Raw genomic sequence first — 112,087 nt, 5'->3', positions numbered from 1 at the left:
CAAAATCTGATTTACGGGATATAATCTATAACTTTGGAAATTTTCATTCAAATTCATTCAGTCAATTTGGAATAAAAACTAAAATCACCCTTTAAAAAAGTTAATCTTGCTACTTTTAGAAATACAAAAAATTGCCAGGACCTACAAATGTTTGCAATTTCTAAAAACAATTTTTTTTATTGTATAATAAATAATTCAGTATTTGAATCAATTTTTATTAAATTTGACTCATTGATCATAGCCCGGACTAACAATAGGAAATCGTAGAATCTTTTAACACAAATTCAGACACAAAAGCTAGTAGAAGCTAGTTGGAAAATTTATTATTATTTCTAGTCTTTAGTTTATCGTACATTTGTCTTTCTCATTAAAGAAACATTAGTTTCGTTTCCGTTAGAAAACAAAGGAGATAGATTCAAGGATAAATATTCCATTATGCATTATATAGCTTCACTTCAATGCATTTTTAAAAACTTTTCACGGTCGTTTTTATTACGAACTTCAGCTTTATTTAGATACGTTTCTTCGACTATTTAAAAGTAACTCTTGCTCTTGTATTTAAGCAGAAAGATTTTTCGGGATAGAATTATGTTCATTGCTGCTCCATTGCTTAGACCATGGTAAATTATTGCAAGGTTAAAGATGCATTCCTTACTACGTGCGACCATTCGAATGCCGCTTCATTCACAACCATTAATCTAGGCATTCCTGACCGCCGCTAACGAGTACCTGACCTTTTGAAGGACATTATCGTAGTTCTATACGTCATAAATAAAAAAATCTTGACTCATCCACCCCTATGCCCCCCTCAGTATTTGTAATATGGTCAGTTTGCGTGAGGGCACCATTAATTATGGCCCCGCCCCTAATAGATGGTTATCAGTTCAGTTTCGAATTAACGTCACTTACATTGTTTTGTAAATTGTTGTTTTGGTCATCGTTTATTTGAGGGTCAGCGTCTATTTCATGAGTTTCTTTTTCTTTTGAATTACAATTTGAGAAATCAAAATTTGAATTGACATTATTTTGTAATTGTTTGTTTGTCGTATGGTTAGTGGTCAACCTGGTGTCAAAGCTGTTCAAGCCGCCCGAGAGGCCTTTGACGTGGCTTAACGACTGTTATCTTAGTAGACAACAACCGGGACCGACTTTTAACGTGCCCTCCGAAGCACGGAGACGCCCAGTTCAGATACCACTATGCGGTCACCCATCTATGGAATGACCGCGCCAATGGTTGCTTAACCCACAGATCGTTTACCGACCGGTGAGCGCAACTGGCTATGGGCGCCTCAAATGGTTTTTTGTAATAAAATACGGGATTTAACGTGAACATTTTACCTTAGAATGTTGTTTTGACGCAGGTTACACTGACAGTTTCAAGGTAAATTGCGTGTTAATTCCCGTATTTTATAGAAATTGCATCCCGAAAGGTTAAAGTTATTATAGGATTGGCAGTAAAGACAAAATATGACCCCATGTTTTCTTAAGGATCGAATAATTCGACACTAAGTAGTATGATAGCTGGATAGATTAGCCGTACTAAATAATGCTATGTCTTAAAGAAACCATATGTCTTCCCTCTTGCGCATCTCTGGAAGAAACACAAATATTGATCGGAATTTGCATGTTTTATATAAATTCGACCGTGAATACGATTTCGATGACAGTAGAAATTGAACACCGCATGAATATTTTTACAACTGCACTATAAAGTTTAACAGTAAAAATTTTACATTCTTCGACTATAAAATGAAAAATGACATCGTAAAATTTATATATATCCTGGATTTTTATTGTTTTTTCGGAAGCCGAATACTATACTAACACCAACTAGCACACTAGGTCTAACCCTTCGTGCATTTTGAGGAACTTTATAAGGGATATTCGATCAAATTTTGCGAATGTTTTATTTGACCTTGATTTCATTCGGACGTTTGCAAAATGTTTCATAAGCTTTTAATTTGTCTATATTTCTTAAGTACCAATTGCTTACAAGATATATTTTACCCGGATAAAATAATTGTTGGCAATTTAAGACGGCGAGACGTTGTCCCGTTAAATGTGCTTAATTATAACAAAGGTTATAGAAGGCGGTTCAATGCAAATAATCAAGCTAATTTGAAGTACAGGAGATCCAGAGATATACGGGAAAGCGTTGCTGATAGAAGATTTGAGGTAACTGATTACTATATTGTGTGTTGTGGTGAGGGCCTAAGTATGTTCCTTGTGGCATCCTTACTTTAGTTGGAAAGTAATAAGGATATGTTTGATTGATTGTTTTATTTTAATATATTTATTTATTTAGTAAGTAGTGAATTACAATAAACAGCTTGTCGTAGTTTATTCTGTTCATGGCAAAACGTTTATTACTGTGTTCAATGGATTTGAAAGGCTTACTAATGTCTTATTTTTGACCTAGTTGACAGAATTGCAAATAAGAGAGGAGAAGAATCGAGAGAACTTGGATCAATTGGAAGAGCAGTTAAGATGGCTGACGATTGACGCGGACGCAGTGCTTGGTGGTATCAGATCATGTTATTATTTATTTTATCAAAAAACATACATGATGTCACGCCAGTTGTACCCGAAGGTGGTGCAGACGTGTATGTAATACTCCCGAGTTTTGCCATTAACTCGTGGCTTAGTTAACAACAGCCGCGCGGGTCGATCTCTGAGGTTAAGCAACGCTTGTCGAGGTTGATCTGTTGATGGGTGGATGACCATCCTATACATATTGAGTTCGTTCGTGTTTCGGATGGCAAGTTAAATTGTCGGTCCCGGCTGTCATTTTCGAAGATCTTTGACAGTCGTTAAGTGCAGTCAGAAGCTTGAAAGTCTGACAAGTAGCCTTACCGAAGATTTCGTGTTATATCCCAGGTAACTGGGTTGTGGAGGTCAGATAGTCAGTCGCTCCATGTAAAAACACTGGTATTCAGTTGCATCCGGTGAGACTGGAAGCCGAATCCAACATAGCTTGGAAGAAAGGCTAAGCTGATATATTATTATATAGTCCCATGTAATAGGTAGCTAGCCTATGGCCATATATCGGGCACATTACTAATCTCCAGACTACTGTTAAAAACTGTAGTTTGTTGTCTGAGTTTGCTAGATGCGGAGGCCATTGCACATAAAATATAAATATAATAAAAATACTAGTTTATTGATGTTTTGTTAATAACACTCTTTAGAGAAAGTGTGTTCCACAGAAATCTTATATAAACTTTTCTCTTTGCAGATCAGCCGGCCCCTATGGCGTATTATGACCAAAACAACTAGTTACAAAAAAAAACAAAACCAGAGATTACCAATGCGCTACTTATTGCCTTACCCGGACATATGTAACGAAACTCCGGACTAGTCTAATATTTTTCTAATAAAAATGAGAGAAAACAATAACAGTTTATACAACACACCATTACTTGCAGACAAGCAGACCAAATTTGATAAATTAAAGTTGGTTTATCTAAAAGGGTATTTAAATAAGTTAAAGGAAAGAAAATCTGATTTGATGTCATTCAATCTGATTTGGGGTCATTCGTCTTGAGTCTGAGTTGAATGCGATTACCATACGATCCTTTTAACTGGTGAAAAGGGGACCTCTATTTTGGTTGTCGAGGTATATTTATAAGATTTGAAACTTATTTATAGTCCTACAACTTAGTAGAGAGCCTTGTATTCATGGTTTACGGCAGGTGACCCGTAGGTTTATGCAGCTGACAGTGTTTTATTTCATACAGTTTGTAAATATAAAGAATGGTTAATTATAATCTAGATGAATCGTGCGTGAAAAGGCTCCCTATTGTTGTCGGACTTTAAATAGGAATGAAATGGCGTTTGTTAGTCTCACCGAAAGTTGAGAACGGCTGAACCGATTTGGCTAATTTTTACTTGTCAAAGAAAGGTTTAAATGTAATATAACAATAGCCCAAAATCTCGCTATACCGATGTATAGCGTGATTTTGGGCTATTGTTATTACTTGAATTGAAAGGTCGATACCTTTACTGAGCTGGTTAATTGATGAAAGGTTTCATAGTCAAATAAAATATGTCAATAAATACATATTGTGAATAATACTCGACAATATGCCAAAATAATTTAAATATAACAAGTAACAAGCTATCATGTTGGTGTTACTCAGAACCCTTCATAAAAGTAAAAACATTATAATAAATAGTAGATATAAACGACGTGCATTCTACAAATTGTTGTTTAAACTATTACTAAACAAACAGCTCGTAAACACGCAATTATTTTGTGATAATTATCTATTGTTGTTAGTATTTTAACATACAAGTCAGGTATTAAATGTCCAAGTACAAGTCGGATTCACACACGAAAGGTCCCGTATTTATAAAAAATTGCAAATATTTATTTTGTTGCTGACTCTCTCGCTTTCTACTTTTTAATTTTCTTTTTAAAAAAGACAACTCCCGAACTAAGAATTGCTCTTGTGTCGCGGGGACTTTTACAAACATACAAACAACTCACACAGAGCACAATCAGACCCGAAAGAACTATTTGTGGAATTAAATTCCTTGTGGAGTTAGAACCCACGACCTCCCGACGCAATGGTAGTGGCGTGGCGACCACCTTAACCACTATGCCACGGAGATCGTCAAAACTACTATGTTATACCACGTAGTTTTGACGATGTAGTTTTAATCGTGTCTTGTCAAGCTATATATAGTCTTTCGAATTAGGTTTACTCGTATCTATAGATATAGAATTGTAGTTATGTAATAAATTAATATTATCTCTTCAGCAGTGTTTGCCATTCAACTTTCTCAACAACGTAGAGATAAAAATCAAACTGCATTTAATAATTCGAAGATAAAGTACTAAAATTAAAACTTGGCTTTTATAGGCAATCTCAAACTTGACGATTATAAAGTTGTGATGTTTCAAACTTTGCCTTTGTGCATTGTATTCTATGATAGACAAAAGAGAGGCCGGAAACGAGCCGTTTTAAATTTTGTGTTTAGATTTTTAAATTACTTTCTTTACTTTAAACGGGAAAGTTCTCATCCGCATAATAAGATTATTTATTAAACCGCAATGTTAAAAAATACACTAAGTATTAGAGACTGAAGATAAGAACTTTAGACTTTCGACTTATATAAGTAATACGGGAATTAACGTGAACACGAACAACGTTTCCGCGAAGGCTGTTACCATGGTCAGTGTAACCTGCGCCGAAATGTCAGGTATTGTAAGGTAAAAAGCGTGTTCGCGTTAATTGTCGTATTCTATATACTCATTAATAAATATAGCAGTTGCACGGCCTTGACTTTTTGAAGTTATGTGTGCATAAAAAGCTTTTTTGTCTTATTTTAACGGTAAAGGAAAATATCGTGATAAAACCTTACCGTAGCGTTCTTTACCTATAAAGAAAAGGTGATCTTATTTAAACAAAGTAAGGGTGTGTTTTAACTATCCTACTAATTAGAAGTGCAAAAGTTTGTAAGTATGAATGGATTTATGCATGTTTGTTAATCTTTACCGAAAAACGTACTGGACGCATTTTAATGAATTTTGGTACATTGATTGCTTATAACTTGGATTAACACATTGGATACTTTACACTCCGGGGAATCTCTTTAAGCGGACGAAATCGTGGGTAGAAGCTTTTTTTTATCTAGCCAGCCAGTTTCTGTGTCCCACTGGTGAGCAAAGGCTTCCCTAGACTTCCAGTCCCCTCGGTCATTTGCTGCTACCGGCCAATAAATGAAGAAGCTAGTTTTTAATAAAATTAACATTGTACCAATGTATTACATTGTTCAAATAACATTGGAAATCTTCCAAAGATACATAAAACTTCACACTTGAACGACTCAAACGCGTCTGATTGCTTTTTCCTTGAAACTCCCAAGTTATGGAATAAATTATGGCGGTTCACGAAACTCCCGTAACGAGAGGTAACTAATGGATTTGCATATATTATTTTAACGATATGAATGTAACTTTTAAACTTTTGCGTTGCCTGTGTATTACAATGTAAGCTGCGCTGATACGTCAAGCAATCAAAATTAAAATGCATGTTCGCAGTAAATATAGCATAATCTTATGAGGTTTTCTTTTCGACTGCCTCCGTGGCGCAGTGGTGGCAAAATTTTGAAGATAGTTGTTACTTTCTGAACGGTTTTCGGCGAACCGTTACAGTAATATTGCTTAGATATAAATATAATACTATCTTTTTTCAAAGATTTGCGAGCGAAACCTCACGGATGAGTAAGTATTACACAAGTTTTTAATTCAGTGCATATTAAAATGAACTTAGCGTTTATTTTCTTTTTGTTCTTGACAAAGCAAGGTTATTTTTGTTTTATCACAAAGTATTTAGGTCTAGGTCAGCGCTAAACAAGTTTTTGTAGTGATTTTATCTTTCTAGGGTTCCGATTTATAAGATGGAAATCTCAATCTTTTTGTTTTATCTTCAGTAAAAGTCCAAAGAAATAATTATAATTATTAACGCCTATCCACACCACACCTCATGCGATCACTAGGTCTACGGTTCGTTTTCCGGTTAGGGCAATGTGCTAATGAGTTAATCTCATATGAACCACAACATTCCTAATAGAAACAAATAGAAGCCCGGAATTTGTTGCGCAGACAATATATGACAATATATTTAATTTGTTTTACATGGGACTAATATGATATTTTGAAGAGCAAACAGTGTGACGCTATCTTCACATTCCTTTATTAATTAATTTTACGCAATTACGTCAAAACGACTGCACGGATTTTGGTAGATTTTTGCACAGACATTTTTTTTCACTCAGAAGAAGTCATGGGACGAACCAAGTAGATAAATAATCCATAGAAATGCTACGGAAACTAAATTATCTACTACGGGACCTTTCGTACAGAGCTTCTCTAGTTTTTGTTCTAATTAAAGTTTACAACTCCAGTTTATTTTAGTCGCGGCGACGCTTGAGTGTGCACTCTGTCTCTTAAACTTGACTTACATTTTACCTTTTTTACAGTACTTTATTCTGAGTTCACCTTTATTCGAATTTATGGTACTTAAGTACAGTTTCTTTTATTATAAAATGATTAGGATTAGGCAAGTTTGATACTATGGTGCATCAAGTTAGTAGGTGAAGATAAGTCGAATTAAGTACAGTTTCTTTTATTATAAAATGATTAGGATTAGGCAAGTTTGATATTATGGTGTGTCAAGTTAGTAGGTGAAGATAAGTAGAATTATTATCATACTATATTAATATTATGAATCAGAATCTGTTATGCATTTAGGGATAAAATATTAAAATATTTTGATTTAAAGCTGTTGGAATATTCTCAAACGTTGACTTGGTAACGTGCTCTATATGGTATAAGGTTTGCCCCTTTATGGGACAAAGTATGTGAACTGCAAAACGTAAGTGTATTGGATAGACATAACCAAACTAACGTAACCAACAAGTACGGTTAAAAACAAAGTTGTAAAAAAACATTTTAATTTTTCACCATTAACTCTATAGGACCTTTCCGTCGTAAAGTACGTTATATCCATTTTCATTTAGAGGTCGTATTCCTCACCATTTTAACTGGCAGCAACAAATAAAAGTAAGCATAACGGAATTAATTACGCCATAACAATAAATAAATTAGTGGAAGGAAGGACCGTTAAAATTTAAACAAGGCGAAGGCAATTTTAGTGGCCATTTTGATTAGCATGCTTAATGACTGGCGCGGCCCGCGAGGAGTTCGCGGAACTGTAGCTCGATTCTCTACCATCATCGACTACCGATAACCGGCTAGCTGTCGAAATAATTTGTATGAAAAATCTGATCAGCGCCTCTAGCGGACGTCGTAGAAATTATTTTTGCAGTTCATTTAAATGTTTGAAAGTAAAATTATAAAGCTATTTCAATTAATTATAATTATAACAGCATTGAATTATTAATTAACCGCGGTAACAATGTATAAAATGCCGTACCGTAAAATGACTGCCAAAATAGTTCCTACGACGCCCGTCTCTGCTACTATCGAATACCGACAACCGACCTTTCATCTAGAAATTTTGTGTGAAAATCTGATCAGCGCCTTTGATGGGCGCCGTAGGAAATATTTTGGCAGTACATTCTAAATGTCAAAATTTCGATAGCTAGCCGGTTGTCGGTAGTCGATAGTGATAGAGAATCGAGGTACAGATCAGCGCCTCTAGCGTAATTTACAGGAGCTATTTACGCTTATCAATAATACTGACTCTAGAAAATTGCGCTTCTGAATTCATATACCGTGAAGTACTAGTAAAACGTTTAAAGGCGCTGTCATCAACAAGAATAATTCCAATGCCCGAGGACATTCTCGCCTCGTATAGCGTTAAGATACAGTTACAGCGCTGACTGGAGACTAAAGCAACTGACGACGATATCACGTTAAGATTTCCTACTCACTTTTATACGAAACACTGTTCAACGCCTATAGCGGATTCTGCAAGCACTATTTTTTAAATGTCAAACGCTCGCTTCTCGATAGTATCGAGTTTAGAATATCGCGAGATTTCCAGCATTCCGTATTGTCGTATCGCTTTTGTATCGAGTATTTGATATTTAGATAGTAGATGATAGTAGTAAAAACTTACTTAATTAGTGGATCGAAATGGTCGAATTTCAGCCAGGGTTACAATATTTATAGAAATTATAAAAGGAAGCCAAAAGTTCCTCTTTCATTCTGAGAGAAGGCTGGTACCTGGCAAAACATTTATTTATATTTAGACTAGCTGACCCGCGCAGCTCCGCTCACGCTTTCTTGTTTTTATTTAATACCGCGCATTTTCATATTCATTCATCTTTTACACCTTCTCTGGACTTCCACAAATAATTCAAGACCAAAATTAGCCGAATCGGCCCACGTCCGGCCGTTCACGATTTTGAGACTAACGAACCACAATTCATTTTTATATACATATTTGAGATTACAGTGAGGTTTTTCCTGCAGTCTGCCTTAAACTTCAGTACAAAACCTATAACTTCAAAGTGTAAACATGAAGACAGGTTAGGAGAGAAGCGAAGAGGCCCTAAGGCAATGTAGTTAACCCCTAATTAACGTGGGTCATATAGAGAGCTATATCAGTATCCTATAACATACTTATTATGACCAATTTAGTGTTAAATTGCCTCTGTAATCTGAGCGGTCTATGCGGCTGCAACGAAGCCTCGAGTGAAATCTTGAGTGAAACCAAGTGCTTTTGGGTCTTTCCCATTTTCATTGGTACGTTTTTAATAGAAGATTTAGAGCCTCGTGTCTCGCAAGAAAGTTGCCTTCGGGTACATGGCACCAAGACTACGTAAGATGAAAATAACATTTCAGTACATTTATGCATTTCAGTTATATGTACTGAAATGCATAGATTATCTTTCAGGCTAATAGAGTAATGAATGATACCAAATTAGATTATAATAGTAAGACAAAATAAATGGATGTGATTTAGCTAGAGGAAACTTGTAAGGATCGCACCAAGTCGCGTAAACTGGTCTCTGCCTACCCCTAAAAAAATGCTTTCTGTTCAGTGGCTTGCTGCTATATTCGGACATACAAAATTAAACGGCGTGTAGTTATACATAACTCGTGTATTACATTGCTTTCAAACCTGTTTGAAAAGACGTAGCTATTTTCAGACTTCAGATTGAAAGCTATAAATAGACACCCTAAGATAGAAGCTGCCTAAAACTGGTGTAGGTTTCAAAAAGGCTTTGCAAAACGCTTACTAAACTGGCTACTTCTGTAGTCCGAGCAATGGTGTTGATGTATTACGATCAAACATGACATCTGTGACCAAAATTACTGTACAGGCAAAGTGTTATCCTACTTTAATTAAACGCGAAAGTTTGTAAGTATGAATAGATTTATGTACGTTTGTTACTCTTTCAAAAATTTTGGTATACTGATAGCTTATTACCTAGATTATAATAGAATACATATATTGAAACTTCCTGCATATAATTATATTAAACAAGATGGGTTCAATACCCTAAATACGTGATTTTTGAAAGGTTTTTTTCATAAAATTGCAGTCACTTATTTAGCAGCTAGCTTATCTACACTAAAATATAAACTATGTAACTGGTCCCCATTCAACAAGAATATAAAAAAAGTACCAAAAGAGAGACATTTTAGGAAAAGGTACCTTTTAGAAATACCTCTGCTTAAGCACACAAAACGTTCATTCATAAGAAAATTGAAAAAGTAAAATGATGACCAAAAATTCACATTTTCGCATAAGATTACCAGGGATGTGGAACGTAATTTAATATTTTTGAAGGAATCAATTTGGGTGGATCAAATTAGGTTTCCCTTAATAGAAATTTACTTTCGAACCATTTATTTCGAACGAAATCAGAGTTGTGTGAATCTTTTAAATGGGGTCAAGAGGGAACACACTGTGTGGAAAAATGCATGTTCTGCCAAATAAAAACCTATTCTGAGAACACAAACTAACGTTTCTTTAATACATATGCCATTATCGTTATGATAATTACGCAAGGAATCAATTTAATTACTACCTGTTTATACAAAACTGTTGCCATATTGGAAACAATGTTTAACGTATCCTGCGAAACTTAAAGAACATAAAGTCATTTGTATGTACATTTCAGTCCTGTGAATCGCCCCTAGCGTATTACACAATAACTATTTTTTCAAGTTGTTTTAAATGTCTATTCGATAGTACTGGGTGTAGGAAAGCGCGCAACAGTTTGCTAACCCTTTATACAATGCATTGTCAATATTGGAGTTTACTATCCGTTACAGTTTTTTTACGCAACACTGTCCCAACTGCAAACAAACTAGTGTGATTTCAACACTACAGTTTGACATTCTATCGTACCTATGTAAAAAAAGGCACCAACATTTTTGTATGAAGAAAAAATACAAATTCATATAATATTACCTTGCATTGATTTTTGAGGAATATTGTTGTGTGCCTTGCTTTGTTTAATCGGAACCTTAAAACTAATCAAGTGACAGAATATGATAAAAACAGTAAAGCTGCGCGTCCATTGTGTCGGAAACGAAGCGGATTACCGCATCTACTGGATCCGCGTTTCGGCAACACAGAAAAGACAAGAATACAGTGATACTGCAACTATCTACTACTGTCGACAACCAAGATCCGGCCAGCTATCGAAAAAAAATGTGTGACATTCGGTTTAGCGCCTCTAGTGAGCGTCGTAGAAACTAAATATTTCGACAGTACATGTTAAATTTCAAACTCTCGATACTCAATGGTTCCAATTGTAGAGAATCGCTATATATCACGGTCCGTACGCTCCGATTCTAAGGAAGTGGACGCCTAGCTTGATATGAATAAACCAATTCCTACGAACAGATTGTAGGAATCATAGTACCTAAATCGTATTTATAGTCTCTGCTTGACACGATGGAAACAACGTATGGTTGTTTATAGATAACTAATAAACACGGTCATCTGATTCCAAACTAAGTAGAGCTCGTACTATGGTAACCAGATAATTGATATGCATACATATAATATACTTCTAAAATACAAACCTATCTATTAGCCTTATATTAGATAAATTAACCACCAGGCTGAGAATAAATACTTGTGCTCATCACCCAAATATTAGGTCGGGGAAAAAGTCTTTTTGCATTAAACATAGTATGTATGAACTTGTAATAAAGTCTTTTCTCTTCACAAAAAAAGCTCAATATTTGGATACCTCACGAGCTCACTAAATGAAACCTAATGAACAATGTACTCATTTGTAATTCTTGGAGCCAAAGAATTTTTTTTTACAAGTTCATACATAGTATAATGCGAAAAGACTTTTTCCTCGACCTAATATTTGTCCCGGGTTGGATTCGTACCCACCGTAACCCACACGCGGTACCAAACATCTATATATCTTTAAAGTATACTTACACTTACTTGATAAAACGTTGGGTATTTTAAATAAAAAATCTATTGAGTTTTTTCCCCTCCATGTGGTTTTGTCCAGTGTTGTTGAAAGTACGGTCGTTGTCTCTCCCGGATGACCTTCTCGATTTATTTCTTCCCTCCTCAAATTTATAGCCACTGTCGAGACCCTTGTTTTGAAAACAAACCGTAAGGCCCAATAGCCCTTTATAACAGTTTATAAAACGATTGTTAAATTTATTAAGATTTTTGAAACTCAAACAAGGCTCAATGAACTGATGTTAATTGTTTTCGCAAGTTTTCGCAATGAATGATCGTTATTCTGGAAATTGTAAACCAATATTTTGTATAAAATGTTTCCTGTTAATTGAAAGTGTACGGTTAAATGGTTTTTGTTGTTACATTATTTTTACATTTTGTTAACTTGTCGGACAGTTTTTCTGTTTTTAATTTTTAATTTAAATTTACCTTTCCGCCTAACCCCTTTCCGTTTCGACAGGAGAATTTGCCCAGCAGTGGGTCAGTTAAAAAAATAAATCGATTGCTATATTTTCAGGCTAAGCGATTTTTATAAATGTACGTTGTGTATAATTTTATCAAAATCAATTCAGTAACTTTCGATTTAAAGAAATAAACATTCCTCAATCGACCTACTTTCTTGAATCAGCAACAATCATTAAACCCCACGTTCGAATATCTAACAAAAATATCAATCTAACAATTGCTTGTTTCAAGGAAATCTCGAAGCTTATCTCGAACGGCTTTTTCACTCAATTCAGTGTATCTTAAATCAAAGCAAGTGAAGGCGACTCGATGAAAGAAATGCACCAACTTGTTCAACTTTAAGTAAAGAAAGCTGAGAGCATACTCTTAGCTTTCTGTAATCAGTGTTCGAAATGGCTATTTGTTTCTACAATATTCTGTTTTATTAAGTTAAAGTTTTCGAGGTTATTGCATATTGTTATGAGCTGAATACATTTTTCCTTTCATGAAACTTTAATAAATTGAAAGGTACAGTTCCCCGACTAGAACAATGTTGTAAATGATTTGACGAAAATCTTAGCTAATTGGCCCGCAAGCCTCTGTTCGGATGCCTACCTTAATTCATTTATTTCAGCACATTACATTGCATACTTAAGGTGTAGGAAGATGTGAAATAAAACACACCCACCGACCGCTATCAACAATGTAAGTCTCATGCAATCTTCGTGCTTTTGACATAGCTAAACCACTGCTGTCTTAATTTCACAACTACTCGTACCTACATTTGACAAACTCTCCGAAGCCTATAGATATACCACTTGCGGTCACCCATCTAAAGACAGTCCGAGCTAAAGTTGCTTAACCTACTGATGTTTTACTTACCGGTGACCGCGACTACGAGCGCCTTATACGTTCAATTTGCATACGTGAGTAGTTCTCGAGGTACTTTCTGTCGCAGATCTCTTAAAGCGCAGGTCACACATTCACGTACACACACTATCTGTGCCTCGGAGCTCTGATAATCTCCCAATTCCATTCGCTAGTTCACCTCAAAGCTGCTCTTGCTTGGTTTCTTACACGATGTGGTTGTATGCGGATAGGGCAAGTAAAATATACGCTGATTGATATGGTATTCACCGTATTCATACTTGGACTGCGTACTTAGGTGAGTTTCACGGTTTATAAATAAGTGTGAGATATGCTAAATAATCGTCGTTTCTTCGTCTGTTATATTCCATCAATTTCTGTTTTGTAGTTTAGCCGTAGAAACGTATTTGTTAAGTTTTTAAGACTAAGTCAGTTTGAAAATTTATTGATAAGTTTCAGATAATTTATGCCGTCCCCGAATAATTATTTCGGGTCTGGGTGTACTTTGTGTCCGTTGTTTGCATGTCACTGCGACACAAGAGCAATTCTTAGTGCGGGAGTTGTCTTTAAAACAAAACAAACACCCCTCTGGTCACCAAAATTGGTTACTCGGCCGAGAACTTTTTATAGAAAAAACTAAATTATTTTAAGTTTTGACAATATTTATATCACATCCGTTTTTAGCGACTTACTGGCAGATCGGTACAGCTTTCCGTGAGTAAAACGAAGAGCGGTGATATTATTTTCTTCGGGAGCATGTCGGCAAGATTATACGTTGCATTTCACTGCAGCTACTAAAACATTAGGATGTTCTTTTATTTACGTAAAGCTTAAGATAAAATAATCAGTAAAACGTTATATTGTGACACATACCGTTGGACAACTCACACATGGTGATCTGATTCCAAACTAAGCAGAGTTTGTACTATGGTAAGATATCTGATAAACATAATATTATACTTCTAAAAACATACATAAATAGCTACATTAATAACCAGGCTCAAAACAGATACTCGTGCTCATCGCATAAATATTTGTCCTGGGTGGGATTCAAACCCGCCACACACGGCTCTACGGTTCTTGCGGCGAGATAACCACGTTAACCATTGCATAAGTATTTCACGTTAATAATATCAACTGCAAACAAAAACATAATGTCAGGACTGTAGCGTAGCATAAAAAGAGTGCCCACACACAATAAAAATAAGCAAAAAATAAAAAAAATACTCGTGTATACCTTTTCTTTGTCACAGTCATAATATTTTATTTTTCCGGCACAACTAATTGTATATTTTCTAAAGAACAAGTGGGCTCTTTGTTTCTTTGTATAGACTGAAGTATCCTTTCCCAGACAAAGTTTACAATACGCTGCGAGTGCACTAATTATGTCTCTAGAGTTTGTCTTGAACCCACTGTGTTTTAAAATAAGGAAAAAACCGAGCTTTTCAGATTTTTAACGAAGAATACTGTCTTATTTTACAAAGGTCTTATATACCAGTATAATGACAATGTGTAAGTATAGTCTAATTGTCTTACCCCTCATAGCAGGCAAGTGTCAAATGTTGATACCAATTGGCTACATTTGCGCAGTTAGTGACTGAAGTCTCCTCTTTGAATCCCGGGTTAGGCCAAATAGTTATTTTTAAGATTTTCTGTCCAGAAATTCTCAATCATTCATAAATAGAAGAGGTCGTAGACTTTTGGGCCAGTATAGCGTACAAAGCCCTCAGCTCTGCGCCCGATCTCTCGCTCTCGTGTCGGTTACTGTCCCATCTTACTACGAGATAAGTATAGTACTTTTAAACATTGTAGCCGATTATGGACTAGTCAGTCATCATTATTAATGAACATCGCTAAGTTTACCTCGATTGGTCAGATTTTTTTCTAACGTTCTTAAGGTGAAGCTTACCAGAATACCTATACTGTAGTTTATTCCCCTTTTTGGGATCACTTACAAATTCCTAGGACAGTCTTATAAACTAAGTCATAAAACTCATATTCGGGTCACGAGGATTCGTTACGGTATGGAGATCAAGGTGACCCAAAAACTTTGCTAATTACAATTTTAAAACAAAACGTCATAATCGTATTTTTTGCGAAGATATTAATGGGAGAGATAAAAGTTAGGGAATGTTTTATTTCAATACCTGTAGAAGTAATTTAAGAACTTAATAGAAAAAGAGACCTATTGATATTATAAAAGTGAAATTATGCCTGTCTGTAACGATTTTAAGGCTTTCAGGGCCAAGTAATCAATGTAACTATAACGTATACACTAAAATTTGACTTCATAGCTCGCCTATAATAAAAGTTGACTTTTATTTATTTATTTAGGGAAGTAAACGTGTTTATTTTTTGTAGGATTTGTCGCAGAAAAATAAGAATTGTGTTATTCTATTTCCACCAGAGTTAAATGTTTACACAAAATCATTTGTACGTTTTAAAAAACCAGACGTAGGTTCCTTTCCTAAAACACGAGGCACTACGTCGAAAAGTTAAAAATAAATGATATTTCACACTCCGTAAGCATTAAGTTATTACTTTAAAAGCCGCGATGGTTGAGTAAATGTAAATAATGTGATAGCAATTTGTGAAATGGGATTTTTTCTCAATATGGCGTCACCTCGAAAAATGTATTCCTGTTCAGTACTAGCTGATTCGTGTGACTCCGCCTGTTTGGCCTCCAATTTTAAGCATATTGTATTTATTAAATATTATCAATATTTCATTAAAAAGCAATTCAGCGGTTTAGCTATGAAAGTGTAACAGACTGACAGACAGACTTTCTGACTTCCCTATTACAGTAACAGTATAAAATACAGATTAATACATAAATAAATACAATAGGTATATCAAGTCCTTTGTACCTGAAGGTACATGTGTGAAATATACCTACGTTTCGCCCTTACTACGGATTATTCTATTTTGTAAACTTGCTTTTGGATAAAAATGGATTTAGTGAGTTATCCATTGGACTTGGCTAGTTTGGTTAGATTAGTTAGATCTGCGAATGTTAATTTCTTATAATTTTACGACGGTCATAAAAAAGGCAATAAGCGAAAAAATCCCTAATCCAGGTTTATCCAGGCGCGGTAAAGAAAAGCTCAAACATGCCCAAAAAGAGATTACATTACATTATTCACTTACATATCTAAAATACGTGACGAAAACGGATTTGTTTGAACAAGTACAGGCACGTCAGGTATAAAGGCTTTCTGAACATTTAAAAACATAATATTGCACAATGTCCTAAGTTAAAATAATCTGTAACATATTTTTCAAGAAGAACAATCGGTACTGGAACTCCGCTCCGTTGTTTTCACTTTCAATTCCGACTTAAAATTATTACAAAAAGTAGTTCCTCCGACGCCCGCTAGAGGCGCTGATCAGTTCTTCATAAAACATATTTTGTTGATAGTCGATAGTATGAAAGCACTGGTCTGTAGCGCGATTTTCTATGATTTTCTACTGTTATATCGATGTTCTATCGTCAGTTTAACATTTTATTTTAGTTTAAATAATAGTTTCTCCGGAATATGCTACGAGCGCTGCGCGCTTTCTTCATGTTAATCGATTGTATCGCGCCTTTTACTAACAATGTGTGGCTTACCTACGAATTATCTTTGCAGCTGTCAGTATTTGATAAAGTAGTTAATAAATAAATTGAAAGGCTATACGCGGATGGATAAATAATGATACATTTTCGGGCCTAAAGTGTGGTGTAGTAAAAAAAAAAATACTTTATAATATTTCCAAGTGCGTACGTACACTTAAATGTATGTTTTCAGCGTTTTTCAACAACTAAGGCTGTCTGCCCGCAATGGAATATTAATGTACAGCCTTAAATAACCGCGGTTGTTTGAAAAGGTAGCCGGTCAGTAGCTTTGGACCAACATTATATTTGTTTCGTTTTCATACTGTTTATGAGAGAAATAATTTTTATATTAATTAAATCTAATATAAAAATATAATAATAAGTATTGTTTGTGTATGTATAAAGAGTTATTGTATAATTACCACAGTCATAATGTAAAACAGACGTGATATTATGTATGTATGGATGGATGTTTGATCGTTTTTATGAAACTTAATTTAAACTATTTGAGTATTCTCACACCCCACACTCACACTCACACACATGCGCTCGCACACATGCGCTCGCACAAATATATGCATGCATGCACTTGAATCCCACATCCACAAAATTCTTTAATTCTGTAACATGATTCACGGTTTGAACCCTGTTGCCCAACATACAGGCTTAGCCTAGTTTGGGAATCAGTTGTATTGTCATATGTGAATTTAAATGGGAAATAAAGATATTATTATTCTCTATTATTCTCTCTTTAAAGGAATGGTTTTTTTTTTGGGTAGTATAAAATTCAAAGTTCATAAGAACAAAAACTGTTTTAAAAACAATTTTAATATAAAAAGTAGTATTTCTTCCTTTTATTCAGGTTAAGAAACTTGTGAACAATTTTAATATCATCGGGGTCTGTGGTTCCGTACAAAAGCAACAGTTGCCCACAAAGAACGCAATAATTCATGGCTTATCCTAACTTTGTTATCACAAATAAAATTAAACGTTCCGAGTAAAATCTTATTGTAAAGTTGTATAATAAATAATATATTTTTTCTTTTGGTACAAGGTTTTCAATTTCAAGGCCACCCAAAAGACATAAACTTAAAAATTGATTGCCCTCTAGCGGGTCCCGTCGTTACTATTTATGCAGTGCATGTTAAATGTCAGAATCTCGATACTCGATAGTACTGTCAGTATCGAATCGCGTGATATTCACAAAAGAAAAATAAACTTCTCAACTTAATTTTTCTGTGTGTGTATATTTTTTCCAAAATATAATCTTGTTCAGAGACCGTTATTTCTGTGGGTTGATCCTTTAATTATTTACCCTTTTTCCGTGCATGCTCAGATGTTATGAGGTCGTGAGTTCGGGACGTGACCCCAGTTCTAATTATGCATTTATAAATATTAATACAAGGCTTATTATTTGGCTAGATTATCTTTTAATTCTAGAACTTGTAGTAGCGTTTCGTTTAGTTGAGAATATAGCTACTTTTTTAACCGGACCCTCGACCTTAGATAAATTTAAGCAAATACTGTTTGCTGCAATTCATGAATCTTCTCCCTTAAAGAGAGAAAGCCAGCGTCTCAATTTCTCTCTCGCATACATTATTAAAACCTTTGCAGCAGTAAGACTGTACTTTATTTTAAAGCTTTACTTTATTGTAAAGCATTTGTACTAAAATCAAAGAATTAAAGACAATGAACAGGAAAAAATAAAGCAAGCAAACGGAAAACAGATGCAAAGTTGCTTCTCGTCACGGTACAGAATCACAATAATTACGCAATTAAAAGAAACGACTCAAGCCCCACGGAAAGGGTTCCAAAGAAATATAACCCAATTGTACTAATTCTTTATTATATCGTGTTCGTTGTTTTACGAAAAAATCTCGGTTTTATTTATTTATTTATGTGGGAAAACTAACAATTACACACTAATTATGAAACAGTAAAAGTCATGCAGATCACAGTACGTGTGATGATTTTTCGTCTTTATGTCTCTTCATAAGATAGGTAGAAAGTATTGATTTGTCTTCAAACATCTATCTGGATGAACCATATGAAGAACTGTAAAAAAATATATAAATTTTCTTTTAAAAATTTCGCTATTAATGACTACTGTGGTATACAAAAACAAACAGTAGCTCGATTTTCTACTACTATTGCCTACCGGCAACCGACCTGTCATTGAGAAATTTTGTATGAAAATCTGATCAGCGCCTCTGACGGGCGTCGTAGGAAATATTTTGGCAGTACATTCTAAACGTCAAAATTTCGATAGCTAGCCGGTTGTCGATAGTGATAGTGAATCGAGGTACAGTATGTTTTCTGTAGATGTCTACTAGTGTGCGGAAATTTGATAACCACTATGCAGTACATTGCTGCATTGACATAACATATAACAGACGTTCATTAAAGAAAAGAAACAATGTACAGAAAGAATAATGACTGTGGCTGTCAAACGGTTGTCAAGTGATATACATAATAAAGATTTTATTTCTTTATTTACAATAATTTGCAACTGACCTATTGTCTATCGAGAACCGAGTTGGTACCGATAGTTTTTGTTTGAAAATCTAATTAGCCCTCTTAGTGTGTTCCGTAGGAACTAATTTACTATGCCGATTTTAAACGTCAACACTTTGTTCGTATTGATCTGCATGGATAAGCAAATAATTCACACGAGTCTCAATGTCTGGTATAAATACAAACACACATACGTAAAATCACGCCTAACTGCCATAGGCGTAGGCAGAGACCAGGGAACGATATGTATAAACGTATGAAATCAAATAAACATTCAATGCTTCAATTCAAACCAAGAATGTGAGTGCTCTGCGTACATAGTTTGACTATAGTTCCCAATTAAATTCTTGTCCCAAACAGATTTCCCCTAATCAGAGATTAACTAAAAGAACCCTTTTCTGTTCCTGACGGTCCGTAGCAAATGTGATAAAGGATAAGTTTTTAGTGGTACTACTTAGAATTCTTTAAGGCCTCTCGTGCAATATTCGGACATGGCGGCCAGTTTTGAAACTGCTATGGTCCGACAACTTAGTAAAGAGTTTTGGCATTACGGACTATTATTGTTAATAATTCTGAGTCTCTCTTAAATTATTATCTTTATGTAACAGGCCAAAAATGGTAGCGCCGCGTGTGGCGGGTTCGAATACCACCCGGGGCAAATATTTGTGTGATGACCACGAGTATCTGTTCTGAGCCTGGTAGGTAATTTATCAAGTATGTATTTAGGAGTACATAAGTATGTTCATCAGTTATTTGGTTACCATAGTACTAGCTCTGCTTACTTTGGAATCAAATGACCGTGTGTGAGTTGTCCGCTAATATTTATTTATAGTAAGTAAATCTCTACACTAGTTCGAGAAGCACATACTATACTACCCACAAGTAGGTTACTATAGTACTGTCAGCTTTAGTTTACTCGACACATACAGGCTTTGTAAACAACAGCGAGTATGCACAGATACATACGATTGTTTCGAACACGTAGTTCGTAGTTCAGGCGAGACAAAACCTATTCAATAGCGCGATTCTCCATCGCTCTCGACTATCAACAACCGGCTAGCTATCGAGGAATTTTGTATGAAAATCTAGCGGGCGACATAGGAACTATTTTTTGAGGTGTATTTTAAATGGCTTATTCTCGAATCTCGATATAACTGGCCGTAAAGTCTTTTATTTCCACTTTATAGCTATTTACGTTTATCGAATGAAATTCAATAGATGTTCCCTAAAATCTGTAGTAAAGAGATTTTTGTTGCATCCATACTCCATAATGAGAAAGTCTGTCTCGCCATTGCGGGCCTGTTATTGCTGTCAGAACTTATTTTAAACTAGTGCTTGATATATGACCTGGGTTTTTAAACACACCACATGGCACGAGGACTTCCCTTTCTCCTGCGCTGAGCGGTCGAGCAAACTTGGGCTGCACTTAAGCATCACTGCGCTGTGTCCCATACATCATAGTGTATATAAATACGTTTAGACGACCTATGCAACCAGCGTCAGCGCTGGAAGAAGTAAACGCAACTACTCTCAAACGTGCAGCTGAAAAAAACTCAACCTGGTTATATATCAGCGGGCTAAACAGGCCCTGCCTAAAAGTAAAGATAAGCTCCGTCTAAAATTCAGTCGATTCAATAAGTCTGAGGCAATTTTCCAATATTTTTTCTCTTCACCTTCAAAGTGTTCTTAAAGTTTTGCTGACTTAAAGAGGCTTAGGTATTCGATTCACGAGAGTTTTTTAACACAATGAATTATTAAGTGGACGATGAGCTCTTTACAAGTTTGCGGGTAGATTAAGATAAACTAGCTTTTATGCTCTCTAAGGGTTGATCAGAGAATATTCTTTGTTATTTCATCTGCTTTAACTCCAATTAAGAGCAGATCAAAGTGCAACTACACTTGATATGAAAATCAAAAATCGTTGCGTGCAAAAGTTAATAAATATATAATAATAATAATTCACCCGTTACTGTTTCACGACCAATAAAGTAAGTTAACGCACAAAAAAAAGAAACAAAGAGTGAGTAAAGAACCCAAATCTGAATTTGAAGAATGCTTCTTGTTCGTCTGTCTGTCACCAAGCTGTACTGTGCTGTTTTCGGCAGTTCTTGATGATATACAAAGTTCTTAACGCCAACTTGGTGAGTATTAGAGATTTGTAGAAATTTGTGCCTTTTTTTTCGTCAGGGAATCCCTTTACCGGCCAGGCCCGCGCCGCGCTAGGACTGCGCAAACGGGGTATGTGGTCTGCCGTGGAGCCCACTAAAAATCTGACGGGTCTCGTCCCCCTGCATGCTACCTAAGAAATTTATACCTACCAGGTGAACAAGTACCGAGGGTTTTAGTCGATAAGAATCCGACATAACCGGACTCTCAACCCCAAGAGAGCCGGGTATGTTTTGAAAGATATCCCGTTAAAACACGTATTCAAATACTTACAAGAATTATCAATGCAGATTGCTTTCCTCGCATGGCACATGTTCATGAAGAACTGAAATCCTTTTTTGTACCTGCTGTGCATCATACACACTGGTCTGAAGTCGTTTATAGGCAGGTCATCACATACGTTATCGCAAGGTATGCTAGGTTGTACGCTTAGGAAGTGTATGAAGTTACCGGAACGAGGTTGTCTTGGTACTGATAGTGTAAGTGCTGGAAATGGAAGCGTACAAAGTGATCCTGGTCAATTTCGGCTACGGTGGCCAGTTTAATTGAAACCAGCCAATTGTGCAGGTTTTTTTTTATAGTGGCCAAGTGTGAGCGCAATACATAGGTACACTCTCTGTTTCTTTACTCTCATAGTCTGGTGGGACGGCAAAACCGACACGACCAGAGAGAGGTCAGGCGCAGGACCGACGGCTTTACGTGCTCTCCGAGGCACGGAGGTCTAAGACCTCAACTTCTTAGTTCCGGGCAATCTCTGAGAATTTTATAAACAGAAAATCTCAGAAAAGACTTTTTGGCCCGACCCAAGATTCGAAACCGGCATCTCTAGCACGGCAGTCGCAAAAACTACCGGCCGCGTCACAGAGGCAGTCAAATTAACTAATACCGTCTTATTGCCAGCAATTGACAGGGTATAAAGTGCGATAATAGAGATGAGCACCTAAATGCTAGTACTGCTTGGCAGTCGGTAAACGATTACAGGGTTAAGCAACCTTCGGCGCGGACATGCTATTGATCGGTGGTCTTTTAGTTGTATTTGAGCCGAACGTGTCCGCGCTTGGAAAGGCACGTAAAGGGCTCGGTTGTTGTTGAGTAAAATAACAATCTTTGACCCGATAAGACAATGCACGCATACATAAAAATCCGCCTTATTCCTATAGAGATGTGGAGAGACCAGAGGACGCCACCTCCTTTCAACTTTTGTATTATAAATAATTAAGAAATAAGATTTGAAATTCTCATAATATATTCATTCTCGAACTTTCTGCGAAACACGCCATGTTTATCTATGAGGAACAAATTTTAATATAAAATATAACTCACCAATAAATCCGAAAAATAAATAAAAACTAAAAATAACCATGACAAAGAATAAAACAAATTCAATTTAAAAACCAATTTCACTTTTATTACTTTTTTACAACAGTTCAAGCAAAAATATTCCATTCTTATTCATATTGCATTCTTAGATTTTGAAACCCATTATTTCTAATAGTAGACAAATATTATTAAGAAATTTAAACTTATCATGCACATTTTTTAGCAATTTTGAATTTATTGCAGTATCATGAACAAATAAAGAAATATCGATAAGTTAACTTAATAAAACAGCAATGTATTTGATTTGATGTATTGTGTTCGCTATACATTGAAGTAAAAGTGCTGTCACTAGCAATAGCGGCCAGTTTCATAGAAACCGGCCAACTCTGCGACCTGTTAAAAACTTAAAGTCGTTCTCAAGCACGGAGGTCTACGACCTCAACTTCCTAGCTCCCGGCAACTAACAGGGAATTCTTTAATTTTTTAATAGGAAATCTCAAGTCACAACTCTATGACCTATTGATATTTTCTCGGTATTCAAAAACGACTTCCTCTCCACAGTCCTGCTTGAGTACTATTACATACATAAATAAGTATAGAATTAATTGACTTTGTTATATTACTCGACCGCCCTCACAAACTAAACTAAAAAAACACTTTCTATGGATTATTTAACTCGTCGTTGTTGAACTGCAACAGTACGAGTTCGTACGTCACTATAGTGCCTGCCACCTGAAAATAAAATAAATGTAGATAAATAGATACAAATAAATATATGTAATTATTAATCGCTTCTTTTCCTGGTGGGGGCTATTACTTATCTCAGTTGACAACTATTTGAAAGCTATGCTGTACATTGTTTTTTCCCTTATGAGGATCCACATTGCTGCTTTCACGTAACGTGTTAATCACTAGATTCACACGTTACATCAAAGCAGCAATGTACTGAATAGTGACCATCAATTTGGCGTACACTAGTTATCAACTGAGATACGTGATAAACCCGCTGGGCTCTACGGGCTCCCCCGTGGGTAGATAAAGCGTATTTGCTGGCGACTTCGTTTGCGTAAACAAATTTCCTGTAAAGTGTCCCAGGTATAAGTATATTATATTACAAATTATATATATAAATAAATAAATTAATCCATGTTATAAACTATCTCTGGACCATATTTAAATCCTTCCAGTAGTTTTTCAGCGAAGGAAGAGAAGACATGACATATTATTATGTGTATGTATGTACAGACTTTCGCATTTGCAATATTAGTTAGATGTACCGAAACACCATCGCACTAATTACAGTCCAAAATATTTTCCCCTTCGTTAATTCTATAGATTTTTATGAACTTTTCTGTTGGCGCACATTTTAATAATTTTGAATTTCGTAAGCTTGGTTTGTTACCACTACCATCGCTCTACATCTATGAATGTGCTATGTTTGTACATAAAAATAAAGCATTGTTTAAAACCGCCTCTTCGGTTAATTCTAGGAATAGGAGATATCCAAATATGCTAATTTTAAATGAAATACCCAGATTAACAAAATATAATAAAAGTTGCATAGCCATGTCAGTAAAATTGTACAATAAATTACCTACTTGTTTAAAATCTTTAAATTCAATGGCATTTAAGAAAAAATTGTATAATTGGTTACTTAGCAACAACTTTTATGATGTTAAAAGTTTCCTAGAGTTTAAGACATCGAACTAAAATGTTAGTCTTTAAGTTTTTGCATGCCAATAATGGCAAAATGTGATTGTTCTTTAAGATAATTAACACCTGTATACCTGTATACCACCACATTTTTTGCAAATAAAATATATTATTATTATTATTATATTAATAAATTAAAAATACTTTTGCGTAATTATGGAGTTTCCACAGCCTATATTTAATGAAAAAGTAAGTTAGTTTTTCTCGAAATTTTTGAATAGAAATTATAAAAATGTAAAAACTAATTTAAAAATCTCTGGTTTTTTCAAGTCAAGTGTTTACGATGTTGAAATTAAACATTTTTGTCTCTGGTTACTTGTAAATATGTATTAAAGAAAGGCCATCATATTTATAACTCGGCCTTTCAAAATATAAAAAAAATTAAGCAAACCCGACAAGCAAAGCAAGTTGTAATTCTCCTTACTTATAAAAAGAAAAAGGCTTCTCATTTATTTGCATATAGTCCATTGAAATGTTACAATTTGAGGGCCGAATATTGCATTTCTTAGAGGACGCAATTTTATTTTTGGAACATGTAGGGGGGGTCAATAGAAGCTTAACTTGAAGTTTGTGGGGTCGCCACCCTTGTCCCCCGGCCGCCATCTTGGAAAAGGGGGTGGAAACACTTTTTTCGCTATATCTCGGAAACTATGCGTCTTACAATAAAACTGTAAAAGCATAATTTGTAGCAAATTATTTTGCCGACAAATATGTTAAACAACTTTTTGTCCTAAATTAACAATTAAAGAACTTATAAGCAAAATAGTGAATTTTTTTTACATAAATTTTCTTTCTGTATCCGGTCTATTTCGGAGCGCTGTGACTGAGTTTCTAATTAATGAAATTAAAAAAAATATAGGGCAAAATTTTCCTCTAAAAATACTCTACAAGATTGGTCTGAGTTATTTTTTTTTAATTTATTCATATCAGCTTAGCCTTTTTTCCAAACTATGTTGGAGTCGGCTTCTAGTCTCACCAGATGCAGCTGAATACCAGTGTTTTAGATGGACCGACTGCCTATTTGACCTCCACAACCCATTTACCTGGGATAGAAAACGATACCCCTCGTTAAGACTGGTTGTCAGACTTTCAAGCTTCTGAGTACTGTTAACGACTGTCAAATATCTTCGAAAATGACAGCCGGGACCCACAATTTAACGTGCCTTCCGAAACAGGGAGGAACTCGATATGTGTAAGATGGTCACCCATCCACAAAACAACCTCGGCAAGCGTGGCTTAACCTCAGAGATCCATCCGCGCGACTGTCGCTAAAAAAAGTTATAGAGCAATAAAGAAAATAATTATAAAAAAAATTGCACATTTTTGCTTCTAACTTCTTTAATTGTTAATTTAGGGCAAAAAGTTATTTAACATATTTGTAGGCAAAATAATTTGCTACAAATTATGCTTTCACAGTTTTATTGTAAGACGCATAGTTTCCGAGATATAGCGAAAAAAGTGTTTCCACCCCCTTTTCCAAGATGGCGGCCGGGGGACAAGGGTGGCGACCCCACAAACTTCAAGTTAAGCTTCTATTGACCCTCCCTACATGTTTCAAAAATAAAATTGCGTCCTCTAAGAAATGTAAATCTCATGTAACATTTCAATGGACTAATAACAAATTATACAAAAAGATTGTTGACATTTCAAATTAGAACGTTGTTTTGTTTCAGTTCATTCATTTCATTCGTTCATCTCTATTTGACAGTTTATTAAAAATGATGTTTATTACGATTTTGTTTTTAAATTTTTATTTATGATGGCGAATGACGTTTTATTTTTGTAAAAAAATAAATTTTCGTAGGCAATAATGGAAAATATTAATATTTTGATTCTATATTAGTCTTGTTACTGTAAAAAATGGATAGCTTTTCATAAATTGCACAAAAAATTTCAATAACTATCAGAACAAATTATGAAAATTGGTGAACGAAAAATTACTCTCGTTTACAAACACAATCGTGACGTACAACCAGATCAGAAACAACTATTTGCATACTTATATCTATACTATAACTATCCTACTAAAATTATAAATGCGAAAGTCTCAATCACGCCAAAAGTACTAAACAATTTTTAGTTTTATTTGATACACAGATATTTTATAACCTCAATAAACACATGGAACTTTTTACTCCTCCTTCTCCTTTGAACTTTTGACGCGAACGAAGTCGCCAGGGCACAAGTTAACCCCGGTTTCTGAGCACATTTAGCGGTAGTTTATCTATTCAATAGCGTTTTTTTATATGAGTTTAAACGCTATTGAATAGATAAACTACCGTAAAATGTGCCTCAGAAACGGTGGGTAACTTGTAACTTAACTTTAGTCACTCAAATGTAAATTGTAGTGTACTTACTGATAGCACTAGAGATCTCGTTATGTAAAAGAAGTCTAGCCCACTGAGAGCTATAACTCCCCCATGTACTTGATCTATGAAACGTTGAACCTGGCAAAGAAAGAAAACAGTCATAGCATTTTAATAATCAGATTTACGGCTACATCCGTGGCATATTCATTGTATATGGCACTGGTGCGCGGAAGACTCTGGCTGAAAAATGTCCAAATCTATGGTTCAATAAATGATCAGTGATAACTTGGTGCATGTAGCTTTTGATTTATAAGTAGTCTACGAAAAAATTATCAGCGCTTTTAACAATTTCAGTGGGGCAATTTTTACTACTAATGACTATTGACAACCGGCTATCTGTCAACAAATTTTGTATGAAAATCCGATCAGTGCTTTTAGTGGATTTATATTTAATTGAAATAAGTCAACTGTTCATAACCCATCGAAATGGATAAATCAACACGGCCTGTGAGAGATCAGGTAAGGTGCAGACAATTTTACATGCTCTGCAAGACAAATTTTGCGATATCAATTTCCTAGTTTCGGAAAATCACTAAGAATTTCTTAGCAGAAAAACTCTGTAATGATTTCGGCAAGACCCTGTGACGAACAATCCGCGCCATAAAGGCACTCAATAAGAATACGTACTAACCTCACAACAGTAGGCAGAGGAAGGAACCCTGTACAATGCTGTAGCTGGTACCAAAGAGGCCACGTTCACGCTTGCTGCTACCAGGGAGACAGTCAGGAAACGCACAAACAGGAACGTTAAAGAATACGCCAGGTATATAGGGTGTTCGTAGCCACGGAGAGGACTGCAATATAAAATATACTGGAATATTATATTAACAACCAAAATTTCCTTATATGTCTGTCTGTTTATTAGTGATAAGCTCAAAAAATACTAGTACTAAAAAGATTTCGATCAATGGACAAAAATATAAGTAATGGACGAGACATGTGGAAGAATTAAAGAAAAACTTTTCCCCACAAATGAGGACAGCAAATGTTTATAAAAAAACCTTATCCGTAATTATAATGAAATATGTATTTTTAACAGCAGATAGAATCCAAAAACGTTTCTAGTTTTTAGAATGTATATTATCGTAGTGCTAGAAATAAACGGTAGATACTCACCCGCTTGGAAAATGTGGACACTTTCCTGCAATATCTACTTGGTTTATACCATTACTGAAACAAAATAAATTATTAGTTTTAAGACTACTAAAATACAAATATTGATGTGCAACTGTTAAAACAGTCAAGTGAGACTCGTATGCACTGGGTCTACGTTAAGTTTGCTTTCCAAAACATTTTTTTTGTTTCGCGACAATCCACTTTATACACAGTCACCTCCAAAAGTTGTTTAACAACTTTAAACAACATCGTGAACAAAATTGTATTGAATTAGATAGAATCAAACCCTTTCTTCTGCCTATTCTTTAACGATTGTCGAAGTTCTTTGAAAATGATTACCGGGACCCACAATTTAACGTGCTTTCCGAGCTTTTCTCTTTCTTTCTCTTAACCGATCCGCGCGACTGTTCTTAGATATGCCTCGAGTTCACCTTTCGTAAGTAGACACTTACGCTAATATATTAAAAAGTTGCAAGCATATAAAGAACAGGTTGCTGGCGAAGGAGATCAATATCAGACCACTGAACACTTCGTCAAACAGTCTGACGAGACGAGTGGCTCGAGTGAAGTCCTCGCGGAGAGTGCACCATATTGATGGAGGAAGGTACGTCTGGAAAATAAAGATAAATTTGGCATTTTGAAAGTAGACTTAACGTAAGCCTACGAAATATTATCATGGCGTGTTCAGCTTATATGACATGTGTACTGCGAGCACACATCTGTACCTCGATTCTCTACCACTATCGACTACCGACAACCGGCTAGCTATCGACATTTGACATTTAGAATGTACTGCCAAAATGTTTCCTACGACACCCGTCAGAGGCGCTGATCAGATTTTCATACAAAATTTCTCGATGACAGTTCGGTTGTCGGTAGTCGATAGTAGTAGAGAATCGAGCTACTGGCTTACGTCTATAGAGTAGTTAAATGTTAACATTTTATATGAAAAACGTTTTTCCGAAATGCTCTCACGCTTTGTATTTTTTTTTCGTTAATAATGTTGAAATTGACTGCCTCTGTGACACGTCGTCAGTGTATGTAACTGCTGATTATGAAGTCAGAAGGTTGAATTTCCAGGTCGACAAAGTCATTAATATGGTCTTCTCTCTAATTTATACCAGGATACTTCTCAATTGTAGCCCGGAGTTTGGCAATGCACGTTATCAATAGGCTCGCCCCTTATTACATTGGACAAGCATTTTTAGTGGTAAAACGTGGATGTAAGTGTATTTTAAACTCCTCTGCTCAAGCCTTCACAACATTCTATACCTATATATATATATATATATATATCAGCTTAGCCTTTCTTCCAAACTATGTTGGAGTCGGCTTCCAGTCTCACCGGATGCAGCTGATTACCAGTGTTTTACATGAAGCGATTGCCTATCTGACCTCCACAGCCCAATGACCTGGGATCCCAACTAGCACACAAGCTGCTTATACAGTCGTTATACAGCCTGATAGTTGCATAAGAGTCGTTCAAATGCTGTACAATTCTCTATAGGTTGTATACTAGCTATTTAAAAAACCCTTTAACAGCTAGGCGGGACAGTAGCCGTTTAGTAGGAAACTAATGACTTATAGTGATATATGAGCATGTAATTGCATCGCTAGACAGCCTAGGGAAGTATAACTGAGTTAATGGAATCTTCTATAACACCGTTAACTGTATAAGGGGACTTTAGGAGATAAAGGAGTTTAAACGGAGTTATGCGTTGCGCTTATAGCGCTCAAGAGCGTAAATAAGCTTTTTGTAATGCCTTAGGTTCTATAACAGATTTTTTTAGGGCTAGTGTATTACTCATCTATAAAAGAGTTGCGTAGGTGTTTAATAGCGCCTTGAGCGTTATATCAGATATTTATATGGCTTCTGTACGGCAAATAGATGTATAAGGTATCATTCGAAACATTTTTACAGCCATGGGGATTACAGAATTATGTTAAGCACCTAAAGCGCTATAACCGAGTAATATACCTTTATACTAAAGCTTAAAATTATTATCATAATATATTTACATAGGTGCAGTGGTGGTTCAGTCTGTCAACTGTTTTAAATAAAATAAATAAAATAAATAAAATAAATAAAATAAATAAAATAAATAAAATAAATAAAATAAATAAAATAAATAAAATAAATAAAATAAATAAAATAAATAAAATAAATAAAATAAATAAAATAAATAAAATAAATAAAATAAATAAAATAAATAAAATAAATAAAATAAATAAAATAAATAAAATAAATAAAATAAATAAAATAAATAAAATAAATAAAATAAATAAAATAAATAAAATAAATAAAATAAATAAAATAAATAAAATAAATAAAATAAATAAAATAAATAAAATAAATAAAATAAATAAAATAAATAAAATAAATAAAATAAATAAAATAAATAAAATAAATAAAATAAATAAAATAAATAAAATAAATAAAATAAATAAAATAAATAAAATAAATAAAACAAATAAAATAAATAAAAAAAAAAAGATTTTCAAACTATTTTAATATTCAACGATTGACCCCTAAAAGTACGAGTAAAATGCTGGTGTGCGACCAAAACAGTTATATTGAAGCACTCCTATGCCACAACTGCAAAACCTTGAGGTCTACAACAGCAAACACTAGAGCCTTTGTACAGCTTAAGGCGCTAGAGCAGATGTAACCAACTCTGAGAGCTGCTTGATCGAGACGCCATTATAGAATTTGGTAAACATATTTTTTGAGGTTATTACGATCTTTTGAAGATCATATAAATCTATAGCCTGGTAACGTTAACATAATTAAAATCATTTTTTATTACCTATAACCCTAATTAAATTATCTGTAACCCTCAAAGTCTTATTTATGTTCAAAATACAATTTCCAAATCCACATATCTATATAATTTTTGCATTTAAAACTGAATATTTTGAGGGCGCATGAAAATATTGACGATAATATACATATATATTGACAGCAAACTGGAACTCGCACTTTCATATCACGTACACAAAGAAATAAAAGCGATAGACTACTTGTTATTTTAATAATCCAATCCGTAAAAATAAAATGTCTCCTCATTTGTCACTGATGATTCATTTTAAAAAAATATATTTAGTTTACACCATAATAAACCGACCATATTACTAATTTAGAGCGTTAGCATTTATAACCGTTACACAGTAGCGCTAAAATAAGGTAAAGGTGGTATAATCGCGCTGCAAGAGCTTTTTCGAACGCTCGTGGCGCTAACCACCTCTGTACAACAGCTGGTAAGCGCCACGAAGCTGCGAAAAAGCTCTTGTAGCGCGATTATACCACCTTCATCTTATTTTAGCGCTCCTGTATTACTACTATACTACGTACTATTATAATTACTATTTACGACCACTGTAGATCCAATGTCGAGCTATAAGCTGGACAGTATGGGCCTATTTGACGCTACAAGAGATCTGTAGCCGCTTATAGAACCACTATACTTCTTACTAAGGAGCCTAAGGCGTTATAAAAATCCTTTAACCGGCCATTGTGCAGCTTGTTATAGCGCTTGTGTGCTAGTTGGGATATAACAGGATACCCTTCGGTAAGACTGATTGTCAGACTTTCAAGCTACTGACTACTGTTAACGACTGTCAAAGATCTTCGACAATGACAGCCGGGACCAACAATTTAACGAGTCTTCCAAAACACGGATGAAATCGATATGTATAAGATGGTCACCCATCCACAGAACAACCTCGGCAAGCGTAGCTTAACCTCAGAGATCGATCCGCGCGGCTGTTTTTAACTAAGCCACGAACTTCTCAACATTCTATTCCTAACAGACATAAGTAACTAAACCTAATTATATCGTACCTTGTCTGCGGCCCAAAGTATCCTCTTGTTGACTTGATTCATAACTGAAGTTAGATACAAACTTGTACACACGATGAACATGTCAGAATAGTTCCAGTTCATAGTCGATATCAAGTTGATATACTGAAAACAATATTAGACTTTATCTATACTAATATTATAAAACTGAAGAGTTTGTTTGTTTGAACGCGTAAATCTCAGGAACTAATTGTCCGATTTGAAATATTATTCAGTGTTAGATAGTCCATTTATCGAGGAAGACTATAAGCTAAATATCATCACGCTACTACCAATAAGAGCAGAGTACCAATAAAAAAAAATATGATTTTTTTTTATTTGTAATATGTTTTTTTTATGAAAGTGGTCCTATTTTTAAGATATGTTTAAAGAATCGAAACATGGTATACATTCATGGTTTGGTTCGTGGTGCTTATAAAGTAACACTATTGAAGTTTTTTTTTGGTAAGAATTTTCTTTATGACTATAGGCTTGCTCTGCATTACATAGTTCTAACATCTTCCTAAAACGTGGGTGAATTTGTTTACGCCTTCGGGTACCATATGTGCTAAGTTAATAATATAAAACATACCTGCAGGAGTACTCCTATTGGCACGCTAAACGGAGCTCCCAGATCAAACAGCCAGGGGAATGTATGCTTTATCAGCTCCTCATAAGGATCATATTCGTAGGCAGTACAATCCAGTATTTGTGCTGTTTTAGATATAATAGAAAGAATGTGTTCCACTGAAATAAGCATCGGTTAGCTTACCAGATGGAATTATGTACATTTTTCCATCTACATTTGATGTCTTATAATCTATTGGATAGGTTGACTATAGCTATAGGGCGGTGGTGAATCCGGCAATAATATTTAAATTTAATTTGATATATATTTTTGGTATACTAAATTCTGAAGTTAGATCTTCAGAGACTCGCAGGTTGTCGGTCTTTAATAAAAACCATAAGAAACCGTAGCGCGATTCTCTACAGTCGGTGCCAACGAGTATCGAGAAAATGTAGTAAATAATTAGTTCCTAAAGCACTCACTTGGGGCGCTGATAGGGTTTCATTCGACATTTCGGGAAAGCTAGTTGGAATATAACCGCTATATTTTTGTCGACATTTTCCAACGAAAGCGTCGTGAGCACGTTCTGAATTGTCGAGTATAGCCGACCGTGGCGGTCAAATGTCTAATAACAATCAAAGGGTTAATAAAAACTGGTAAGTACTTACGCAAAGCAAAACAAAGGAACACGATACAGGGAAGACTGCCTTTCTTAATGATAGTCTTATCAACATATTCGTCCAAGTTACAATTGAATATCTCCTTAACAAATTCAGACCATTTCGTTGCAATCCAAAGGAATATTAGTGTGGTACACCAAGTTGTAAAGTAGAACGACACAAACGCTGTAAGGAAAAAAAGCCGTTTAGTTTGTTAAGAGCCTGATGTTAACGTTGCAGAAGCTGCCCGAAAAACGTTTGGAATGGTTTGACTGTTTTAAGTGTTGACTGATATCATGGTTAACAACAACCGGGATCGAATTTTAACTTGCTCACCGAAGCCTGGAGAAGGTCTGCTCTAATACCATTACGCGGCCACCCATCTACAGAATGCCCGCGCCTGGGTTACTTAAACCACTGATCGTTGAAAGACCAGTGAGCACAACTAGTTATTAGCTTCTTTAGTTCTGTTATCGCAATAAAATAGAGTTTACTTCAATTACTGTACATTCCTTTGGCCTCTACAGGCACCTACACAGGTGCCTTATCTTATTCCTTAATCGGTCCCGGTTGTGGTCATTTAAGTCAACAGTCGTCAAGCCATGTTAAATGCCTTCGGCGACTTAAAAATCTTTGATACTAGGTTGACAACTAAGCAATTAATGAAAAAATTTGCTCACCAAGCGATCCAATCGACACTGGTGTACTGAATAGTCTGTAGAAACACAAACTTACTACTAAAGTCTGTGCTATCAATAATAAGGTGGTATATAACACTCTCCAAGAGTATACCGTGAACCTGAAACAAAGATGATGCGACTTTAAGGGTGCCTTTCAACAAGAAATGTGCTATGCAGCTATGCTTTGAAACTATGTGACCGTTTCCGACAATTAGTCAGCAAGCTATGTAGTGATGCGAGAAACATGTGCTATGAAGATTCAGACTTATCTTATGTTATCGTATCTTAGAGGTGTGTCAGCTGATACTTCGACCATTATTGATCCTTTGTATCACTCCTTCCTTTGCTCTTTTAGATGTTAGGGGTGGAACAAAACTTATTTTGTTACTAAAGTCTTAAATTACTTTGTTACCAAAGTCTTAAAGGTTACCTTATTTTTGCGATATCTTTCTGCAGTAATCCCGAAGCAGGGTTCAATCCTATACACTGGCCGAAAACAAGCATCACTCTCATAGTCTTCTGGAACGATCTAAATTGAGTTCTCTCTCTGTTTTCATCATTCTTCTTATACCCATGTAATGCTCTGTCGTCATCTTTTTCATGTATTTTGTATTTCGATTCATCTATCACCCAACTTTTAAATTCTTGTTTTAACAATGAGCTGCAAAATTTGTTAACATACATACATAATAGCACGGCTTTTTTTCTTTCTTCGTTTTTCTTTTTTTTTGAAGATGTGTGTGTGAAATGCACCACGTTTCGCCACTAACAATGTTGGTTCCATGTAGTAGGGAACGAGCTTACTGCCATATACCGGACAAGTTACCAAACTCCGGGCCACTATTGAAAAAAATACTTGATTTCATTTTGTATTGGAATGCTATCGAAAGCATCATCTAGGCTTGGTCATGTATCCACTGTTTAGCAATAGGCTTCTTATCACATTGGACTAAATATAATTTGGCATTTGTTTTATTTATAACCTTTATCTTTTGTATACTCACTCAGGAACTTCGCTCCGCTCATTGAAATTAATGATTTCTAGTTCCTTTGATATTTCTGGAAATAAGTAATTTGAGAAATTATAGTAATAAAATGTTTTTCCACAAAGGAGTATAATTCTCCCTCCGCTTTTATACAACTAAATGTAATTTAGATTGATTCAATAAAATTTTAATTCAATAATATATGTTTTTTTTATAAATCTTTAATTATAGACAATCTAAAAGAAAAATTCGTAAAAAATACAAACGAAAACTGTACCTAGAGGTCTTTTGACAATTTCGTTTATTTCCATACTAGGTATTATTCCGGTTATCGAGAAATAGAGAAGTTAATTTTCAGTGACAAGACTTTATCATCATTACGCGAAAATTCATGTCAATCTGTCCGCCGGTTTTGAGGTGACGGGAAGACAAACAAACACACATTTATATATTTGTTCTTCAATAGTTTTTTTTTGTTGGTAAATGTATGTTCTTCGCCAGGGTACGATCTTTCACTCAGCCAAATTTAGTGCAAATCAGTTCTGCAATTTTGACGTAAACGAAAAATGAACAGGCACATTTATTTTTACATTTTAGTTTCAGTACGCTTAACAAAACATACTAGATGTCAGGAATAAAAACTATAATACACTGAATTAACGTCTTGTTTCATTATTCATGTATATCAAAATATTTGAATATTTTATGATGTGTACCTCAAATTGATTTGACAAGTTATTTACTTGACTTATTGACCTTGGGAACTGAAATTGTATGAGTTGATAGATGTGGACATACGTGTTTAATATATATGTTTTTTTAAATAATAATTTTGTCCTCTTTTATTCCAATTCTACTCAAGATATTGTTTCGTGTGATAGGCACAAGAAGGTGTCCATGTAGGTAGCAAAATATCTGAATGTCATTTGTTTCAATATCCTTTCAGTGGTTTTTTTGTGGAAATGTATAAAAAATGTATGTTTATAAGTTCAATTAAAGTTAGAGTATGTGAGGATGAGGCCGTCCTTATCCACTTTAATTGGTTTAGTAGGATAGTCATAAAATTTAGTTAAATTTATTGCTAAATGAGACGATGAATTTTCACGATTTTTCCTTAATACAAAATACCGAAATCAAAATTTAATTTTACGAAGAGACAGCCGGGGTCCAATATTTATTTTCAATTTTGAAGCAGACCCTTGAACAATATTTTCTTGCTCTACCCGTAGCTGTGTCAACTCAAATTTTATTTATCGTTTTAAATTTGACAGTAGCGCTCTACATTCGATACTGCCGAGTATCGAAAAACTTGTCATTCTAAATGTACTGCCAAAATAGTTCCTACGACGCCCGTTAGAGGCGCTGATCAGATTTTCATACAAAATTTCTCGATGACAAGCCGGTTGCTGGTAGGCGATAGTAGTAGAGAATCGAGCTACGGTTGACAAAAGAATCGAAAAACGAGCAATGGGTGACGTAATAATATTTAACGAACGACGAATGAATGCGTGTATTCAAATAGGATTATATCGATACAGGCGATTATCGATATTAATCGAGAACACGATTACCGGGAGTGTTCACACTCAATTCGATTTTGCTTTTAATTGTAGTTTGTTGTGTTTCGGGGTAGATGCAGTTATAAAAAAATATGTATATTTACATAATATGAGTAATGTTTGCACAAAACTGTAGTAATTGTATACAACATTCGTTTCTCTATTTTAGCTAAGTTATTTTTTATCGGTTTTTTAACTATATAGCGTGCATATAGTTAAAAAACCGATATAGAATCACTGTCAAAAAATACATCATAGGTTTTAAATTTTCGCGTTGTATGCAATGCTTGCATGTTTAGTGTATGTTAATATATTATTACTAGCTGACCCGGCAAACGTCGCTTTGCCATATAAATTAAAAAAAAAATAGTGTCACTTATAAGTTTGAAAAATTTCATGAGAATCGGTCAAGCCGTTTCGGAGGAGTACGGTAACGAAAACTGTGACGCGAGAATTTTAAATATTAAATGGAAATCATACTAAATATTAATTATATTAGTAATACAAACCAAGGATATTAAATACCAGACGTTCCAGCGCAGGTTACACTGGCCGTGGTTGGAGTTTACAGAAAAAAAAAATCTATGGCTTTAACATTAGGGTAAAGTAACAATTGGTCGACGGAATTTATTTTGTCGTAGTACAATATTCATTTTGTGGGTCGCGTTCACCCAATATCAAGTTTTTATTCGCTGAATAAGGTGGTTATTGGATGCCGGGAATAAGGCTCTTTTATCTGTATTTCACAGTTTTTTGTAGCGAAACAATACACTGTTTTTCTGTGTTATATTCATATTATTTCGTAACGTATTTATCAAAAAGCATCGTTATAAATGCAGCTATTTTTATTTTAAGATATGATTCATGTTTATTTTTAGTGAATTTCCATGGTTTTTCAAATGCTCAGTGTACAATTTAACAAGGTTTAAGCAAGGTAAAAATATTAGTTCGTTTTTTTATATAGAGGTAATTATAAGTGATTTGGCCTGACTTCGTCCGGGTATAGTACAATTTTATACCGTTAATTCCATGCCCGTGGGATTTTTGATCCCATCGATCCCATAAAAACCTTGTCCCGTTACTCAATTTAGTTTAGTTGCTCAAAAGTTATGCGCGTACATACATTTCGGTGATTCATTTTTATTTATATAGATTATCACGTCTGGTATACCTGAAAGTTAGAGAAACAAGTAACGCATCTACGCTTCGCACCATAACTATTGTAAAATATTTTACGGAATTATTTCAAAGTTCTTTACTATTTAAAGCCCGAGGGATATTGAGATATATTACCACACTCACCCGAAAGAGCGTCCCTTTAAAATGGACCTCCGAAATTATCCTAATTTCTAAGCAAAACAGATGGCATAGTTGCTTTACGGTGCCTTAAAGGTATTCGCACAGTGGAACTTTAACAAGTTGGAAATGATTTAATACAAGCTTCTGCCAGTGGCTTCGTCTTCATGAAACAATTCCCCGGGCTAAGAGATGTTGAACCAGGTTAAAGGCTACTCGAGTACAAAATTTCATCAAAATCCATTCAGTAGTTTTTCGCGTGTAAGATAACAAATATGTTTATTCTGACAAACTTTCCAATTTGCACCGACTTCAAAAATGAGGTGTGTACTATGTTCGAATGATTGTTTTTCTTAAGAACGTTTGTCGATTACTCCGTCATTTCTGGATGGATTTTCAAAATTCTTGTTTTACCTCCAAATTGTTTTCATACAAATTTCTATGCTATTGATCCTTAACTACGGAGATATGGAGAAAAATAGAGATTTTCTAGTGTATTTATCTGAAAAGATAAATTATATTTCTGGTACACGTTGTTCCCAACACAAACTAGAAGTGTCATTAAGTGAGTTGCGAATCCATGACGATATTTCAGCACTAAGGTATTTGCATAAACTGTGGCTTTTCATATTGAAATGTAAATGAACTCCGAACTTCGGAACATTGATGTCATCGACGGGCATATAAAATTGCCGTAGTTCTATACTAATATGAGAAATATGCCTATTCTAGTCTGTCTGTCTGTCTGCCACGTTTTTAATAATAAACCACTGATCTGATTTTATTACGGGCACCGGCCTATTGCCATTTATCAAGCACGTTAGCAAACTCCACTCTACTATTGCGAAATAATCTAATTTAAATTACAAAAAATAGTTTTTGTTTGACCCGGGAATCGAACCCGAGACCTCATGATCGGCAGTCGAATGCACTACTGACCGCGCCACATAAGCTATTTATTTCAAACATTTACTCTGAACAGGCATGTAAAGCCGCATGGGTTGATAGTACTAGTAATTTGTGGTAGAAATGCTTCGAAGACATTTGTCACATAATTTGTTATTTCAATAAAGAGAATAACATGTCTATATATCAATAGAAACCATTTACTCTACGCATAATTAATGGACGCTTAAATCAATGTAACTAAACATTATTATTATATCTACTCACTCATAGCCAGCAGCGTGATTCTCTTCCACCATCGGCTATCGTCAACCGGCTAGTTATCGAAAAATGTGATGAGCGCCTCTAGCGGACGCCGTAGGAATTAATTTTGCAGTACATTTTAAGTTAAACTTTGTTTATTATCTAACCATATAAAAGTCTGTTTTTAAGTTTTACTTTTTATAGTTGACTGCCTCCATGGCGCAGTGGTTTAGGTCACCACGCCGCTACCATTGCATCGGGTTCGATTCTCACACGGGACAGTTATATACGATCCACAAATATATTTATTTCGGGTCTGGTTTTACATTGTTTCCGTTGTTTGTATGTTTGTAAAAGTCCCCGCGACACAAGAGCAAATTTTAATTAGGGAGTTATCGTTAAAGTAAAACAATAAATCAATATAGTTTTCTTTCTACAGTTCTATTTCTAGATACATAAAAAGTAATGGCCCTTCTACTAGTGAAACCAAAAAAGGCAGCGGTTGATCGAAAATGCGGTTTTTTCGGTTTAGTGAAATGGACGATGTATTTAGGGAGATGTGTAGGCGTACTGCCTATCAGCGGCTTACGACATGAAACTAGTGAACTAACGAGGTATGTAAGTTTTAAATAATCTTTACTAAATAATCCTATTAATATTATAAATGCGACAGTTTGTATGTATGGATGTTTGTTACTCTTTCACGCAAATATTCCTGAATCGATTATGATGAAATTTGGTATGTAGGTATTTGAGGACCCAGAATAAAACATCGGCTACTTTTTGTCCCGGAGTTCCCGAGGGATCAGGATTTACACGCGAAGGGTTTCCACGCGGACGAATTCGCGGGCGGCGTCTAGTCTATACTAATCTATACTTCTATACTAATATTATAAAGCTGAAGAGTTTGTTTGTTTGTTTGATTGTTTGTTTGTTTGTTTGTTTGTTTGAACGCGCTAATCTCAGGAACTACTGGTCCGATTTGAAAAATTCTTTCAGTGTTAGATAGTCCATTTATCGAGGAAGGTTATAGGCTATATATTATCACGCTACTACCAATTTGAACAAAGTACCAGCGAAAAATGTTCCAAAAACGGGGAAAATTTTGACCCATTCTCTCTTATGTGACGCAAGCGAAGTTGCGCGGGTCAGCTAGTAATATATAAAGCCAAAGAGTTTGTTTGTTTGAACGCGCTAGTCTCAGGTTCTGCTGGTTCGAATTAAAAAAATCCTTTTGTGTTCAACAGTCAATTTATTGAAAAGGCTATAAAACATGACTCTATGACTGATAGGAGTGGAAAAGCACTTCAATAAGACGTCATTATACATTACTGATGATTTACTTTCGGTACAGTCGAACAAATGATGAAATCGATGTACAGCGTCCCATGTTTGCTTTCAGGAATTACGGCAAACATTAAAGCACTAAACGTATGTTATGCGTGTTAGTCATACTTTTGATTTTATTTTATACTAGCTTTTATCACCTGCATTTTCCCATGGGAATGCGTATTTTTCCGGGGTAAAAAGTAGCCTATGTCCTTTCTTGAGTATCAAAATATCCCCATACCAATTTTCATGCAGTAGGTTCAGTAGTTTAGACGTGATTGAGACAGAACAGAACAGACAGACAGACAGAGTTACTTTCGCATTTATAATATTAGTATAGAATTATGGATAGAGACTTTATAAAAATATTCGATAGAAAACCTTTATTTACAAAGGTTCAACGTACTTCGTAATAGTGAGGATGCAATGTACAGGAAGGCCTGAATGTTTCGCCGCCGGCGAGACCGGATACTCGTGAGAGCCGACCGTATTGCACGACCTTTTTTTTATTTAAGCTTCACTTTAATACAACCTTTAGTTATATTTTGTGAAATGTAGCGAGGTTTTTCACTATCGACTATCGAACGAATATATCGACATCCTACTGATATTATAAATGCGAAAGTTTGTGAGAATGTATGTATGTATAGATGTTCGTTACTCTTTCACGCAAATACTACTGAATCGATTACGATGAAATTTGGTATAGCGGAGTTCCCGAGGGTTCGAGATTTACAGGGTAAGGGTTTAAACGCGGACGAAGTCGCGGGCGGCCTCTAGTTTTGTATAAAACCTGATTAGCGCCCCTAGTAGGTGCCGTTGGAACGAATTTTTAAGTACGTTTCAAATGTCAAACTCTCGGTACTGGATAGTAATAACTGTAGAAAATTTTGCTTCTGAGCGAATAAGTTCAATTTACATATCATCATTTAATAATAATTTATTTAATCCACCATTGATTGAGGGACAGCACCTACTCCCAGTACTATTTTTCTCACTATTTATTTGCTTGTAATTCAGTTTTTAACCTATCCCTAACCTGTAAGTTGTATGATATATGTATAATAGCTGACCCGCGCCACACTTTCATCACATTCACTTGCGTCACATTAGAGAGAATGGGTAATTTTTCCCCGTTTTTGTAACATTTTTTACTGGTACTCTGCTCCTATTGTAGCGTGTTGTAGCGTGATGATATATAGCTTATAGCCTTCCTCGATAAATGGGCTATCTAACACTGAAAGAATTTTTCAAATCGGACCAGTAGTTCCTGAGATTAGCGCGTTCAAACAAACAAATACAAATTACAACAAAAACAATATTAGTATAGATTAGTATAGATAAGATACGGGAATTAACGCGAACACGCATTTTACCTTAAAACGCCTAACGTTTCGGCGCAGGTTGCACTCGCCGTGGTCTCAGGCTGACAGAGTCCGTATCCTATTAAATATTAAACATGCACGCGAGAGTTTAAAAGTCATGACTATGATATATGTATCTTTTATTTGCTTCCACTTCTGGTTTTATAACAGTTTATTTTATTATGATTTCAGGGGCACTTTGAAGTCATGGTACTCAATAATTTACATACCGTCGCTAATATTTCAATGTGTGATGCTGCATTTCGTCATCTATGACTTATATAAGTCGCGACACCACGTAGAAGCGATTACTAAGTTCGGTAAGTGTTTAAATCTGTACTAATATTATTAAGCTGAAGAGTTTGTTTGTTTGAACGCGCTCATCTCAGGAACTACTGGTCCGATTTGAAAAATTCTTTCGGTGTTAGATAGCCCATTTATTGAGGAAGGCTATAGGCTATATAAAATCACGCTACGGCCATAAGGAGCGTTTTAGCAACGAAAAATGTTACAAAACCGGGGAAAATTATGACCCATTCTCTCTTATGTGACGCAAGCGAAGTTGGGCGGGTCAGCTAGTAATATTATAAAGCTGAAGAGTTTGTTTGTTTGTTTGAACGCGCTCATCTCAAGAACTACTGCTCCGATTTGAAAAATTCTTTCAGTGTTAGATAGCCCATTTATCGAGGAAGGCTATTGGCAATATATCATCACGCTTCGACTAATAGGAGCGGATTAGCAACGAAAAATGTTACAAAACCGGGGAAAATTATGACCCATTCTCTCTTATGTAACGCAAGCGAAGTTGCGCGGGTCAGCTAGTCAGTTATAATATACTAATGACTTTTTCGGTTTGCCTATGAAATGATATATGCAGTACAAATCTTTGAATAAATATGTATAAATCGCTTATTTTGTTCGCGTGGTCTAATATGCAATTTTAGTACTTGAAAATATCATATCTCCGAAACGGTGAGTTTAGTTTTGATCCATAATAAAGTTTTAATATCAAGTAATCAACTTATGTGGTCTTGATTCGCCAGGCGTTTAAGGCTTTGTCAAAACGAACGCGTTTTTAGCATGCATCATAGAATAATAACGTCTGATTGTGCACGACAAAGCTTACGTTCGGTTTGAAAGTAACCTATGTTTTCGTACAACACAATTTGACACTGCGGCGGCGTGAGGATAACGCTTTAACGTGGTGTAAAAATGCCTTGATATTGGCAAAGTCTTAAACATAATCCTTACGATAACCCTATTACGAGGTTGAGCAATTAATAGCCCCTTAGATTCCTAAATTTAATACCGAAGCAATCAAAAACCAATTTTCACTGAGAAAATAATGTCTTAAATGTCGTTCTATAAACAACAAACGTTTCCAAGAATTTTCATTGCTATCAAATTAGCAAGGAAATAACACTGAATGAAATCTCTCGACTAATAAAATTGTAATTCTGCTGACACACAAAAATTTAACGGCGTTAAACAGAATTATGAAATGGGTTTTATAGCAGCTTTTATTCCAACCTATTTTAAGTTTCAGCACCGTTTTCTATTGCTTGATTCCACGGCGGACTGTTTAAGATGATAATAATATGCTTAACTTTATGAACCATATAATATAAATAAATATCATTGGACAACTCACACACGGTCATCTGATTTTGTCTTGTGAATTCATTTTTACAACAACGGGATATTTAACCTTTCATATCAAAATGATTATAAAAAAACGTGACATAATAATTCAATCTATTTTTAAAATAAATTAGCTATAGCAAACAGTCAACCGTCTACTGCATTAATCAGCGGTTGAAAATTGAAACTTTAAATTCTAAAGGTAGCTATTTATTGCCGGACGTTTCGACCGAGTTACACCGGTTGTGGTCACGGGCAGAATGATGTACTGAGCATCGCTTCCTTGTGATGTGAGTTTCGATGCTACTCTTACTTAGTTTTAAGTCAAGACCGCGGCCGGTGTAACACGTCCGAAACGTTGGATAATGAATAAGGGATCGTACCTTTACATTTACGGCGCATTTAGACTGTTGAGCAAATTCGTATTATGCTCAACTGTTTCTAAAAATCCCTGAAAAAATAGGGAAGCCCTTTGCCCAGCAGTGGGACAGTATAGGCTAACAAAAAAGGAGAAGAAAAGTCCCAAAAAATTAAATATTTATAGTCTTAAAAATTTTTACTCTCTCTCTCTCTCTCTTCCTGGCTATTTGTGCCATATGGTAGTGGGGTCAGCCTTCCTTACATTCTTCCTCCACTTCGCCCTATCCTTGACGTCGTCTTCCTCAACCTCACATGCCTTCATATCTCGCCGCAACACTTCTATCCACGTGGTCTTGGGTCTCCCTCTTGGTCTTTTTCCGGGGACGGACAGTTCCAGTACCCGGTTGCCAACGTATTCAGGTGGTCATTAACTTTAATTATTTTCAGCGGACCTTTTTATGAGTTTGACAGTTTATTTTGGAGTATTTCACTTGACACGTTTCTGTTTGAAATGGGATACGACGATCAACGAGATTGAGTCCATAGAACGGCTGCTACCGTCGACGATTGACCAGAAAATGGTGAAATACGTTAAATATCTTAGTTTACTGATATTGGCTTTGGGTGCGGGTAAGTAATTTAAATATAGACGATTACACTAGTCTACAAGGAAAAGTATCCGAAATAATTTAAACTAATTTCTGCTTCTCTGTCCATGCAAAATTCGGATTGATAACTAAAATTCATTTATTAGTTTGAGTTTTTACGATAATCGTATCTTTCTTAATGGAACTACCCACATTTAACTTCATAATGTTTTGACATTTACATAGTTAGTTTGTATCAAATATTCGAAATATTGTGATTTAGTGCTATTTTCTCTTAAATTAAGCGATATAGAAGTGATAAAAGTAAAAAGTATAATACTATTTTATAGCAAAATGTCTTGAAAATGTGTTAATAATCCCGGCAATTTTTGTTATATCTGCGGTGAGGTGATATTTAATAAACAAAGGTGTTGTATATCGCCTATAATAAAAAAAGCCTAATTTTACTAAACCACGTCGCAATTCCACTAATGAATAAAATAACGGTATAATTTCTGTTATTTTTTCAAAAAACTTAAAAAAAAATTTTTGAAGAAATGGAAACTAATTAAAAAAATATAATTGTAATTTCGTATGCAGTATGTCAACATAAATAAAAAAAGCTACTTACACTAGAAAATACTTTTACAAAATCAAAATTTGTATACTAGTGTTATAGAGTAATAAATAAGAAATCCTGACTATATCAATAGAGGAAGGCAGGTGTTTTTATAAAACTCTGACAATATAAGAACAACCTTGTTCTTATTTAACACCGAAAACCTATTTGTTTAACACCGAAAACCTCGCAAAACTTTTAGTACGTTTACTTATCATATTTTTTTTAGTATATTTTCATACATAAGTAAATAGTGCCGGCTTGAATGTTTATAACTCTACGCGTATCGCCAAGATTCGGTAAACTCCTGCGCCGGTGACGCGCGCGATTGGGGGTGCGTTAGGGCTAGTAGGGTGCTGAAAAATGAACTTAAAAAATATATGACCTTGCAACAAAAACTTGCAAAAAGATTTTACTTGTGATGACCTATTAAGTTATATCTAAAAGAGGAGCTCATGGCTTAGTTATCAATAGCCGCGCGGATCGATCTCTGAGGTTAAGCTACGTATGTCGAGGTTATTTTATGGATGGGTGACCATCTAATACAATGTGAGTTTCTCACTTAAATTTTGAGTGCCGGTTATCATTTTCGAAGGTCTTAGACGGTTGTTAACAGTATTCGGAAGCCTGTCAATCAGTCTGACCGAAGAATAACGTGTTATAACCCAAGTAATTGGCTTGTGGAGGTCCTATAGGCACTGACTCCATGTAAAATATAACTGGTATCCAGCTGCATCCGGTGCGACTGGAAGCCGACTCCAACCGTTAGAAGAAAGGCTAGGCTGATATATTAAGTTGTATCAAAACTTGTAGAGCAAAACTGGTTGTCTATGATATTAGCTGTCAAGTGCTGCAAAGTTTTTGGTGACTTAAATTTACCCCGTATTTTTTTTTTCAGTAGACCACTTTCTATTCCATTATTATTCTTGGAGCGTCATAAGAGTCTGTTATTTTCTTTACCCTCGCGTAATGGATTTAGACTTTTATCTCAATCTGAGATTCAACTGGATATTTAAATATGTTCCGTATAACAAATTCCTTGCTTATGTAATTGCTGTAAGTATAATCTATACTAATATTATAAAGCTGAAGAGTTTGTTTGTTTGTTTGAACGCGCAAATCTCAGGAACTACTGATCCGATTTGGAAAATTCTTTCAGTGTTAAATAGCCTATTTATTGAGGAAGGCTATAGGCTATATATCATCACGCTTCGACTAATAGGAGCGGAGTAGCAACGAGAAATGTTACAAAAACGGCGAAAATTATGACGCATTCTCTCTTATATGACGCAAGCGAAGTTGCGCGGGTCAGCTAGTAAATTATAAAGATATCTTTACTACGTAAAATAAAAAGATAGTAAGTAGAAAAGTAGTTTGTTGTTCCTTTATTTGAACGCACTGATCTCAGAAACAGCTCGTTTGTATAGAAAAAAATACTTTTGAGTGGTAAGTCCATTTATTAAAATAGACGATAATTAATAAAAACATCCAAACTGCCTTTGATCCCGCGTTCGTAAGTTATTTTCATTGTTTTGGTTAAACTATTGGATAGTGCGTTAAAATTTTTATCTAAATATTTTTCGAATGGTTACTATATTTTTTACAGTTTAATAAGATAAAATTGTTAATACTTTCACTTCGCATTTGATAAATGATTACACAATATTTTGTCTTTCAGATCATCAAAATACAAATTGAATTTCTGTGGAGCTTTGTGGATATTCTTATCATAATTATGTGTAAATATCTGATCAGTCACTTCAAATATTTCAATCAATTGGTAACGCAGAAACAAAATGATGTAAGTAAATTGATGTTATACAGGCGGTCGTTTGTAAAAATATCATCAGCCTTATACCCTGTACATGTTTTTGATAGAAATTCAATTTTTTTTCGAGGGCACACAGAGTCCTTAAACCGCTTTTGGCCAGCGAACGATTAGGGAAGAGACCCTTGCCCTGCAGTAGGAGCGAATAGGTTTAAAAAAACTAGAAAACACAGAGTATTTTGCCTGACCCGGGTATTGAACCTGCGGTGTACATATAGCAATCAGTCTTTTAAACTTCTGGCTGCTGGTAACGACTGTCAAAGATCTTTGGGAATGACACCCAGGACCCATAATTAAACGTGCATTAGGCAGTCTTTCCAAGCAGTAAGTTACACTAAGTGGTAGATTACAAAGGAAGAATTTTTACTGTATTTTTACGTGACCCAGTAACTTACAATGTATTTTATTGAGCGTTATTTGTAGTACTATCTGGGATATAAACTTGTTGTCTTATGAAAAGCTCAATTTTATGATTGTAATAAAACTGATCATATATTTTAAGGTTACAGTGTCAGTCGTATGCTGCGTTGATAGTAAATTGCTTAAGTATTTACAGAAAATATCTTTGTGCTTATAAGCATGTTGCTTTTTTCCTTTAAAAAGAAATTATTAACTGCTTTTGAGGTTCGGTCCGTATTGTATCCGACTGCCGATCATGAGATCTTGGGTTTCGATTCTCAAGTCGGGAATTCATCCATTTTCTAATTTGTATTAGAATGTTTATCAAAAGTAGCCCGCAGTTAAGTAACGTGCCCGGTAAATGGCAATAGGCTCGCTAACTACATGTGACTAACATCGTAAATAGCAGAATACGGGTGTATTTCAGAAACCTCTGACTAAAAATTTAAGGCGTAGTGTTATAAATAAAATAAATTAAATTCGAGTATAACACTCGTAATGTTATAAATAAAACAAATTATTTCAGATATTAACACAGCGCAGTCGGAGTTGGCGTACATTACAAGTACATTATACTAGAATATCCTGTCTGGTGAAGATAATTGATGACAGCATCAACCCACTAGTATTTCTATCTTTTCTGGCCAACCTCCTGTTTATATTCAAGCAAGTCTTTTTCATAACTAAGTAAGTAAAAAAAAAACTATTTATAAAACAGTTTCATGTGTAATGTTACGTAAGTATAATATTATTTTTAGAATACTTCAATAAGTGTAACTATGAAACGAAAATAATATAATAACACATGATATTTTATGGTATAACGAAAACTGTCTGAATTATTAGGTTTAAAAAATAGACTTGTAGTGATTTTCTTTGTAGTATTTAAAAAAAAAAATTCTGTACCCCAATATATGGGATTTTGTTGTCGAAGACTTCTGAAGCGATGACCGCGAGTCCAACGACGACGCGTGGGCAGACCTCAGACCTCCCCACAACATGGGCAGTGGACATCTTAATAGTCGTCGAAGTCCTTTAGACGAGGGCGGTCCAGAAACGAGCAATTTCGAATTTTACTGAGGAGACCTATGTCTAACAAATACTTTATTTTCTTGGTCTTTTGACTCTTGTGATGCTCATCAATATTTAATCTTAAAAAGCTGACGATTCACGCAGCAATGATCATGCCACTCGCTATAAGGCTGAGTGTTATAAAGTTGCGATCACTTTTACTACCAGTCTATAAAATATTGAGGCGAAGTAAATTATATTATCGTATGTGTGATCGACATGTATCAACGTATGCTGTTTTTTATTACAAATGGTATATGTTTCTTCATTGGTCCATGAATTTTATTTGAGGCATAAGCACGGTCGGACTATGTAAAATTATCAATGTCTTTTCTTTCCAGCAATCTAATGAAATCCAGTCCAGTATTGAACTATATCAAGTGTGTGAAAATAAATAGGTACGTAGAATTTAAAATATAATAAACATGTAAAATATAACAATCATTCAGCAATTCTTTCTTTTCAATTCATCACTTCGCTTAGAGTTACTTACGTCAAACCTCCTATCCGCCAATTTGTAAACGTGGAAAGATTACCGTAATGACTAGAAAACAGTGACAGAATAGATTAGGTTTTAATTTTACAATATTGGAAAACATAGTAACTGTGAAATATGCTGGAGAGGGTAATGAGGTTTTCGATAGTCAATAGATACCCATGGCAATCTCTGAGAAATTCTTGGAACAGATTTCTTTGATTCGACCCGGGATTCTTACCCGAGACCTCTGTAGCTCAATTCTCTATTACTCTCGACTAACGACAACCGACCTGTCATCGAGAAATTTTGGTATGAAAATCTGATCAGCGCCTCTGACGGGCGTCGTGGAAACGCTTTTGGCAGTAGATTCAAATGTCAAAATGGCGATAGCTAGCCGGTTGTCGGTAGTCGATAGTGGAAGAGAATCGAGGTACGACAATCGCATATACTACCGACTATAGAGGCCAGTCAACAATATGTAGTACTGTTGAGATAACGAAGGCCTCTCGTCCGCATACCACAAAAGTTTCACATCCAAGCTTCAAGTTTTCATTAATCAACTACTCGACAACTTTCAAGTGTTCATAGTTTAGAACATTGTAGCTTGGATCGCGAGGCATTTTAATTAAATTTATTTGTCGTTATCATAACTTTTAAACTTTCGCGTTAAATGCTTATTATATAATAGAATAGAATAGAGGAATTAATGCGATAGTATACAACGACTTTCGCCGAGTTGGTAAACAGATGAAATAATTTGACATTTAAAACATTTAGCAAAAATAGTTTTTACAGCGCCCACTAGAGACGCTGATTATATTTTCATACAAAATTTCTTGATAGTTAGCTCATTGAAAGTCGATAGTAGAGAATCGTGCTACTAGTGAACCGATTTAATGTTTATTATTTTATTTAAATAAATCTACATATTTCAGGTTTACGATAGAAACTATATCGTATCTATTAATTTCTTGTATCGTGACAACGATCAGAACAGTACTCATAGCGCATTTTGCTTCACAACTGCATGCAGTCAGCCGAGAGCCTTTGGAGGCTTTGCACACGTTCCCTTCTAAAGCGTTTGATGGTAGTGTAAGTAAAAGTGTTCTGAATATATATATTAGATATATATCTACGGGTATTAGTTTTGTCTATGTAAACTTTGAGGTATAGTGAGAGTTGTATGAAATACACCCACATTTCGCTATTAACAATATTAGCTCCAAGCTACTGTTGCGAAATATTCTAACATCTAATAAATTTGAAAAAAAAATCAATCGCGCGATCCGCGTATCGAACCCGAGACTTTATGATCTACTGTCAGATATGTTTCTAACCGCGCCAAAGAGTATGTTAATTTTTTGTTAATAACTCCTTTATATAATATATTATAATTAAACTGCACGTTTGGTGCAGCGGTTAACATGTACTAGTCTGGTCAACTCGCTGCTATAACCGTAGAGCCGCGTGTGATGGGTTCGAATCCCACCCGGGACAAATACTTGTGTCATGAGCATGAGGATATGTTCTGAGCCTGGTCGTTAATTAATTTATACAAGTATGTATTTGGAAGTATATAAGAATGTTCATCAGTTTTTTTGGTGACCAAAGTATAAGCTCTGCTTAGTTTGGAATCAGACGACCGTGGATGAGTTATCCAATTATATTTATTTATTTATATTTATGGCAAACTGTTTGTTCTTTCAGATGAAAAGAGTGATGTCTCAGGTGTATCATTCACGTATCTGCTTGACCGGCTACAGACTGTTTAGTATCACACGAGGCATGATACTGGCTGTAAGTTCATTCATTCCCGGCACATATAATATGTTTATGAAAAAAGATTGCTTATTTATATTTTACTCATGTGACTATCTATATATATATCGTATGGTTAGTGATCAACCTAGTGTCAAAGTTGTCCAAGCCGCCTGAAAGGCAAAGGCCTTTCAGGTTAAGCAATGTCAAAGGACATTGCTTAACGACTGTTATCTTAATTGACAACAACCGGGGCTGACTGTTTACGTGCCCTCCGAAGCACGGAGACGCTCAGTTTAAATACCGCTATGCGGACACCCATCTATAGAATGACCGCGCCTACGGCTGTTCATGTGACTGTCCGAGGGGAATCGTGTTCTGTCCCAGGTCCATGTTAAATGGTTCTGGTATTCAGTTGCATCCGAAGAGAGTGGAAGCCGTCTACATTATAGTTGTATCGAAGGCTAGGCTGTTTTTTATGACTATCCATCTGCTGGTAAGTGATCTGGGGGCACGGAAGTGCCCCCGCAAGTCGAGCAAAAAAAAAGCGGCACGGCCGTAACATCCTTTTCTCGAAGCAATTCGGGCTATTTTTGACACCCCTATAATTTCGTTGTGGATAAAACAAGAAGCCTGGATTTTCAGCAACTAATCAGTCATTGTATAAATACGGTATGTTTAAAATTTCAGTCAATTTGAACCAGTAGTTTAAGAATGACAACTTGTTAAAATTTTGAATTTTGTCACTCACTGATTCACTGATTCACTGACTCACTGACTCACCGATCATCAAAAGTCTAAGGTACTTCTAGCAGACTTAGAAGCTTAAAATTTAGAATACAAATAGGGTTTAGTGTCTTAATCATGGGAAAAATCCAATATTTTCTAATTTCGGTCCAGTTTTCTAAATACACCAACTGCAACAATAACTTTGTAATCCCATATAAATGTATAAGATTACAAGGTTACATTTGCAGTTAAAGAATTATTATTACTGTAGAAAATAAAATAAATAGGTGTAAATAGGTACATACTATATGAGGCATAACGGGAGGGGGTATAGGGTGGGTAAAGGTGTTTAGCCCATGAAACTGAACAACATTCCCATAGGAAAATATGTTGAATTATGAAAAAATATAACGTCTTTCCATACAAATTGGACTTATGTGCGCTCTACAAAAAGAAGTGAGATGCCATCAAAAACATTCTGTAAAAACCTCAAGTCTCGCCGTAAAAAGTTGTGAGATCTGTATAATACCAAGTCGATTAATCTATTTAGTCTCTACTTAAAGGACCTTCTGTCTTAAGTTATTACGTATGTTATTATCATGCCAATTTAAAAAAAATACCTTTAAAACAAATAGATCGACTTGGTCATCGCAAGAAAACACAAATTCGCCATTAACATTTCAGGAGCATTAACTTCTCGTCGTGCTGTCTAGTGTGATACATACTAATAATCAAATCATGCGATGGCCAGGTCGGTCTATTTGTTTTAGAGGTATTTTTTTTAAATTGGCAAGATAATAACATACGTAATAACTTAAGACAGAAGGTCCTTTAAGTAGAGACTAAATAGATTAATCGACTTGGTATTATACAGATCTCACAACTTTTTACGGCGAGACTTGAGGTTTTTACAGAATGTTTTTGATGGCATAATTATTTCTGTTACACATAACTACAAAAAGTTATTGGTGTGTTGCCTCGGGTTCGAACTTTCAACTATTAGCGTGTGAGTTGCAAGCTTAGGCCACTCGGCGATTACTGTTCTTTGTTTATAATAATAAAACATACTGTTATTAGTTTTTGCTATCTACTGATATGATCGTAGTTATCATCTTCTTTGAAGCCGCGTAAAATGTAAAATTGTGTTTTGGTTTTCAGATGGTGGCTACACTAGTTACTTACGAACTAGTATTATTTCAATTTTAGAGAAAAAGGAATTAAAAGCAAAATATCATTTCATTAGCCACAATACCCCGGAAAATCATCAATTTTGTATACATTGGGCGCATTTTTAAGGCTATCTCGAAAACTACTCGTCAAATCTGGATCAAATAGGACTTCATGGGAAACACCACTGACTGTACTATATTGTTTATAAAGATTGACCCACTCGTAAGACCTAAGTCGTGTTATTTAATGTTGGTATATAATATACATATATGGTACTATATAAACGTTTTGTAAATGTGTCTTAAAATTAAATTTATTTAAGAATGCGCTTTGTTAACTTACCAGCAATTATAACTAATTGTAATGTTTGTTTGTACAAATAAAAAAACAAGTAAAAATATGTTTTTGTTATCTTTCTCTCTTTCCCGTGAAAGGTGGAACCATTTTGGATATAATATGACAGGCTGATAATGTCTTCCTCGTAAGACCTGAGGGCCAACTAACTTTCGGCTTTAAGAAAATAAGGAACGTCTGGACTTAGCGGGTTTTTCGTCTAACATTATATTTATACTAATATTTATAATATAGGTACAGCTGAATAGTCTGTTTATTTCACCGCGTTAATTTAGGAACTGCTTGTTCGAATAGAAAATCTATTTTGTGTTGAATTTTATGGAGGAAAACTATAGGCAAGATAACATTACGCTATGACCAAAAGGAGAGTAGCAGCAATAAAAAAAACAGGCATACTCCATGCGGACGAAGATAAGTTCATTAGAAGTTTCCATGTCAGACATTATGTTATAGAAGTGGGTTTAGACACAATCAAAGATGAAATTAGACAATAAACACAATATTATGTTATTTATTCTCATGCTTACATTAAAAAATCAAAAATCAATTTACATATTATATAAAATTCTTCCGTAAGTAGCTGTACCAAAAAGGTCACCGTCAGCAATATACGTCTGTGCTTCAGTTGTATTTTAAATTCTGAATTTTAACAAGGCTTTTTACTGAGTTGTTAGACCATATCAGCACTTATTCCTTCAGTGGTAAAAACTTGTAATAAAAGTATTAAATTATAAGGCATCAATGGCCGCCTTTACGCTCTATAGTTCTTAGGAGCATGTAGGATTACGCACGGGAAAGCAGCGCGCTCTTCGCTCGCGATTTTCTTCGCGGGCTTGACAGATAAGCATGGCGCGCGCTCTTTCCTTTCTCCTACCACACCCTTTACACGCACGCTTTTTCACGTGCGATTGTTGTTTCAGGCGTGATAGAGAGTGTGTGTAAAGGCACCTAATGTGCGACTGACGTCGTGTTATCTTTAACTGGCGTCATAGTCTGCCCAGGAGTTGTGTTGAACTGCAGTAAAACTAACTCGTAAGTAATTATAGTTCCGATTACCTGAAATTTAAAATTATATATTAAAAGTGATATTTTATTATATCGTACGGTTAGCGGTTAGCGTTGGTCCAGCCACCCGAAAGGCGATAAATACGGTCACCCATCTATAGAATGAATAGAATGCTTAACCCTTTGATTGCTTACAGATTGAGTGAGTGAGAGCAACTGCCTATGAGCGTATCAAAACTAAACTAGTTGCAAACTACTTACTTGTAAAACCATGCTGCGTGTCACATAAAAGAACTTTCCACTTAGAGCAATTTTTGTACAATGAATCTGCAACTGGAATCGTTGTACCTAAAAAAATCATAAGATTAATTCAGAAGCACTTTGTCCACCCAGGAAACGAAACCGAGACCTCGTTATCAGCAAGACGAATGTGGCATAATTTTTACTTTTTAGTCCGACTAGATTGTGGAACAATATATAATAATATATTCCCTTATTGAGTGAGCACTGCTGGGTGAACTGCTAGGCAAAGACCTCCACCTTCCAAATACCTATTGAAAGGAAGATCCGACCAGTCCTTAAAAGTGTCCAAGTCATCCCGAAATCTTCGTTTGGGTCTCCTGTTTCTGCGGTGACCATCCGCTGACACCCACTTAGTAGATATATTTTATAAGTCTTACTAAAAGATTATGGAAAAATATTAAAGGCAATTTTTTGTTCGTAATAAAAAATTACAGCACTTTACCTGTGCCCACACCTACGGGCGTAAAAGGCTAGATTAATAAGTATGTATTAAATTTTTTAACCCATATTTTTTAAATACGTACATCTTGGTTATATTCTGAAGTAGGTACATCATACACCGCGATGATTGGCTCCTGGGCTGCCGCATGCACATTTGCAGCGTAGAGTGAAAGAGACAGAGCTCTTAGTACGAGGAAGAGAAAGGAATAGAGATAGTATAGCAGGTAGTATGGTGAGGATAAGACTCTGAAAAATAAAACATTAAAGTTTATTGTGTTAAAAACCATGGTTTTAACCATTTTCTAGTCTAGTATTGTATTGTATCGAAGTTTTTCGGTCACGTTTTAAGAAAATACATTTATGCCAATGAATTTTACGCTTAGTGTAATTCACGAAATTTTTTTAATGTCACTTGCTTTTTAGTCGGTATAGTCCGACAAGTTAATAGAGAGCCTCATTTGCAAGGTTCAGGGCAGGCGGAGGCTGACAATATTTAGAGTTTAGAACGTGAGTGAAACACAGCCTAATGCAGCTGACGTTGGCCTGTTTGATACAGCTACTTCACTTTGGAAATACAGAAAATTATTAACTAGAATCGAAAGAAATTGTGCATGATAAGGCTCTCTACTAAGTTGTCGGACTATAGTTGATAATACCGACTGTGGTTGTCCTTCTTATGTTTGTTTTGAAATATAAATAAAATCAAAATGATGAAAGAACGATACTCACTTGTTTGTATCAGAATCGCTGCAGTACTGAATAGTAGCATAGTTTCGGCTGAAACGAAATTAACAATACTTGAGAAAATGTGCTGAGTTATAGAGATAATAAGAAAAATAACAACAGAGCAACGTGTGTATAAGAATTACTCGTTTGTCGTTTTTTTAAAGTAAGTAAACATTAAATGAAGAAACCTGTACCTCGATTCTCTACCACTATCGACTACCGACAACCGGCTAGCTATCGACATTTTGACATTTAGAATGTACTGCCAAAATAGTTCCTACGACACCCGTCAGAGGCGCGGATCAGATTTTCATACAAAATTTCTCGATGACAGGTCGGTTGCCGGTAGTCGATAGTAATAGAGAATCGAGCTACTGGCATACTTGACAAGGCTTTGAACAGAAGTCACCAACTCAGTGACGTCATTAAGTAAGTGAGTTGGTTTAACACGTTAAATAAAATTATGAGCCAATAAAAATCTTTTAATACTGTTTAATTTAAAAAGCATGTTTCTATTAAGTAAATTCAGTTTTCTGCAATACTTAAAATAAACTGTAAAATTAGTAACTAGCTACCCGCTACAGTTGCTATATCAAATTTTCATACAAAATTTGTCGATAATCAATGGGTATAGGAAATTTCTCCCCAGTTGTTGCAAGTTGCGTTTAAAGCATAGAAATTGATATTTACTGTAAAGAATTAAACAATTGCTGGCAAATGTAGAAGAGATCCGTGAAAAACGACAAGAGAATGAAGGAACTCAGCTGTTTGTCGATTTCTTTCACTAATACTACTATCTTTGAGTAATGCTCTCGCAGTTGACCCCATGATACCGAGTTCTGAAAGGAAAACGGTTGATTTAAACACGCTGTTATTGTACCCCTGACTAATTACAATCGGCCGCCGTATATAGTTTCATTTTACCAAGCCAAATAAATTGTTAGATACAAGATAGGATACGGGAATTTACTAGTACACAAATTTCACCTTGGAATGATAGACGTTATGGCGCAGGTTACACTGGCCGTGGTCGTTGGCTGATTAATAAAATTATTAAGTAAGATGGTATTCCAACACAAAAAAGGAAATCAAATGCAAGATTTCTGCATTCGGTATTACTGACCAGCAGTAGGTACTATGCAGTACGTTGCAGCTTTGACATAACATACTTGCCATCGTTTCATAAAATTAAGTCATGTATAGAATAGTGGCTATTAACCGGTGGTCAACAGAGATAAAAAATAGCTCCTAAAAGGGTGTTTGAAATGAAATCATTTGAATCAAAACGGTTCTATGCTCCATCCAGCTGATTTGATTTATCTTGGCCTTGCTTTTGACGGTTTGTTCCAAACATTTGTAATGTTACATCCAGAAATCTACAGAAAAGATTCATATAAAAAACTAAACTTACATTGAATTTTTTGCAACTTATAACCTTGTTTAGACTATCGAAATGCGACGTTAGATATATACTGATACAAATCGTCAGGACATCAGTGAAACTCCATATAAACGTGGCTTGCGTTAAAAAAAACTGGAAAATAAAAGTTTTCATTAAATAAATATTATTCCAACTAATATTATAAATGCGATAGTTTATGAGAATGTACGGATGTTTGTTACTCTTTCACGCAAATACTAGAAAACTGATTACGATGAAATTTGGTATATAGGTAGCTGAACATCCAGAATAATACAAAGGCTTTTATCCCGGAGTTCCCAAGGGAGCAAAATTTACACGGAAGGGTTTCCACGCGAATGAAGTCGTAGGTGGCCTCCAGTAATTTATCATTTTTTTAACCTGTTACTGTACTACGGCTGAGCAAAGGTCTCCTCCCAAATGGAGGAAGGATTTGGTCTTGTGTACACCACGCTGGCTTAGTGCAGGTTGGGAACTTTGTATGACCTCAAAACTATGTTATCAATGTCGGTGTTTAGGTTTTCATAGTTTGCTTGACATTCAACCTGTAACATCGGTACTTTTTATTGATAAAAGGTTTTATATTTATGCTTCTTGTTCATGGGTTCGTTAATATTTAAGAGCATATTTCTGAAAAATAAGCTACGTAAGAGGTACTGAACATGATCAAAGACAAAGCAGGACACTAACTAGTATCCAAGCGCCTAATGCCCGGTTTCTGAGTACATTTTGCGGTAGTTCATTTATTCAATAGCGTTTAAACTCGTATAAAAAGCGCTATTGAAAAGATAAACTACCGCTAAATGTACTCAGAAACCGGGCATTAGTCGCTTGGATACTAGTTAGTGTCCTGCTTTGTCTTTGATCATGTTCAGTACCTGGGTTGTCCAAAACAGTGTGATTTTATGCGTGTATGTTTATTTACCTGAGTCACAGCGATGTTCAACGGACTATATGCTATGTATTTAGAAACGTAAGGCATTCTGTATGTAAAGAAATGCTCCATCACGTTACGAGTGATGGTTGACTCGTGGAGACATTGCATTACGAATCTTGCAGCAAAATTCGTACACATTATGTGCTCAACTGCGAAAAGAAAGTAAGTATTAGATCGTTCGTAAAAAAGGCTACGCAAATATCCAATGCTCAACGGTTTTAGTCTTTAAGCGATTATGGACATAAAAAGCCAATAGCGGGATGAAAATCGGCGACGCGAGTCTCGACTTGTATGGCGATAGCCGCTTGAAGACGATATTTGACTACTGGAGACTTGCATTGTTTTGTTGAGCTTATTTAATTATATTTTGCGACGGTGTGACCCGGTTTTCTCTATTTTAGAACAAATATCAGTTAGCTTTTATCAGGTAGAATTCTGACAGTTCAGTTTATACATATCGGATAGTTTACCCCGGATCAATTTTTAGTGGTGACCCATTGTTTGGATTCGGGAAAATGCGGTAGTCGCATTAACTACTAATTTTAACTTGACTATTAAATGACCATAACATTTACATAGTGAAACATGTCTAGATTTTCCTACACTTCTGCCTACATCTTCGTGAATAACAGGCGTGATAATATGTATGTGTGTTATATAAAAGTTGCTTACTTAGAGCCAATATCATAATAATGTAAGCAACAGCACTGGATTTCCAAACAGTGCGATTATCCAACTTTAATTTGGTCAGACTTTGCTCGGTTTCTTCAGCTTTCTTCATCAATGTGGGCCATTGTTTCGCAAGTCTTGCAAACAAGATTGCTGCTATGAGCGTCGTTACGTTAAATATTACGGAAGCTGAAACAATTAAACGATTGTTATACAACAAGAAGGCAAGATATCTAAATTTGAATGTTCATATTTATAGGATTGAAAAGAAAAGGGCTATGGAGTAGAGGCTGAAGGCTATAGTTGGCTATGATATATGGCTAGAGTTGGCTAGGAGGGAATCAAAGGAAACATGCAATAGCAATTAAAGTAAAAATAATATTATGGTATCAATTTTATATTCAACAGGACATTTTGAGGGAAAACTAGGACTGTCCCTATCGTACCGATCCTTGACTAGAAGAATTAAAACGGGACGAAAATATAAATTTTGAGTAATAGTAAATAAGGATATAAAGATTTATACTTACACACCGTTGGTAAAGTGACTTCACTATCAAAAAACCAAATTATGCTGAAGCAACACATTATCCCTTGCCCTAACAAGGTTGCAATAAAGAATATACTGTAAAAACACTTTACTTCAAACCTGAAAAAAATAATAAACATTTTTGCAGTTTATGTTCCGTAGCGCGATTCTTTACATTCGATACTATCATGTAGAGAGCATTTGACATGAAAATGTAATGCGAAAAATTTGTTACCATGGCGCCCGCTAGAGGCGCTTTAAAAAAAATGTATTTGATTGATAGCAAGTCAGTGGCGGAAGTCGATATTCCGGGCTACAAAGAATCACCATAAAGTGTCCAATCACCACTCTGTCCAATTGCAGATTGATAATTTTGCATAACTTTCAGAACTTTTTAAGGTAGGCAAGGTTGGGAACAAGTGATAATAATTATTTCCGATTCACTCATTTGTCAATTATACAAATTTTGATAATATGTCGATGTGTTTGTCTTTAGTTTAAACCCTCGACCAACTGTGTCAGCAACTGCTTAGACAACACATTTAACATTGCTTTCACTAAAGACACGATAAATAAATAATTACCTAGTTCCATCTGCATAGCGTTGGTCTAAACCTTGGACTGGAAAGTAGCCGGCCCATCGACACAGGCGCATCGCATGACGCAGACAAGCAAGAAGACCACACGGCTTCTTCTTCACCTTTATGTCATACACTTTCATCGTGTACCTGAGAACAAAAGCATTAATATTTTGACTGCCTCCGTGGCGCATTGGTTTAGGTCACCACGCCACAACCATTGCGCCGGGAGGTCGTGGGTTTCATTCCCACACGGGACAATTATTTGTGCGATCGGCAAATAATTGTTTCGGGTCTGGTTGTGCTTTATGTCCGTTGCTTGTATGTTTGTAAAAGTCCCCGCGACACAAGAGCAATTCTTAGTGCGGGAGTTGTCTTTTCTAGAACAGAACAGAACAGAAAAAAATAAACAAAGGTACCTGAGAACAAAGACATAAGTAAAGAGTTCAATTTCAAAAAAACTGTCGACAAATGGCTAGCAATCATAACAACACAGTCGTTAAGCCACGTTGAACAACTTTGACTCTAGGTTGACCACTAACCATACGATAAGAAGAAGATAACTCCAAACAAATAAATATCGTTACCTTAAAATTATCAACGCGTTTTAGACCCGTTTCGCAATTTAGAACAGACATTGGTTAGTGGCAGGGCTAAATCGAGTAAAACTGTGTACGGAGCGTTGTTAAAGAAAGCTTTTTTTCTCAAATAAGACCTATAGATTTATTGCAAATAGTTTTCATGTTATCTCCGCACCGGTAACTTTGTATCGCAAGTAGCGCCCTCTATCGGAGTTAAGTCTATGTGATTTGTAGCGGACGGTTGGGTCTGTCGATAAAAAATAACGTTTTAGTACACCCACCTGAGGGTATAGAAGATAATATACGCCATTTGACTTTGTATTTCAGTATTTGGAAAAAAGTTGCTGCGCGGAAGATGAACTGAGAACCTCCTCCTTTTTAGACGTCGGTTTAAAACAAGAGACATAAGAGACGAGTGTGGGTGACAGAACGGTGGGACGCCGAAATCAGAATCCAGAATATTGGTGACCCGTTCAGTGGCTGACCTGACGATGATCATGTCCGTGGTCATGTTTGGTACAACAATTTCATATCTATACTAATATTATAAAGCTGAAGAGTTTGTTTGTTTGATTGTTTGTTTGTTTGAACGCGCTAATCTCAGGAACTACTGGTCCGATTTGAAAATTTATTTCACTGTAAGATAGCCTATTTATCGAGGAAGGCTATAGGCTATATATCATCACGCTACGCAACATCTTTTACTGGTACTCTGCTCCTATTAGTAGGAGCAGAGTACCAGTAAAAAATGTTACAAAAACGGGGAAAATTTTAACCATTCTCTCTTATGTGACGCAAGCGAAGTTGCGCGGGTCAGCTAGTTGGAAATACACAGAATTGTGATTTTAAGAAGAATTTCTCTCTACAAAAAACCTACCATTCGGCTTGCCGGCGGACATGCTGTATCATCATCGCGTGTATCGTCCGTCTAACAATGTTTGATCTTAGCCGTCAAAAATTTCCAAAATAATTTTTATTTTAAAAGTCTTGATACTATTAGGCCGGGGAAAAAGTCTTTTCGCATTATAGTATTTATGAACTTGTAATAAAATCTCTTTGGCTTCAAGAATCACAAATGAGTACACGGTTCATTAGGTTTCTTTCAGTGAGCTCGCGAGGAACCCAAATATCGAGCTTTTTTGTGTAGAGAAAAGATTTTGATACAAGTTCATACATACTATAATGCGAAAATACTTTTTCCCCTACCTAATAATAACTGAATATGGCCGAACACAACAAAATAAGAGTTCATTCAAACGACATCTTTAATTCACAGGTGTTAGTCGATAAAGATAAAATATATATACGATGACTATATCACTAATTATATCGTGTAAGTTTTTATATTTAGACAAATTATTTTCCAGTAAAATAAACAAAGATATAAGATGGTACTTTATAAACAAATAACAAGATATAAAAATATACTTACGTAAATCTAACGTTTTCAAACATAACACTGTCTGTAAGTCTGAACTAAGGTTGTCACCACAAATAACTGCGTATATAGAACATTATTTATTCAGTACCTACGTCAAGAGGCCTAGAATCCGTTGTCATATGTCACTAAGTTGTTTTTATATGACATAAGGTTCAACGCAGACGTTAGTCATACTATTATAATAAATAAATATAGCCCATTACTCTCCTATTGCTGGGCAAGGGTCTCCTCTCGGAGTAAGGGAGGGGTTAGGCCACGCTGGTTAATGCGGGTTGAGAACCTAACATACCATCAAAAACTGTTCTAAAGAGCGCTTAACAAGTTTGCATAACGATATTTTTCTTCTTATCGTAAAACTAATGTTTACACAAAAAAGCCACATTATATTTCATAAACTTTAGATTTTCTCTATTCGATTACTCTCTATAAGATTTTCAAAAACCCTCATACGCAACATTTTGTTCCATACTTAATATAATTTATTGCAAAATGGCTAATTCTACTATCTACTACTAAGGACTATCGATAACTGAGTGACTATCGAGAAATTTTATATGAAAATTGATAAGCGCCCCTAGCGGATTCTGCAAGAACTTATTTAACTTCTAGCGGATTTATTCAAGTAGTTATAAAGGTCAAAACGCACAGCTACTCGATAGTAGCAGATGTAGAAAATCTCGGTACAGATTTGATTTTAGTATGACTCGTGACTTCGCCTTCACTGTGCGTTCAGCCTAAATATATCACTGAAACACTTACTACGTCAAAATATTGAGATGATTGATAGATCATCAATCAAATTTTAACAATATTGAATTTTTGATAATTTGTTTTAAGGCTTTGTCTTTATATTAACTGTGCGAGGTCGCTGCTTGATGTAGAATAAAAAAAAGCGGCAAGCGTTTTTTCGCGGAAGACGGTAGGAGATCAGAGAACTACACTAAACACTAGACGAACACTGACCATACGAGGAATGTGTCATCATCACTCATCGTATAAATAAATAAATAAATATCCAATAATACATAAGATTCCAAACTAAGCAGAGCTTGTACTACGGTAACCAAATAACTGATAAACATACTTATATAATTTGAAATACATACGTAAATAGATAAATTCATCCAGGCTCAGAACAAAATATTCGTGCTCATCACACAAAGATTTGTCCCGGGTGGTATTCGAACCTACCACACGCGGCGCTTCGGTTGTTGCGGGGGTTTAAGTAAAACAGTGCTTCCTTTATCTTTTGAATAATCAGTTCCAAAAACCTTCATTTTTAAGCCATACATATTTTATTAAGCCTCAAATAAACACTTATACCTAATTACGTTAACAAGTGACCTACGCTTGAAGCTCGATCGATTTTCTTCTAAGACTGCTTTTGTAGTCACAGAACAAAAAAAATTGTACAACAGTTTTTTTTCTACCGAACGAAAGTAGTATCCAAACGGTGCTGGAGTTTTCTAAGATGCATGTTTAGCATTTATGTCAATACTGGTTTATAACAAACGCATATAGACTTGTTTTTTAAAACGTCGATGATACCTGTAACAAGACCATAAAATACTGTAGTCCCCGTTGTGGATCTCATAAATATAATTATGATATGATACATATGATATGACGTTAAAGCAGCAATGTACTGCATAGTGGCTATGCAATACATTGCTGCTTTAACGTGATGTTCCTATTGACGTAACATCAGTATTTTAGATTACGAGCAATGTACTCCTCAAACCATCATCGAATGATGGTCATCATACCTACATACTTTTAATATTATAAATGCGAAAGTAACTCTGTCTGTCTGCAACGCAATCATGCCTAAACTACTGAACCAATTTGCATGAAATTTGTTATAGAGTTTTTTTTATACCCGAGAAAGAACATAGGCTACTTTTTGCCTCAGAAAAATGACGCATGGGAAAATTCAGGTAATGGAAGAAGTCGCGGGTAAAAGTGAGTAAAATAATATGTAGACAGTTCATTGTCATATACAGACCCCGGCGCTTCTATTGATAATATATTTTTTCTGATATCAGTAAGAAAATAATAATAGCACTATAGCAGATCTAAAAAATCGAATCCAAGACATCTTAATTAGCAGCCTACACCACTGCTCGGTCTACAGAGGAAAACTAAAAAATATGTAATAAAATCTTTTCTCTACACAAAAAAGCTCGATATTTGGGTACCTCACGAGCTCACTGAAAGAAACCTAATGCACCGTGTACAATTTTTACAATTTCATACATACTATAATGCGAAAAGACTTTTTCCCCGGCCTAATATTTACAATATTAATAAACAAAAATGATGTTAAAAACGTGAAACTTATTATTTCTCGTGACTGTACACAGCTATTAAAATTTTCATTAAATCTAAACATCGATCTACGAAAGTATAGTTGTACAAATAAAGTTCCAGTTTGTCACATGCACTGTTTGTCATAATATTTACGAATGTTGTTTTGCTACAACTCGATCGTATTGTAGGTCAGTATGTTGTTTACATTGTTGTTAGAATAATATAAATACTGTATAAATCTGCTACGCGATTTTTCTTCACTCGAATCAACGAGCACTTGGCATTTAGAATCTAATAAAATAGTTCTTGTAGAATACGCTAGGGGCGCTGATTAGTTTTGAAACAAAACTTCGCGATATTTTGTTATCGATAGTAAACAATAGGTTGACCACTAACCATACAACAAGAAGAATAAGAAGAAGTGGTAAGAATTTCTACTTTGTGTTTCAATCTCCTTCTATCATAGTGTCAATTGCTAATTTATAATTTGACGTTTTAAATCCAACAATATTTTTCGTAACATATAGGGTGGTAACATATAACTACTTGGTAATTGATAGTCGTAAAAAAACAAAATGTTTAAAACTTAACCTAACTTTAAAAAGCTAATTGATTCAAGCAATATACATAATTACAAATGTAATAAAAATAAAACGATATCTGAAACCTGTGAGCACAAATTATAATCCACAAGTTCTTGCAACTGCATTTAAGTTGATCATTAATAAAAAAAAAGTTTTTCTTACCGAAGAAGATTTTTTAATACAGCCATCGAAATTTCGTAAGTGTGACTTACGCTTTCGCTGTGTGAAATATTGCCACTGAACTGAAGGCCTCACTGCCCTCAAAGCCTACTGTCATAAAGTGCACGTCACACATAGTGCGATCGCTGGACGTAAGCGGGACGTTAGCGTATGGTAAGCGTAATTTAAAGCAATATTCTGAAAGAGCGAAACCGAGCTCTATTTCTCAAGAGCTCAAGTTTGTAATTTGGCTAAAACGTCGGTTCATAATCTTATACCTTTAAATTTTCATCGCAGTTCAGACCGTTGGCGCGGTCATTCTATAGATGGGTGATCGCACAGTGGTATTTACTGAGCGTCTCCTTGCTTCGAAGGGAACGTAAAAAGTGTTGTCAATTAAGATAACAGTCGTTAAGTCATGGCAAAGGCCTTTCGGGCGGCTTGAACAACTTTGACACTAGGTTGACCACAAACCATACCATAGATAGATAGATAGTATTTAGTACACAAGTTGCAATTGTTTTATAACCTAAAAATGAAAACATTTTTGTTATTTGCAGCAAATCTGGCATCCTGCACGGGATACGCGCCCGCATTGTGTGTGAAAACAAAAAACAAGGTACGGACTGAAATCAAATCGACAACGTTTCCTTGTCATTGTCACGCTTTGATGCGTGAGTAAACAAAGTGGAAAGGTGTAAAACAACATGACACAAAGCTATGACGTCATCGAGATTGAAATTATAACTTGCTATACGACGCAACGTGTAGCGGCCGCCAACTAACTTTGTGAATCCGAATATAGCCAGAGGTAAAAAGTAAGTAAGAGACTTACACTCTCATTCATAAACACGCTATTAACCTATTTTAGTTAAAAGCTACTAAAATATGTTTTCCTTTTTTTCATTTTGCTAAGGAGTGAAAGAAACAAAAGTCTTTATAAGCCTTTCATAACTTCATATATTTTTATGAATAAGAGGATTATTAATAGTCCAGCTTAGTATAGAGCCCTGGCGTGCACGATTTATCTAGATTCTAATTAAGAATTTTGAGTATTAAAGTATCCAAAATAAAGTAGCTGTATCAAATAAGCCACCGTCAGCTGCATGAGCCTGCCGATCATTGATGTTCTAAGTTTTGTAGTTTGTATATCTCCGCAGCGAATTTTGCGTATTAGGCTTTCTACTATGTTGTTTGACTATAGGAGAAATCTATATTCCCTCTTAAAAAGTTATTTGGAGCGCATTATATTACATTATCCATTCAAGATGCTATTATCTATTAATGGTATCAATGGCGCAGTGGCTAAGATAGTCGCCAAGCCGTAACCAGAACCAGAAGGTCGTAAGCTCGATTCCCACATGAAACGAATATTAGTATGAATTGGAATTAAAAAATATAATGTCCATTTATTGGCGAGGTCTATAAGCTATATAATATCTCGCTAAGACTAATCGTAGTAGATCAGTTTTTTTTTTGAGAAAATTGGTAAACTAAAGTCCGTATAGACGAGATCGGGGGTGTCCGCTAGTATTTTACAACCTGAATTAATGTATAACGTACTTTTCCAGGGTAGTCTTTTCATACGAACGAAGTTGCAGGCATAAATTAGTGTCATATAAATGCTCGTTTACAGCAGGTAGTAATCGCTTGCAATTTGTAATAAAAATCTCTGCACTATTCGAAAACTTGTTCACTATAATTTAAAGACCATTAGCGTTGGATTGCTTCGTATAAATAATAGCTGCCAATAAATATATCGATTGTTTTAATTGCTTGTATTTAATGCAACGTTCGTTGTCACATTGATCGAATAAATTGCACTTTATTTTAAAACTTTTTAACATGATTTAAAATTAATCTTGATTCCAACACTCATTACGGGAGGAGACCCTTGCCCAGCAGTGGGTTAAATCATTGGTTAGATTATTGGTAGATTTTGCCTGCAACTCAGTCCGCGTGGTTTGTGTCTTATGACAGAATTTCCATAGAAACTTTCGTCCCCTATTTAAAACTCTTTCTTAGATTTCCAGATTTAAAAAAATAAAGTAATTAGTCTCTTTAGTCCGGCCGCCCTTAGCCCTTAGTCCACCACATTGGCCAAAAACAAATTAAGGCTTCTATGTATTTTTTTTATTGAAAAGTTACTTACCTTACTTTTTGGTGAATGTATCTCTCCAATTTCAAATTTAAGTTAATAGAAAAATTGTTTAAAAGGAAAAATAAGTTAGCATGGTTAACTTATTCCTAACGATAAAACCTACTACCTAATCTATCTAATCTAAAAATTAAATCAATAAATTGAATTTTTATCTCTATAAAAACTGCTATATCGAAATGCTAATTTATTTTCTAAACTAAATCACCATTAAACTGGGTCAATCACCATTAAAATGTAGTAATTTTCACAAAATAACTACATTTAAATACACATATTATTATTTTAAGTACAATAATATGAACGCTTACACAACAATTGCTGTTAAACTGATAAATACAACTGCAAAACAAAACACTCCTGTTTTTCCCACATTTATATCAATAAACACCATAAAGTTATCGACTTTTAAACAATTATTGTATATTGATCCTTTTATTAGTTAGTAGCTTTTACTCGCAGCTTCGTCCGCTTTAAAATTATTGTTTGATGGAAAAAAAATTCATAAACGGGGTAGGGTTTTTGCAAAGGATAGTATAGGCTCATTAAAAAAAACGAAAATTATGTTGCGGCAATTCAGGTTATAAACTACTCTTGTGCCAAATTTTATTAAAATTCATGCAGCAGCTCTTGTGTGCAAGTGTTAGAAACATAATGTACATCCAATATTACAAACTGTGATATTTATAATATTAGTAGGACTAATGAACTACGGATTCAATTATAAAAACTTTCCCCCCTTAGTATTTACACTCAGAAACTAAATAACTAGAAATTACAGAATGGCAATTGGCTTTAGTCGGTAGTATCAGCCATCAAATATTAACATTTAAAATAGAATTTAAAATTTCGTTCTTACAGTACCCGCTAGGGGCGCTGATGAAGTCCTCATACAACATTTTTAGAGAATAGAGACTATTGCAAACAAACAAACACCTAAGCTTTGTATAGTATATTTTGACAGTAGTATAGCAGTAGTATATTTTGACATACTAGCGAAAGATTTCTCCAAATTAGACCAGCAGTTACAGATATTATCGCATATAAACAAACAAACAAAAGCTTTATATTATTAGTGTTGATAAGTTTGAGTGTTATTGCAGAACCCTAATGAAACAACGTTGGAAGTTTATCACGAATATCGACGGCTCGGCGGATAGTAATTATTGGAATAAAACATGGCGCCGGCTTGCAACTAACAATATGGATTTGTACTCGCTTGGGAAGTTCAAAAAATATAAGAATGATTGGAATTGTAAGTGCTATTTTACTTTATATTCTGAACTTTTTTAAAGTATGCTATAACTATGTAATAATTAAAAGCCTCTTATCCTGGTCTGCTTTCTTCTTTCTTTTGTATTATGGTTATCTCTTTATTTATATCATAAAATATCTCTGAGTTCAGTGTGCCTCTTGGCAAAGGCCTCCTCCAACAATTTCCTTTGTGCTCTGTCTCTAGCAACCCTTCTCCATGTTGGGCCCGCCGTCAGTTTTAGTTCATCTTCCCATCTTTTGCTTTGTCTTCCTCTAACTATATATAAATATACAAATAAATAGATAAAAGAAAACAAAAATAAGATGGATGGGAAGCGTGTAACGCGTTGCAATAATCCTCCACATCGCTGTCTACCGGGAACGTTCCCAGAGTGCTGGCAGCATTGCCACGTTGCGTTGTATGGCAATGGTTAGTCTTTGCCCGAAGTAAATTCCAGTATTCCGGTCACGGGAACTGTCCACCAGGAGTTTGGCAATTTTTTGCGGGTCATTTTCTATTTCAAAGTCTCAATTTATGATAATTTACTCTTTACCTAAAGGCGTTAATGTTGTCCTTTTAAAAACATTCAATGTTCCTAATTAAACTGGCTTTTAACTTTTTCTTTTTATATCCTAAAAACTTTTCCTAATTAACACTGTTTAAACTCTTTATTACTAACAATTAAAAGTCTAGAATTATCAGTAAACTTTGAAATGATGCGATCTGAGAAAGGTACGCAATAAGACCCTACCTTAAAACTTTCATTAGGTTTATAACCGTGGAATATTGACACTGGATCGGAAATACGATTTTCGCCACGTAGCGCTTTAGTTTCGAAAATTTCAGATTAAAGACTCAAGTAAGTCACCATTTAATGTGGAATTTAATTATTTTCTTTTAAGCGCTCTATGTAAGATACTGGTATTGAGCTGCATCTGATACGCCTTCTCCAACATACCTGGAAGAAGGGCTAGGCTGATTGATTGATTGACAGTAATCTGTGTCTTCCGTAAACATAAAACACAACAAATTTTGCTCGAAATTCACTCTAAAACATACTTTTTTAAACCTGTAAAGATACTGTTTCATTCCCAAGTGGCTTAAAGTTTCTTATCCACCGTTTTAGTACTCAAATACTAGTGGAGCATTAAGATGTATTGTTCCCTCGGGCCTAAAGTCTTAGGTAAAGGATTAAAGCCAATAAATATAGTACATTATGTACAAACAAAAGCACTTACCTCCTGTAAATGACGCCGTGATGATGACACAGCATTGTAGTTATTTTTGGATTTGTAATTAAGTATATAAATTAATTTAGTAGGTTCTTTGAAATCAGTAAAATTTAATCAGTTTCGACAGTTTGATTACGGAGTATTACGTTTATAAAACTAGCTCTTGCTCGCGACTCCGTCCGCATGGACGTTCGGGTCTCATAAAATCTTACCAGAAAAAAATACCAAATTGTGCCTGGTATATGGCAATAGACTCGCCCCATATTACATGGGTGTAACTTTGGTAATGGTGTCTTTCATGTCCCTCTGCCTACCTCTTCAGGTACAGTCAGCTCCAAAAGTAGCTGATCATCTATACTAATATTATAAAGCTAAAGAGTTTGTTTGTTTGTTTGATTGTTTGTTTGTTTGTTTGTTTGAACGCGCTAATCTCAGGAACTACTGGTCCGATTTGAAAAATTCTTTCACTGTTAGATAGCCCATTTATCGAGAAAGGCTATAGGCTATATATCATCACGGTACGACCAAGAGGAGCAGAACAGCAATAAAAAATGTTACAAAAACGGGGAAAAATTTGACCCATTCTCTTATGTGTCGCAAGCGAAGTTGCGCGGGTCAGCTAGTACTCAATATTTTGAAACTTCTGTGTTACGTAACTTTAATAAATAACTGATCAAAATCGGGTAGAATGAGTTAGAATTAGACATTTCAATCAATGGCAAATGTTTTTTCCATGGAATAATGTGCACACTTCAATATATAGGGTTTCAAAAGATTGAGTATGATCAGCTACTTTTGGAGCTGACACATGTTGTACCTATTCGGGAACAACATGCGTGATGTTCTGTATACGTGTAACTATTTAAATAATATACTCAAGTCACGCAGTCCCGTGTACACGCCCACGGCTTCCGTAAACAGTTTCACATAACTTTAGTATCACTGCATAGTTCACAGTTCACAGCCTGAATACCTTCATTAAATACGAAGTTCTACGTTATCTTCCAACTAGCTTGGCTTATGAAGTCTGCACACTAAGGCCAAACCCAGTTGCGCTCACCGATCGGTAAACGATCTCTGGGTTAAGCAAACCTTGGCGCGATCATTCGATAGATGGGTGACCGCATAGTGGCATTCGAATTGGGCGTCTCCGTGCTTCGAAGGGCACGTAAAAAGTAGGTCCCGGTTGTTCTCAATTAAGATACTTTACCTTCAGGCGGCTTAAACAACTTTGACACTAAGTTGACCACTAACCATAAGATAAGAAGAAGAAGACTAACCCCCGGTTTCTGAGGTGCATTTAACGGTAGTTTATCTATTCAATAGCGTTTTTTCTGTATGAGTTTTAACGCTATTGAATAGATAAGCTACCGCTAAATATACCTCAGAAACTGGGGTAGGGCCAGCGGCCTAACTGTATGTAATCAACCAAAACAAAAATTCGTAGAAATTTTCATCGTTTGTTGCACACAATACGGATGATGACTATTTTTTTTACCGGCTGGTAGATTGTAATGAAATATCATACATTGTTTTATTGGGTATCGTAAAATTGTATTTTCTTTATTTTTATTTCATAAATAAAAGTGAAAACAGCTATTTAAATTTTCTTATTGACAATAACGTTATATTTTGAAAAGATCTTTATAAGGGTGCGCACCGTCGCGTTGCGTTTCGGTGTGAACTGGCCTTTAGATAAAATTAAATTAAATTAAATAAGATTGGACAACTCACACCCGGTCATTTGATTCCAAACTAAGCAGAGCTTGTACTATGGTAACCAAATAACTGATAAACATACTTATATACTTCTAAATATATACCTATATAGATACATTAACATCCAGGCTCAGAACAAATACTCGTGCTCATCACACAAAGATTTGTCCCGGGTGGGATTCGAACCACCACACGCGGCGCTCCGGTTGTTGCGGCGAGGTGACCGCTTAAACCACTGCGCCAAACTCTGCAAAATATGCAGTTAATATCTCATTAAAAAACTTTAGCTTACTTTTTAATAGAAAAATCTAGGTGCGACTGGATTTCAGTGTAAAATACTATCGATTTCTAAATAATATTATATTTCTGTTTGCAAAGATCCCGTGCAAGTCCGTTATCAAGAGCACATACAAGATAAGAGATCGTCTAACTTTCACACAGCTATGAAAGTTACAATCATCGTTGGACAGTGTTTCGGTTTGAATCCTGTTTTAGGCGTTTGCGAGAAAGATCCAGCTAAATTAAGGTAAGACATTTTATACCGACTTCAAAAAGAGCAGGTTATTAATTCGACCGTATTTTTTTTGTGTAATTTGAAATCTTTTTTAGAGTTTTCTAGAATATTGTATCGCGAGTTATCGCAATTGTGTATACATACTTTCATATTTACAGAAACTATAGCCTCTTAAATTTTAAAACGGTAATTGTTAATATTATAATGCAACGGGTCTTAAACGCGATTGAAAATTAAAGGTTAAGATACCTTATTTGTTTACCCGACGTTTCGATCGAATTGCATCGACCGTGGTCACGGACTGAATTTAACTTGACTTTTAATTTTCAATCGCGTTTAAGACCCGCTGTAAGTATTATAATATTATTATTATGGCGAGAGTTTAAAAACGTTAACGGTAATTGTCGTTGGTAAGTTACGCTACAACTAGAGAATTGCTTAGTCGATTTGATTTAAAAATATTTGTTGAATTGAGAAAATTTCGAAAAATAAGTAACACACGCGCGATCGCAGCCGCAGGAGTTAGCTAGTATAAAAATGAAATTGGACTCTCAATTTTGAAAACTTTGATTTTAAATGCATGAATGGTAAAAAAACTGATTTATGAGTATTTTAATCAACAGTATTTTTAATAACTTCTACACGTTTACAATTTCAAAGCTTTGTGAATAAATAAAACGCATTTGAACGCGGTTTATGGACAAAATCAAAAATAATAGTGCCTCCATCTTTTTGCTATTTGCAAAGAGAGTTGGTTTATCAATTCTTTGACGTAGACAGAGCCACCAGTATAATAAAATATTTCATTGCATAGATTTATTTTTAAATGAACCAGTGGTTTCTATGAATATTTATTTATTCTAGATGGCATTAAAATCGTAATTTAAAATGCACAGAGATAGTTGCATTGATTAATATGTTTGACATATTATACGTATTTTATGTATAGAGTAGCAAATTGTACACAATACAGAGAATTCGATACTTCTCATTTTGCTTATCTATCTTACGAACTAAAAGGAAACATTTTTTTTCACATACTTGAGCAATTTTACTTGATATTTAATTTCCTGCCTGTGTGGCACGGTTGGCTGTGCCTTTGACTGTTGATCGTGAACTCTCGGGTTCGATAACCGAGATGGACAGAGTTGGTCTTCCGTAATTTATACCCGTTTATTCTCAATAGAATAAAAGGAAATTTTAATATGAATTATAAATATTAGAGAGGTATATATCCAAATTGATTTGTATCTGAATCTTGAGCTCCTTTGAGTGTCACAAGAACTGTATATAAATATTATATAATATGCCTCGATGGCGCAATACTTTAGGTCGCCACGCCGTTATCATTGCGCCGAGAGGTCGTGTTCTTGATTCACACAGGGGACGATTATTTGTGCGATCCACGAATAATTGTTTCAGGTCTGGTTGTACTTTGAGTCCGTTGTTTGTATATTTGTAAAAGTCCCCGCAAGACAAGAGTATTTTTTTGTTGATAATTTTTTTTTTTCAGGTTCAAAGCAACATCATGGCGTTGTATCTATACATACGTGACGATGGCATTACAGTCCGTAATGGCATGTCTACTTGTTCTTAGTTTATTTAGAAATAACGTCAACAGCATAGACTCCGGAAGTAAGTTACATAGAAATATTTATATGTTCTCTTTTAAAAGTTCTTTAAACCCCCATTTCACCTGAGAAGTGGACTTTCTACTTTCCTCAATCTGGAAGGAGAATATTGTCCACCAGTCGGACCATAATACAGTATTAAATTACATAAAATTAGAAAATTTGACAGTTGTTTTGCATAACTCGATTTTCAAAAGCAGTATTATTTTTTTTCTTTTAACATTTTCAGCAAATAATGTGATAACTTATTATTAATTTAATATATTTTTATGTTTGTTACAAAATTTCATAATAGCATATTATTTCAAAATCGCTACAAATTTCACCAGATTTTGTTCCAGAGCGTTTCCCCACTCTTTGTAAAATTATATCCGAAACGTTTTTCACTTCATCTCGCGTACATTTTCCCCCAAAGGAAAGCACGCATTGCCTTTTTTATCTTTCCGCAGAAAAGATAATAGTACATCCTTTTGTAACTTGGATACATTTAAAAATCCCCCTGCCAGTGTCGGGATATCCGCACTTGTTAAATGTTTCCGGTATTCTAACGCCGCCGATAAAGAGGGGCTTCAAGGTCGCCTATGAGGGTATTTCCCCGGATAAAACGCATAATACTCCTGTCAGTGATCTATATAACGCACCTGCTTTGTTTCTGAAAAGTACCATCTCTCACCATCTCGTATAATGCGAGTTCTTCTTGTCTACATGTCTCCAAGTGATACAAGTCCATATAGTGTCAACATTTGTCCCGCGAATGTATTTGTATGGCGGTAGTCGATTGAAGACCGAAGTTGTTGAATATCAGACATTGGCGTAGCCTTGTGTACGAAGGACCTAACTGTGCACGAAACTCTTTGAATTTGCAACAGAAAAATCGTCGAGGAACTAAGGTTTATGCTGCCTTGTATATGACTGTCATTTCCAAAGATCTTTAACAGTCGTTACCAGTAGTCAGAAACTTGAAAGTCTGACAACCAGTCTTACCGAGGGGTATCGTGTTGTGACCCAGGTCCCTGGGTTGTGTAAGTCCAGCAGGCAGTTACTCCAGGTAAAATACTGGTATCCAACTGCATGTGGTAAGACTGGAAGCCTCCAAGATAATTGGAAGAAAGGCTAGGCTGATTATGATGAAGATCATAAGAGGTCGAAAGTAAAAATAATGTTCGTTTTTCAGCTGACATACTATTCTACTTCTTTGGTTTGATCACAACAGCCTTGTTCCTGCGTATAGCGATGAAATGGCCCGAGTTATGTATGCACATCTCTCAGATGGAGGCAGCAGACCCTACTACCGATTCGAAGCTTAAGATAAAGTTCAACATTTCTTGCTTCCTACTAATAACACTTGCTATAGGTAAGTATAAATGTTTTTTCCTTGTTAAAACGTCGTAAAGACTATATGAGAGTTGCTTGCTTTTTCCTTCGCTGATGTCGGTGGCATTTGTCGGTCAAGCGTATACATTGTTCTATGAGACACTGCATAGCGACACTGTCGTGCGCGGCAGGTTTTTCTAAGCTTCTATAGTCCAGTCATTATAGTAAGTTCACCTCGGAATTCGAGATACCCAGCTGTAAGTCTGTAAATACTTGTATATTGACACCCTAAAAGTTGTCTCAAAACCTACATATGGTAGGGTGTACGCAACTATAAAATTTCAAGGTCCAAAGTCCCAAAAACCGGTTTTTTGAGCTTTTTTTGTAAATATCTCATTTCCTATGGAATTTTTGCATTCGTATTCATTACCAATATTGTACAGTATAAAATTCTCTACAAATTTTGTTTGAATTTTTTTTACGGTGAACCGTTTTCGAGATAGAGGGGGGAGAGCGCGCGGTCACAGGATCATTTCAAGTCAACCGGTGCCTCCGGTCGAAGATGCGCCATATATATGAACTATCGATAAATCAATGATTAATAAATATTTGTCAATTTCTATTAACTATTACATTATTTTTTTATCATTTTTTTCATAACCTATCCACTTTTTATTCAGTATTAATTAACTTATCAACACTTACCTGCCCATGTAGTTGCAGAATTTTTCATGAAAATATAGGCACTAAGTATATTTGAATTTTAACCTAATTAATATTAATAACTTCTTACATGATGACAAAAAAACAAATAAATCAGTATTATTGAAAATATATAGATTTAATATAATTATGAAGAAAATGATGACACCAATGACTTTTCGAAGTTATGTGTGTATTAGAAATAATTGTCACATGCTCCAACGGTGAAGGAAAACATCGTGAGGAAACCTTGCATGAATAAAATTTGTATGCATTGTCCCCAACCCGCACTTGGCCAGCGTGGTGGACTCAAGGCCTAACCCCTCCCTCATTACGGGAGAAGACCCTTGCTCAGCAGTGGGACAGTAATGGGTTAAATTTATTTATAATTATAATCATTGATTTATCGATAGTTCATCAACTATAATATATATGGCGCATCTACGACCGGAGGCACCGGTTGACTTGAAATGATCCTGTGACCGCGCGCTCTCCCCCCTCTATCTCGAAAACGGTTCACCGTAAAAAAAAAATTCAAACAAAATTTGTAGAGAATTTTATACTGCACAATATTGGTAATGAATACGAATGCAAAAATTCCATAGGAAATGAGATATTTACAAAAAAAGCTCAAAAAACCGGTTTTTGGGACTTTGGACCTTGAAATTTTATAGTTGCGTACACCCTACCATATGTAGGTTTTGAGACAACTTTTAGGGTGTCAATATACAAGTATTTACAGACTTACAGCTGGGTATCTCGAATTCCGAGATTCTTACCTAATTTAAGCTTAATTGACTGCACTATCTATAGGCGGTTTTACCGTGCGTTACGGTAGAAAAAGTCTTAAACGCGCGATCACATACACAACCGATTAAACGAATCAAATTATAGTTTCAATTTCTTATTCTTAAGAATTGTCACATGTAAGATGATTTTCCATGTTGGAAGTAAAAAGATATGCTGCACGTTTGCCACAGTGGTTAACGTGGTCACCTAGCCGCAATAACCGTAGCGCCGCTTGTGGTGGGCTTAAATCCCACTCGGGACTAGATTTATTTTATAAAAACGTGTATTTTTCCAGTGGAACATCTTTTTTCCGAGCTACACGGTATAGCTTTAGCTATCGACTGCGAGCCCGAAAACCCGATATACGAGAGTCATGTGAGACGCAGTTTTCCTTGGGTATTCATGTTCGTCCCCTATAACATGTTCTACGGGATTATGACTCAGGTATGTATCAAACTATAGGCTACTTGATTAACAGTCGAATCATACTCTATAACTTTAAATTAAAAACCCCCGATTTTATACAATTTCTTTTATCTTTCTTACTTTTTAAATATTGCCTAGTTAGGTTAAGCCATTCTAATCAACAGTCATAAAAAATCAGCAGTAGTCAACAAGATTTTTCAGTAAAAAGATATTGGCATATGACGTATCGTATTTTCGTAAGGTTTTATGAGTAAATAATAACTTTTTACTGTAATAAAATAAAGTATAATTAACATTAATAAGAATACCTCCAGTATTTAAATTTATCATTTCATCATCCAATCAATGTAATTGAAGCAGAAATAAATTGCAGTATTTTTTTTTGCCTGCACATCCATATGGTAAAGGTTGGTATGTGCGATCTGATTCTCTTAACTATTGTTTATTTTCAGATAGTCAACATGACTTGCACGTTTAACTGGAACTTTCCAGACCTTTTCGTGATATGTATGAGTATTTACCTCACTTCTCGACTCGAGCAAGTCAACCACAGAGTAGTAGCTGCTAAAGATAAAGTTCGTATATACCACCATACTAAACAATTCTCTTCGAATCGACTATCGCAATACAAATCGTCACCATAGTCAGTTGCACTCACCGGTCGGTAAACGATCTGTGGGTTAAGCAACCATTGGCGCGGTCATTCCATAGATGGGTGACCGCATGATGGTATTTGAACTGGGCGTCTCCGTGCTTCGGAGGACACGTTAAAAGTCGGTTCCGATAGTTGTCTACTAAGATAAAAGTCGTTAAGCCACGTCAAAGGCCTCTCGGGCGGCTTGAACAACTTTGACACACGGTTGACCATTAACCAAACGACAAGCAAGCAAGCAATACAAATCCATTGAGGTTCGTACATGAGTCGCGTTGCCAACCTTCGTCCTGCAACTGGATTTGTATGGCGCTAGTTGCTTGAAGACTAAAATCATTGAGTATAGAAGACTTGTGTAGTTTTATGTGCGAAGGGCTTAAGTTTCAAGTGGCAGTTAAGCGGCGACACTCAAAGACGTATCAAAATACACCTAAGATCCATCGTCTATATTGTTTGTATGTATAACGGTGCGAGGGGGGATCTTACTGCCACTCTCCGATCAGCAGTACATACTTCAGCCAACTATTGAGAATGTTCAATTTTATCACAAACAAGCTACGTATTATTAAAATTACATGCATGTGCTATGTGTTGGGCCATTACAAACATGCGAACTATGACATAATTAAAAGAATGACAGGAATAGGACAGTATGTAAGTGCGAGCGAGAGACTCCGATAAAATTACATGACTTGATTTGCAAGTTTGAAAAGGCCTAACTATAATATACATACATTTTTGTCATTTTTTTCAGAACTCCCCACCGTCGTTCTGGCGAACGATGAGGGAAGACTACAACAAAGCTACTTACTTAGTACGTAAAGTAGATCGTATAATTGGAGGCCTTATATTTATATCGTTTGCAAGCAACCTGTTCTTCGTGTGTTCACAACTGCTTCATACATTAGCGTGAGTAAAAAATAGAGGTTGTTGTATGAACTTGTTCAAATACATGACTGAGTGTGAGGTTTTCGAAGACGATGAAGCAGTCACGATGGTCAGAGCTAAGTGGAGGAGTGAGATAAGGAAGGGATTCATAGCAAGGAAGAAAGAGATAGAGGGGATATACGGCATCACGCCTTTTATACCCGAATGTGGAAGCAGAGGTGTATGAAATGTATAAAATATGTTTTGTCATTTACAATATTAGTTTCCCTCCCGCTCGTTTGGAAGGAGACCCTTGCCCTGCAGCGGGACAGTAAGGGGTAAAAAAGAAAAATATATTAGTTGCCTGTAATAGGCGGCGAGTCTTGATTCGTGGGCCTGAATATAGGAACAAGCCGCACTGCTAATTTAGTAATCTTTTTTTCAGCGTCGGGATACGACCTTCAGACAGATGCAACAATGCCACTGTACCTGATCAAAGGTATGATTTTAACTAGAAGTATTGTAAAAATGCATGACAGAGAGTGTTCTCACAGGCCGGTGGAACGAATGACCGGTGTGGCCAGTGGTCAGGCACAGGACCGACGGTTTTTTATGCTCTCCAAGGCATGGAGGCCTACAAACTTCAACTTCTTTGCTAGAAATTTACTAAGGTTTGTGAGAAAAAAATACTGGAAGAAATTGTTGTCTCGATCCGGGGCTCAAAACCCGAAACTTCTGCTCAGCAGTCGCATACACTAGCATTCGCGCACAGAGGCCGGCATTATTGTAATGCGAAAGTGCACACAGGCAGATAATGTACCTGTACACTTGTACACAATAACTGAAGTCCTACATCGGTTTTAAATAAATTGCCCATCGTTGCCGAATATTGGAGGTCTTCGGAGGATATTTTAAATATTTGTATTCATTCATTGGCCAGAATACATCTATTGCAAAAATTGTATTGATAAATTAATTCATTGAAAATACTTTACAGGTACATGCGGGGCTACGAGCACTCAATTTACTTTGCGTATTCATTTATATTCCTCGTGGCTCGATCTCTGGCTGTATCGCTAGCTGCGGCGAGAGTTAATGCCGCCAGTCTCGAGCCAGCGTACGCTTTGTACGATGTTTCTTCTGCTACTTATTGCGTTGAGGTAACAAAATATAGTGTTTTATTTATTTCATTCCTTCGTCGTGTAGTTAACGTCAACCTCGTGTTGTTCAAGTTCCCGAAGGCCTTTGACGTAGCTTAACGACTGTTTTCTTATTGACAACAACCGAGACAGAATTTTTACGCGCCCTTCAAATACCACCAATCTATGGAATGTCCGCGCTAAGGTTGCTTAATCCACAGCTCGTTTACCGACTACGGCTACACTTTAGTCTGTATGCAACCGCTTGTACACACCTATAGCTCGATTCTTTACTTCTATCGACTACCGACAATTGACCTGTCATCGAGAAATTATGTATGAACATTAGTATTCGTAGTGTTTAGGGTATTTTGGCAGTATATTCTAAATGTCAAAATTTCGATACTCGATAGTACCGACTATACAGAATCGCGCTACTGCACGTAGTCAACTGCCATTTATTGTCAGGCGTTTGCAAACTTAACTATAACCGCGCGTCTAGCCGTTCTCGCGGTTAACCGCTAGTGCAGGGGCTAAAACTTACAAACTATAAAACTACGAAACACCACGAACAACAATAACCAAAGTCTATGAATACTCAATCAAACTTTTCATCTAAACACCTTCAATTTCGGCGAAAATCAACGCTACATCTATTGCGGACGAAGTTTTTGCTACAAACTCTGCTAAACTAGGAAACTATTAAGCGAGGGATTACGGCGGCAGTGAAGTTTGTCGTTGACTGATGACGTCAGCAGAGTAACTTGAAGGACTGGAAGAACCATTGATAGGTCAATAATTGGGTCACTATATCAGGCTTGCTTGATTATTGTCTTATTTTTAGTCCATGTAATATGAATAATTAAGGTGAGGAGCTTAGTTAACAACAGCCGCGCGGATCCATCTCTGAAGTTAAACTACGCTTGCCGAAGTTGTTCCGTGGATGGGTGACCATTTTATACATATAGAGTTCCTCCGTGTTTCGAAAAAATGACTTACCCCCGGTTTCTGAGGTACATTAAGCGGTAGTTTACCTATTAAATAGCGCTTAATCTCATATAAAAAACGCTATCGAATAGACAAACTACCACTAAATGTACTCAGAAACCGGGGGTTGGGAATTATTTTAAAATGAAATATAAAAGTGCCCTCTAATACCTCTCAGGAAGTAAAAAGCAAGAAACAAGATTAAGGAGTTTTCTGGAGTCGTTGGCACTAAAAATACGATAGGCATATAAGAAAGCCCTAACGATGCTCTAAGATCGAAATGAAGTGGTAAAATAAACGAAAACCATTTTTTCTGATATTTCAGATTGAGAGGTTCTTAGACCAGATTCATGGCAGCACCGTAGCGTTAAGTGGTCTACAGTTCTTCAATGTCAAACGTGGATTGATACTAACGGTACGTCTGTGAATCAATTGTTAAGATAAATTATCACTATATTGCACAGGTAAGTACGGTCATCGTCTAAAATATGTATAGGTACACTGTCATGTTATCATACGCATTTGTATCAAAGAAAATAGTTGTTTTTGTTTGTCGTATGGTTAGTGGTCAACCTAGTGTCAAAGTTGTTCAAGCCGCCCGGAGAGGCCTTTGCCGTGGCTTAGACTGTTATCTTAGTAGACAAAAGCCGGGACCGACTTTTTACGTGCCCTCCAAAGCATGGAGACGCCCTGCTTAAATACCACTATGCGGTCATCCATCAATAGAATGACCGCGCCAAGGATTGCTTAACCCACGGTTCGATTACCGACCGGTGAGCGCAACTGGCTATGGGCGCCTGAAAATGATAGCGCACATAAACTTAATTTTACAAACATTGAATGGAATATCGTATGTAAACTTCACTGCGCTGGAGAGTGCGGGTTAGGGACTTTACAGACCCTCAAGAAATGTGTTAAAGAATTTTTAGGCATGCAAGGTTTTAGGTGTTCGGTTTTTCTTCACCACTAGAACAAGTGATAATATTTAGTGATTATTAATTAGTTAGTGATTATTAAGTGATTATATCTAATAAAAAAACATGGTTTTTTGCTTCGGATTTGAGCCGACCATTAAATTTGTGTGTAAAGCTTTGTAGGGTTAAAAATTGCCCTAAGGTTTTTTCTATTAGATTAACTCGTAAAAGATAGAACGGCACGTGTATCACTGAATAGAACTAACGTTCTTAAAGCAATATGAAAGATGAACTTGTTGGGCATCCCTGTTCCTCCACAAAAGACTGATGTAATTCTCAATGTGTCTTAAGCTATAAGCGATTGTTACACACGCTATTGTCATTAAAGTTAGACAGGAGTGTGTGTGAAAATAGACTTATGGGTATTTCAGAGAATAGACAAACGAAAAAAGATCGGCTATCAAGTCCTTTACAAGCACGTCGCAGTTGTAGAAGACCTGCAGCGCGATTTGAGAGGGCAGAGGCAGTCCATGCGCTATCCGTTAAAATGGGCAGGTCCTTGGAGCGGTCTAAGACCTTATGGTCTTTGACATATTGTAAAGGAATAAAGTAAAAGATAGTGATCCGCTCATAACTTGCACGGAACCCACAACTTACCGTCTTCAGTTCTCAGAGAGTTAGTAATTAAATAATAACATCGGATTTGCGATGGCTCGCTGCTCCAACACTGAACCAACCTAGGGGTAAAGACTTGTGTACAAGTTACTATTGAATAGCGAAAACTTAACTGAGAACTTTACCCTTATAATCTATACTAATATTATAAAATTATAGAGTATGTTAGTTTGTTTGTTTGGACGCGCTAATCTCAGGAACTACTGGTGCAAATTAAAAAAATCTTTTACTGTTGGATAGCCTATTTATTGAGGAAAACTATAGGCTATTTTACATTACGCTACGACTATTAGGAGTAGAGTAGCAACGAAAAATGTTACAAAAACGGGGAAAATTATGACCCATTCTCTCTTATGTGACGCAAGCGAAGTTGCGCGGGTCAGCTAACGTTTAAATATTATATGGTTTGTAGACATTCTTTCTTGCTAATCAGGGATTAAACGTAATAAGAATTTTAAGGTTACGATACTTGGTTCAAGTATGATATGTTGGGAAACAAAGAAGATATAATATACTTCCATATTAAAACTGTGAAACCCCCGTTACCATGACTTTTTAATGGAGATAGCTGAAGACCCAAAGCCAATCCTAAGCAAATATTTTTATTTTAGAAATACGCTAGCAGCGATGGCATTGTGCAGATGTTGATGTATTTTTTACTATTTTAAGCATAAACTACTGAAAGGATTTTAATAAAATTTGCCTGGATAATCATAAAGATAATTTTTTGCCCCAGATTTTGCTTTCACGTGGATGAAATTGCAAGTTAATGCTAGTGTTGCAAGTTCATACATACTATAATGCGAAAAGACTTTTCCCCGACCTAATATTTCCAAATTTCGGTGTAAGCACGTCTTTACTAAGCAAAATTCACTTAAATACAATGCGGTTTTACTATTAGGATATTCCTTTGTACCTCCGAAAGGGGCGAGGTTATTATGAATGCTATGAACTTTGTATTAAATCATATTAGACGCTTACTCGTTTTCATTTTCTCGGATCTTTATAGAGTTTTAGGCTCGTATTAATAAACGGGTATCAGTAGCTCGATTCTCTACTAGGTACTATCGACTACCGACAATCGGCCTGTCATCGAAAAATCAGATCTGATCAGCGCCCCTGACGGGCGTCGTAGGAACTATTCTTGCAGTACATTTTGAATGTCAAATTTTCGATACACGACAGTAACGAAGATAGAGAATCGCACTGCAAGTCGCGAGAGTTTAAACTCGTTAAGAAAAATAATTATTTAACCGAATTAAAAAAAAAGGAGGAGAGTTCTCAAGTCGTTTGTATTTTTTTAATGAAACGTGAAACGTTTAAGCAAATAAGGTATTTTAACCTTTTATTTTCAATCGCACTTAAGACCCGTTACATTATAACATATTTAATTTTCTGTTTCACAGATTGCCGGTACCATAGTGACGTACGAATTGGTTCTGATGCAGTTCACCGGAGTCACACCTACGACTTCATCACCGTAATTACTATTAAGTGTTTTTTCAGATATAATAGTATGTAACAAGAAATAAATTAAATAACAATGCTTTTTTTTTGGTATCAATAGCCTTTTTATTCCTTTGAACAGAATAACATTAACCTAGCTTAAGAGCTCGTGGTTTAAGAACATCGGCCACACGGACCAATCTCGGAGGTTAAGCTATGCTTGTCGAGGTTGTCCTGTGGATGGGTGACCATATTACACTTAACAAATCCCTCCATAAAATAATTAAAAAAAACAATAAAAAGGGGTCATCATTGGGACTCATGCCTTGATATTTTGTGAGCAAATTTATAGATAATTTTTGAATTATTTTTTATTTACTATAGAATTATTGATGTTATTGTGATTTTTAGTAAATATTATTTTTACACCTATATGTTTAATCTTAATTGTAACAGATGCTTTATTTAATGTTTTATTTGGTATCAATTTTTTTTACATTTTATTTTTTATTATTAGTTTTAATCACCTTTAATCTACAACAAACTGGAATAATCTGTAATGTTGTGCGTTTCTAATTAAATAAATATATGGCTTTTTTTCAAAACTAAATGCTCAAATAAGTTGCTGACAAAAGCTTTCTGTGACGATGGAGAGAGCAGATATTTCCTTATTTTTACAGCCAATATTACTAAGCTTCTCGGGCATTATGCCAATGCTCCATAACTATGTTTTACTGACTCGTCTAATTACATTGGACGACCTTCAAACAGAACAGAAACTAAGCGGTGGCGTTTATTACTATTATGCTAATTAGAAAACTTTGGATATACGATGTACAAACTTGTTTTGTGAATTAAATAGCAGTATAACAGTTTTACTGCCTCTGTGGTAAGACTGTGTGACTAGTGACTAGATTATGATATTTTAGGTTCGTCGACTGCCTCTGTGGCGCGGTCGGTAGTATATGCGGCTGCCGTGCGAGAGGTCTCGGGTTCGAATCCTGGGTCGGGCCAAAAAGTCTTTTCTGAGATTTTCTGTTGAGAATTTCTTAGAGATGCCCGGAGTTGGGAAGTTGAGGTCGAAGACCTCCGTGCCTCAGAGAGCACGTAAAGCCGTCGGTCCTGCGCCTGACCTCTCTCTGGTCGTGTCGGTTATCCGTCCCACCAAACTATGAGAGTGATGGAATAGAGAGTGTACCTGTGTATTGTGCACACACTTGGACACTATAAACAAAGTCCTGCATAGATGGCCAGTTTCAATGAAACTGACCGCCGTAGCCGTATATCGGCTAGGAGGACATTATTTTAGCTTCAAATACCAGCGGGCTTATCACGTATCTCATTTAACAACTAGTGTAAAATTGATGGTCACTATTCAGTACATTGCTGCTTTGGCGTAATGTGTTAATTACTTTATTCTCAAGAAGATAACAATCTATAGCGCAGTGGCTTTCAAATAGTTGCCAACTGCGATACACGTTTGCCCCCTAAGCTGGATATAAACTACTAGCTGACCCGCGCAACTTCGCTTGTGTCACATAAGAGAGAATGGGTCAAAATTTTCCCCGTTTTTGTAACATTTTTCACTGGTACTCTGTTCCTATTGGTAGTAGCGTGATGACATATAGCCTATATCTAACCTTCCTCGATAAATGTACTATCTAACACTGAAAGAATTTTTCAAATCGGACCAGTAGTTCCTGAGATTAGCGCGTTCAAACAAACAAACAAACAAACAATCAAACAAATAAACAAACTCTTCAGCTTTATAATATTAGTATAGATTAGACACTTTTCTTTTCTTTTTTGTATTATAATAAACTATATTATTTGCGTTTAAAACTAAACGATTTTAAGTTATAAACACTTAGTTAACTACCTACTATATTTTCTTATTATTGAGTTGATTTGACGTCGCAGAGGGTTTTATAACCATATAAAAATAAATAACGAGTATAAATAAATTACAACCAGTCCCGAAATTTGTATTAGTGGATAGCACAGATACCGTTCCGAGTAAAAAACGGAACCTTGAACTTCGCAAAGGTGATCATTTAATAAGTAACTAGCTAAAGACGAAACAAATATTTTGTACACATAATACAAGGTATCGTAAACCTTAAAATTCAGTAAGAAATAAAATTCTTATCGCATTTAAGACCCGTGCCTCGATTCTCTACTACTATCGACTACCGACAACCGAACTGTCATCGAGAAATTTTGTATCGAAATCTGATCAGCGCCTCTGACGGGTGTCGTATGAAACATTTTGGCAGTACATTCTAAATGTCAACATTTCGATAGCTAGCCGGTTGTCTGTAGTCGATCGTGGTAGAGAATCGAGGCACAGATACAAATTCTTTTGTAACACCTACTCGTTTTCACAGTATAATTAATAATGTTAGATTAATTAATAACAAATTCCTCTCTAATAGAACGAAGTTAAGGAACTATAATTTACAAACCTCGTCAAACAAAGGGAATGTACGAAATTGAATAAATTAAATTAGTTACGCTTCCTGTATGCGACATGTGTGAAATTTGAACCATGTGGCTCCATGTGAGGTTTTTACAAGAAAAATTTTGTAAATCATCATCAAGAAGAGCTCGTGGCTTATTTCACGACAGCCGAGCGGATCGACGTCTGAGGATAAGCAATCTGGCGATAGGAATATTAAAACCTTTGCCCAGCAGTGGGACATTACAGGCTAACAACAAAAAACCTTTTTTTTACACTAAACTTCGTCGTAACTCTTTCATCTGGCCTTAAGAACATAAGTGAATTTCGCCATCCCGAGCCGAAAGCTGACTAATCTTGTCCCGAAGCCACATAATGAGAAAATGATTTTACTTTGATAGACCTAATAACGATTATTATTGTACCCAGAGCCGGATTCAGGGAAGCACGGGTGCGTTCGTAACTTAATTTAGTTTTGATAGTTCGCGGAATACGTGATTAATGTTGCTTATTATAATGATTTTGTGGATTGCTTAGTTATGTGATTAGCGGTTTGAGTTTGGTACAATTTTAAACTGAAAATTTAATGTTTATCGTCAGTGGGTCCATAATTTGCATATTTTAAACGGGTATTTTAGTCACATCTTTTGATAGATGCTTTGCTGCCGTAATGCAAATAATTTTATGTCAACGAAAGTTTAACCAAATTTAATCGTTGGCATAAAAAGGTAAGAATTCATACCTCATTTTGACCTTAAAACTAAATGATTTAAAATCAGAAATGTATCGTAACGTTTTTATTCAAACCTTGCTTGGGCCCTTCTAATATTTACGTACAATTCGCACCCATTCTTCCCTAAATTCGTCTCCTATAAACGACGGTTAATTCACGAAAAGAATCCAACAGGTTCTTAGATTGAATACGTATTGGAAGATTTGTAAAGCCTATTATTGCCCCTCGTTGAGTAAGATGATTGTGTATTACATATATTAATGTATAGATACATTTCTATTACGATTAGATCTTCGATTCTTCTTCAGTGCGAATATTGTCAGTATTCTTTTTAGTTTTTACTTGTAACTGTTATTTTTTAATCAAAAGAATTTATTAATTTTAAGTTATAATAATTATTTTCTTATATATTTACGAGCTGACCCGTAAATATGACGAAAGACGAAGGGGCCTAGGAAATCAGATAACATTTTTTTAAACAATAATAGTATAGAATAGTATATATATTATTATATAGTCCATGTTGGTTTTAACGTCTATCTTCATGCAATTTTTTATTGTTATTTATTGTTTTTTAAAAGCAACTTCCACACTAAGAATTGCTCTTGTGTCACCAGGACTTTTACAAACATACAAACAGGACACAAAACACAATCCGACCCAAAACAATTATTTGTGGATCAAATAATTGTTCTATGTGGAAAATGAACCCACCCCCGATGCAATAGTAGCAGCGTAGCGACCTATACCACTGCGCCACGGAGACAGTTAAGAGAAAGTGTAACAGACATACAAACTTTTGCATTCATAATATTATTATGGTTTTGGACTATCTTTCAGGTCCATCAGTGAACAAAAAATAGACTCCACGTGGTTATCTCAGGCCATTGTTGAAGGCATGCGGGCTTTTCGACAAAGTAATGAAAAACACAAGGTTTTGTTCGCTACAAACAAACGTTTTTATCTAAATGATACGTCACGACAGGTTTATTTTGACGTGACGTATGTTTTATATTTAAAGTTTAATGTATTTTATAAAAACCGGCCCAGACCAAACCGGACTCGCGCACGTAGGATTCCGTACCAAAAATACGAAAAAATCACGTCTATTGTATTGGACCCCCTTAATACTTTATTTTCTTTAATTTAAATACATAATTTGTGAAAATTTCAGCCTGCTAGCTACCATGGAGTGCTTATGGACTTTTTCGATTTCATTAAGTATAATCATAAGTACAAATAACACAATTACAGACACATTTGCGCATTTTTTTAAATAATAAGGTCAACAAATAATACGACTTAAATACATAATTTACTAAAATATTGTTTCGAAAGTTTTGTACAAAATAAACTGCACAAAAAAACTCTTTTTCTCGTATTTCATATAACCTGGTTAGCAAAATAACCTCTGTATAGTCGGTTACATCAATAGCGGGCCGCTAAACGGCATCTCAACGGGCATGTATACGTGCCAGGACTACTTAACACCAACCAAATCCCGAAAGGATTACATATCATGCGAAGAAAATATTGAAAGTACCAATATTTTCAAGCGTGATGACGTGAGGAGAATGTAGGATGATGCTCCAGGGAGTTGTCGGGTCGACTTTATCCTAAGGACCTGGTTATAAGTACAACATTTTAACCTAATTAATGTAATGATAGCCGAGTGAATCAAGTTGGTACCTACCACGCAAGTCGTCACGGGTACGAACCCGAGGCAACACACCGATGACTTTTCGAAGATATGTTCATCACATGCCCTAACGGTGAAGGAAAACATAGTGAGGGAACCTTGCGTGCCTAAAATTTGTTTAATACATTTATTGAGGGCATGCAAAGTCCCGCAATTGGCCAGCGTGGTGGACTGAAGGCTTTACCCCTCTCTCGTTTGGTATGAGGCCCCTGCCCAGCTGTGGGGCAGCAATGGGTTACATATAAATATATAAATTGCTTATGTAGAAACACGCCCTTAGTCTTTCTGCGTAGTTTTCTCTTCGTGTGAAGTGCCAAGGGTGTGTTACAAACGATTAGAACTAAATTGACTGTCATAAATGTCACTATACTAATTATATTTCCGAGAAATTGTCCCTTTAGAGGAATATAAATATTAAATACAGTTACTAAATATAATGTAAAGACAACTCCTGCACTAAGAATTATCTTGAGTCGCGGGGACTTTTACAAACAACAACAATGATTAGTGGATCGCAAAAATAATTGATCCGTGTGAGAATCTAACCTACGTACGACTTCCCGACGCAATGGTAGCGGCGTGGTGACCTAAACTTTCTATGTAATTTTATTTAGTTAAAATTTATTCTCTGCTGTAATCTATACTAATATTATAAAGCTGAAGAGTTATCTCAGGAACTACTGGACCGATTTGAAAAATGCTTTCAGTGTTAGATAGCCCATTTATTGAGGCATATACGGCTATAGGCTATATATCATCACGCTATGACCAATAAGAGCTATGATAAATAAATAAATAAATAAATAAATAAGAGCAGAGTACTAGTAAAAAATGTTACAAAAACGGCGAAAATTATGACGCATTTTCTCTTATGTGACGCAAGCGAAGTTGCGCGGATCAGCAGGTTAGTGGTCAACCTAGTGTCAAAGTTGTTTAAGCCGCCCAAAGGCCTTTGACCTGGCTTAACGACTGTTATCTTAATCGACAACAACCGGGACCGACTTTTTACGTGCCCTCCGACGCACGGAGACGCCCAGCTCAAATACCACTATGCGGTCACCCATATATGGAATGACCGCGCCAACGGTTGCTTCACCTACAGATCGTTTACCGACCGGTGAGTGCACCTGGCTATATTACTTTTAGTAGGATAGAAATGTGCTAAATTAATTTATTTTAAAGGATAACGTAATCAGTTTATTCCTCAACTAAAAAGTGTATACTTATCAAAAATGTGTAAAATAATAACAACACTTGTTCTATGTTGTAACAATGTTTATTATTATTTTTCATTGGAACCGAACTTTTTGAATCTAAGAATCATATTGTATTAACACTAACTCGTACTTTATAATCGCAGCAGCCACCTGAAAGAAAAAAAATATTGTTTTTAAAATAATTTATCCTTAAAACAATAACATTATAAGATGGCAACATTAAAAAAAATGTATTCACGCTTTTGACATTTCTGCAACTATCGACAGTCGGTTAGCCAGCGAGAAATTTTGTATGAAAATATGATCAGCCCCTCTAGCGGGCGCCGCAGGAACTATTTCAATAATTATTTTTAAATTAATTAGTTCGTTGAATTAAATCACGACTAACTTACTTCTAAAAGCAGTTCTCTTCTAAGTGAGAAGAAGCCCATTCCAGACAAGGCAACGTAATCGTGTGTCAGTTGATATTGAAGCCTTTTTATCTGAAAAATATGAATCATTTCAAAGAACACTCACATACAAATGTTAAGTCCTATGTCGTATGGATTATACAAGCCAGCAAACAGTAGATGCAACGAATAACCATACTTAAAACAATAATTCATGTGACTTTAATATCATTGTGTTTGAATACAGCAACAAGTCGTTGTATAGAAAGCGAAATATGAATTAGAAAGACGTAGACCGTTTGTATTAAATCACTACCATACGCACTCGTACGCATCCACTTTCGCCTTCCAATGTGTTGGTACATTCGCGCACAAAGTAAAACGGCGCGTAAAGAAATGTCGATATAAAGTGATTTGTAGTAAAAGTGAGAAGGAAAGGCAAGGACCAAGTGTGAAGAAAGTAGGTGAAAACGTAAAGCGTTCTAGTACTGAGAGCGATCTGGGATATGATTCTGATAGTACTGTTATTTTATAGATAAGTTTTCGTAGTGATAAGTGTGACCAATTTTATGTTTGTGAATAAAAGGGGTCAACTCGCACCAGTGGGTATATCCCGTATCTCAATTGATAATTATTTGATAGCTACTAGTCTGTAAAATGCTTTCTCCTTTGTATATATACAAACTATTTGTATTTACCTCTACATTATAAGCGGCACTTGGACACGAGTACAGGGCCTTGAGTGCCCTCTGTGAGTGTAAATGGACATCAGCCGCAGCCAGCACTACACTGCAGGCTCTGAACAGTAGCCAGCCTAGAGACAGGAAGTAGTAGCCGCGGTTGATCGCACTGCCTTTATCTTTGCTAGTAAATGGAAATCAAATCGTTTAGAAAGCATAGCGGGGACAACTGGGTAGCTATTGAAAAGTGAATTAGCGCCTCTAGCGGGCGCCGTTGGTACTATTCTCGCAGTATATTTTAAATGTTAGAGTCGATAATTGATACCGGCGAGCGATAACGGCTGTGGAGAATCGCGCCGCAGCTGATTTTAAATTCTTTTAGTAAAAAATCTTGTTATGGTTACTCAGTTGTCGACAGCCAATAGTGGTAAGAAGTCGCACAGATATTCGTATGAAATCAAAAAACCTTTTCTGATCAGTCTACAGGCTTTAAACTGAATAACTGATAAGAGAAAAGAAAATACATTGTTCTAGCTCTGTTATTAACAGAAAAAAACGCCAAAAAAAAACACTTGATGATTTCGGTGGCTACAATAATACAAATAAAAACCTAGTCCTGGAAAATAAGGAATTTCAGTAACAAATAGTGATCGAGATTTTACGAGTATTGTGTAAATTATACATACGAGATGCTTCTCTACAGCTCCGTTCAGCTCGCTACTGTCGTTGGCATTTTGTTCAGTGAAATGTAAAAAAGAGTAAAATTCGTATCGTCCGTATATTAGGACGTATATCGAGAATATGAGTATTCGAAGCTCATGGGAATTTTCATCGATCGTGGAGTATTTTAAGGCTTTATGACTTGGGTATTTTAGAAATAGATTATTTGGTTTAGTATGTCGTTACTTAGCCGAATTTAAGGTAATACTTTAAATTAAGAAAAGTTTTTTTCGATTCAATCTATAGGGTCAAGTAGGCAACACTGACTCGGATTTTTTCGGATGCTGAAATTATCATTATAAAATTAAAGTAGCGAGCTGAATTTCACACCCGTTATACTTGGGTTATTAAACTATCTTCCTGCATTGTCACTTTTCCAATAAAGACATAATTAAAGTTGTTACAGAATGTTTTTAAAAAAGTGGGAAATGAGCCACTGTGTACTGGTACTGGTCTTCATTGACTCAACCCTGTAGTGCACAGTGACTCTAACAGTACAGAGAGGCTCATGATATAAATATTCAACAGTGACCCAAACAGTACACAGTGACTCATTTAAATATTCAATTAAAACTATTATTTATTTTCAGTTATATGTCTTAATTAAAGTCATACATTAAACAAAAGTGATAGTATCAAATAAAATGTAATGTATATGTCTATTTAATTTTACTTACTGTACAGTGTACACAGTTACTCATGAGCCACTGTAGACTTCTCAAATTTGAGTCAGTGAACACGCCATCGCCATTTTTCATTAAATGACGCACCAATCTCACATTGTTTATCGAATTGTAAGCTAATCTATGCCACCGTCTAGTGCATTAACGACACTATCGATAAAAAATGTAACAAACAATAAATCTTAGGACTTTAACTAATAAAATCTCATATCATTTACCTTGCAAAGTAATTTTTGAAGCACCGAAGCACAAAACTATCTGCATCACTTTCATGCGGCGCCAGAGATGGCGGATGATTGGTTTGTACGTGTTCGGGTGTCGAACGCTTACGATTCGTGAAAGAGATGAATAGATATTGTTGTTCTTTCTAGGAAATCTACGCATGAGTCATAGTACCCGACTGAGCCACTGATCCCTACTTGACCCTACTAATATTATAAAGCTGAAGAGTTTGTTTGTTTGTTTGTTTGAACGCGCTAATCTCACGATCTATGGTTCGATTTGAATTCACGCTACGACCAATAGAAGCAGAGTACCAGAAAAATATGTTACAAAAACGGGGAAAATTTTGACCCATTCTTTCTTATGTGACGCAAGCGATGTTGCGCGAGTCAGCTAGTAATAAATAAGTAAATAAGTGCAATTTACTTACTGCATGCCAAGGAACAATTGCAGACAGATAAAATACAAATTGTTGATATTTGAAAGTAGCACTAAGGCACCAAGTTTGCGATCGACCATGCGCACGAGCGTCGCGTGACGGACATACGCCTCACGGAGACGACGCCATTTTTGAATTCGTAGATACAGTTCTGTTCCAACCTTGAAAAATGAGAAAGAATTCTAATCACTACACAGTATAAAGCAAAGTCACTTCCAGTGTCTGTCCCTATGTCTGTATGTAGGTATGCATGCTTAGATCCTTAAAACTACATAACGATTTTGATGTAGTTTTTTTTTATAAATGGTAATATGTATAATAACACACTTAATATATTAAAGAACCACTAATCATTTCAAGGTTTCTAAGGCGTAGACAATAAACACATTTTTTTTGCGTTTACATTGCAAACGCTGGATGAATTCTACGAGATAGATCAAAATCAAGATTTGTATGGGATCAACAGGACATAATTGAACTATACCTGGACAAAGTCGGGTCGGACCGCGAGTAATATAAATAAAAAAGTTTATTTACCGGGCTGTCAGACTGTTACGCATTCTCAAAAAAAGGTATATAATAAATATATTTTTTTGTGTTAATTTACGCAAATCGATTCATAAGTTTAGATAGGAAAGTGTTACAGAGAGACAGGCAGACTTTCGTATTTATTGTTTCAGTAAATAGTATGAGCATTTACATACCTTTTGAGTATATCTATACCGTTTCTCAATTCTCACAACATGATGAACGTACAGGTTTAATCTATGGTATCTAGAAGTTAGTCCCATGCTGATCAGTATTATGATTAGGTCTTGAAAATTCCATAGCGCGGTGGCCAACTTACTTAATATAAATATTGGAATGGCCACCCATAAATTGTATTCATCTGAAACAAATAATTACTTATAATAATGTCCTAGCCGTTATCTGGCTACAGCGGTTAGTCTCATTGAAACTGGCCAACGGTGCAGGACTTGGTTTATAATGTCCAAACGTGTGCACAATATACAGGTACACTCTCTATTCCTTCACTATCATAACCCGGTGGTACGGATAATCGACACGACCAGTGAGAGGTCAGGCGCAAAACCGACTTTATGTGCTCTCCAAGGCACGGAGATCTGCGACCTCAACTTTCTAACTTCGGGCAATTTCTAAGAACTTCTTGACAGAAATTGTCAGAAAAGACTTTTTAGCCCGATCCAGGATTCAAACCCGAGACCTCTTGTGCGGCAGTAGCACACACTACCAACCGCGCCACAGAGGCATTCTTCTGTTGGTGTTATGTTAATCACATGTGTCCCAACAAATGTGATTAACATAACAGCAACAACAAAACACAGGCTACAAATCATGTTTTGTTTCCTTAGTGTTACTATCTGTGGCACGATTCCCTATAAATGGAACCATCGAGTATCGAGAGTTTGACGTTTAAAATGTATTGACAAAATAGTTTCTACGACGCTCACTAGAGGCGCTGAACTGATTGTCCAACAACATTTTTGGTAGTCGATAATAGTAGAGTATCTTGTCACTGAACAAACTTTATACTTACGAGCTTGTAGCACGAATCCGTGAGAAGATAAAATGTATCTTTCAAAGTATTCTTCGGGAGGACAGTCAAAGCCAGTAGCTGACATCATACTGAGCATGTGTTCCACTAAAATAAAATATTAATCTGTAATAATACTGTGAGAGTACGAATATAATTATGGGGGCTAATCTCCAGAACCACTAAACAGTAATTAGAAATTTAATACCATTTGAAATATTATGCTAGAAGGATGTAGGCTGTAATGTTGTATATGTATCCGGGCAAAACCGAAGACGCTAATTAGATAATAAGGAGGACATTTTCTTTAAGTCTCTGTCTGACATTATAAAGGATCAAAATTGGTTCAAAAGGTCAGTCATTGTAAAAGACAGACAACCAAATATGTTGTATTTAACCCCTCCTCCTCGTTTGGCAGAACCCTAGTCCTGCAGTGGGACAGTAATGGGTTAAAAAAAACTCGTATTTGGATATACAAACCAAAAGCAAATGTTGCCACCAAACTGGTCACGAAGATAGCTCTTTTTCTTATTCTAACATCAGGTGCAAAAGTCAATGCTTCAGAAGTCTCTGTACTTAACCAAAATGAAGAAAGACTCTCCCATGAATGAACAAACTTTGAAGATAAAATTAGGGATAGTAACGCATTCCCGTAAAACATAGAGCCTGAAACACGGGCCACTATACCTCCTGTAAATGTCAAATATCGTTTAAACAGCTTTTGCTATGAAATAACACTAGAGACTTAACAAACAAAAGGGTAAATAAGTGCGCAAAAGGTGCTGTTGCATGATTTCCACAGTCGATATCAGTATAGAGAATTTGACATTTAAAATATGCTGCAAAAATAGTTTCTACGGTGACCACTAGAGCAGCATTATCTTAAAATTCTTATATGTTTTAAAATACACATTAAATTTGCCAAAGTCTGGAAACTATGCTCCTTACTAGAGTCCCTTGCCATGCAGGATTTGACAAGATTATAATTTACAATTTTGTTTACTTCCAAAATAAAGCTGTATAACACACACCATCGTCAGCTGCATAATTTTGCGGCCATTGATATTCTAAATAAAAAAAATTGGATAGCTCTGCCGCGAACCTTGCATAAAAACACCTTCTAAGTTGTTAACCTATTTTCCTCGCTATCCGGTTATAACAGGTTGAATTAAACTAGGGATATATAAATATGTTACTGTAAAAGCCCGAACTGTGAAAAATCCTAAGATTTTCCGATAAAACCTAAGATTTACCAACTGTCAATGGTAAAAGTCCGAACAATTATTTTATTTCGAACTTTTACCACTATTCACTTGCTAAAACTTGGGATTTACCTCAAGGGCAGGTAAATATACAAATAAATATATAAGCCATAGTATTACAAACTTCCACCAGATAGGTTGGTAGCCCATCCAGCCAACAGCCTGATGAGTTTCCAGATAGAACACGCTTCAAAGGCAAGCAGCATCAGAAAGAGTATAAAGGTCCAACAGAATGACAGCGTGAACCCGTAGCCAGCGATACCAAAGTAGCGGGCCTTGCTAAAGATACTGTTTAAAGTTGGTAAGAAGTCCTGAAAGAAAATGGACTTTATGACTGATGACATTTGATTCAAAGGTGAAATTGTATTGAAGGTTTTAGTGGTACTTATAATTGATTAGATATTTATATCATACTGTAAAGTGGAACTCAAAATTGGTATGATCTTGGATAGTTTTGGTAAGACTTAAGATTAACTACGATGTTTCAAAATTACTTAAAATTATTTTCAAACACACAAACGGTACAGGCATTGAATTAAGTTCGTATTCGATAGTGGCAAATAACCTCCCACAGTTATAATTATAATAAATTTTAATTAAGATTTATCAGCAAACTGGCTTCGAAAACTTGTACTTTCAACAATAGCTTCAAAATATAAATAAGTCCACAAATACTGAACTAAGACAACGTTACTAAAAATATTCTTACATCTCTTTTTTTCGCAGCACCATTGTCATAAAAAGAATTAAGTTTCATATTAAACCTTCAAATGATTCACCATCCGAATTTGTGAAGCTGAAAGCAAAGTTATTTTTAATTAGCTGAATTTTATTAGGTACCTAACGAAACTTTATGACTACTGTAGAATTTTTTTACTTGTTAAAAGTTGAACACTGAAACGACGAAGTGTTTTACGGACTACTATCACTATATGTCTGACTAAACGTCGTGTGAGCTCTTATTCGATATAATGTGTTTTGTCGTTTTCATAAGCGGTTACAAAATATTAATAAATTTTCGACAAAACACTGTACTACTAATAATAACTTACACTTTCATTAGTAAGAGAGAAAAATACATAATCATATACAAAAAATCACGCCTTTTTCCCGTAGGCGTAGGCAGAGTTCAAAGAATGCCACTTGTTACGGTCCCTACGTATAGTCCGATTACGAGTACTATGCACATGACTTTTCCGAAGACATCACCGATATGATCACTGTATGCCTTTATAAGGCCTTCCCTCCTGACTTTTCCATTTAGGACGGTATTTCAATATAAATTCAAAATATCCTTTATTGTAAACTTCATACAAAATATTCGAAATGGTCATATATTATACATTATTACCCGTTACGGAAAACTTGGTTAGTAAATATACAGTAATCTGTTAATTAAAATTTGAGGTTTTAATACGAAGTTCTAGTTAATATAAGTACGAAACAAATTTGAAAGCAAAAAACAGATCTTATAATAATGAAGAAACTTAATAAGATTTGCAGTCGTACTCCAACAAAACTCATTTGGCATTAAAGAGAGGATGAATAACTTACAGAAAAGTCACACTGAACTCGAAACTTCCAAGTCGAAACTACAGCTTGTAGTCTTCCATCCGCTTATACATTCTTAATAAACTGACCCAATGTTCCTCCAATTTAATATTTCGAAGGCCCTTCATAAAATATTTTGTCACTTAGTCTCAAATTACCTTCAACTTCGAAAATTGTTTAACACCTCCAAATTGCATGTTAGGGCCAATTTATTCGAGTGTACGAAATTGTGTGAACGAAGACTGTCTAGAAATGTGTCATGCAGAGAAAAATATTCCCTATACTATTTATTATATGAATGAATATCGCTTGCTGTTTGCATGTCATTTGATTTACAAAAAGAGTACTTTGAAACAATTTACTGAAAATGACATGTTATTACTTGTCACGATTTGTTGATATTTTTCGTTGATTGTATCGTATATGTTGACCAATGGAATGTTTGATTACGATTTCTATTTACTCACTTAGCGTGTAGAAAAATATTAGTGTAATTTTATTTATATTTGCTTCCACTAATTGCAGTTAGAGTATTTAATTTATCTGGTAGCAGATAATAATCATTATATTTATATTATATTTATTTATTTTGTATACCTTTAATTATCGATTTTTATTTTTTTGTCATAACTTCGTCAATATTACAACAGTTATAGATTAATTTATATAAACAAATATTTTTAAGGACATTTTTTTGTTATGTTCTTGCTTAGTTCTTAAAGAGATACATCATAATAATATGTAATCTAATCAGTAAATGAGATTGTCTCCATCAATTTGATAGTGATGGGTTACATTATTTTTTATTATCTCTAATTTGGGTTCCGAACCAAAGTATAAATTAATAGCGAAATGGTCTTAGTGTTCAATAGCCACCTTTACACACACACTATCGCACTGCTTTCTTAGGAGCGTACAGGATTACGCGCGGAAAAGCAGAGCGGTCTTCGCTCGCGATTTTCTTCGCGGGCTTGACAGATGAGCGCAGCGCGTGGTCTTTCCTTTCCCTTTACACGCGCGCTCTTTCATGCACGATTGTTGTTTCATGCGCGAGAGAGTGTGTGTGCAAAGAGTTACTATTATGGATTATCATAATTCATTATTAAACAAGCTATGGGTTAAGCAACTGTTGCTGCGGCCTTTCATAGATGAGTGACCGCATAGTAAAAGGTCGATCTCGGTGGTTGTCAATTACGATAATGGTCGTTAAATGTTTAGAGTCTTTCGGGCGGCTTGAACAACATTGACATAAGGTTGTCCTCTAACTATACGTTAAAAGCCCCAACTGTGGTAGATCTTAAGATTTTCCGGTAAAACTTAAAATTTAGCAACTCTCAATGGTAAAAGTCCGAACAATTCTTTTATTTCGAACATTTACCTCTATTCACTTGATGATGTCGAGATGTCGCCGGAGGCCCGCTTTGCGGGGCTCCTCCTTCTGGGTGGTTTAAAAAGAAATAGTAGTTTGTACATTTACCATTGAGAGTTGGTAAATCTTAGGTTTTACCGGCAAATCTTAGGGTTTACCACAGTTCTGGCTTTTACAGTAACATATGGATTACTTTATCGAAAATCATAACTTTTTGTTGAATGCAATAAATCTATATTCAAGACTAGCTTTTACCCGCGACTTCGTCCGCCACCTGAATTTTCTCATGCGAATGCGTCATTTTTCCGGAGTAAAGAAGTAAGTAGCCTATGTCCTTTCTCGGGTATCAAAATATCTCCATTCCAAATTTCATGCAATTTTGTTCAGTAGTATAGGCGTGATGGAGTAACAGACAGACAGAGTGACTTTCGCACTTATAATATTAGTATGGATAGGGCAAAACGAAGGTAGAAATGAAACAATAGGTCAGGTACTAGTTGTATTCAGCTGAATATTATCAATGTTTTCGGCTCCTTTGTTGTCGAATTGTATGAGAACCAGTTCGTAAGTGATTATCGCCCCGGCCATCTGTAAGGACAAGATTATAACTTTATTTTTGACTAGCTTCTGCTTCTGACTTCGTTTGCGTTGAAAGATTTTTCTAGATGAAAAGCATTTAATTATGTCAGTCTTTTAGTTATAAACTATCTATGGACCAAATTTCATCGAATTCCCATTACTGTCCCACTGCAGGGCAAGGGGTTAGGCCTTGACCAAGTGCGGGTTGAAGACTTTGCATGCCCTCAATAAAAGTATTAAACAAACTTTAGGCATGCAAGATTTCCTCACGATATTGTCCTTCTCCGTTAGAGCAAGTGATCATTATCTCTAATGCACACATAACTTCGAAAAGTCATTGGTGTGTTGCCTCGGATTTGGACCTGCGACCAATTGTGTGGGAGGTGCCAACTAAAACCACTCGGCTATCACTGCTTAAAAAAATAACTGTTATATAAAAAAATAACATTAAACGCGAATAACCGTCACACAGTCAACCAGTATGAATATTTCAATATCGGTAAGGCCAATGTTATATTTGGTAACCCAAAAATTCATGTCATCAATTATGCACTAAATTGAGGTATTAATGTATTCTTTAACGTGCAAATAAATATTTTGACGCTTTAATTTAATTCATAATTCGTGGACACTTTACATCATAATATTATGCACGCGTTGATATATCAATATCTATACTAATATTATAGAGGTAAAGAGTTTGTTTAAACGCGCTAATTTCAAAAACTACTGGTTAAAATTGAAACATCTTAAATTGTGTGAAATAGACCATTTATCGAGGTAAGCTTTAGGCTATGTAACATCAAGCAACGACCATTAGGAGCGGGGTAGCAACGAAAAATGTTACAAAAACGGGGAAGATTATGATTTTCTCATGTGACGCGAGCAAAGTTGCGCTGGTCAACCAGTGTTATTACTATTTTTTAAATACTTTACACCTAATTGTTGTGTTCACTAGATTCCAATTCTACGCCTTCAAAAATGTGCATGACTATTCTCGACCTTATAACTATAAATATAAAGTCCAAATTCTTAAAGCAGCAGTACACAAACCTGCAGTAAGATAGTTTTGTTCAAGTAGAAGAAGCCCTTGCCGCTCAAAGCGATGTAGTCTTTAGTCAGCTGGTCTTGCAGTCTCTCTACCTGAAAACAGTCCTAATTGCGGTTAACGAGTAAAGGAACATTCATACACAAGAGTTACATGATAATACTCCCGGATCGAACTAATACATCTCTAAGTTTTTATATTAACCCTCTTATTAATAAACACACTATAAACCTATTTTAGTTAAAAAAACTACTATAATATGTTTTCTCTTTTTCAATACGAGCTACGAGCTAAGGAGTGAAAGAAACAAAACTCTTTATATGCCTTTCGTAACTTCATTTATTTTTATGAATAAGAGGGTGAATATTTTTCAGTTACCCGTAGTTTGCAAGTGGAGGTTGTAGCCCTACGTACCTCGGAGAGCACGTAAGCCGTCCTAAGTCTAACCTCTTACTGGTTCTGTTGGTGAGACGTCTTACTTGTCAAACCATGCATTGTAGCCGAACTGGATCATATAAGTTTAGTATATGAATACAGAGTGTCACAGACAATTGACCGAAAATAATAAAATCAATTTTCGGTATGATTTTGATGCTTATGGCGCTAGAAGTTTTTCTCGTTTTACTTGATTTTTCCAATTTCTTGTGCATTTTTTCCCAAATTTGGTCATTATTTCATTTCTACTGCACAATGCAACTATGAAAAATAAAGCCCTCATATTACTTATTTTCTTAAAAAATTGTGAAACTTCAAGCAGCGTGTGCATACACCCTTAATGGGCTAACTGGCGGGGTGGAACGGTCGGAACATTTAGCCTTTTTGCTAGTTCTGTACTAGTTGCTGTTTTTGTTTAGTTTGCCGTTAAAGATGTTTGTTTTGTGTACAGGTAATTAGTTAATGATGGCCAAAACTACATTGAATTCACAATAGAGTGATATACAGGATTTTTCAGTTAGTGTTGAAAAGAACAACTAGGAACACGCAATTTAAAAATCATTTATTTTTTAGCTCTGTCAGAAATCAAAGAACAAAAATTGTTGCTTATGATCTAAGCTGTCTGGTCCTGTGAAGTATTTTATAAATAATTCTGTATATCATAGTCAAAAGCCGACTTAATACTAACCTCAATATTGTACCCGTGAGTGTCATACGTGTAGATGTGTTTGAGAGCCAATTGCGACTGGACGTTGATGTCCGAAGCTGTAAGGACCACGCAGGTCACTCTGATGCACAGCCAGGATAGAGTTATGAAGTAGGAAATTCGACTGAGTGGCGTCACTGTTTGACTCTGGCTGGAAGAAATACAAAAAATAAAGGTTCAAAAAATAAATATTACTAATGGTCAACGTGGCCCCGTATAACGGTTTGATTTTTGACGGCTTCTATGGCGAAGGGGTTATGTGGTCACCTCGCCACTACCACTGCATCAAGAGGTAGTGGGTGAGATTCCCACATAATAACAATTCTTGATTGACCGATGGACAACGCTCAGCCGAAACTAGAAAGATGGAAATGGAGATTATTTAGGTGAGAGAGATGATTTTTGAGAAAGGACTTTTTTAAATTAAAAGGGGGCTACAAGAGGGACAAACTTTTACATTAAAGATCAGTAATAAAAAAATATTGTCCACGTAGACGAAGTCAGGGGCGGCCGCAATTAATACATATATAAGAAGCAAATAACTCACGTGACTACCAGAAACAGTTGCAAGCAGATAAAATAGAAGTTACACATGCAGGACAATATAATGATACCGCCGAGTGCTACGTCCATCTTGCGGACCAACATGGCTTGTCTCACGTACGCTTCTCGAAGCTTCCGCCAAGTGTACAGCTTGAGGGACTCGGTTTTCTGAAAAAAAATAAGTGCCTTTTGCCCGCGACTTCGCGAAGAGATTTCTTATACACGCATAGCTTCGGAAAGTCATCGGTGTGTTGCATCGGGTTCAAACCTGCAACCACCTGCGTGGGAGTACCAACTTATACCACTCGGCTATCACTGCTCCTTTAATTCCATTAAACACGATAATGTAACAAAAATAAACAACAAAAAACATATTTACTTGAAGTTAGATTTTAAATATTTTATAAATACAAAAAACGTACACTCGAAAAACTAACAGTTTTGTTTTTTTTGTAATACAGTATAAAATGCACTTATTTCAATTACAAATATAAGTTAATATTGAATATTACTCAGTTATTGTTTACGCCTCAGTGCTGATAGTTTCGTTATATATAGGGTTGTGCTTGTAGCTTCGAACTTGTGACTCTCGAGGGAAATCAAGCTAACTGCGAACAGATCGCAGACCTACAACTTCTGTTTATAAGAGTATCACTATTATAGTACAAGCCTTTGGCTGTAGTTACAAAGTTGTATCCGTTCTTTGAGAATTTTAGCTTGCGATTGCGCTTTTACTGATAAGTTGTTGCAACGATTGTGATTTATTTTGACAGAGACAATTTAAGATCCAAGGCGTGACATAATTTTAAAATATATAAAAAAAATATTATCTGATTGAATCTTTGTAAACGATTCACGCAAAGAAAGCTGTGAGGTGACAAACTTTTACGAACGAATAGAGAAGATGACTAATTTGGTTTTTTTAGTCCAGGACTCAACCCGCACTTGGCCAGCGTGGTGGACTCAAGGCCTAACCCCTCCCTCATTATGGGAGGAGACCCTTGCCCAGCAGTGGGACATTGATGGGTTAAATTTATTTTTGTTATTAGTCCAGGACGTCACGTGAGAGTGCAAAATGTACAACACCGTGACGTCATTAGTCCCCAATCCACAACTTGAATGCTTTTTAAGCTAACTTAAAAACCAATAAAATGACTAATCATTTTATTGGTTTTTAATGAAAAAAAAACTACGTGTCTAATATTTTTAAATCATCTGACTGGCGGACTAATTATAATTTCTGTACTGTTACCTTCGAAACATCCATTACATACATTTTATAGTCAGCCGGTCGTCGATAATGGTAAGGAGTCCCAGTACTGGCGCTTTGGTTACTACATTGGTAACTTACTTTATCACACTCCATCTGTTTCTTCTCTAAAGCACAGACTCTTGCAAGACACTGGTTCAGGCGCCGGTACCTCGACGACAAACCAATACTAACGAGCACTATTAACAAATCTTGGAAGGTCCAGAGAAGAGTGGCCATCGCACTGATGAAAAACAAAGGTAAGGCAAACCATTCTGAGTATTCGTCTGAAATAAACAAAAAACTAAATTATGTAAATCACAAAATACAAATAGTACTTCGCCCGACCTAGAATCCGAACCCGAGACCTCATGATCAGCAGTTGGATACACTAACAGCGAAAAAAGAAGTTGTTCTACTCTTTTTTATTTTTTTTCGCAATTTTTTTTTGTATTTTAGCCCCCAACAGTAGTCTAATTGTCACTGCATACGACTGCTGATCATGTGATTCCCGGGTTTGGCAAAGTGATCAATATAATATTTGAATATTTCTCAACAATAGCCCGGAGTTTCGTGTCCATATGGCAATAGGTCTGCCCCTTACTACATAGGACTTACATTGTTAATGGCAAAACGTGGGTTCATTTCGTACCCCTCGGCTTGCACCTTCTGGTATAACAGAAGTCATATTATGTACACTAATATGCTTGTAAAAAAATATATTCCATCAGTTAAGTTAATTTGTGTAATAAATTTCTTGTGGTAATTAAATTAGAAGCTGTACTTACGTCTTAAAATCATGAATCCATGTGACAAAAGAACATATCTCTTCAATATCAGTTCCGGTGGACAGTCGAATCCTATCGTTGTTATTATACTCATCAGATGTTCAACTGCAAGATAAATAATATATGTCACGGATTTAAATATCGGATCTAAAACTCTATTACATCTATCGATATAGGTATGTCACGGATTTATCCGATCTAGATCTCTCTCTTACATCTATCGATACTGGCAACTGGCCGGTCTCGTAAAAAATGGAGAGGCAAGCTTGCTTACTACACAAAATGCATACGCACCGCCGGAGTTATAGAAGCGGGCCTTTTTCCAGCAGTAGAACAAAATAAGCTAGTACCAACAATAGTTGTATTAATTAAGCTATACTTAAAGCTAACGGCATAACAAAAGACGTGTTAAATGCTTTTTAAATAGCACGATTCCTTACTAGTGTCGAATACCGACAACCGGCTAGGTTTTCTAGTAATTTTGTTTTGTATGAAAATCAGATCAGCGCTTCTAGCGGGCGCAGCAGGAACAATTTTTGCAGTTCAATTTTGAATGTCAAATTCACGATTCTCAATAGTACTGGCTGTAGAAAATCGCGCTAAGGTAGTAATTATTTATTACCTTTTATTTGGATTAACTTAATCATTGCCCATTTGCCCATCTCTTTACATACAAACATATTGTATGTTTGTATGTAAAGAGAACTTTCAATTAAATTTTGACGCACTTCAAGAAGGCATATTTGTTTGAAACTGCGCATATCGTACTGATACCATAGTAGGCGGACCGTAAATGGCAAAAAACGTGTTTTTTAGTTTTTAAATTACAAAAATTTTTGCTATTTTTGCGGAATTGGGGTTCAATTTTATCATACTACTGTGCTGCTATCTTATCAATTGTTTGAGGCACACAATCAAGTTTTAATATTGGTAAGACTTTAACTTACACATCGAAAAACTAAACATAAAAGTAGCCATGAAATACATTCGCTTCTTCAAAGTTTTGTCCACAGGCACTTTAAGGGTCATCGTCCTTTCCACTTTGGCCCAAGCTGCAGATAAACTGTGCCAAGCGCTGAACAGTCTTGAAGCCAGGATCAGAGAAGCGATGGATATGGAGTAGAACATTGTGCCAGCAAAGCGAGCTGCCACGCTTCCTTAAATAGATGAACATTGAGAAATCAGTATGAGATTGCACTTATTTCACGTACACGCATCGAAAGGGTCTAAAACTGATGATTTTGTTATTGATATATTTTATATATTTGCGTGATTTTATGCATATGTGTATTATTATTACGCTTCTGGTAAACCGTCAAAATTGTTTCAACGGCTTATACGTAAAAGGTAGACTAGAATTTTTAACTAATTTCAAGTGTGCTAAAATTGTCAATATGTGGCCAGGTAAATTACATGGAAATCTCTTAACTGCGCAAGAATTTTTACGTATCAAAGTGCAAAACAGTTTCTCATATTCTTCCAAAAAAAAACCGGTGGGGTCCAGTCAGTCCCAAGACAACTGATTTTATCCTCTAAGCTAAGATGGTGTTTTTTTATACGCCAAGCAATCACTTCGGTAAAAAACGACTAAGCTGTATTTAAATCGAAAACCTGATTGTGATCAACCTGAATTACACTACAAATTACTGTGATATAAATGGTGTTTTACAAAAGCCGCGCCATATAACAAATGTTTTCATACTTACTATGCCCAATAATATCTATGGCAAATCCAAACAGCGCCTTTATCACTTTCCATATAGCCATGGTCTCAACGCAGATTAATGCTCCAAGAACTAAAGTACTCCAGACATAAGTTACACGTTTCTTTGACCCAAACACTCCGAAGATACAAGAATACTGGAACACCTTTTCCATGACTTGAAGGAAATCCTGCGATGGTATAAAGTTAGCTAGTAATTAACCTGCGTTACTATCGACTTAAATCTATCGATTTTTTTATATAAATAAGACATTTGCACAATATACTGTAGCCCTAATTTCTGCCACTATCGATTATATTGACATCGTTATCGAAGAACTAGCTGACCCGCGCAACTTCGCTTGCGTCACATAAGAGAGAATGAAAATTTTTCCCCGTTTTTGTAACATTTTTTACTGGTACTCTGCTCCTATTGATAGTAGCGTGATGATATATAGCCTATAACCTTCCTTGATAAATGGGCTATCTAACACTCAAATCGGACCAGTAGTTCCTGAGATTAGCGCGTTCAAACAAACAAACAAATAAACAAACTCTTCAGCTTTATAATATAAGTATAGATTTTGTATGAAATTAAAATAAGTAAAACAAAATTCGATTAGCGACCCTAACGGGCCCTGTAGGAACTATATAATTTGTAATTCTGACTGTAGAGAATAGCATTACTGATCAGCAAGTGTTAAGCTGGATTTATTTTGTTACACTAGTTATACTATTTCGTTAGAGAATAAATATCAAAATGTTATCTATTTTTGCTCTTCAAAATAAAATGTAATTATACTAAAGTATGAGAGTTTAATTACGTCATTCTGAATGACTCTCGACTCGACTCTAACATTTAAAACTTAATTAATATATTTTTAATACTCTACCAAAAGCACCTCTCCTATTGAGCCCAATAACGTCTCCAGAAATATCAAATGTATGAATGTTCGCAAAAATGTTGGAAGCCTTATTTCAGGATAATCTTTATTTAGATTTGTAAAGATTCTGTAAGTAACTTTATTCATAAGATTATCGGGTCTTATGATAATTTTATCAACGAGAGAAATTGAATTATTTTGATGGATTTTTTTGCAGTAGACTTTTGTATTTATTTATATCGAACACTTATTATTATACCGCGTATAAACAACATGATCGGGAATGTAAAAAGGGTACCCGTCGAGAACTCGACCTCAGCAACGTTGCTTAACTTACAATATTCTTGTAGTTAAGTGTTTTGCAAATACTCACATCATGATTGGGTTGTTCAGGCAAAAGCAATTTATTTTGACTCAAAAAAGCTTTGAAATCTTGTTCGAACATGTCCATTGTATCGTTTTCAAAATCACTTTGTACTTTTTAATATGAAACTAATTTTAATAGGTGCTTGATAATAACGTGTTTTATAGCTGTTTGTTGATCGTAGATACGGTTTCTATTTGCTAAAGGATATTGTTAAAATGACCAGTCTACGTTGACCCCAGCGTGATTTCCGTCATTCGGTACTACGGAGTCGCGAACGTTTGAAGTTTAAAATTACTAAAGAAAATTGTTCGTGCAGAATACACCAGGGGCGCTGCTTAATATTCAATCAAAAACTGTGTAAATAATAAACATGGTTGTCGATAGTCGATAGTGAAAGGAAAGCTCCATTTGGATTTTTATTGTGATTTTCACTGAAGAATTTTGAAGAAGTCAACTATATAGAAAAAAATTATGGGTTCACATAATTATGAACGCCTCTGTGGTCTACGTTATTGTGTATGCAATAGCAGATCACGAGGACTCTGGTTTGACTCCTGGATCGGGCAAAATGCTATTACTACTAATATAATATTATAAATTATTTTTAATATTAACCCAGAGTTTGATCACAGTTCTGTAAATATCTACGACGATCAGCCTGCCTTCCATTGTATGGGACTAATATTGTAAATGAAGTTGGTAGGTATATATCATATACCTCTGCCTAACCCCTCGGGTTGAATGTGTAGTAAACAATACACATTTTGCGCGGTTCAAAATACGCTGGTCAGTTCTTTTCAAGTTAACACGCGATTTGATCATACATTTTCATTGTTATCAATCACATGAGATCGTAAACGAATAAGTATTTAATGACTTACTGAATATTTGAATTGCTTCAAAAGGTTAATGGGTTATTTTCAGAATGATTTACAGTCTACTAGGAACAGTATCTTGTGTTTGTTATTTGTTTGTTTTTTTTATCCATACTGTCCCACTGCAGGGCAAGGGTCTCCTCCCAAACGAAGGGGAGAAATTAGGCCTTGCGTCCAGTCCTTGATACCAACACGTGATATCGGCCTTGGAACCAATACTGGAGCAGAGTTTGTCTATGTTCTTAGACACCATGAGAAGAGTTGGAGACGTCAGTATAGAGGGCTTAGACCTTAATTTTGAGTGCAACTTTAATTGCCTAAAAGAAGGCTTCAATCACTATTGAAACTAAGGTCAATTTGGGTAACTTTGAATCATTTGGGTAACATTGACAGTGGAAATAATAAAAAGTTCATAGTTTCGATTATTTTTTCATGTGAAACCAACACAATTGATATAGGTTTATTTTAGTTTTGCAAACTTTTATCAATTGTGTTGGATTCATATGAAAAAAATAAAAAACTAGTTTAAATTTCCACTGTCAATGTTATCCAAATGATTCAAAGTTACCCAGGTTGACTGTACTGTATTTATGAAACAATAATCTGTTTTTTTTTTATATTTTATAACTCAAGTGCGGTTGAAAAAAATTACAAGTATAGGAACTGCAATGAAACTTAAAATATGAAATGCATGTTTTACTCACGCTGGTTTTCCCCAATCGTTAATCAAGTTATTACAATTATTGCTAACACATAACATGCCATATTAATAAATGTTTCAGAAGCTTAAACAAGAAGATTCAAATTTCTTACAAAGAGATAAAATATACTTTAATTAGTCTAAGTTTACTATTCGCAAAAGGGATACAGAGATAAAGTTTCTCTTAACTCGACCCTACAAATCAATTTTTGACATTATCGGTTCAGTAGTATTGCAAAACATATTTTTCTATAACAAAACTCGACAAGAACCTACACAAAGTATCAACAATTTACGACCCCAGGTAGGAAATAGGTAAACATTTACATATTATATTGTACAAAATCACCAATAAATAACAAAGTTGGGAAGTATTTTTGTAACAAAATCTATAGTAATAATAAAAAGCATGTAAAGTTTGTTTGAACGCGCTTATATCAGAAACTATCGATTCGAAGTAAAATAATCTTTTTGTGTTGAATAGAAATTTATTGACGAAGGCTTCATTACTATGACTAAGAAAAGTATAGCAGTAATATAAAATGTTGTTAAAACAGGACAATTAAAGTCCACGCGGGCGAAGTCGCGGGCGGTCGTTAGTTCATAGTAATACTTCCCGTTAGTAACCGTATTAGCCACACTTAGGTACTTAGGAGATAGTGAGGACATCAATCAGTCTAGGAAAAAGCCGTTGCCGTCGCCGTTGAGAAAATACGAGATTCTCAAATAATCTTGGGTTTGTAGGACTGTGTGCTTAGATTTATGTCCTTCGCTAATTACAAAGATAAGCTGTTAATCACTAAAGGTTGCTCTCCTGTCGCGGCTACAAATATGCAAAAAACGGGCATAAAGTACAACCAGACCAGAAACAACTTTTTGTGGATCGCACAAATAATTATAGTGTGTGGTAATCGAACACACCAAAATCTGTAAAATTTTCATAGCTTAATTGCTGAAACGGATTTAAATGAAACTACATGGAGTTAGTTGAAAAGCCTAGTCAATCATAGAATCCCAAAACGAGAGGGACCAAGTCAAAAATCCGTCATGTTAGTTTAATGTATGTAAACATAAAATAAGGGCAATTTCAAATTGAAAGCATTTCTGTCCTGATTCATCAGTATTTCCTTGAAAATGTTCAAAATAACCTTCTTCGAACGGAGAAATATTTTTGTCGCAAGCAACTTTTTCTTCGTATTGACATTAAAAACAGTTTATTATCGTAACACGCTCTTTGCAGCAAATATTGAGACACTTAAAAATTTCAATACATTTTAATAAAATGCTCTGATTCTGAAAATTATTTACTTTCGAAATTGAATTTTCCCATGGGAATGAAATCGAAAGGATAAAATTGTACAAACCCGTACGAAGTCGATCCAGTCTGTTATTTTTTATAATAATTTATATGGCCCCGAACTGATAACAGAGATAAACACAATAAATATAATATTAAATTATCCTTCTACTTTCGTTAGAATCGAGTTCTAATTCTATTGAATTCCACCCAAATAATTGTATTTAAAATTAAAGCACGGTCGATATAATGCAAAACGGAACTATTTACATTTTTAATTAAAATTAGCTCCAATCTATCAATAGTTACAAATAAAAAATGCGGAATCAAAAGTACCCATGTAAAGATTTATGAGCGAAATAACATTAATTCTAAAAATGCAAAAAAAGTCAATTTCGTGGGAACACAGCTGTAATCTTGAACACCAGTTCTATATCACGCACCAAGCACAGCTTCAGAGGAAGAATGACGTAAACTTTAACCAGTAACATGTAACTTAAGGCTTTAAAAACCGTGCGCTTTTATCGTGCATTTTACACCGTGCAAACTGCTGTAGCGTTATTCTCTATAGACGGTACTGTCGAGTATCGAGAGTTAATAACGTTTTTAATTTTTAATTGCATTTTTTTAATTTTTCTAATTTTCCTTAAGAACCATCCCCGTATTTCAAGGGATATTATAAAACTAGAATCAGAGAAATCGGTTCAACTGCTCTCGAGATTTGCGCGTAGCAACAAATTTAGCCATTCATTTTTATATTTTAGATAGATGAGTATGCTTTTATTCTTTTCCCGAGGTCGTATATTTTAGGAACTATAAATCTCAATGACAGCTGACATCGACAGCTTTGAGACTTGCACGAGAAAGTCTTAATAAATGCAAATAGAGATTGCAGATCCTTGGATAGAACGCGTACAAGGTGGCTCCAATGTTAGGGCACGTCCTTACTTCAGCAATATTTGAAGAAATTTTACTCTCAGTTCTTGTCCAATTGATGTTATTGAGTCGAGGGATGCTTTAAAAAAATGTAAAGTTTGTAGTCCTTGTACAACTCCTGTATGACAAGATAGATAAAGTAAAGCTTTTAAACTATCGTAATTTGAACACATAATACAAAAATACTAACGGGTCTTAAACACGATGAGAATTTTAAAGTTTACAATATTTTATTTGTCACCTGACGTTTCGACAGAATTGTATCGACCGTGGTCACGGACTGAGTAATGTGCAAATAAAGTATCGTAAACAATTGTTTATTGTAATAATATGGAGAAATAAGTGTAACCAATAAAGTTATTTAATAGAGAGTTTGTAGCCATTATAAGGACTTTTAATAGGGTATTCAAAAGCCCCTTGGAGAAAAAATGTATGCAGGCTGTAGATTTCTAAATGTAAACCGATTTACGATCAAAATTAATTCTTTTTTTAACATAAAATTTCCTGGCACTCCATTTTATAAATCTCAACTGGTCTTTACAGTTTATTTTATTCCCGTATATCACCAACGATGCCCGTAGCCAGTTGCGTTCACCGGACGGTAAACGAGCTGTGGGTTAAGCGACCATTTTGGTGCGGTCATTCCATAGATGGGTGACCGCATGGTGGTATTTGAAATGGGCGTTTCCGTGCTTCGGAGGGCACGTGAAAAGTCGTTCCCAGTTGTTATCAATCAAGATAACAGTCGTTAAGCCACGTGAAAGGACTTTGGGAGGCTTTAACAACTTTGACGCTAGGTTGACCACTAACCATACGATAAGAAGAAGAAGTCCAACAACTGAAGTAACCTGAAAGAAAAACAAAATCTGGGGGCACGGCAGTGCCCCCGCAAGTCGAGCAAAAAAAAGCGGCACGGCCGTACCATCTTTTCTCGAAGCAATTCAGGCCATTTTCGACCCCCTATAATTTCGTTGTGGATAAAACAAGAAGCCTGAATTTTTAGCGACTTATCAGTCATTGTATGAACACGGTATATTGAAAATTTCAGTCAATTTGAACCAGTACTTTAAGAATGACAACTTGTTAAAGTTTTCAATTTTGTCACTCACTGATTGACTGACTCACTGACTCACCGATCATCAAAAGTCTAAGGCATTTCTAGCAGACTTAGAAGCTTCAAATTTAGAATACAAATAGAATTTAGTATTTTAATCATGGGAAAATTTCAATATTTTCTAATTTCAGTCCAGTTTTCTAAATACATTAACTGCAAGAATAACTTTGTAATCTTATACATTTATATAGGATTACAAGGTTACATTTGCAGTTAATGAATTAATTATTACTGTAGTATAATAGAAAATAATAGGTGTACATAGGTACCTACTGTATGAGGCATAACTTAAAGGTGTTTAGCCCATAAAACTGAACAACATTTCAATAGGAAAATATGTTGAATTATGAAAAAAATAACCGTCTTTCCATACAAATTGGACTTAAGTTCGCTCTACAAAAAGAAGTGAGATGCCATCAAAAACATCCTGTAAAAAACCTCAAGTCTCGCCGTAAAAAGTGGTGAGATCTATGTAATACCAAGTCGATTAATCTGTTTAGTCTCTACTGAAAGGACCTTCTGTCTTAAGTTATTACATAAGTTATTATCATGCCAATATTAAAAATATTTCACGTTTAAAACAAATAAATCGACTTGGTCATCGCATGAAAACACAAATTCGCCATTAAAATTTCAGGAGCATTAATTTCTTTAAGATACTCATCTCAATCATTATATTCGGAAGGACCCTAGTGAGGATTTCGGTTGCTGGCCCGTCGTGCTGTGCAGTGTGGTACATACTAATAATCAAATCATGCGATGGCCAGGTCGATTTATTTGTTTCAAACGTGAAATATTTTTAATATTGGCATGATAATAACTTATGTAATAACTTAAGACAGAAGGTCCTTTCAGTAGAGACTAAACAGATTAATCGACTTGGTATTACATAGATCTCACCACTTTTTACGGCGAGACTTGAGGTTTTTTACAGGATGTTTTTGATGGCATTAAATTTAAAGATTATAGCCTGTCTCTTCCATCCTTTGTCATATTATTCCTTAACACATTCCTTTATCCAATATATTATTACTAACATCGAACAAATATGTATATCTTTATAAGCCTTTTCCTTTAATCATTGGTGTGGACGAGAGCTCAAATCAATCCGTCTATGTTGCCACGACAAAGACATCGGTTTAAATATTCCTATAATCCAACAACTTAGTATACAAAGTTTCGCGGCTAGCGGCTACAAAATTCTGAACTTTAGTAACTCACATGCTTTTTCGGCTGACGGTGGCCAGTGGTGTTCGCCACAGCTAATTTTTTTGGAAATATCGCGAACTATTACTATAAATGTAATATCGCGCAAGCGGAGCTCTCTATTAAGT

The 112,087-nt window shown here is 35.5% G+C and overlaps 7 protein-coding genes and 1 long non-coding RNA gene across 8 annotated transcripts; 3 read left to right on the top strand and 5 right to left on the bottom strand.

Moving 5' to 3' along the window:
• Positions 1-1,788: 1,788 nt before the first annotated feature.
• On the top strand, positions 1,789-4,696 carry LOC142979824 (uncharacterized). The gene is made up of 3 exons (XM_076125016.1): positions 1,789-2,175; positions 2,420-2,522; positions 3,236-4,696. Exons 1-3 carry the CDS (start codon positions 1,942-1,944, stop codon positions 3,274-3,276), a joined length of 378 nt encoding a protein of 125 aa, XP_075981131.1. The 5' UTR covers positions 1,789-1,941; the 3' UTR covers positions 3,277-4,696.
• Positions 4,697-18,669: 13,973 nt separating this feature from the next.
• LOC142979834 (uncharacterized) lies at positions 18,670-22,966 on the bottom strand. Its single transcript, XR_012959845.1, has 3 exons — positions 22,834-22,966; positions 21,784-21,996; positions 18,670-18,885 (listed from the first exon to the last, which is right to left on the bottom strand). It is a non-coding gene; the product is annotated as an uncharacterized LOC142979834 (long non-coding RNA).
• A 524-nt stretch (positions 22,967-23,490) lies between these two features.
• LOC142986209 (gustatory receptor 5a for trehalose-like) lies at positions 23,491-35,070 on the bottom strand. The gene is made up of 12 exons (XM_076134559.1): positions 35,037-35,070; positions 34,786-34,832; positions 34,204-34,538; positions 33,774-33,892; positions 33,103-33,279; positions 32,459-32,613; positions 31,870-31,992; positions 28,481-28,638; positions 28,029-28,082; positions 27,544-27,706; positions 26,901-26,990; positions 23,491-23,562 (listed from the first exon to the last, which is right to left on the bottom strand). Exons 1-12 carry the CDS (start codon positions 35,068-35,070, stop codon positions 23,491-23,493), a joined length of 1,527 nt encoding a protein of 508 aa, XP_075990674.1.
• A 6,419-nt stretch (positions 35,071-41,489) lies between these two features.
• On the top strand, positions 41,490-52,432 carry LOC142979814 (gustatory receptor 5a for trehalose-like). Its single transcript, XM_076125005.1, has 10 exons — positions 41,490-41,526; positions 41,649-41,776; positions 43,905-44,087; positions 45,562-45,719; positions 46,342-46,464; positions 47,417-47,577; positions 48,303-48,359; positions 49,375-49,531; positions 50,147-50,236; positions 52,085-52,432. The coding sequence occupies exons 2-10, from the start codon at positions 41,710-41,712 to the stop codon at positions 52,130-52,132; spliced, it is 1,044 nt and encodes a 347-aa protein (XP_075981120.1). The 5' UTR covers positions 41,490-41,526; positions 41,649-41,709; the 3' UTR covers positions 52,133-52,432.
• A 966-nt stretch (positions 52,433-53,398) lies between these two features.
• On the bottom strand, positions 53,399-59,201 carry LOC142986203 (gustatory receptor for sugar taste 64f-like). Its single transcript, XM_076134546.1, has 10 exons — positions 59,065-59,201; positions 58,482-58,600; positions 57,955-58,140; positions 57,271-57,431; positions 56,337-56,459; positions 55,616-55,764; positions 54,929-54,976; positions 54,283-54,445; positions 53,717-53,803; positions 53,399-53,506 (listed from the first exon to the last, which is right to left on the bottom strand). Exons 1-10 carry the CDS (start codon positions 59,199-59,201, stop codon positions 53,399-53,401), a joined length of 1,281 nt encoding a protein of 426 aa, XP_075990661.1.
• Positions 59,202-67,479: 8,278 nt separating this feature from the next.
• On the top strand, positions 67,480-82,602 carry LOC142978142 (gustatory receptor for sugar taste 64f-like). The gene is made up of 11 exons (XM_076122462.1): positions 67,480-67,546; positions 70,876-71,023; positions 72,525-72,646; positions 73,817-73,996; positions 75,743-75,891; positions 76,326-76,448; positions 77,280-77,434; positions 77,838-77,891; positions 78,390-78,552; positions 79,844-79,933; positions 82,514-82,602. Exons 1-11 carry the CDS (start codon positions 67,495-67,497, stop codon positions 82,589-82,591), a joined length of 1,314 nt encoding a protein of 437 aa, XP_075978577.1. The 5' UTR covers positions 67,480-67,494; the 3' UTR covers positions 82,592-82,602.
• A 6,055-nt stretch (positions 82,603-88,657) lies between these two features.
• Positions 88,658-96,358, bottom strand: LOC142986194 (gustatory receptor for sugar taste 64a-like). The gene is made up of 9 exons (XM_076134535.1): positions 96,320-96,358; positions 94,735-94,921; positions 93,829-94,038; positions 93,352-93,456; positions 92,498-92,682; positions 91,785-91,954; positions 89,748-89,913; positions 89,053-89,142; positions 88,658-88,810 (listed from the first exon to the last, which is right to left on the bottom strand). Exons 1-9 carry the CDS (start codon positions 96,356-96,358, stop codon positions 88,757-88,759), a joined length of 1,206 nt encoding a protein of 401 aa, XP_075990650.1. The 3' UTR covers positions 88,658-88,756.
• A 1,658-nt stretch (positions 96,359-98,016) lies between these two features.
• On the bottom strand, positions 98,017-105,909 carry LOC142986187 (gustatory receptor for sugar taste 64a-like). The gene is made up of 9 exons (XM_076134524.1): positions 105,838-105,909; positions 104,585-104,771; positions 103,826-104,035; positions 102,879-102,983; positions 102,193-102,377; positions 100,846-101,009; positions 100,281-100,449; positions 99,163-99,252; positions 98,017-98,118 (listed from the first exon to the last, which is right to left on the bottom strand). The coding sequence occupies exons 1-9, from the start codon at positions 105,907-105,909 to the stop codon at positions 98,017-98,019; spliced, it is 1,284 nt and encodes a 427-aa protein (XP_075990639.1).
• Positions 105,910-112,087: the final 6,178 nt, after the last annotated feature.

The sequence above is a fragment of the Anticarsia gemmatalis genome, chromosome 2, assembly GCF_050436995.1.
Source record: "Anticarsia gemmatalis isolate Benzon Research Colony breed Stoneville strain chromosome 2, ilAntGemm2 primary, whole genome shotgun sequence".
In the NCBI taxonomy this organism is placed as follows: domain Eukaryota; kingdom Metazoa; phylum Arthropoda; class Insecta; order Lepidoptera; family Erebidae; genus Anticarsia; species Anticarsia gemmatalis.
Note: the sequence above shows the minus strand (reverse complement) of the source record. Positions and strands in the feature narration are given on the sequence as shown.

Excerpts from the sequence above, each read along its gene's own strand:
- LOC142979824 (XM_076125016.1), top strand. The coding sequence starts at position 1,942 with ATGTTTCATAAGCTTTTAATTTGTCTATATTTCTTAAGTACCAATTGC. Across the intron at positions 2,176-2,419 it reads TTGCTGATAGAAGATTTGAG|TTGACAGAATTGCAAATAAG; the intron begins GTAACTGATTAC and ends TTTTTGACCTAG. Across the intron at positions 2,523-3,235 it reads CGCGGACGCAGTGCTTGGTG|ATCAGCCGGCCCCTATGGCG; the intron begins GTATCAGATCAT and ends TTCTCTTTGCAG.
- LOC142986209 (XM_076134559.1), bottom strand. The coding sequence starts at position 35,070 with ATGGAAATAAACGAAATTGTCAAAAGACCTCTAG. Across the intron at positions 28,639-31,869 it reads TACTTTGGGCCGCAGACAAG|ACGTACCTTCCTCCATCAAT; the intron begins GTACGATATAAT and ends TTTATTTTCCAG. Across the intron at positions 28,083-28,480 it reads CAACTTTTTAATATATTAGC|TAATGGTATAAACCAAGTAG; the intron begins GTAAGTGTCTAC and ends ATTTTGTTTCAG.
- LOC142979814 (XM_076125005.1), top strand. The coding sequence starts at position 41,710 with ATGCTGCATTTCGTCATCTATGACTTATATAAGTCGCGACACCACGTA. Across the intron at positions 41,777-43,904 it reads AGAAGCGATTACTAAGTTCG|CGGACCTTTTTATGAGTTTG; the intron begins GTAAGTGTTTAA and ends AATTATTTTCAG. Across the intron at positions 45,720-46,341 it reads TCCTTGCTTATGTAATTGCT|ATCATCAAAATACAAATTGA; the intron begins GTAAGTATAATC and ends TTTGTCTTTCAG.
- LOC142986203 (XM_076134546.1), bottom strand. The coding sequence starts at position 59,201 with ATGAAAGTGTATGACATAAAGGTGAAGAAGAAGCCGTGTGGTCTTCTT. Across the intron at positions 57,432-57,954 it reads TATTATGATATTGGCTCTAA|TTGAGCACATAATGTGTACG; the intron begins GTAAGCAACTTT and ends TTCTTTTCGCAG. Across the intron at positions 55,765-56,336 it reads TAAGTTGCAAAAAATTCAAT|AACTCGGTATCATGGGGTCA; the intron begins GTAAGTTTAGTT and ends TTTTCCTTTCAG.
- LOC142978142 (XM_076122462.1), top strand. The coding sequence starts at position 67,495 with ATGGATTTGTACTCGCTTGGGAAGTTCAAAAAATATAAGAATGATTGG. Across the intron at positions 77,435-77,837 it reads CAACTGCTTCATACATTAGC|CGTCGGGATACGACCTTCAG; the intron begins GTGAGTAAAAAA and ends TCTTTTTTTCAG. Across the intron at positions 77,892-78,389 it reads GCCACTGTACCTGATCAAAG|GTACATGCGGGGCTACGAGC; the intron begins GTATGATTTTAA and ends AATACTTTACAG.
- LOC142986194 (XM_076134535.1), bottom strand. The coding sequence starts at position 96,358 with ATGCAATTTGGAGGTGTTAAACAATTTTCGAAGTTGAAG. Across the intron at positions 94,039-94,734 it reads TACCAACCTATCTGGTGGAA|GAGGTATAGTGGCCCGTGTT; the intron begins GTTTGTAATACT and ends TGACATTTACAG. Across the intron at positions 88,811-89,052 it reads GAAGAGAACTGCTTTTAGAA|GTGGCTGCTGCGATTATAAA; the intron begins GTAAGTTAGTCG and ends TTTTTCTTTCAG.
- LOC142986187 (XM_076134524.1), bottom strand. The coding sequence starts at position 105,909 with ATGTTCGAACAAGATTTCAAAGCTTTTTTGAGTCAAAATAAATTGCTT. Across the intron at positions 102,984-103,825 it reads TATGTTTAGTTTTTCGATGT|TTGAACATCTGATGAGTATA; the intron begins GTAAGTTAAAGT and ends TTTATCTTGCAG. Across the intron at positions 100,450-100,845 it reads CAACTGTTTCTGGTAGTCAC|CCAGAGTCAAACAGTGACGC; the intron begins GTGAGTTATTTG and ends TATTTCTTCCAG.